This window comes from Pimephales promelas, chromosome 8 (assembly GCF_988280905.1).
Source record: "Pimephales promelas chromosome 8, fPimPro1.hap1.1, whole genome shotgun sequence".
Lineage (NCBI taxonomy): Eukaryota > Metazoa > Chordata > Actinopteri > Cypriniformes > Leuciscidae > Pimephales > Pimephales promelas.
The window spans coordinates 38135748-38279926 of NC_142776.1; the positions used below are offsets into that span (position 1 = coordinate 38135748).

Genomic DNA, 144179 nt, shown 5'->3' on the forward strand with positions numbered 1-144179 from the left:
TCACCTGGCATTTGTGCTCTCTATCTTTAGCGCCAAATAATTCAGAAAACAAATCTAGTGCATTTGTAGTGTACGCTGGATAGGATGGTGCTTTTTCTGAAGAAATGCATTGCACAGTTGCTGAGTGGTTGCTAGGCGGGTCAAAACCTTCAAGTCTCTATAGGATTCTGGTCTCTAGATGTGACTCATGCAAGATGTGGGATTATTACACCCTTGTGGTCATCATCAAGTACTTTTCTCCTCTAAACAACTGCTTTTCCTTTCACAAAAGCCCTACGTCAACTTCTATCATGTCAACCAGTGAAGGCCACACTGCTATTATCGGTCCCTGATGACAGAGCACCAGGAGGGGGCGGTAGAGCAGTATAATCAGAATATATGAACTCCTCCTCTCCAGCATGTTGTTTTATCAGCCTGTGGTTCTCTGGGTAATTTGATCATGCTGTAGTACGGATCATCGATCACTCATTAATGAGGCGGACGGAGTGCTAAAGCTGTTCACTTTTCACGGTGCATGTTGGGAGTAACAACTCGCATATCAAGAACCACAAACACACTTCAATATTTTAACAAATATATGCTTATGCAATTATACAGTAGTCTATTTCACATCATAATCACATAAGTACTGAATAATGCATAAATCTGCGGTAGGAAATGAGCATAACAAAGTGTTTTTAATTAACTACAACATATTGTTCATCCCAGGATAAGACCCTCACTTATCATGCAAAGAGTTCTGATGTGAGCGTAATTACGTTACTGAAGTTTTTCCATTAGTCGTTCAACTAGCATCGGTGTGACATGCATGCACAATATAACACATCTATCAGAGACGTTCAGGGCTCTCGGGGGACTGCAGTGAACAGCCGTGCTTGTATCGATCAGAACTGGATGTGCTTTAGTTGTTCACACTATCTGCATTCACAATTCAGAATAAATCATGAATATTAATCATTCTGAATGTAATGTTTGCAACTCTATAGAAAGTGATGCATGTATACTGAAACTAAAACTATTCAAATGTTGATTGTTAATTGAAATTAAGCTGAAATAAAATGTAAATATTAGATTAAAAACGTGAAATACAATGTTTTAGTATATAAGCTAAATAGAACTATGGAAGCATTCAAATATTTAAAAAACAAAAAACGTAACAATTGCGGAATCTTCAGATTTTCAAACTCCCCAACTGTCAGAAATTCAAATCTAAATACCTTGAAAGCCAAAATTGAGAATTTTTATTTTTTTTAAAAAGCGTATTAATATTCAAAATAAATACAAATACAATGCTTAAGTATATATTTGAAGCTAAACAGAACTATGGAAACATTCAAATATTAAAAAAAAACAAAAAAAAAACGTAACAATTGCGGAATCTTCTGATATTTTTAAACTCCCCAACTGTCAAAAATTCAAATCTAAATACCTTGAAATCCAAAATAAAATTAAAATCAAAAGTGAAAATTTGTATTTTTAAAAAAAAAGCATATTAATATTGAAAATAAATACAAATACAATGCTTAAGTATATATTTGAAGCTAAACAGAACTATGGAAATATTCAAATATTTAAAAAACAAAAAGAAAAAAAAATCTAATGTTTTTTTAAAGCGTATTAAAATTCAAAATAATAAATATTATATTAGTACTGTAAATAATGCTAAACATATGCAAATCATCTACCATCTCTATTATGGCAAGCCGTTTTAGCTTTTATTCATTATCAGGATATGAATTCTTGATATCAACAATTTAATTGCTGATATCTGTAATTATATTTTCACTAGTGAAATGTCACCATAGGCTGCCATACAAAATAAATTGTTTTTATCAATAATTAAATTATTACTAGTTGAAATGTTTATTCTTGATATCAACAATTCAATTGGTAGTAGTAAAAATGAAAATCTGAAAATGTATTTCTGATATCAATATTATTTCAGATATCTAAAATGGCTTTCTTACTAGTTACAAAAACATTCATGATATCAGAAATTAACATTGTCACACTAGTAACATTGAATTATTGATATCAAAAATACAGTAAACATTGTTACTACTAGTGGCAATTCAATTGTGGATATCAAGAATAGACATTTCTAGTAACAATTGAATTCTTGATATCAAAAATAAAGGTTTTTACTAGTAATAATTGTATTTCTGATATGTGAAATTGGAATTTAAACTAGTAAGAAATCAATTCTTGATATTAAGAATTCTTATCATGGAAATGAATAAAATTTCAAACGGTTTGCCATTATCTATACGGTGACAACCTTCACCAATAAACAGCATTGAACATGAATATGGCGATCATTCAGTACCTTCGTATATCAAACTACCATGGTATTACTCTCTTATGGTCATTGTACCATATACAGCAACTACTTGCACACACACACACACAACAGTGTAATTCATCAGCATACACTTCAGCTCCGCTTGTCTTTATCAGAATTGGCAGTGGAGTGTAGAAGAGCTTTCTGAGCAATACTTGTGTGCATGTGTGTGTGTGTGTATGGGGGGGATGGACACACACTGCACCAGTAGCTGCAGTCTCCATGTGTGTTAGCCTGAGGCGCTGTGGCCCACAGTCATCCACCAAACCATTTGCTAACGCTCACACCTCGTTTTACAGCATCGCTGCTTCACCGGACAGGCTTTTGCTGTAAAATGATGTCATTGAAAATACAATATGTGAGGTTTTAAAAGAATGCATATCATGCACACTAGAGCCCGACCGATAAAGCATTTTGAAGGCCGATACCGATACAAATATTTTTGGGTTTTAAAATCCGATATTCCGACATATCGGCCGATATTTTATTTATTTATTTATTTATTTTTTTAACTGGACAGTCACAAACTGATAGTCACAAATTTTGTCATGCTTATTTGAGTTTAGAGAACTGATGGGGATGTTCTTTTAATTGTTATTCAAGCAATGTATGTCTCGTGACCAACTTAACGAGTGTTGCCAACAGGAACGGTGTAGAGTGCCCTCTGGTGGACAAACTATACAACTCCAACACTCATGACATGGTTTAAGCGTGTTTCCTCTGTTTTTATTTTATTTTTGAAATATTCATTTATCGGCCATTATAACTGCTTTTACTTTTGTCTTTAACAAAAACAGCAAATACAGAAAGGTCAACGCCTAATCCATCGGTCTGACTGACGAAACCGCAATGACATTATCAAAACAAGTTTTAAAAAATAAAATAAATATATTTGTACTTTATGGACATGCTGCGTGTTTGGATAGTTTTAAAATGAATTTTAAAGAAATGATCAAAAATAAATTATATATTTTCATTATTTATTTATTTATAAGTGTTTGTTTGTTCCATTCTGATTCAGTCTACATCGTTTTTTGGGTAATTTAACAATTTCTGTAAAGAGAGTCACACCTCATCACAGCCCATGCAAAATTAAAATATGTTAAATTTGTCTCATTTTATGACCACATTTCATTGACAATCCCGCTGTTCACGGTTCTCTCATTTCCAGGTCTATAAAGCTTTTAAAAGCGAGCAACAGCAGCCGAGGGGGGTCAATGACGGAACGGCAACATTTCTTTCCTGTTTTCCACTAACACACACACCTTCCACATCTGATTTAGTCAGCATGCCGTAACATCTCATAGCCCAAGGGCACTAAATCCACCAGCCAGCACCTTGGTTGTCCTTACTAAATATTATGTTATAGAGCTGTCACGAACACGTCAAACTCTATTGCTGCTCTATCATCAGCTCTGACGGACGGGGGAAATGCTCTTTAAATGCGACCTTTCGAGTGTTTCCAACAAATCACTCTTATTCGCTTCCAAAAATGCTTAAAAAACTTCTAGTCTGTGACATACAATAAAAAAAGATTATGTTCGGTTAAGAATGTCTTCCAATAATAGCAAGTAAAAACAAATGAAAATGTATTGACAAAAGGAAACTCACACCGACTCACTGGGATGCATTAAATCCCCACCATTGGTGTGTATTCTGGCTTTCCCTAAACACTGCAGTCACAATCACATCCATTAGTACATCAAACAAACCCAAACATATGTGCTTTTGCTATTGTGAATGAACATATGTGGTGGCTGAACGACTGAGCTCTTGAAATGTGAAACAAAGGAATTGTATTTGTGCATTGCCCACATTGAGCACTCAGAGTTTATGAAGCCATTACGTGAGGAGTGATTGATGTGACAGGGAAGATGCTGTTAAATCAAAGCTGCGTCGGAGCAAAGAGACGCTACAGATGGATGGGTGAAGAACACGATACTCCCGCACCTGTACTACGCACTTTAAAATGCAGCTGCACAAAACCGGAAGTCATCAAAAAAAGAAAGCATGTAAGTTTCTGGTCAAATCTGATCCATCTAAACAGCATCAGTGATGACAGATCAAGTGTTTGATTAATATTGAACCGGAGGCGTTGAACATTGTCAAATATATTGTGTATGTATATATATAGTGTTCCACCGATACAGGCCGGTCCCAATATCTGGAGCGCATAAAATAAAATAAAATAAAATAAAATAAAATAAAATAAAATAAAATAAAATATGAACTCATAATTCACTAAGAGAGCAGGATGGGTATTCATAAATAATAAAAAGTAATGAAATTAGGGCTGTGAAACGATTAATCTGGATTAATCGCATCTAAAATAAAGGTTAGTGTTTACATAATACATGTGTGTGTAGTGTATATAATTATTTTGCATATATAAATACACACACATGCATGTATACATTTAATAAATATTTGCACTTTACAAAATTAATATTATACATATATATATAATTATTTGATCTATTAATAACAAATTTTTTCTTAAATATATACATGCATATGTGTGTATTTATATATACAAAATAATTATACACACATATATTGCATAAAAACAAACTTTTTTTTTTTTGGATGCGATTAATCGCAGCCCTAAATGAAATAAAATAAAAGTAAAATAAAATACTGACATAAAATCAATTAAAAGCGCAAATAAAAATACCTATTTTAAACAATATTTACTCAAAATTCTCAAAACGAAAACACAAAAAGCTCAATTATTCAGTCTTTAATTTCAAAACTGACAAGAGGAAATGACAAAAGGCCAAAAATCTTAGAGTAATTTACTTCAGAATTAAATTTTTGTGATAATTTACTCACCCCCACTTCATCCCAAATGGTCATCGCTTTCTTTATTCAGTAGAAAAGAAATTACGTTTTTTGAGGACAACAATTTACTCTACAGACACGACCTCAGCCGACGTATCTAACAAAAAAAAAAAAAAAAAAATGTATACACTTTTTAACCACAAATGCTTGTCTTGCACAAGAAAGGTCACGTGTGTCCCTGTTCAAAAAGCTAGGGTAGAGGCAAAATAATCATTGTTTTCCCTTTTTATTTTATTTATTTATTTATTTTGTAAATGACTTTTTTCTTTGCACGTTGGCTTTGTGAACACCAGGTCTGTACTTCCGGCACGTCACGAGTGGCCTTTCATCGTGATTACGTAATGTGTGGTGCATCGCAGAGCATTTGTGGCTAAAAGTATAAATTTATTTACTTTTTTTTTTTTTAGAAAAAAACAACAATTCTCTAGAGATCAGACTCGTATTCCTCGGATGGGATCGTGTTGAGCCTTTAAAGCTGCATTGAAACTGCAATTTGGACCCCATTGAAATCCTTATGGAGAAAGTTTTCTTAATTTCTTTTCAACTGAAGAAAGAAACACATGAACATCTTGGTGAGTAAATTATCAGGAAATGTTAATTCTGAAGTGATCTAATGCTTTAAATCATCTGACAGGCAATAAACGGGCCTCTCTCTCTCTCTCTCTCTCTCACTACATAGACCTTATATGCATAGATAACCGTACTGTGTATATTTTGACTGTGCGACCGGCCGACCCATGCTGCATTCACCATTTCATATTATGATATTATTTTATAAAGAAATAAAAGAAAGCATTTAATTTGTGCTAATGGTCATTTCAAGCCATTCTGATTAGAAGAACCACAGGGAGACCCTCACGCTTTATGTGAACGAATCCCAATTTCAGCAAGACACGATTACAGCAGGCTAAGACCATTCAATTTCATGAGCCATCAAGCAGATATCCTCTTTTAAAAATATACGGTACTCCAGAGAGCGAGAGATATAGATGGAAGACTAGCGGGGCTGGTTATGTTACTGATACAACAACATAGCAAACCTCACGAACGGCGCATTATGAGTGTGTTGAGTTACGAGTCCAGATACTGCGTCATTATTACCCAAGTCCCATCCAATACTGTAAAACATTAAAAAAAAGAGAGACCATGTTCTTCTTCAAACATTACGGCAGTACAGGAGCATGATTAATTACAGGAAGGGGAAACGAGTGAGTGAGTGTGTGTGTGTGTGTGTGTGTGTCCAATGCGGCGATGCCTCCTCTGTCTCACCTCTGCTTTGAGTCGAGCGAGGTCTACTCTGAATCTAAACGAGTGCTTTATTACGTGAAGCTGACCCGAAGCACTCAGCCGAATGACATCTATCCATCTAAACACACTATTCACCTGGTCGCCACCACAATCAATGAGATGAGACGGCCTTTTCCTGTTTCAGGACTTCTGGGATATCTTTGAGCCCTGGGAACTGACCTCGCCTGCAAACCAGCGCCCGTTTTTACACCGTAACACGCTAAATGAGAAAAACCAGAACCTAGCAAACACAGAACACTCCCGAATGGTCCCATGAGGTTATTTTTTTTTGGGGGGGGGGGGGAACCAAACAAGAACGTTATCAGAACGTTCCATGTAGGTTATTTTTAGGTTTCATTTTTATAACGTAAGGAGAACGTTCCGGGGAAGTTCAAAAACCAAAAACTAACGTTCCCAGAACCTCAATTTGTTTGCTGGGAAAAAAAATAGATCAAGGCAATCAAGTTTATAGCATCCCTCGCCAGCCGACGGGACGAGTAAATCTGTGCCCGTTGTCAGCAGAAAAAGCTCGATCAGCAAAAACGTGCAGTGATCAGCAGTAATGAGCTCTGCTGGACCCACGACAACCCTGGGCAGTCTGCAAAACAGCTAGAACTTCAATAATTCAATTGGAGAATATTGTAGCATTTCAATACAGAGACAAACCCATTGACAGAACGTTTAAAAGTGCACTGGATTTCATCATGCATCATGCATATCTACAGCCAGCTGTGTGTACAAATGACAAGACTCAAGTTCAATTCTACGCACATCGGCCACTATTATGTAATGTGATACTGCAGCACCAGGACGAGTCTCTACGCACTCGCGCTCTCCTGTGTGCTGAGAAAGTTACAAACATCTTCCTGTCACTCGTCCCTGCCGTACGCCTTCATTGAACAGCCGAAAGACTATATTTAGACTCCCATCCTTGTGAGAACGCGTTTAAATGTGTACACAAGGCATGCTTTATGATAAAAGGAGGATACTGTACTTACCTCTGTAGCGTGTGTGTCCTCACTGCACCAAGAGGAGGGTGGTGATGCAGAGGGGGGATGAAGAAAGAAACTTCGCAGAGCGCGCAGGGCACTTGGAGAGCTTAGAAAAAAACAAAAGTGACAACAATCAAGACTTTAGGCTTATCCTCTTCTGGTTTTGTTGGAAACACACACACACACAAACACACACATCTCATGCACACATACACACACACACACGATAGCTCGGATCAGGACAGATGCGGAGGTGCTCTCATGTACACACACACATTTCCAGTCTCACACCCAGCAGTCTTTGCTCAGCACCACAGCCCCTGGTGTTTCACTGCTGTATTTCCCGGCACTGGGCTGTCATTGGCTCAATCACGGCTCAATAAAAAAGTCCTCCTGTTTCCGATTGGGTGATGAGGGATTTTTCTTCATAGCACACTCTGAAAGCCATCCCACCCCTCCTGCTTTTAAAAACCTACACTACGTGCAAGGAGAATGCTGAGCTGGGGAAATCAGGCAGGATCAGGATGAGAGAGTGAGAGGAGGAGGAACGCGAGGGGGCGGGGCCAGAACAGGCGCCGTAACCAATCAACGAGCGGAAGAGAGAAGCGCGAAAGACGTTGTTTACTTCAGGGATGAAACGACATAATAGTAGCCAAATTATATTGAATATGAATAAATAAAGAGACAATGCACGACGAAATGATGGCAAGACACTATAGCCTACTTCACTTCAAAGTCCAACGTCTGGTTCACTTGCTAAACAGCGAGATATAATTAATCATGTCCGTATTAGGTTACTGACTTACCGTCCACAACACAAAGAGATGATAATTTTTTTTTCTAATAAAAATATTGCTATATAGTGAACCAAAATATCGTATGATAAAAGTAGTCTACAAAATATAGGTTTTGTGTCATTTACCGTCGTCAGATCGACCAGCCATTGACAATCTTTTGAGCTTGTAACGTTACGTACGGTGGTAAACTACTTGGACCGATTCAAATGACTCGTATGAGTAGGCTACGTTAGGTTCTTTTTTTGTGTGAATCGAAAACACAACCAATAAGTTAGCCTTAATACCAAAACGAACGACTCTTTTGAACTGAGTCTTTTCAATAATCATCAGTTCAAAATTCTGATGAATAGCCTATAGGCTACTTATCTGAATCAAAGTCCAACGTCTGGCTCACTTGCTAAACAGCGAGATATAAATAATCATGTCCGTACTATTAGGTTACTGACTCCACTACACAAAGAGATAATCGTTTTCTAATAAAAAATATTCCTACATAGTGAACCAAAATATCGTATTATAAAAGTAGTCTACAAAATATAGGTTTTGCGTCATTTACCGTCGTCAGATCGACCAGCCGCCAAAATAACCATTGACAATCTTTTAAAAGACTAACGTTCGAGCTTGTACGTTACGTGCAGTGGTAAACTACAAGATGACCACCAGTGTGACCGATTCAAAAACAAATGACTCATGAGTAGGCTAGTAGGTTCTTTTTTGTGTGAATCGAAAACACAACCAATAAGTTAGCCTTAATACCAGAACGATCGACTCTTTTGAGCTGAGCCTTTTCATTAATCAGTTCAAAATTCTGATGAATAGCATAGGCTACTTCACTAATCTGAATCAAAGTCCAACGTCTGGCTCACTTGCTAAACAGCGAGATATAAATAATGTCCGTAGGCGACTTACCGTCCACAACACAAAGATAATCATTTTTTTGTAATAAAAATATTGCTATAGACCTATTAGTGAACCAAAATATCGTATTATAAAAGTAGCCTACAAAATATTTGTTCGCGCTTGTAAATCTGTAAATATATGTTCGCGCTTGTAACCTATCGTTCAGAAACCCCCTCTATTTACTGTCTATGGGTAAACCCTGACTTTTGTGATCTTAACTAACTTACACAACAAAGAAACTTCAATGCTGTGCTCGTTCGTTTTAGCAATTCGTTTTTAAGGTAGCCTTCCGGTTCAAGCGTTTCATAACTCACCCGCAAGCTTCGGCATTTTACAAATCATCAGCGAAGATTCGAAGAAACCTTTATGAATATTTTGCTTCGAACGAATCAGTGCTTCGCAGCGCGCATGCGCATCAAACAGTCATGAAATTTCAGCAGGCTTCCCCATACATCATACAATTAAATTACAGACACGTCCATTGGTTTGACCATGAGACAGTCGGGTTTATTATTAAATGAAGAACTTTGAACTTTCTATACATTATTGCTGGTAGGCCAACAACTAAAAAATAAATACATGAATAAATAATCAGTGCAAAAAATATAGCCTATTAAAATCATCATGCAAAACCATACGTCATTGCATTTACACAATTTTAACCAGCAGATGTCATAGCATAGCGAAGTTTCTGAAATGTTGCACAATTTTTTTCCACAATATTTATTTTTTTACATTGTTTTTGGTTTTTTAAATGGCATTCATTTGTTGTGTAGCAGCCTACAGTAATTTGTATAGCCTATCGTTTTCAAGCCGATCCTGAGTTCCTCATGAGCAAAGATGGCAGCCTCCATTTTGCCTACTTCCGGGGAGATAGATACCATTCAAATGAATCACATCAGATGAATCGCATATTTTAAAGCTTCTTGGCTGCAGTAAATATAAATATATTTTGCCCCTGCTCTGACTCCAGCTGCGCTCCAGCAGCATGTAACTTAATGTGGTCTATGTAAATTATTAAAGACTGATGGGAGGCGCTGTAGCAATCCGTCCACACACTCCAGAACCTCATAATAATAGCAGTAGTTTCTCAGCTACCATATCTTACACTGTCAGACCGACAGACACGGTCACTGTCTAATGAACTGTGCTGTGTTTCCTCCCAAGGATTCGAACTAGTCATGTAGTTTCTCCATGCAATTCTAGAAGTTGCCTATTAGCCGTGCTGTATATGATATTTAAACAGATCTGCCAAGTGACGTCAGCTCCCCAACCCCCTTTAGTCCATCTCCATTTGCAGCCTAGTGCCTCAATACTAATTAAATGGGTTTGATGGAGTCCAATCCGTCAACATCTAAAATCAATGAAATAAGGTCTGGGCAGCGGGGCTTGGGATTCTTTCTACATGATTGAAAATCCCAGTCTGTTTCCTGGAGCCTACATTTACACAGCACATAACTTTTTGCCATTTCATGTGCTTTGAATGTCTAATCAGCTTGTCTAGAGAAAGTTTATTCCATTTACTGCATCATATTAAATCCTTTACATGTTTGTGTTTTTGTTAGTAAACACATGGTGGTGTTCTAGAAAATTGCCCAAATAATAACCTACATAGAGTCCTGGAGAGTGTCACATGGGTTTTATGAATGTCAAACGGGTGTAGCGGACTGGCTCTATGATTAGATTTATTATTATTGAGGCGGCAGCAGAGTCTTCCGGCCCATGGCAGACGTCCAATCCTGTTTCTGTGCCTGCAGAGCTGTCCTTTGGCAAAGTGGGATGCAGCTTTTGGCCAGCACTATATATTCGACTGGAGAAAACTCAGCCTGCATGACAGAGCAAGAATTCCTCGGATGCATTAAGAACATTTACAGTGGCCCCAGTTCTTGATTTAAACGTACAGATAAAGATGAATGATGCAAGCACAGTTTTGTGTACTTAATTAATTAATTAATTAATTATGCTTTGACAAGTGAAACGTTCTGTAAAAATGCCTTTACACTGTTTTTCATTTCGGGCGTTCTAAAACAATTTACTATAAAACAAAAAAGTTTTTCCTTTGTGTTTTTCGGCGCACTGACATTAGATGGCGATATTACTTTGAAAGATAAAACTACACGCCTGAACACGTAATACGCATTCGCATTTTTGTTGTTTATGGGGAGATGATAATGGTATCGTTTTCAAAAACTCACATTTTAAAACCTGTTTTCAAAAGTTTGCGTTTTCAGGCCACCAAAACACCATTGTCATGTAAATGAATGGCCAAAACACATAACGTAGTTTTTCGTTTTTTAGTTGAAATCAGTGTGGTGTAAACGGCCCCTTAGTGTGCTGTGTTTTTCTAAGGGACCTGAAGTACTTTTAGTATTCGTAAAAGGGTACGTTTAGTCAACAACGATGTAGTAAAAAAACGAATTTTTTCCTTTGCGTTTTCACATACAGACGACAACATTGTTCACACAGATCTGCGAAAACGACTAAAAACTCTGTATTATGCTGCCAGGCCAGTAGATGGCGATGTCATTTTGAAAAAGAAAACTACATATAGACTGAACACATAATACGTGTGATCTCTCCGTTTTCACGAATTCGCATTTTTTGTAGTTTACGCGGAGACGATAACGGTATCGTTTTCAAAAACGTGCACTTTGAATCTCGTTTTCAAAATTTTGCGTTTTCAGGCCACCAAAACACCATTGTCATGTAAATGAATGGCCAAAACACATAACATAGTTTTTCGTTTTTTTAGTTGAAATCAGTGTGGTGTAAACGGCCCCTTAGTATGCTGTGTTTTTCTAAGGGACCTGAAGTACTTTTAGTATTCGTAAAAGGGTACGTTTAGTCAACAACGATGTACTAAAAAACCGAACATTTTTCCTTTGCGTTTTCACATACAGACGACAACATTGTCAAAACCATCCTTGTTCACACAGATCTGCGAAAACGACTATAAACTCTGTATTATGCTGCCAGGCCAGTAGATGGCGATGTCATTTTGAAAGAAAAAATTACATATAGACTTAACACATCTTTGTTTTCACAAATTCGCATTTTTGTAGTTTACGCAGAAATGAAATTGGTATCGTTTTCAAAAACGATACTTTTCCGAAATTTTGCGTTTTCAGGCCTCCAAAACACAGTAGCCGTGTTATGAACAGCCAAAATGAATAAAAGTTTTCTGTTTTTAGTCAAAAACAGTCCTGCGTAAATAGTCTCTTGGTTTGCTGTGTTTTTCTAATGTACTTTTAGTATTCGAAAAACAGTTGGCGAAAATTCGAGATGGTCCTCACTGCAGAACACGAAATCCACCTTATATAGCCCACCTAAACCTACCTACCCATTTACCCACAGGAAAATTCCCTGGACGACCTACTACATCCGCCATGTTTTTGAAGTGCGCACATGATGGACACTTTACAATCCCATGAGGCCACGGGAGAGGATTTATGAATGGAAGTGAAGTAATAGTAGGTCACGTCACGTGACAGTCACAACATGGCGGATGTAGTACATCCGAATTTCATTCATACTACCTAGCTATAGGCTTTACGTTAGTATGCATACTTTTATTTCTAAGGCGACGTGATTTCGGACTCATCTTCAGACATTCTGAAACACCATTAATGAGGCTGTTTATGTGAGCAAGCCTCAGTGAAACTTTATCCAGTTTCGTGACGTGCTCTCAAATTCAGTTGAGCGCTGTCTGCGCTGTCTATATCATCCAATCTTATTCCAGTCAGAACATCCATTGAGCATCATTTGTTTGTCCAGCTGCGATGTCACAATAGTGAAGCCGGCGGAATGACAAGCACCATCAAACCTGATACAATACAGCCGGCTCCATCATTCATCTCTGTGAGGAATGCTGCATATGTTATCAGATTACACTGTCACTACATCACAGATGGACTGCTTTGGAAACTCGCTGTGCATCCAGGATTTTGCATTTGCAAGGCGTTGCAAGTTAAAGACAGGAGAATTTAAGATGACTTTATTCATAAATAATTAAACAAAAATGTTGTTTTTAACATCACGTGGACGTAAAGCACTTTTCTGAAACACTCGCACATTTTCCCTAAAGATAGCAATGGAATTACAATAATAATTTGGAAACAGTTTTATATTGATCAATTAAGAATTTGATCTGGTCTTAAACTTGATGGTTGGATTCTTCATTTGTAAATCACTTAAAAGTGATAAAAGTGTCCATCAAACTAATAGGCCTAAATGTCAATGTGGATGACTTGAAAATCTTTTTTTTGTCTTTAGATTTTGTATGCAATAGGATGTTGTTGTTGTTTTTTTATTATGCAACAAAAGCAAAAACAAGACAAAACAGCAATGAACAATAATAGACAACAATGAGGGTTACAAATATTAAATTAGCTTAAATGTTTTACACCAAGATTTTATCAAGGAGTTTAAATACATGTCAAACTCTTTCTTAAAAAATATATATATATATATATATTTTTTTTTTCTTTGAAAATTTACATCAGATCATTCCAAATGATCTCCAGCCATTCCTTGAGGATTCATCGACAAGATCTGTTCCTGTTTCAGATTCAGGCAGTCTCTCTGCGCTCAAACAGGCATTTCTTCCCGTTTCTTCAGTCCGGTGTAGAAAATAACATCTCAAGAGCCTGTGCACTGTGACCCCCATCACTAACTCATATACAGGCCGCACAGATGAAGCCAGCTTCAGATTCAATCAATTTTAGACTCAAAAGAAAGTTCTCAGTTCAGTCCGCACTGAGTAAGTCAAGTGGTTGTGTGTGGGTTTAGAGGTAAAGCAGTGTTGGTGACTGCTCTATCTATGTTATTCAAACAGTTATGTTAGAGGTTGTTTAATAAGAAAATTAAATAAAAATGTAGCTTTCAATAGGAATAACGAAGAAAAAAGAAACGTGCTGTTCAAAATGTTGGGGTCATTGATACTCTTATTCAAGAAAATTGCATCATTTTTCAAAAGAAGACGTTACAAAAGAGTTTTCTTGCAAATAAAGAGTTCTTTTGAACTTTCTATTAATCAAAGACTCCTGAAAAAAGAATATCACAGTTTCAATAAATATATGAAATAGCTCAACATTGATAATACGCATATTAGAATGATGATTTCTGAAGGATCACATCACGTGACACAAGACTGGAGTAAATAAATGATGCTTAAAATTCAGCTATGCATTAGAAATAAAATGACAATAGAAAACAGTTCAATTGTAAAAATATTTCTCAATAATACTGTATTTTATCAAGAGACTTCTTTCAGAAATGTTCGCGACCCCAAATTGTTCAACAGCACTATATACTGTTAAACTCTAATATTACAGCTTATGAAAACCTTTTCACAATATTATAATTTTGAATTTGGGGTTTTCATAAGCTGTAATCATCACAATTATAACAACTAAAAACCTGAAATATCTCACTTTGCATGTAATATATTAGTTTCACCTTTTAAGTTGAATTACTGAACTAAATGAACTTTTGCGCCATATTGTAATTTTTCGAGTTTCACCTGTGTATATATATGTTATGTGCATGTGCAGTTAGTGTTGTTCTGAACACGGCCAGCAGAGAGAGCCGCTGTAACGTCGACGGACTGCACGGCTGTCGCAAACAGGCCATATAATCGATAAAAAGGGGATTGTTTCTCTCACTTACCCAATATTTTGGTATGCTGTAGGCTATATTTAAACGGATAGTTCACTTTGAAATTAAGTTTTGGTATGTTTAAATTAATTTAGTATGTTTTTTGAGGTGGTGACCATAGACCTGCATTATATGACTGACAGACAAGAACGGTTTGACCGAAAATATAAGAAGTGAAACTACAAAGACACCTACATCTTGGATGCCCTTGAGGTAAGATAAAACATACCAAAAATTAATTTCAAAGTGAACTATCCCTTTAAATATATCGCCTTTGGTTTATCAACATGCTAATGTCAAACTCTATTGGAATCAGTGCTGCTGCCTAAATAGGGAAGACAGCACAGGTTTGGGGCAGAGCCAGTGTTTGAGTTGTGGGCTGGGTTTGTTTCTTTGCTCTGAATGAGTGAATGACTGCTGAATCAGGGTTAAAAACAGTAAAGCTGCTGCCACCTACTGTTCAGAAACACACACACAATCTAAACACTGCAAACACATTCAATTGTAAATCATCTTTGTCTAAGCCAAATGATTAAAACGTTATATTTAAATATAACAATCTTATCTATAAAACTAGATCGACTTCACAAAAGAAGCACAGTAAGTTTTGTAAATGTGCATAGTTATGTTAAATCCTGAATTCATTTTAATGCATATATTCTGTGAATATTAAAAAAAAAACATTATAAATTCTCAAGCAATGCTTTATTAACCTTAAACCCAGTCCTGCAGTTATTTGACATAATTATAATATAAAGTCTACCTGAAATGCAACTAACTGAACTGTATTTAAAAATACTGTAAAAAATATTTTCAAGATTTAATATCACAACATATTTTCTTTTGTCAAATCAACTTTATAATAATTTATTTAGTTGAGATAACTTATTATTTTGAGTTTCTGATGGTTAAATTAATCTACTTCATTGTATTAACTCACTTTTTCCAGTTCAATCAACTTAAAATTTTAAGGTAACCACACTCTAAAAAATGCTGGGTTGTTTTAACCCAACTTTGGGTCAAATATGGACTAACCCAGCCGTTGGGTTAAATTTTTACATTACATTTTTAACCCAACATTTCGGGTTTGTCCATATTTGACCCAAAATTGGGTTAAAACAACCCAGCATTTTTTAGAGTGCAGGTTACTTACTTTTTTAAGTTACACCAACAATATTTTTTACAGTGTAGTAATCACATTTTTTCTTTTGTCAAATTAACTTAAATAATTTATTTAGTTCAGATAACATATAATTAAATCAATCTCCTTCATTGTATTAACTCACTTTTTCCAGTTCAATCAACTTAAAATTAAGGCAACCAAGTTACTTACTTTTTTAAACTTAAACTATCAATATTTTTTTACAGTGCACAATAGTTTCACCGTGAATCAAAGCTACTCTAAGATTAAGTGAAAAATAATCAGGGTCATCTACATAAAAAGACTGATGTTTCTAGGACCAAACTGCTCAATGATCTACTGTATGCAATATTATTAAACATAAACCTTAACAAAGTTGTTATATTTGAGTTGGCGCAGGGTTTGACTGAATGAGCTCTAGGCTTTAAGCTTCTCTGACAGGAACATCATGCATAACACATAGTCTGTTGAAAGTCTCTGCATTCTCATGGTGTGTGTGTGTGTGTGTGTGTGTGACCTTCAGTAACCCGTCTGCTCTCAGTCGAGTTTCCGATGCCTGGGAAGGTGTCTTTACAAAGTTTGCGTCAGAGTAATAAATAATTTCCATACAAGCGAAAGTTGAACCTGTTGCACTGTTCATGATGACAAATGACGAAGGACACGATGTGTGTGTGGATGAAAGGCTATGCTTTAATTGAACAAACACTCCTGTCGGTCCGGATGGGACGTCTCTGGACACCGTCAGGGACGAGCAAGTGTGGCGATACACAGACAAGAATCATTACATGGCACACACAGACAGGCAGTTGCTGATGTAAATGTCCATAATAAATAAATTAGCTTTTTCATAATTGTGAGGCAATGCATTAAATTATGAAAAAAAAAAGAAAAGTCTAATTTTTATACTTATTTTTTATTTCATATGTACATGAATTCTTTTCTCATCAGCAAAAGACGTCATCACGATCCTACAAATGTGAAAGAAAAGGTCAAGTTAGAAATGATATATTGCAAGAATGACACTTTTGGGGAATTTTGTTTATTATTTCAGTTAAAATGCTTAACCCTAAAACCGTATTCTGGACAAATGTGGGAAAAATAGTTTTGATTTATTTAAAAAAAAATACTTCCTTTGATCCCTTGAGCTACTTTTTTCTACACATTTTTTTTGACTCAATTCTATAATATTAAGTGGGTGAAAAATAAACTCCTTAATCTTGTTTTGGGTGAAAAATGGGCACCCATAGAAATGAAATGAATGGGAAAAACTGTATTCTAAAATAAGACAGCAAAGTCACTTCATCTTTAGGTTTGAGCTCTAAGAACTTATTGGAATGATATTTTAATGTAGTTAAAAAAATAAAACATAAAATAAGCATAATTTACATAGAAAATATGGTACTTTTTGAAGTAAATAAATTCAAAAATACCCCCAAAATTTTAAAAAACACCATAAATGGACAGACAAAACTTTATCGAAGACAGTGATATAACATTTATAATAAATAAAAATTAGGATCCAACATTTGTCCACAATTACAGGATTAAGGGCTATAAAGTGAATACGGTTTGAGGGCTAAATGTATGAAAATTAATAATAATAACAACAAATGCATTAATGCATAAAAAGTTTAATTTGTAGAACATGCTTTATTATTTGTGGTGTTTATATAACAAATAATAAGAACAATTATTCCACCAACAAAGAGTATAGAAACGTGTTGCATTAATGTAGAACTCATATACTCATGTCTTTCATGTCAACATTCTGGCACCAGTCCTCACCTTTTGAGAGGGATCCCACATTTTTCTGTTCCTTATTTGGGACTGGAGCGCATGCGGAGAGGAAGAACAAGGAACAGGTGTCAGGACAGCCTGGAAATAGTTCAAACACTCCAACAAACTGTGTGTTTCTGGGACGAGATCTACAGTAGCAGTGATGTCTAACTGCTGTCGAGTCAGGAGGATGTAATTCAGTCTCTCCGACGGGTCACGCATACAGTCATTACCAGTTTAATTTATGGGGAATTACTCGGACCCCTCCAGTAGCAGGGAGAGTCCGCAATCTCCAAGTTTAGTGTCCCCCATGTAAGGTCACGGCTCGGGAGGAAGACAGATGTCTTGTCAAGACCCAAATAGATGGAGAACCGAATAGCTTTGTGGCTCTCCAAAGCAAAAAAATTCAATTAGTGTTCATTCTCAAAGCCGTCTCTAGTGTGGGAGATTGTTCAAAAACAAAAAATATTGAAATTAAATATTTTTACAATTTCAAATAAATGTTTTCTATGCGAATATATTTTCAAATGTAATTTTTCCTACAGTCTTCAGAAATCAAAAATCATTCTGATACGCTGATTTGCTGCTCGAGAAACATTAATGATTATTATTAATGTTGAAAACATTACAGTTATTCGCCTAAAAATCTTGTAACATTATAAATGTCTTTACTGGCACTTTTGAAAAATTAAATTCATCCTTTCTGAATAAAAGTCATATTTAAAAAACACTTTATTTTAAGGTGTCTGTGTCACATTAATTTAAGTACTGAGTTGTAAGTTAGTTATGTACTTACTATAGGGTTAGGGTTAGGAGTAGGATTGGTTTAGGGTCAGTTACATTTGATTATGTATCATTTATAGTGAGCACTTAAAAAATACCACTTAAAAAATAAAAATGTTTTTATATAAAAAAAAAACACTTTAAATCCTTACTACTCTGAGCAATGCTTGAACTGTGTATTTTGAGCACTTCTTGTGTTGTTATCGCCTTGCTTGATTTAGTCCTCAGATGTAAGTTAAGTCCTGCTAAATGACTAAATGTAAATGTATGGTAATTACTATAGAAACTACATGTATCGTGTAAAACACTGTAAAATAAAGTGTTACCAAAAAGCCTTGACGTTTGAACGTAGTGTTTTGTAGTGTAGCACTCGTATATAGCAGTGAAGTAAAATTACACCGCTGAACATATCTATAATTAGAGACTGACCTGTATGAACGTGGTGTTGAACTTATTTCTTTTCGGCTTCAGCGATCACAGGCTCTGATGGGAAAGAAAAGCAGAACGCCGTTCAGTCACTAGATTTAACTCAGACATGTGGAGACGCTTGTTCTCTCTGACATGTTCATTTTCTCTCCTTTCAAAAGGTCGTAAATCATTTCACAATAACAATAAACGTGTCCAACCGAGTGCGGAGGCATGTGGAGTGATAACTTGACAAACATAAGAATCAGCTTGAGCATTTGTGTTAACACAGCTTAGGTTGGATTACACTGATGTTAGATGTCCATAAATTTGATCCCAATCATTCAAGCCTGTTTATAACGCACTGACAGCAACATTAATTTAACCTTGATCTGAACTCCATGTTTCTTTGAATCATTACATTGTTTCATATCATTACATGAATAGGCTAGACATGATGCAAGTTATTTTCTAATATACAGAGCTTCTTTCAGCATAAAGCATTCATTTATAAATGCATCAGTACAGCTGTAATGTATTCTCCTGCAATATAATCTGTGCAATATAATGCAACCCTTTTGAATATTCATCTCAGCTAATTTAGACCAATGAACTTTTCCAGTTATTCACGATTACTGTATAGAAAATGATTTCACGCATAAAGAATAAGTCAAGCCCATGATAATATTATGGAGCTGAGGAGAACTAGACAGTCTCTATAGAAGTTTCATGCCTTTTGACTTTAAATCAGAATTTTAAAAGGATTAATTCACTTTAAAAAAAATAAACTTTTGCTGATAATTTACTCACCCCCATGTCATCCAAGATGTCCATGTCTTTCTGTCTTCAGTCGAAAAGAAATTAAGGTTTTTGATGAAAACATTCCATATAATGGACTTCAATGGGGTCCAAACGGTTCAAGGTCCAAATGAGAGTTTCAGTGCAGCTTCAAAGGGCTTTAAACGACACCAGACGATAATTTTTTTCTTTTTTCGAGTCATTTGGTTCATTCAATGAACAAAATGAACAAATTGACTCGAAAAAAGATTTGTTCATTTTGATGGATGAGTTATCTAAAAATGCACGTTCCTGCGCATCACAGAACAGAGCAAGGCGAGCGTTTGTGCTTATAAAACTTAAACTTTTTTATTTATTTCTGGAATGTCCGCTCGTTTCGCTTGATAAGACCCTTATTCATCATCTGGTGTCGTTTAAAGCCCTTTGAAGCTCCACTGAAACTCTCATTTGGACCTTGAACCGTTTGGACCCCATTGAAGTCCATTATATGGAATGTTTTCATCAAAAACCTTAATTTCTTTTCCATTGAAGAAAGAAAGACATGGACATCTTGGATTTAAACAATATGGAGGTTTCAGTGTGGACAGCACAAATAATAAAAATAATGTTATCACAGGCAATTGAATAGCAGTGCTGTCAATCAAGACTGAATCTCATGATGACTAGAAGTATTTTTTTTTTTTGCACGATCAAACATACTAAACTTTAGTATTTTTGATCACGCAAAAACAAAAGTACTTCGTAACTAAAGGCTTAACACAGACTTAGTTACTTACGTTTAACCTCCAGTTTGCAGCTGACCAAGGCCTCCCCGTGCTGGTTCCTGGCCCTGCAGGTGTAGACGCCACCGTCATAGTTCCCCGGCTTGCGGATCTCGAGGGAGCAGATGCCCTGGTTGTTTATTTGCCTGAACTTGGGGTCGTCACCGATAATCATCTGATTCTTCATCCACTCGATCCTGGGCTGCAAAAACAAGTTGGAAAACACAATGAAAACATGCTGCTTTTGCAGTCTAGAGTTAGTGAAATCTTTTAAAGGGATACTCCACCGTTTTTTCATATCAAACTGTTATTCCGAGGTGATGCATACCTCTCTCGTCTCAGTGTGTGCACTCAATGACACTTTGATAGCACTTAACTAGCCCAGTTCATTCATTAGGATCCAAGCAGAGAAGTGACCAAACACATCCACGTTTTCCCTATTTAACCCTCTGGGGTTCTTCGGGTCAATAATGACCCAAAGCGTTTAAATAAAAAAAAAATTAAAACTCGAAACTTGGTGACTTTAATGGTACTTGGTATATGAACACCCAAAAAAATTTGGACAGGATTTGAAAAGTCTAAGTGGTCGTAAAAAAAATAGTCACACTCAATAATGACCGGCATAGGAAATGAATGGGAAATTGGCAAAAATGTGAAAATACTGAGTTTTTTTGTGCGTAAAATTTACAAATCAGCAACGATCTTGAAAAAAAGCACACAACAGTGAAGGGGTGAATCTATAAAACATCAAGAGTGCAAAACAGACACATCAACACACACACACACACACACCTTTATACACAAACACACCAAAAAAGTCAGACTATACATGTGTTTTGCATTTTTAAAAAGCTCAGTTTGTCCACAAAATGGCATCCATCTAATTTCAAAAATTGCTTTTATGAGGCCTAGGCTTGACTCTAAAATGAAATACAGCTTTAAAAAAATATTTTAAATTTTTTTTCTATTATATTCAATGGGGGATAATTTGGTCATAATTATTGCATTAATACTAATTATAATTTTTTGTATTTTTGAAATTTTCTCAAAACACCAAAAAAGAAAAAAAAAATATTATAAAAAACAAGTAAAAAAAAAAAATATATGATTTTCTTTTTTTAAATATGAATCCCGCCCTTTGGGTCAATTTTGACCCGAAGTTCCCGAGTGTGACTGTTAAACGAAGAACCCCAGAGGGTTAAATACAGTTACACGAGTAGAGTAACTCAACCAAGGACGGTGACACAAAATAAAACGTCGCACTTTTCTAAGCGTGTAAAGCGGATAACTATAATGTATGGTGGAATACCACAGCAAGTGATTGGGATCCCTTCGACTCGGCGCATGTACATCTATGGACTCGGCACAGTAATATCATCAGGGGACTTTTCACGAGTGATGATATTACTACGCCGAGTCGAAGTGCTACATAAATATTCCATATATTGATAATAAAAACTAGGCATTCCAGATCCATTTCAAATGCTCCATTTTTTAAGTGTGCTAAAAGCTACACGACAATAAGACTTGTATGTTTCTCTTCCTTCAAGTTCCTACAGTGAGTTACAAGAAACTGGTGGTTGTATTTACTCACCAAAGCCATTTTTACTTGCATTTGGCGCTTGGTGAGTGTTAACTTTGAATGCTGATCAACACTTTTACTGTCATGGCCTCCACATATCGTGTTTGTTAGCTCATCCCGGCATAGTGATGCGGGAATCCCACTTATCCAAATCACGCTGTGTCTCGTCTAGTTATCTATCCCGCTAGGAGTTGCACTATCTGCGCTGGTATGTTAGTGTTGGATTCCCACACTTCAGTGGTCACTCAAACATGAACTGTAGAGCATATCTGAATGGATGAAGTGTTGATCATGACAAAAAGCCCATCAGCACAATCTTTAGAATAACTGAACACATTAATGAATTGCATGAGGCTGCTCTGCTCATAATGACTACATTGATATAGGATGGGGTGATCTGAACACCAAAAATTTGGTCCAAATTGTTTGTGATCCAATCTCTCACAATAAACCACTGCACTAAAACACAAGTTTTAAACTTTGCAAGTTGCATGCAGCTTAACCCTCAGGTGGTTTTCGGTCATTTCTGACCGAAGAATTTTCTGTTTTGAATTTCTAAAAATCACAGCTTCATCTGAATTTTATTAAACTTGGTGACTTTTATGGCATTATGTATGTGAACACACAAAAAAATTGAGGTCATGATCTGAGCATGTTAAGTGGTCTTAAAAAAAATAGTCACACTTGTGGTCTTTGGTCAAAAATGATCCCCATAGGAAATGAATGGGAAATTGACAAAAACACAAAAATTCACAAATTTTAATTAATTAATTTATTTATTTTTTACATTTTTTTAAATAAAAATCGTTTTTGAGATTGTTTCAACTATATATTCAAATCCAAAAAAAAAAAAAAAAGTGTTCATAAACATCTGGGGAATTCATATGGTTCTCCATAGAGAGCTGTACATGCCATCTAGTGGTTACACCATGATTCCACGCCTTTTCTCTATACTGTAACCAGATGGTGCTAATTGTCTTCAAAAAATATTTTTTTTCTGAAGGCCTAGACTCTATATTAAACTAAAATACTGCATTAATAATTTTTTGAAAAAAAAAAAATAATAATAATATATATATAGAAAAATATATATATTTTTCCATGGCAAAAATAGACCATAAATATTGCATAAATATTAATAAATTCAATCAAATCGTCTCAAAATATTAAATTACAAAGAATAAATATTATACAACAAAAATAAATTGCATTGGTTTTACTGGGATGGAGGAAATTTAATTTTTAGGTGTCCGGTCACTTTTGACCGGGAGGATAACAAGTGTGACTCCGAAACGAAGAGCACCTGAGGGTTAAAATAAGAGCTAACCAATTGGAAAGTTGGAAAAATGCATACATGCACAGGACAGAACATCTTTAAAGCATTAAAGTTCAATTCATTTAGATTAAAAACACTACTTGAAATCTCAAGACTTATTTTACTTTAGCTAATACAGAATCACTGCACCACTTTCCATACAACATCAATATCAAACTTGTAGGTTAAAGGCTAAGAGCCCTATTTTAACGATCTGGGGTGCATCGTTAGCCAACTTAAACCAATGCTTTCGGGAAACACACCCCTAAAACGCAAGTGTCAAGCGCAAAGGGCAAGTATCTTTGAAAAACCATGTACGGTACCTTAGGGAATCCCCTGACGGAGCAAAGCAGCTTGGCGTTGTAGCCGACGGTAGTGCTGCGGTCTGCCAGGGCGGTGGTGAACTTGGGTGGCTCGCTGAAGTCGTGCTCCTTGTACTCTGGAGGCTTGTATTCAATGCCTGAAACACATGATCAAGATCAGAGAATGGCGCCATTGCTGAGCTTATGGGTTAGATACCCAGAGAATACAACAAGTGATAAAAATGTAGGTAAATTGTATGCAAAGAAACTTGCTTTGAATTAAAATTTCTGTCAGATGCATCAATGTCAAGACCAGGGTTATAATCGTTTACTAAAACTACAAAAAATATTGTTAAATGCGGGGAGTGTGACTTTCTTTTTTGACCATCACTTCTATTCCTCATCCACTTACAGCCACTGAGTTAGAAGCACTGAAATGAAAATTAAACAACTGAATCATCTGTGGATCGGGCAGGACTCGGAAAACTCATTTACCACCTACGGTAAGTGCGTCAATCAAACGGTCTTACCACACCCCCCTTTATTTGTTTTATTTTTGCATTATTCAAACTATAGGAAAATAATAAAAAAAATAATGATACATGGCTGTACACTGTAAAAAAAATATTGTTGGTTTAACTTAAAAAATTCATTTTTTAAAAGGTTCATTGAAATTAAATCAAAGGAGATTGATTTAATCATCAGAAACTCAAAATATTATTTTATCTGAACCACATCAATTATTTAAGTTTGACAAAAGTAAAAATGTTGTGATTACAAATCATGAACATATTTTTTTACAGTGTGTGATATTTTAAGAGAGAGATTATATATAGGAAACATTAAAAGTATTAGTTTTGTTAATAATTTACTCACCCTCATGTCATCCAAGATGTCCATGTCTTTCTTTCTTCAGTGGAAAAGAAATTAAGGTTTTTGATGAAAACATTCCAGGATTTTCTCCATATAATGGACTTCAATGGGAACCAAACGGTTCAAGGTCCAAATGAGAGTTTCAGTGCAGCTTCAAAGGGCTTTAAACGACAGCAGACGATGAATAAGGGTCTTACCTAGCGAAACGAGCGGCCATTTAAATAAATAAATAAAAACGTTAGGGTTTTATAAGCTCAAATGCTCGCCTTGCTCTGTTCTGTGACTCTCCTGTTCGAACTCGTTCATAAAAATGAACAAATCTTTTTTTAGTTATGTAGTTCATTCAACAAACGAAATTAACGAAATGACTGGAAAAAAGATTAGTTCATTTTGATGAACGAGTTCGAACAGGAGAGTCACAGAACAGAGCAAGGTGAGCATTTGTGGTTAGAAAACGTAAACTTTTTTATTTATTTTTTAAATGAGCGCTCGTTTCGCTAGATAAGACCCTTATTCATCGTCTGGTGTCGTTTAAAGCCCTTTGAAGCTGCACTGAAACTCTCTTTTGGACCTTGAACCGTTTGGACCCCATTGAAGTCCATTATAAGGAGAAAAATCCTGGAATGTTTTCATCAAAAACCTTCATTTCTTTTCGACTGAAGAAAGAAAGACACGGACATCTTGGATGACATGGGGGCGAGTAAATTATCAGCAAAAAAACTAATCCTTTAAGCCAAATCATGTGATGCTGAGCAAATGTCAAATATACGAAATGCAGGAAAGTTGGTTCACCTGTCTTCTGGATTGTGGCTGAGGTCTTTGTAGTGGTGGCCTCTTCGCTGATTCCACACTTGTTCTCAGAGAAGGCCCTGAAGAAGTAGGTGTTTCCCATGATCAGGTCTGAAATGGTGGCATTCATTCTGTGATAATGCTCCAGTACTGTGAACCACTCCTGTAGAGACACAGCAGCTCAGGTCAGTAAACTTCAGACACGGCAAGTCAATTCCTCATGTGATTTACTTCGATCCAAAAGGAAATGCATAAATAAACAATGCTTTCGAACACGGCCACCATCAACCACTGATCGAACAAGCATAAAGTCCCGCCCCCCCAACTCACGCCATTGGTCAAGGACAAGACAGGGCGCTTATTTGAGACAATGAAATATGAATGGCGTAGTCAAGTGCGTACTGTAAATTATGAACTTTACACACTGAACTGACTTGATACTGTTGCCTTATTAGATTAGTTGATGTTGAAGTTGAAATATACAGCGCTGCATAAATAAAGCTGATATGACTTAAAGGATTAGTTCACTTTTAAAAAAATATTGCTGATAATTTACTCGCCCCCATGTCATCCAAGATGTCCATGTCTTTCTTTCTTCATTTGAAAAGAAATTAAGGTTTTTGATGAAAACATTCCAGGATTTTCCTCCATATAATGGACTTCAATGGGGTCCAAACGGTTCAAGGTCCAAATGAGAGTTTCAGTGCAGCTTCAAAGGGCTTTAAACGACACCAGACGATGAATAAGGGTCTTATCAAGCGAAACGAGCGGACATTTAATAAATAAATAAACAAAGTTTAAGTTTTATAAGCACAAATGCTCGCCTTGCTCTGTTCTGTGATGCGCGTTCATGACTCTCCTGTTCGAACTCAATCATCAAAACGAACGAATCCTTTTTCAATTCATGACTCGAAGGGTCCTAGATAAGACCCTTATTCGTCGTCTGGAATCGTTTAAAGCCCTTTGAAGCTGCACTGAAACTCTCTTTTGGACCTTGAACCGTTTGGTCCCCATTGAAGTCCATTATATGGAGAAAAGTCCTGGAATGTTTTCATCAAAAACCTTAATTTCTTTTCGACTGAAGAAAGAAAGACATGGACATCTTGGATGACATGGGGGCGAGTAAATTTTCAGCAAAAGTTTGTTTTAAAAGTGAACTACTGCTTTAAAAATTGGTTCACCAAGGCACTTTCAAGAACAACAAGTATGGTAAGTATAAAAAAAATTACGCTATTGCAATCCCATGCTATGTAGTAAATGTTGAAAAGCTTGTACCCCTGTCTTTTTATCGGCCTTCTGGATGGTGTATCCGGTGATTGTCGTGTTGCCGTTGTCCTTGGGTTCAGTCCACTCCAGAGCAACATTAAAACCCCAGGTGTCCACGATCTTGATGCTGGCTGGAGGTCCAGGCAACTCTGGTGAACAGGTGGACAGGACAATCGTTAAAAAAAACTCCCACAACTAAGAGCCACCACAGTCCATGATGTGTATGATCTTTTATAACACCTACCAACAATCTGCAGAATTATCTCGGATTTATCCTCAAAGCTGTCCACTTTCACACACATCTCATACACGCCGGAGTCGGCTCTCTCTGAGGCACGGATGAAGAAGATGCTGTCCTTGTCGCTGTTGCGAATATTAACCTTTTTAGTGTCAATAGGCTGGCCATCCTTTAACCAGGACACAATAGGTTGTGGTTTACCCTGCAGGTTAGAAAACAAATCATATCATATCAGACCAAACACATTTTTAGCAGATCCATTCAATCAAAACTGACTCAGAATTGACTGATTAATCTTCTTGCTCTCTGAAAATCAAATAAAGAATATTGTGTGCTGGTGCATAATATAATATCAATGTAATAATAAGTCATGAAGTCACTTTTAAAATGTGCACAAAAATATTGTAACAATTTATGTTTAGTGCATTATAAAGGTATGTTAAAACGCATTGCATCTTTCAATAAATAATTGTAACCCATGCATCTAAAATCGGTTGTTTGTCATGCATTAATGCATTATACTTTCTAAAGGTGTATTCATGTATTATAACTGTGGTTATAATTATTTATGACACCATGAAATGCTTTATAAGGTGCATTTAAAGGCATTATTAATGCATTAAAAGTACTTATAATAATAAGATTCTATTAGTTAATTTTAGTTAACTACATTAACATGAACTAACAATGAACTGCACTTCTAAAGCATTAAATAATCTTTGTTCATGTCAACTTCAACACTATTTTATATTAGTATTATATATATATGAAGAGTTCAGATGCAAAAGCCTCTAAATGCCATTTGAAATTTTCTTCTTTAATGATGATTTTTATCAAACTTGTATATTTAAGTTCAGTAATTTCACTTAAATAACAATTAATAGGTAATTATCATTGCCATTTAAGTGAAATTAGTAAACTTAAATATACAAGTTTGATAAAAATCATCATTAAAGAAGAAAATTTCAAATGGCATTTAGAGGCTTTTGCATCTGAACTCTTCATATATTGATTGTTAAAATCAAAAGTTGTGTTTGTTAACATTAGTTAATGCACTGTGAGCTTGTATTAGCTACTGTTAACAAAGAAGAAAAAAATACAGTGACAAATGTGTTGCTCATTGATAGTTCATATTAGTTAATGTTTACAAATTAAACCTTATTGTAAAGTGTTACCCATTATATATATACTATATACGGTATACATACATACACACACACACACACACACACACACACATATATATGAAGAGTTCAGATGCAAAAGCCTCTAAGTGCCATTTGAAATTTTCTTCTAGAATGATCATTTTTATCAAGCTTATATATTTAAGTTCAGTAATTTCACTTAAATGACAATGAAGATTACCTATGAATTGCCATTTAAGTGAAATTACTGAACTTAAATATACAAGTTTGATAAAAATGATCATTCTAGAAGAAAATTTCAAATGGCACTTAGAGGCTTTTGCATCTGAACTCTTCATATATATATATATATATATATATATATATATGCTTTAAGTGTACTTTACAGTGCATTTTAAACCATTATGTTGTAATAATCTATTGTCATTTATTATTTAAGTTATAATTTAATGTCAGATTTAGCTACCTTCACCGTGCATTTTCAGTGAACTTAACATTTCTGTTTCGTGAGATTACGTACACTGAAGGGAACAACAAGGTTGATCTTCTCTCCGACATTTTTGATGTAGCGCTGCCTCAGGCAACGTGGCAGATGGATTTTGGGGCGATCTGAAGGGAGAGAAAAATAGGTATATAACATTATTGCATTGGATATGGAGCATGCTTTCAAACACTATGAGCAAGATCACTTATTGAGATCTAATGTGCCTTATTGCAAAGACAGAACAACATTTTATAAAGAAATACACGCTCTTATTTTATTGGCTTATAGAAAAAGAACCAACTCGTTTATTTTATTTGTAATCTCAGTCAACAAAACAAAGGAGAAATCCTTGGATTTAGGTAAGAAAAACTGGCTGATTTCACAATTTCACTATAGTTATAGTGAAGCAGAAAACGGACTAAGCTAACCTTATAACTGTAATTTTATTTTTAGCTAAGACATGCAAAACAGTAGCACAAATGTCCTGTCAAACACAGAAGGAAATCAAAGGCTAAAAACATTGCGAGGAGCCAATTTCATTTTCAATGACACACTTCGAGCTAGCCCACATGCTAACGGCTAACACTGCTTCTGTTGAACTCATCACAGCTTTAAATAGATCAGTCCTATTACACCCCTGTCACTAATAACTTACGACGGAGATCTTTAGTTACATTAAAACTGCTCTCAGATGTCTCAGAATCAGAAAATGTTTTATTTAATTTATTTATTTTTCTATGTATTTTTTTGAGACTATGTGTGGTAATGTGTGTTTTTCTGCCCTTCGGGGACAATAAAGTAACCTTGAATCGCAGTTTAACATTAATGTCTAACAAAGCTAACCTTCAAATTTTTTTTGCATGCATGCATTTAGGCAACCTCTGCATTTTAGTCAGCATATGAAGAGTTCAGATGCAAAAGCCTCTAAGTGCCATTTGAATTTTTTTTCTAGAATGATATATGTATATTTATGTATATTTAAGTTCAGTGATTTCACTTAAATGGCAATGATAATTACCTATTAATTGTTATTTAAGTGAAATTACTGAACTTAAATATACAAGTTTGATAAAAATCCAAGAAAATTTCAAATGGCATTTAGAGGCTTTTGCATCTGAACTCTTCATATAAAGTGTTAGCCGAATGCTAACAGGCTCCAGCATGCCTCTAAATAAACATAGCATCTCTAGCGAGCTAAAAAGTCTCTCGGGGTAACCTTAGATGCCACCTGACTCCTCATGCGGAGCGAGAACATTTGGGAATGTATCCCACCCTCCGACTTGAACCTTTCACACTTGTCGCCATCGCTCTTTAAGGAAGCAGCTTGAGTAGTAGCTTGACACTGGTCCAGGCGGCTAGCTGTCAATGGCTTTGAAGCCATGTAAAACCCTCTCCACATAATCCTTGCTAATGCAAAACACTTACCAACAAACCATTTTCTCATTTTTTTTTTGTTTAATTGGAAAAGTCATTTCATGACATGCTTCGCACATGAAGACCTTTAACGGGAGATCTCCCTCCCCCTCTTTTGCGTAGACCGGATTCGAGTTACATTCCAATCCCGCTCGACTTTCCATTCTGCATTTATGATTTCTTTCTTTAGACACTCTTGGAGTATGTAAAGCGACTGCGATAATGCAGAGTACTTTAACTGCCTCTTCACACTGTTTAATATCTCAGACGTTGAGAGCAAAAATATCACTGTGCCGTTTATGATAAGAGATAATTCTACATTGTAGACAGATGCCGTATCTGAGCAAGTGTGTACGGCTCTCAAGCTTGTCAGGTAGATTTGTTTAGATTTATTTTTCACAACTGGCAACCCCTCAGAGCCAATTAGGGCGCTCTGCATGAGGGTTTTCCTTACGCCGTACCAGTTTCAGCTCTCTAGATAGCTCTGAGGTCTGGGATACTTGAGATTCGAGAGGTGGCCCCCAGGGTAACTCTACGCTCCAACATTTACAGTAATTATGTCCAAAGAAAACTGGCTCAGGTCTGGTACAGTTTATGAAACTTCTCGGCTTGGCACATGAATATTAATTTGGTAACACTTTACAATAAGGTTCATTAGTTAACTACATTAGTTAACATGTACAATACTTCTTCAGCATGTATTAATCTTAGTTAATATTAATTCCAACATTTACTAATACGTTATTAAAATCAAAGGTTGTATTAGTTAACATTAGTTAATGGACTGTGAACTAACATGAACGCACAATGAACAGCTGTATTTGTATTAACTAACATTAACAAAGATTAATAAACACTGTCACTATTGCATTGCTAATGCATTTACTAATGTTAACTAATGAACCTTATTGTAAAGTGTTACCATTAATTTAATCCATGAAAGTCATTTTAGTCATGCAATTCAATGGTAGCCTAAATGATGTGAAGGAATAATTATGTTTACGATTATACATTAAAATAACACAAGTTACAGATTTTTTTGGGCAGCTAAATGGCAGCAGATGAGACCGTAAGCATTGACACAATCAAGTTGCATTAAAGGGGCTATATGTAGGTTTTTACTTAAAAAAAAATCTTAAAGATAGAGTCTTCATTTGTGGATTTATAAGCCAATCATAATGTAATAGAAAGAATGACACCTTGACTTTGCCTCTATCTATTGCGTCGGAGCCGAATTGACCCTTCGCGTGGAGCTTGATTGACAGGTAATATGACCAATCATACTTCGCCATCCGCCATTTTGTCCGACAACGCAGTCAGTAGAGATAAAAGATTAACATGGGAGGATTTTAACTTGAAAAACGGAGTGTACTGACGCCTTTCCGCGGTTAAAACAACATTTATTCTTATGTTCATTCAAGTTTATTTGATGCTATATGATGCGAGACGATCGCAGCTTTAACTGATGCTCAACAGCGATCCGTCACGACACATTAAAGAGCCGCAAACGGTATTTATTGTTTCACTTTCTTTAAAAAAAATGACGAAATTTGAAAGGTGAGACTTTGTTTAAAATGTTTAATATCAAAAGTAACTGAAAAGTAAAAATGTGTCGTCATGCACGTTCTCGTCTACTTAGGCTTACATCTATTAGTAAGCAGCGGTAATCGCTAGCAGTAGTGTTTCAAATGAACTCTGCGGACGGAAAGAAGCGTCCAGTGTCCTGTCAATCCAGACACGCACGGAAACTCGAGAAAAATGAGAACGATCATGAGATTGGCTGCAGTTTCTCTAACGGCCACTGGGTGTCAGTAACGGTTAGAAATCGCAGAACTTCCGCAATGCTCCTTTAAGAATAAGGTGAATAAGTTTTTGGTTTTTGCTGTTGCACATTTTTTTTATTGCAATGTGGCCATTAACATCGTGCCAAAAAATATCGCAATACAAAAATGCAACAATATGTATAGTGTATAGTTCCCCCAAAATAAAAATTACTGTGTGAGAAAATTTTTTTAGTGTCAGTACTACATTAAACTACTATATATAATGTTGAAAATAATGTATAATAATGCAATGAGAGAATATTTGTGTGTCCTGATAATGCCTGATGTTACCAGTAAAAAGTGTCTGACTTTTTTTTTATATTCTAGTCAGTGACCGCACAAGCATATTCGTCTAAATTAATTCCGTATTTTCAGCTTTAGAATCATGAATATTGTTATTCTGAACACCAAAGTTAGCATTTTAATCAACAGTACATTTTTTGTTAACTTTTTATCACATGTCTTGGAGTATCGCAATAATATCGTATCGTGAGTTTAATATCGTATCGTGAGGACATTGTTGTGTAACTAGTGGCCGAACAAGATGAAATTGTTACAATGGTTGCTATAATACACCATCGTTCAAAAGTGTAGGGTCCGTATAAGAGTTTATTCTAAAGATCTTTTCATATTTTATTCAGTTGATCAAAAGGAAAAAAAATAATAAACAAATGTTCTATTCATCAAAGAATCCTGCATTTTTTTTAAAAAATACGGTTTCAACAAAAATATGAGCAACTGTTTTCGACATTGATAATAATCATACATGTTTCTTGAGCATCAAATCCTCATATTAGAGTGATTTCTGAAGGATCGTGTGACACTGACGACTGGAGTAATGATGATGAAAATTCAGCTTTGCATCAACAGAAATAATTATTAAAAGGAATATATATATATATATATATATATATATATATATATATATGATTTTTTTAATTGAAATAATATTTCTCAATATGACTCAAATGTATGTGTGCAGGAGAGTAAAAGCTGGGCTTACCCACGACCTCTCTGACCAGGACGGGGTCCGGCAGGGTTGCGGGGGGGCTGCGGCCGCCGGGGTTAATGGCCACCACCCTGATGTTCAGCTTGTCGCCGGTCGTCTGGTTCTTAATCACATAACGGCAGGACACGGTCAGCTCCTCGTTAGCGGCTTTCCAGTCGGCGGCTGCAATAGAGAGGAAGATGAATAGTACGAGCATCTGATCATCTAAGATTTGCATCTCATTAATTATCATAAAAACTGATTGTTGATTAATTGCACATTGATTGTAAAGCTTTTGAACGGGCCATATTTAAGTCAATAATACAAATTTTTCAATTAATAATTAGAATAGATTTGCCTCCCATATTTACAATCATAAAAAATGTATGGTACGTTCCTTTCAGAAAGGCTATATTTTAATACAATTATTAAAAGCCTTATTATTTTTAAGTACTATTCTTAAAAAAAATTGTTGAATACTTGCACATTGATATTTAAATAAAATGAAAGAATTATTATTTTAAAAAATAGGTTGCACTTTATTTTACAGTACGTGTTCAAGGGTGTAGGTTTAGATGTTACAAAGAGAAATGTTTATATTTCAATTATGCGTTTTTAATATAATTATATAATTTTAAATCAACTTTTACAGTTTACGAACTGTAAATGAACAGAAATGAACAGTTATATTACATATTGAGAAGAAAAAAAACAGTTAGCCTCTATAGTTTTATAGCCTCACTAATGTATTCCTGTGTGTGTGTTTGTGTGCATTGTGGATGTTTTTTGCATTTCTGTCTATGTGATCTGCATTGTTTCTTCTTTGTTTCTGATTTTGATGATGAATTTTGTATATTTACTATGCACTTTATTTTCCAGTACGAGTTTAAGGGTAGGTTTAGGGTGTAGGTTCAGGGTTAGCACCTAGTTATTATAATAAATACATAGTATGTACATGGGGAACAGGACTGGAAAATACAGTGCAACCAAAAATGGATATAAATCAAATTATGTTCCTCACACTGTTCCTGAACAAATCGATATGTGAGTGGATATATCCTTTCCCTTCTGAACTGATGTGCACTCTTAACTGCTGTGTGAGCAAGTTGAACTGTCTTTACATGTGCGACTGACACGACTGCCACAGTCATCCTATTCTGCTGGCAGACTTCAGTGTAGCACTTCTAGAAATGCCACAGTCCATATAGGGACACGACTTCGGGTGTTCAAGCTGCCGTTGACACATTGGGGACAGGTGCAACTCACAGTTCTGACCAGCTAATAAAATGCTAATGCACATTTGAACGTTGTGCCGTGTTTAATTTAAGGTACGGTATTGTGAGGTGGCATTTCAAGATGCAAGTGCTTGGCGGGCTACAGTCATCAAGTGAAAAAGCTTTTAGATTTCAAATGTAATCCTCATTGAGGGTTTTATTAAACTCATCTGAAACCCAAAGCGGCCGCCCAATAAGTTGATGCCTAAACAGGCAACGTTATACATGATAACAGCGTTTTTTTTATCTCAATATCTAGAACAAAGGCATCCGTGTTGCACTGTAATCATGCATTTTACCTGTTAAGTGTTTTTTGAATATACATGAAAATACACATTTCGATCTTAAATGGTTGTAATTCAAGAACGCTTTGGAATATAGACGTAAGATTGGTCATTTGGCAGAAGTGAAATAAATTAAGAAAGTGAAGCAGAAAAAAAAGTTTGAATGTAAAAAATGTAATTATTCATATTTTAAATAAAACATATTTTTTTCGAAACCTGGGCGACTTTACAAACTGCAACAAAAAAAAATTGTGTTTCAATTCAGTGAGTGTGTGTGTGTGTGTGCGCAGTACCGAACGCTTCCACTAGGGCACAACCAGACTCCATTACTGCCCATATAAGGGCGCCGCCATTTCCATATGTGTTTAGAGTGATATGAACCATTATTTACACAATTTTCATACAATTTATGAAGTAGACTTCCTATTTAGAAGTAATATGACAAGTTTGGCAGATTTTGATATGAATTCAACCTCTAAGAAACATAAAAATAACAAGTATGTGCGTTATTATAGCTTCTTGCCACATCACAAATGGTGAATCTATAATTTTTTTCTTTATATTAATAAAAAACTCAGACCTTTTTTTCTAAAATAATTGAGCGGATGCTATCTTTTGAACTCTTGGTATGAAATCAAACTGAGGTTTCTACCCTTCTTTCATGATTTTTCATGTTTATCATCACTATTTCAAAATAAAGGTCTGAACACGCCTCAGGTGAATGAAAATATTCTTGTTGCATATTAATAAATTACATTCATTTTGTGAATATAATCACCACATATTTAAACTAGAGATTGTAAGCTTACTAATGAAATTTAGTTTGTCAAGTTTAGTTTAGGATATTACTGTTTTAAAAATGTAATTGATTTGGGCCCACTGGTGTACAGGTGTACTGAGTAACTACATGTACTTTCTATAGGGTTAGGTTTCAGATTAGTCGCATGTAATTATGAATAATTCATAGTTATTTCTACAGTAACTACACGTACACTGTAAAATAAAGTGTTACCAAACGTTCTAGTGGGAAGGGTGTTATGTAACATTGGATTTGGACGTGTCTTGATCCCTTCCTACCTCTAAAGAAGGCTGAACTTGTTTGGATTTGCCGACTTACTTCCTTCCTTGCAGATTTCCACAGTGTATCCATCCAGACCAGAGTTTCCAATGGTGGCTGGAGGTCTCCATGAGATCGTGACTGAAGTGTCATTGACATCCTCAACGCCGAGCTCCAGGGGCTCGCTGGTGGGCTCTGGAGAGCAAACACACATTCAACATTTTAAAAGTAAAATCAGACTCTCCATTTAAAGTCACAATTGGAAATGGCACAAACAAAGCAAGGGTGAAACTGAGGAGATCTGAAGGTTTGGATTGCCGTGGGTTTACCTGCCGGTGGGGGGGGTGGAGGAGGTGTGGGTGCTTTGGGTACCTCCTCAACGGCAGCCGGAGCTTCAGCATCAGCTGGTGTTAAATAGGCAGGGCACATTAATACAAGCAGCATTTAAATAAAGCTTCAGGCATTATTGTCGAATCATAGCCCGGTTCCAAGTCTTTATTCGACAAATGCGTTTTAAAGGGATACTCCACTTTTTTGGGGGGGAAATAGGCTCATTTTACAACTCTCCTCTTAGTTTTACCGTTTTTGAATCCATTCAGCCGATTTTCTGATATTTCGAAGAATATCAGTAACCAGACAGTTTCTGGTCTCATTGACTTCCATAGTAGAAAAAATATATACTATGGAAGTCAATCAGACCAGAAATTGTCTGGTAACACTTTACAATAAGGTTCATTAGTTAACTACATTAGTTAGCGTGAACTAATCATGAACAGAACTTATACAGCATTTATTAATCTTTGTAAACGTTAATTTCAATATTTACTAATACTTTATTAAAATCTTGTTAACATTAGTTAATGCGCTATGAACAAACAATGAACAGCTTTATATCATTAACTAATATCAATGAAGATTAACAAATACTGTAACAAATGTATTGCTCATGGTTAGTTCATGTTAGTTAATACATTAACTAATGTTAAATAATGAACCTTATTGTAAAGTGTTACCAATTGTCTGTTTACTCATATTCTTCTAAATATCAGAAAATCGGCTGAATGGATTTGAAAATGGTAAAACTCGACTGTTTAACTCTGGGGGAGTGGAAAAATGAGCCTATTTCCAAAAAAAAAGTGGAGTATCCCTTTAAAGTCAACATGAAATCAATCCATGCATGCAGAAATCAAGATCAAGTTGTTTTCACGTTGAATATCACAAAGTAAAATGGGTTGCGAAAACTGTCTTTCATGTTGACTTTGACTAAGTTTTTCAGTACTGGGAAGCATCAGGTGTTTTGACTACAAATGCAGAGCGGCAAGTAAAACTACAGTAGCTGTTTAGCATTGGTTCATCAAGTTATGACGTCACTTTGCAGGACAACTCGGAAGTTGGCGGCACATGGGTTCCCTCGATCGGAAACCTATGCGTTTTCCCCATAGACTTTTGGAAAATCGCAAAAAATAAGATCTGTGTTCAACAAAGAGTTACACGTTTTGTTTATCAAGATAATCTTTACATTTTGAAGCCTATATAAAGTAAAAAAAAAACACAAGGAGGTTATAACTGGTGTGTTTTATGTCATAGATCAAAACGTGAACTTATTTCAGGCGAATTAGCAAAAAAAAAAAAACATTCAAAAAACCCATAGACTTTAGAGCGAGGGAACCGGAAATGCTAATGCTAACTCACATACGCGTTAAGTGACGTCATAACTCTATCACCATCAGCGAGGCCTCGGAAGCGGCTCCTTTAGCGATGTGGACAGCGAATCATTTTTAAATGTTAGTAAAATGTTAGAACGGCTCATTTTGCAATGCATAGAATATAGTTTACAAAACAGAAACAAGCAGTCGTAGAACGATACATCAAACAACATAAGGTCGTTTCGAGATGCACAGATAATGGACAGTGCACATTATCTGTATTCAAATATATTTAATCTTGAGTGAACATAGTTAAAAATGATTTAAAAACACTACACAAATAATTAATGAATTTGGAATATTCATATATTCATATATCATTAATTTGGCGTCCATCTAGTATCATTATTTTAATACAAAAAAAAAAATATTTCTAAAGGCAACCATCACTGAAGCATTCCCCATAATCATTAACTTACCTTATTACTGAAAAAGACTGGGTTAATTGAAACATCATGGTTAAATGTTTATTGTTATATTAATATTAGCTCTCTGTGGAACTGTAAATAGAGATGTCTGTGTTTGTCACAAGCTTTAAATACCTCTGGCTTATAAGGCCTCAGCGGAAATAGCCGGGGTTAAAATAATAATTGCACAGGTGATGAAAAGCATGCTTTGTTCTTGTTAGAGAGATTATCATGTAAATTATTGCAGATTATAGAAAAAAAACGAGTTTATGAATATTGCATTGGTGTGTTATTCTGCACTCTCGTGAGAAATAAATATCAATATATTGCCTGTATATTCGCTGAAGTAGGGCTGAGCGATTAATTGCATTTGCGCTAATTTTGCGATATGATGAAACGCGATTTTCCTTACAAATGCTTCACAAAGGCATTATTTATGTCTTTTGGAATGCGGTTGGCTTATATATTAAAAATATGAAAATCACCGAGGCTGCTTTCATTTTAAAATACCAACTTGCACTTTGTGAAGAGCGCTCGTGCATGCGGCTGTGAGCGAGTCATTTTTTAAATGTACTTGAAAATGCTTTTATGACGCCAAATTAATGTAAACACGGTCAGTTATATCTTAAACCAACAGGACAAACCACATTTACAATTTTAAAAGAGATATATGCATTAGTGTGAATGCAGCTTATCGTATCTAAATCACTTCAGCTCTTGAATGCTAAATATTCAGACAGCCTACTTTTAAATACTGAGACCACTCTTTGTTTATTGCTTATAATGCTTTTTTTGTTTTCACTTTATTTACTAGCTTTTATATTTTGAAGCTATATTAGTTTATATAGCCTATTTAAAATTCTTAACACGTAATTGGTTTAATTAAATGCTTTTTTTATATTTATTTTTTAAAGTATGTGTTTTAACACATGTAATATGTAATTAAATACATATTTTAAGTGTTATTAAGATTAAGAAAAAACAAGATCGGATCACGAGCTGCCTAAAGATTCCCATCCCTTCTGTACAATGATTTATTGATTGTCTTTGTCGACTAATACAGAAGGTAAAGAACTTTTTAAAACAAAATCGCATATTAAATCGCAATCGCAATATTGGATTAAAAAAAAAAAAAAAAAAAAAAATCGCAATTAGATTATTTTCCATAATCGTTCAGCCCTACTCTGAAGTACTTCATAAATAAATTACTATAATAATAAATAATAAATTAATTAAATAATTTAAAAATAATAACAAAATAAATAAATAAATAAATAATCTGATACCATGGTACTGCTTTAGTACTTTTCTCCACTAAGTAATATGATATTTTAAGAAGAATATGGTTACCATGAGTTTTATTGTCTTCTTTAAGTGTAAATAATAAGCAGAGTGGGGGGGTAAGTGCGAACAGCTGGTATGATCAGCATTACTGGTTAACAGGTGTAAACGCTCACTGGTGTTTTTTTTAAACCATCAGCTGTAGTCAGGCGTTTTCCCAGTAGCTTCCAGGAGTTCTTGGCTCCGGCAGTAATGTGCACCGAGTTCTCACACATTAAAGGGTGATTGTTACATGGCATGCATCTGTGTTGATATTTCTTGTTTGTTTGCATTTATTATTGCAAATGGATCTCGCAAAGATCGAAGATACGAAATTATATTTTGCATAAAGAAATTTAACGACCATCAAGACCTTTTCTTTACATGCATAGTAACAATGTCACACTCTAAAAAATGCTGGGTTGTTGACTTTGAACCCAAATTTGGGTCAAATATGGACCAACCCAAATATTGCGTTAAAAATGTAATTAAAAAAAATTACCGTTGAAAGTGAAAGTTGGGTTAATATTTTAAATGTCATTTTTAACCAAACATTAGGGTTTGTCCATATTTGACCCAAATGTGGGTCGAAATATGTGCATGAAAATATTTAATTCCCACTGCAATGCTAAAATAATTATTTATTGCATGGTTCTACATGGCAGAATTTTTTTTATTTGTTTAATATATGCGGATTTTAAATATGCAAATTATAATTTCTGACTGAAATATGACAAAAATGTTCCTCTTAACACTATCTTGGAGAGATCCACCCATAGACTTGCACTTTGGCACTTTTGAAGGACATGGACGGGTTTGGGGTCCACATGCGCACTCAGTACCTGGAGGAGGAGGTGCTGGTTCTGCTGGGGGAGCTTCGGCAGGTGGAGCCTCCGCCGGTGCACCTTCAGCTGGGGCGGCTTCGGCCGGTGCACCTTCAGCTGGGGCGGCTTCGGCTGGAGCACCTTCTGCGGGGGCGGCTTCGGCTGGAGCAGCTTCAGCAGGTGCTGGTTCGGCGGGTGCTGGCTCAGGTGCGGGTTCTGGTGCTGGTTCTGGCACTGGTTCGGGTGCCGGCGCGGGTTCCTCCTTCTTGGCGGCCTTAGCCGACTTCTTTATCGGGGCTGGTTTCGCCGGCATCTTTGTCCGCTTCAGGGATCCCTCTGACTTAGTAAGTCCTTCGGCTCAGTCTGAAGAGGGGTCACCCCAAATTTATAGCCTAGGCCATGTGGCGCTGGACAACTCCTCCCCTCAAGAGTTTCAAGTGACCAGTGAGGGAGTGAACGGAGCTCTCGACATCACGGCCACTTCAGCTGTGTGTACAGAGTGACACTGACTGCAGATAAGAAGTGTGCGGGTTGGGGGAAGGTTGTCTTGAAAAGTAGGCCTACAAACTACACAGATTACATAATGAAGACAGCAACAGCATTTAAGTGTTTAGTAATGACAAAAGAAACCTTGTTCGATGGTTCGAACAAGAAAGTTCCACACTCTTCGACAATAAAAACAAAAAATTAAGCACAAATGTGATGTTTATATTAAAGAGATAGTTCACTTTGAAATAGATTTTTGGTGTGTTTTCGCTTACCTCGAGGGCAGATGTAGGTGTCTTTGTTTCCGCAGTAGTTACAAGAGGAAAAACGATATAAATACTGTTCATTTTCTCACACAAACCGCTCGTTTCGTGTCTTAGTTTAATCTTAGTCTCGTAAATCATGTTTAATTTGGACTTCTCTGTGCATGCTCTTTGAGGTGGTGACCATAGACCTCCATTAAAAGACTGACAGACAAGAACGGTTTGACCTAAAAATATCAAAATTGAAACTACTGCGGAAACAAAGACACCTACATCTTGGATGCCCTTGAGGTAAGATAAAACGTACCAAAAATTAATTTCAAAGTGAACTATCCCTTTAAATCGTTTTGCTTATTAGTATGGATGGATTAGATAATCGACGGTCAGCAGCAAAGACATTAATTAAAAAAGTGAGAAACTGTGTTCAGATATTTAATTAGTACAGGTTGTATGATATTGAATGTTCTGAGTTTGTATTTCACTGTTTTAATTAATTACAACACAACGCCTCGATGTCTCTCAACATGCGGACAGGAGAGCTGTCAATCAATAAATAGGAAATCAAAGTAAATTAGGTTACTTAATTGAAAAAGTAACAGATATCGTGTTAAAAGTAATCCACTACTTTACTAGTTACTTGGGAAAAGTAACGTTAATCTGATGATTACATAACACATTAAATGCGTAACCCCCAACAATAACAATGTGTTTGTCCATCTAGTTTTATATGTGACTCTGGATCACAAAACCAGTCACAAGTCGCACAGGTATATTTGTGGCAATAGCCAACAATATATTGTTAAGGCCCGTTCACACTAAGCAAGATAACTGTAATAACGATAAAGATTAATATGCGTCCACACCAACGACCGATAACGGTCTTTTTATTATATGCACGGTGGTTTCGAGTAGCGAAAATGGATGACTGCTGCTTTACGTTACAAACAAATGTCAAAAGAAAAAAAAAAACAGGCGCTTTTGGGTACACGATATCCTTAAAGAAGACGAGAGGAGATGGGAACGTAAACAGTGAATATAATCTAACAAGTCTAGTGAAATATCTAACAGTGAATTTGTCTGACGAAGTCAATAATGGGATAAAAACATCGCCTAGTCAACATAGAAAGCCTTTTCCCCTGCAACTTCAACAATGTTGTCAACTAACGCTGGATAGCCTACCTGAGGTAATTTTGTAACACTATGCTAATAAAACTGCATAATATCTCATTGTGAATACTTCTCACCGTTTATTTCCAGGATTGCTTTCCATATATCCATCTTTTTTAGCGTATTCTTGAAAAAGGCGGTTTGACTTGTCAAACAGTGGAGGATTTTTTTGTTTTTTGTACCTCGACGTCGACGATTAACTTCTCTGCAATGTCATCTGCCATTTTAAACGCGCGAGACCGTTAAATTAGGCTAGAATGGATTCTGATTGGTTGTCAGTGTTTTATCGTTGGACAGCTGGAAAAAAATCGTTCTGAAAGTGATCGCAACGATATCGTTCCTCATATCCTTATCATTATAGCTGTGGTGTGAACTCTGTTATTCTTTAATATGGATAGCGATTTTTAGAATTATAAATAGTTGTCTTGCTTGGTGTGTGAACGGGTCAAAATCATAGATTTTTCTTTTATGCAGAAAATCATTCTCTCCTGTTCGAACTTGTACATCAAAAATGAACAAATCTTTTTTCGATTCATTTGGTTCATTCAACGAACGAAATTAACAAACTGACTCATTTTGATGAACGAGTTCGAACAGGAGAGTCACGAACACGCAAAACAGAGCAAGGCGAGCATTTGTGCTTATAAAACTTAAACTTTTTTATTTATTTTTTAAATGACCGCTCGTTTTGCTAGATAAGACCCTTATTCATCATCTGGTGTCGTTTAAAGCCCTTTGAAGCTGCACAGAAACTCTCATTTGGACCTTGAATCGTTTGGACCCCATTGAAGTCCATTATATGGAGAAAAATCCTGGAATGTTTATCAAAAACCTTAATTTCTTTTCGACTGAAGAAAGAAAGACATGGACATCTTGGATGACATGGGGGCGAGTAAATTATCAGCAAAAGTTTTTTTTTTTTAAAAAGTGAAGAAGGCCATGTTCCATACATACCCGTAAATATAACAAAACATATATTTTGTAGGTAAATGCAGCACAATCACGAACATGGACAACTTTAAAGGCGATTTTCAAATGGTTGTATCTCAGCCACATGTTATCCTAACAAACCACACATCAATAAGAAGCGTATTTATTCAGCTTTCAGGTGATGTATATCTCATTTAAAAAAAATGTACCCATGTGACTGATTTTGTGGTGACATATGCCTCATCTCATCTTCGTAAAGCTTTGTAAGACTTTCTACAGAATACTAAACTTATTTGATAGATTTAGAAATTGTATTTTAACCCCAGAACGTGGAAACATAAGAACACACTTAACGAACGTTGTGGTTTTTTATTTTGACAGATGGACAATGTCTTGGTGGTCATATCACGAACATCCAAAGCGTGCCAGTTTTTACGCACTGGGCCACTCCATCGCTAACAAAAGCACAAGTCTTATTCCTTTCAAACCACATTTGTTAATGACATTTTTTTTCTCTTAAATGATTGTTGTTGCAAATGCGGGGCCACGCTATGTACAATGTTTACATTTATATTGTTCTGTACAAAAATGGAACTCAAACATTCATTTGGGGGAAACTTACAAAGAACGAACGCAATATCATCACCCCAAATTAGGTAGAACAAATCCGTAATTCTGCTTCACACATGCGTTACGACATTTAGAAACCCATTGCACATTGTAACTTACATCTTCTACCATCATATTACCTTTTATGCAATAGAATTGAGTTTTTTTGAATCAATATCAAGCATTGCATGAAGTGAAAGGACTATTCAGCAACTTCTCACCACTTTGTATCTGTAATATTTTACATTTTCATTGGTCCTCCGCATACAACTAAGCCACCTGATATGCCCAAACTTGACCCTGACCTCAAGACAGCACCATCAAGGCATACAATCACCCAAAGCCAGGGATGAAACGAGTCCAGACATTATTGCAATAATATAGTCCACATAAAAAGGTGCATTTAGGAGCTATAAAGTGAAAAACAGCATAACAAAACAGAACGGAAAAAAAAAAATCCATCCTTGTGCTGTCTTTACAATCCCTGGACAAAGTAGTCAGTAAAAAGTTGCTGAATTGTCGCGTTAAATGGGACTTTGCACAACACAGCACAGCTATCACACGGTTACAGGCACAATAACCAGGAACATGATGCAGACAGTGTACAGCGGCTTTAGTCACACTAATAAACGCTCACGTAAATGAGACATAAATGAGATTCATTTAGCTTTACTCACTGATCCAGATTCAATATCAATGGTAATTTACCAACACTGTGCTGCGGTTTTACTGCGAACCGCAAATGGGTGGTTACAAAAGCCATTGACGCTGTCTTATGTCTGGAATGTAATCAAATATTAGACTTGAAGCAGCGGCGCAACTGAAGAAGGTTAAAGAAAACTGAATCATTTTGCCATCTTGAGCATTACGAGTCTCTCGATTTGGCTAATAAACTCCACAAACCCTCATTTCTTGGTACTACGGAAATCATATTTACACAGTAATGCAATATATAAGATGAGTAGAAAGGAATGAAATGATTTGAGTTATATTTGAACTTCCATAGCCCAGATTTTGTACCTACATGCATGTTTGGATACTAGTTTCAGGTACAGAGATGGGAAATTACTGATCCACCACTGCTTTCTGTGAGCAAATCCTCTTCTGTGTGAGTTGAGGACATACAGATGTAGTGGACACTACTTTGATATTAAAGGGATAGTTCATTTTGAAATTAATTTTTGGTATGTTTTATCTGACCTCAAGGGCATCCAAGAATGATGTAGGTGTCTTTGTTTCCGCATTTTTGATATTTTTTAGGTCAAACCGTTCGTGTCTGTCAGTCATATAATGGAGGTCTATGGTCACCACCTCAAAGAGCAGCACAGAGAAGTCCAAATTAAACATGATTTAATGACTCGTAAATGTAAGTACACATTGATGGCCTAAGACACGAAACGAGCGGTTCGTGTGAGAAAACGAACAGTATTTATATCATTGTAACCACAAGTGATCTGAGGGTGCGGGCGGTAAAAACTATATAAATACTGTTCGTTTTCTCACACAAACTGCTCGTTTCGTGTCTTAGGCCATCAATGTGTACTTACATTTACAAGTCATTAAATCATGTTTAATCTGGACTTCTCTGTGCTGCTCTTTGAGGTGGTGACCATAGACCTCCATTATATGACTGACAGACAAGAACGGTTTGACTTAAAAATATCAAAACGCGGAAACAAAGACACCTACATGTTGAGGTAAGCTAAAACATACCAAAAATTAATTTCAAAGTGAACTATCCCTTTAACTGTAAGCTCCGGAGAAATGCTGTATGGTTTGATGTTGTTTTTTACTACCATTTTTTACCTTGACATAACAATTCGATTTTTAGTGAGGCAAAATGCGATTAAACTACATCTAAGGAGACGTAATGCTTACATCTCTAAAACTACCACTAAAAACGATCATATAAATAAAATGATCACTTGGTTGTACCTACAGGTGCCCTTAAACGCCACGAGACTAAGGCTATTGGATGTCAAGTGCGGATTTTGCTAAACCAAGACATTTATGCTGGAAACTTTTTCCTAAAGTGATATCAGATAGCACCAAATAATCAAAAAAAAAAAAGTTCATCTTCCGGCCGTGTGCACTTTATCAGGGGAATCGTACTCTGAATAAAAGGCTCGAATAAAGCACTGACTATTTGGTTTTCTACATTTGCACCATTTTCTACAAAGAGAGAAGTAGCTGTGTTGAATCTAATTAGAGGCCTGAGATAACCAAACCCCTGAGCTGAGATCAGTGTCAAAGCCAAGTAAAACATCTCTACAGTATCATTACAGTGAATCAAAGTGCGTGACTGGGACGTCTCTCTGAAAACAAATGAACTTTACAATCGGTTACTGAGATATATAGGGAACACAAGCTTCAGTTTTGAGGATGCTGCCCCCTACCGGGGTTATGTGCCTCATGCAGAATCATAATTTCGAATTAAATTCATGTTTAACAATGCATTTCCTTTTCCACAAGTATCAAATGAAATTGATCTAATCACCCACTGAATAAATAAACCACTAATGAAGTTTTTGTTTTAAAATTCTTTGATTTGCAACTTTGATTCATAATTCAAATTCCAATTAAACATCCCGTGTGTTGTGGCCAATTCGATTCAGATTTAGTTAAGCTCAAGGGAACATGATAGCACACTTCAAATCTGTTATAAGGCATTCACTGTGTTAAAAAAGAGGAAGAAAAGGTTTAAAGGAATAATTCACCCAAACATTATTATTTACTAACACTCATGTTGTTCAAAACCAGCTTCTGTTTTGAACATGAAAGATATTTTGAAGAATGTGCTGTTGGTCCCCATTGACTTCCATAGCAGAAAGTCAATGGGGACCAAAAACTGATCTTCAAAATATGTTTTCAGCACATGAAAGAAATGCTAATTTTTAGGTGAACCATCCCTTTAACGAAGTCTGCATAAGTGTTTCTGAGACACTAAAGGATCGGGGTTAAACTATAGCTATTTAAATGTGAAAGAAATGAAAAGTACAAAAAGCAGCATAGGCTAAAGTGGCCTTTAAAGTGTTAAATCGGAGAGCAGACGTTTAATATTTCCCAGTATCTCCCATGTTGGCTGTAATTCATGAGAGCTTGACTGCAAGACGAAGTAATAATCAAAAATATTATTGATCTGAACTGAGCTGGAAGGTGACGACGTTTTTTGCAGAACTGCTTTACAGATTAAATGAACTAATTTAATAATTGATGATCTTTCCAATGGACTGACTGAACAGCCGAAATGAATGCACCATTTTCCTATAAAGCTGCTTTGAAACAATCTGTATTATATAAAGCGCTATATAAGTGGTTTTAGCACCTGTAACGTTGAGTTAATACGGGCAGCAGTGGAACAGTAAAGGTTCCCGCAAAGAGAAATTACATCTGTATGTACATTTATATCTGTAAACAGAAATATGCAGACAATAGTGCTATAAATTGATGGTTATTTTCATTTTTGCAAGCCCTTACATAAAAGTACTGTGGTAAAAGCATTAAAAAAATGTGGTTTGGTCACTAGCATGATAATTTACTCAGTACCATACTATATGGATAGTTCACCATCAATATGTAAACATTTTTTATTTTATATTTTTTTAACCCTAAAACCGTATTCTGGACAAATGTGGGCAAAATAGTGTTGATTTATTTTTTAAAAATACTTCCCTTGATCCCTTGAGCTACTTTTCCTAAGTTTGCCTCCTGAACACACATTTTTTTTGACTCAATTCTACAATGTTAAGTGGGTGAAAAAAAAACTCCTTAATCTTGTATTTGGGTCAAAAATGGGCACCCATAGAAATGAAATGAATGGGAAAAACTGTGTTCTAAAATAAGACAGCAAAGTCACTTCATCTTTAGGTTTTAGCGCTAAGAACTTATTGGGATGATATTTTAATGTAGTTAACATAAAATAAGTATAATTTACATAGAAAATATGGTACTTTTTAAAGTAAATAAATTCAAAATTACCCCCAAAAATAAAAAAAACACCATAAATGGATAGACAAAACTTTGTCAAAGACAGTGATATAACATTTATAATAAATAAAAATTAGGATCCCACCTGAGTCCTCTGTGCCCACATTTGTCCACAATTACAGGATTAGGGGCTATAAAGTGAATACGGTTTGAGGGCTACATGTTATAAGGAAAAGCATAGATTAAGGTGCTGCAACTGCTCACCATTTCACTTTAATCACACATTTTGCCTTGACTGGTTCATTTTAAAAGGTCCTGAGGTGTCACAAATCCATTTTTAGAAGTACAGATATTCCATGTACTCTTTCGTTTCATAAGAGCTCATTAAATCCACATGCATAAAAACTTTAAAAGAGCAATAGCATGTCGTACTGCAGAATCACCATCACTGAACCATGGTACAGCCACAGTACTTTTTTGCAAGGGACATTTGATTGAAATGCATAAAGGTGGGATGAAATGGGGTGAAATGCACTAATAGCATTTCTAGTAACAGTACAGTGTCATCTGCAGGTCTGCGGGAGTCTGGACCTCAACATGGGCGGCAGGAGAGATGGAGGGGATGATGGGACCGTCAATCGGATGTTCAGAGAGGAGGGAGTTTTGGATCTGTTTCTTTTTCCGGCGACTCGATGTAATTGGCGGCCTCTTGTAGTTTTAACAGCATAGCCATCTGGAATAAGAGAACAAGAAGATATCGAGATATTTCGGTAACACTTTATTTTACAACTGCGCAAGTAAACTGAAATTACGCTGTACGTTTCTGTAGTTATAGTGTACTTCCGTGTAGGTATAAGGAAACAATATGTTAAGTTTTGGGTAATAAAGGGGTAAAAAGCAGATATACAAGCAAATTATTTATAATGTAATTATTTTAAAACAAATAGGTACCAGCAAATCTTTAATCTTTCTATATTTAATCGCGATTAATCGCATTAATGTCATGGTTAACTCGCGATTAATCGTACATTTTATCTATTCTAAATGTCTTTTGATTTCTTTTTGTTACATTATTTTTTCTCATTTTAATGAAATGATGAAAATTAACCGAAATGGATTAAGACGCATGCCGCGTCCTGTTGCAAAAGCATGTGAAAAAACTACAAAGTTTGCTAGGACAAAAAGACCGTTAATCGCGCGATAAAAAAATTTAACACCGTTAAAATGGGTTTTAATAACGCATTAAACTGACAGCCCTAATATATATATATATATATATATATATATATATATATATGAAGAGTTCAGATGCAAAAGCCTCTAAATGCCATTTGAAATTTTCTTCTTTAATGATGATTTTTATCAAACTTGTACAGTATATTTAAGTTCAGTAATTTCACTTAAATAACAATTAATAGGTAATTATCATCGCCATTTAAGTGAAATTACTGAACTTAAATATAAAAGTTTGACAAAAATCATCATTAAAGAAGAAAATTTCAAATGGCATTTAGAGGCTTTTGCATCTGAACTCTTCATATATATATATATATATATACGCAGATGTCAATATTACCATGTAACATTGCCAGAAATGTGATGAAAACTTTTATATACAACAGACGTACAATTTTTGCCTGGAATATATTAACAAAATAGGCACCTAGCATAAATAATTTGCTTGTATATCTGCTTGTTACCCCTTTATTACCCAAAACTGACCCTTATTCATCGTCTGGTGTCGTTTAAAGCCCTTTGAAGCTGCACTGAAACTCTCATTTGGACCTTGAACCGTTTGGACCCCATTGAAGTCCATTATATGGAGAAAAATCCTGGAATGTTTTCATCAAAAACCTTAATTTCTTTTCGACTGAAGGAAGAAAGACACGGACATCTTGGATGACATGGGGGTGAGTAAATTATCAGCACTGACCAGTGGATCGGAGTCCACAGAGCTGGGTGGCGTCTCCTTGTGTGTCCGCTCGTCTCCTGGCTGGCTGGGGCTGCCCGGGCCGGTGCTCGGGGGGGGCAGATGGAAGAGTTTGGCCTGGTCTTGCTGAGCAGACGGCCAGGGTAAAGATCCTCGGACCCACTCCACCGGATCCTCCCACACCGACTTCTGCCCGTGAACCTGCCGACGCACACACTCACACTTATTCTTGATAAAAACATTTTTTAATTCGAGTTTAGGATAGTTTGACTCACCTTAATGCCATCTTTGGCTCCTTCCTGCAGGTATGGGATGATTGAGTGATTCCAAAGATCAATAAACCACGTGCGGAAATCCTCTACTGTAACTGGACAGGACAGGAAGAAGCAGGGACCTACGGCAACACAGATTGGACACAAATAGGTGGAAATACTCACTTTATTAGGCACATCAAGCTTGTTATCGAAACAAATGTCACTTTATTCTCATCCAATATGATGCCGATATAATAATTAAAATTACCGATGAGGAAATCGGAGGTGCTGTGTTTTTCCAGGAAGGTGTGCAGGTGGTACCAGAGTCTGGGCACCCAGTCCAGAACCCGCAGCAGATCTTCATTGTTTATGCTCCTGGGATCCTCGGCCTCCATCAGTTTTCTGTGCAAGTAACGCACCAGGAACCCGTTTGCCGGCTCGACGTTATTGGAAAACATCACCATCCTGTATAGAGGAGATATATGACAAGTTAAAGCATTTCGGGTCAGTAAGATGTTTTATTCTTTTATTCAATTTATCAAAGTGATAGTAAAGATGTTGTTTCCACAAAAATATGAAGTACAACTGTTCTTAACATTAATAATAATCAGAAATGTTTCTTGAGCAGCAAATCATCGAAGGATCATGTGACACTGAAGACTGCTGAAAATTCAGCTTTGAATCAATATATTAAAAATATATATATATATATATATATATATATATATGAAGAGTTCAGATGCAAAAGCCTCTAAATGCCATTTGAAATGTTCTTCTTTAATGATGATTTTTATCAAACTTGTATATTTAAGTTCAGTAATTTCACTTAAATGGCAATGATAATTACCTATTAATTGTTATTTAAGTGAAATTACTGAACTTAAATATACAAGTTTGATAAAAATTATCATTAAAGAAGAAAATTTCAAATGGCATTTAGAGGCTTTTGCATCTGAACTCTTCATATATTCACATAAAAAATGGCTATTTTAAGTTGAATTAAATTTTACAATATTAATGTTTATAATTTTAATAAAACAAATTCAGTAAGATTTTTTTCAAAAACATTTAAAAACCACTCAAACTGACTTTATGTATACCCCATTTGATGACATTAAACCCAATTATATTATAAATGTGTAAATCAATAAATTGAATCAATATATTAAAACATTAATTCACATAAAAAATGGCTATTTGAAGTTGAAATAATATTTCACAATATTACTATTTTTATTTTTAATAAAATACATTTTTATTAAGTGAGATTAATCAGATTTAAAATAAGATTTCTTTCAAAAACATTTAAAAAATGTTACAGTGTAGGTCAAATAAATTAAATCATACATGCGTCAATTTGAGCGGACCTCAAGTAAATATTCCACAAATAGACTTTATGTATACCCCATTTGATGACATTAAACCCAATTATATTATAAATATGTGTGTAAAAATCTGAAATCAGCTTTGAATCAATATATTAAAAAATTAATTCACATAAAAGTGGCTTTTTTAAGTTGAAATAATATTTCACAATATTACTGTTTTTATTTTTAATAAAATACATTTTATTAAGTAAGATTAATAAGATTTAAAATAAGATTTCTTTCAAAAATAAACTTTATGTATACCCCATTTGACAACATTAAACCCAATTATATTATAAATGTGTGTGTAAAAATCTGAAAGAGATGAATGAACAGTCTTGACAGGATGAATAGTGTCGTGTATAAGAATAAGAATGACCAAATGAATGAATAAATGAGCATTAAACATTTATTTGAAGTGAAATTAGAGAAAAAGGACTGAGGAGTGATACAAGAAATTGGCTAGAATTGTGATTTGTGATTAATTGTCAGTGTAATAAAACACAAGTTATATTGGTAACACATGGCAAGCACATGTTAGTGTCACCCAAAGTGACAATCAAAACAAAGCATGTGATCTTCAAGAGGACGTCACAGCTGTTCCTCACTGAAAAGTGCATGTTGGTACCAACCTGAAGCTGAGGTGTAGACCATGGTTAGGGCTCATCTTCACTGGCTGATTGGTTGTCCCTATTATATATGGACTGAAAGAGAGACACAACAGCTCTTAACACCTTTACAATGACACTCGTCATCTGAGAGGAGAGTTTACACTCACCATTTGTGATATTTACAGGTTAAAGCACCATTAACAAGTTCACTAAGGGACGCTGGATCATGCACATCATCCAAGAGGACAACCAATGGGATCTCTGCTGTGCTGCTCTCTCGATCGATCTGATTGGCCAGATTGGACAGATAGAGCTGAAGGTCCTTTTGGGATAAGGGACAAAACGCAAAAAGAGATTTATTTACATTGCAGATTGTTTCAGTTGATAAATTATGAAACATATTCAATTTCAGCTACAGAAGACAATATTATCCTCATTCAGATGAATTATTTTCTGTGTTATTTCAGTTCAATAACAGTGCAGAGTTAATCAATTAAGAAACAAATTCAAGCAGCTCTAGAGAATAGTGTCATTAGTTCAATGGTGTAATTATTCAGCTCAATTCAGTGTCAATGTTGCAAAATTCATCAATTATTAAATGAGTTTTAATTAAATAAAAGAGCACAATCCCATAAAAGCACCAACGGGAGAGGAACATTTTGTGATTGTACAGTAAATTGACAATCGCAAACCTCAGTAAATCATCCTATGTGATTACTTTAAATACTTTCCTCCCGTAAGTTAAATAATGAACCCTGTCCAAGGCTTCTCAGCACTAGTTTTCTACTGAGTGTCTTTAGTAAATAAAAGTAGTACATTTTAGTACAAATTTTTTTTTAATAAAAAAAAAAAACTTTTGCTGATAATTTACTCACCCCCACGTCATCCAAGATGTCCATGTCTTTCTTTCTTCAGTCGTAAAGAAATTAAGGTTTTTGATGAAAACATTCCAGGATTTTCTCCATATAATGGACTTCAATGGGGACCAAACGGTTCAAGGTCCAAATGAGAGTTTCAGTGCAGCTTCAAAGGGCTTTAAACGACACCAGACGATGAATAAGGGTCTGATCTAGGACCCTCGAGTCATGACTTGAAAAAAGATTTGTTCATTTTGATGAACAGGAGAGTCACGAACGCGCATCACAGAACAGAGCAAGGCGAGCATTTGTGCTTATAAAACTAAAACTTTTTTATTTATTTTTTTAAATGGCCGCTCGTTTCGCATGATAAGACCCTTATTCATCGTTTGGTGTCTTTTAAAGCCCTTTGAAGCTGCACTGAAACTCTCATTTGGACCTTGAACCGTTTGGACCCCATTGAAGTCCATTATATGGAGAAAAATCATCAAAAACCTTAATTTCTTTTCCACTGAAGAAAGAAAGACATGGACATCTTGGATGACGTGGGGGTGAGTAAATTATCAGCAAAAGTTTTTTCAAAAGTGAACTACTCCTTTAACCCACTGATGTCACATGACTACTTTGATGATGTCTTTATTTCCTTTCTGGACATGGACAGTATACCGTACACACATGTTCAATGGAGGGACAGAAAGCTCTCGGACTAAATCTAAAATATCTTAAACTGTGTTTTGAAGATGAACGGAGGTCTGACGGGCTTGGGACGACATGAGGGTCATTAATGACATCATTTTTTTGTGAACTAACCCTTGAATTTCATCATGTGTATGTTGTCGCCAGCGTACCTTGCAGGACTGGCGGTGCATGTTGAAGGTGGCGGCGATGGCCGGCGTGAGCTCTCGAGCGCTGCGCTCCACCAGGTACTCGGCGAGGCGATAGGTGAGGTAGGTCTTCCCTGTGCCGCTCGGACCCGATAAGATCAGCCGCCGGTGCTTGAGCAACAGACTGATGTAATGCTGCATCATGGGCTTAGGGATGAGCGTCTCGAACACCAGAACGTCCACACACTTCTCCTTCAGTCCTGCATTCAGGGACAACAGCCCGTGACGTGAAATATTAAGGACAGTACAATGTAAATACAGGTTTTACATTACATAGCAGGTGCTATATGTATTTTAGCGGCCTCTATTGGTGATGTTTCAGATTGCAACCAATTTTTACAAGACAAGAGCGATCACTCACTCATGGTTCACGCCACACTGAGACTTTACACACAATGGAGAAAGCATCACACAACATGCTGGAAACTCATGTAAACTCCCACTGCAACGTTACAATAATAGGCTACTTGAACGAATGCTTGCATAATACATTTTTTCCAACTATTGAAGTCAATGGGGTCCACTGACATTTTTCAAAATATCTTCGTTTGTGTTCAAGAGAAGAAAGAAACTCATACGGTTTTGGAGCAACTTGTATGATTAAATGACAAAATGTTCATTTTTGGGTGAACTATCCCTTTAATCTTGTGCATTAATTTGCTGTACATGCTCCAATGTGTCTTATTAAAATATAGTCTAGTTTTTAAAGGAGTAGTTCACTTTTGAAAAAACTTTTGCTGATAATTTACTCGCCCCCATGTCATCCAAGATGTCCACGTCATTCTTTCTTCAGTCGAAAAGAAATTAAGGTTTTTGACGAAAACATTCCAGGATTTTTCTCCATATAATGGACGTCAATGGGGTCCAAACGGCTCAAGGTCCAAATGAGAGTTTCAGTGCAGCTTCAAAGGGCTTTAAACGATTCCACACGATGAATAAGGGTCTTATCAAGCGAAGCTAGGGCTCATTTAATAAAAAAATAACAAAGTTTAAGTTTTATAAGCTTAAATGGTCACCTTATTCTGTTCTGTGATGCACGAACTCGTTCGAATTCGTTCATCAAAATGAACGAATCTGTTCCCGAGTCAATTGGTTCATTGAATGAACTAAACGAACGAATTGACTCGGAAAAAGATTAATCAATTTTGATGAACGACTTCGAACAGGAGAGTCACGAACGTGCATCACAGAGCAGAGCAAGGCGAGCATTTGTGCTTATAAAATTTAAACTCTGTTTTGTTTTTTTAAATGAGCGATCGTTTCGCTTGATAAGACTCTTATTCATCGTCTGGAATCGTTTAAAGCCCTTTGAACAGTTTGCGGTTTGCACTGAAACTCTCATTTGGACCTTGAACCGTTTGGTCCCCATTGAAGTCCATTATATGGAGAAAAATCCTGGAATGTTTTCATCAAAAACCTTAATTTCTTTTCGACTGAAGAAAGAAAGACACGGACATCTTGGATGACATGGTGGCGAGTAAATTATCAGCAAAAGTTTTTTCAAAAGTGATCTACTCCCACCTGAAATCCCACCTAGAAATGAGGGAAAACACGTTTTCTACTCGAGAGAACAGTCAAATTGCTTTATGTTCGCTGTCTGGGTGGGCTATAGCATCACACGGCCTCAATAAACAACATAAAGTCACAGCCAGTGCTTAAAATAACACCTAGACCAAGCCCTGAGGAGTCTGAGTCACGACCCCAATACCCAGGGTCATATATCCGACCGGAGAGCTCAGGAATGATGGGATTGGGGGAGGGCCGTGGACCAATCACACGTCCTGCTGGCTGCTGTTAGTGTGAAACATTAGCAGTGTATTGCTCTTCTCTGGTGGCGTGAGATGTGAAAAACACAGCTGAGACAGATATAAGCATCATTTACACTGCAGTGTTGCCGGTGGGGATTTGCATTCTTTGTTGATGGTTATTGAAGATGGAAATCTGAAAATAATGGCTTGAAGCTCAGATGGAAAAGTACTAAAAGATTGTGTCAGAGAAAAGAGATTAATGATTTGATACTCCTTATGAGCAGAAAGCAATTGTGATGTGAGCATATAATATGGAAAAATGTTTTATACTGTTCAGGAAAAAAAAATGAATGTAAATATATATATATATATATATATAAATGTATAATATTTGGGGGGGGGGGAAATCAACGTAAAAAATAAATGTATATAAATGTAGTCCCCAATTAAGTATATATTTCATGTAAATTATTATTAAATGATTATTATAATTATCACACACACACACTATATATATATTTGTGCTGTCAAATCGATTAATCACAATCTAACATTAAAGGGATAGTTCACTTTGAAATACATTTTTGGTATGTTTTAGCTTACCTCAAGTTGTAGCTGTCTTTGTTTCCGCATTTTTTATATTTTTAGGTCAAAGCGTTGTTGTCTGTCAGTCATATAATGGAGGTCTATGGTCACCACCTCAAAGAGCATGCACAGAGAAGTCCAGATTAAACATGATTTAATAACTCGTAAATGTAAGTACACATTGATGGCCTAAGACACGAAACGAGCGGTTTGTGTGAGAAAATGAACAGTATTTATATCGTTTTTACCTCTTGTAATCACAGCCACAAAGCGCCCGTGCCCGTGCCCTCAGACCACTTGGACATGGAGGTAAAAACGATATAAATACTGTTCGTTTTCTTACACAAAGCGCTCGTTTCGTGTCTTAGGCCATCAATGTGTACTTACATTTACGAGTCATTAAATCATGTTTAATTTTGACTTCTCTGTGCATGCTCTTTGAGGTGGTGACCATAGACCTCCATTATATGACTGACAGACAAGAACGGTTTGGCCTAAAAATATCAAAATTGAAACTACTGCGGAAACAAAGACACCTACATCTTGGATGCCCTTGAAGTAAGATAAAACATACCAAAAATTTATTTTAAAGTGAACTATCCCTTTAAAGTTTGTAAATATATATATGTGTGTATATGCATATACCTACAGTACCTAACATATAGGTTTGATTGTTCCCCACACTGACCTTTCAGGGCGACACTGATGCAGGAGGATCCTGTGGAGTAGAGGCGCACCGGAGGAGTCTCGGGCGGATGAGCTCCCAGAACCCTCTTCAGGTGACTGAGGCTGTAGCTGTAGATGGAGTCCTGAGAGAGGCCGAGACTGGAGCTGGGGTCCACCACCGATAAATACTCCTGCAGACACACAGCGAGAGGACAACCATGTGTGTGTTTTATTCCACGTCTACACGTGTGGATCTGAGAAGACTGTAGGGGGCGCTGACTCACTTTAAAAGCCTGGATAACGGCAGAGTCTAGAGCAAACCAGTCCGTCCGCCCGCTGATCCTGACCGCACCAATGAAAAACTCCAGCTGCTTCACCTCCTATGAATGAGGTTTGAATGAGGTTGCTTATGGTTAGTGAAACAACACATTTATTTAAATTATTACATTAAATATTTATTTTTCATTTTTAAAGGAGTAGTTCACTTTTAAACAAACTTTTGCTGATAATTTACTCACTCCCATGTCATCCAAGATGTCCATGTCTTTCTTTCTTCAGTCGAAAAGAAATTAAGGTTTTTGATGAAAACATTCCAGGATTTTTCTCCATATAATGGACTTCAATGGGGTCCAAACGGTTCAAGGTCCAAATGAGAGTTTCAGTGCAGCTTCAAATGACTTTAAACGATTCCACACGATGAATAAGGGTCTTATCAAGCGAAGCGAGCTGTCATTTAAAAAAAAAAAGTTGAAGTTTTATAAACTCAAATGGTCGTCTTGCTCTGTTCTGTGATGCGCGTTCGTGACTCTCCTGTTCGAACTCGTTTATCAAATTGAACAAATCTTTTTTAGTGTCATTTGGTTCATTAAACGAACGAAAAAAAAACGAGTTGACTCGAAAAAAGATTCGTTCATTTTGATGAACAGGAGAGTCACGAACGCGCATCACAGAACAGAGCAAGGCGAGCATTTGAGCTTATAAAACTTAAACTTTGTTATTTATTTTTGAAATGACCGCTCGTTTCGCTTGATAAGACCCTTATTCATCGTCTGGTGTCGTTTAAATCCCTTTGAAGCTGCACTGAAACTCTCATTTGGACCTTGAACCGTTTGGACCCCATTGAAGTCCATTATATGGAGAAAATCCTGGAATGTTTTCATCAAAAACCTTAATTTCTTTTTCACTGAAGAAAGAAAGACATGGACGTCTTGGATGATACGGGGGTGAGTAAATTATCAGAAAAACGTTTTTTAAAAGTGAACTACTCCTTTAAATATGAAAAAATTTTTTTTATATATTTTCTTTATTTTATTAAACACTAGGGGAGCGTGGGGTACAACGTAACGCGGGGCTAGTTGTAACACACTAGTTTTAATGCCAGCATGACGAAACTTGCTATATTTACTAGTTGCCATTTCAACACTATATAGAGAAATAATTCCTGATTTCACCAAACATTTATTTAACCATAGCAATAATGCTTTTTTGTATTTTAAATAATTAGGAATATTATAAAAAAACAAAAAGCACATAAAACTCAAATTAAAATTGAAAGCTTCAAAATAGCACAATGGCATATATAACAATGGTACTCTGTGTGCCTCGTCTAATCAGAATTTGCATCTACCCACTTTATAAAGTACAGTATATGGTCAGTATGAAGATGCTCACGTCTTTGAATAGGTGCTGATTGGGTATGCGAATCAACACTCTGGCGAGACTCTCGTCCTTCTGCAAAGTCGTGGTAGGGCTTTGAAAGACATCTATGAGATGAATAGAAATGAAAGTGAGAGAACAGAATTTAAGGACGTGAAAAATCCACATTTTGAGCATGAACCTCACCTGGGTAAGGCTCATTCTGTCCTGAAGTTTTGCTGAAAGACGATACAGATTGTCGTGGTGATGAGACGCCCAATGAGCCGAGCCCTGAGGACTGGGAGGCGGAGCTTGGGGGTCTGGAGGAGGGGCCACCCGTCTTCAGCTGGTCGTTCTCCGCCTTCAGGTTTTCTACTGTAACCTGATAGTGCATTTATTGAGGGATTTAAAATTTGCATAATTAAACTGAAGTTGAAGTCTTCCCAACTGTGACAGAATGAAAATGAAAAATGTCTGTTCATCAGGAATTGATTGGATTTTTGTATCGTTTCCCGCATTTGAGATCTCATGTGAGTGACAGGTTGTATATATGAGATGCGATGATGATGTAAGACTTGTGTTTTGCTGTATTTTCTGAACCTATCCAGTTGAACCCACTTGATGCGATACCGCTTCTGCTGTTCATTCAAAACATTGCAGAAATAGCTTACGTCAAAAACATAACACAGAACGCGTTTTCTGTGCTGCATTTCCATTGCTTTCTATGCGAACAGGTGCTAGACGGACATCTTTGTGGCAGCATGTTTAGAAAGTTCTGCCTTTAAATAAAAAAATGTTAAAAATAGCTTCATCAGAATGGTCCGAAACTTGGTGACTTTAATGGTACTTGGTATATGAACACCCCAAAAAAATTGGGGACAAGATTTGAAAAGTCTAAGTGGTCGTAAAAAAAATAGTCACACTCAATAATGACCCGCATAGGAAATGAATGGGAAATTGGCAAAAATGTGAAAATACTGAGTTTTTTTGTGCGTACAATCTACAAATCAGCAACGATCTTGAAAAAAAGCACACAACAGTGAAGGGGTGAATCTATAAAACATCAAGAGTGCAAAACAGACACATCCACACACACACACCAAAAAATTCAGATTATACATGTGTTTTGCATTTTTGAGCTCAGTTTGTCCACGAGATTTAGAAAATTGCTTTTATGAGGCCTAGGCTTGACTCCAAAATGAAATACAGCTTTAAAAAAAGCTTTTTTTTTTCTATTATATTCAATGGGGGAAAATTTGGTCATAATTATTGCATTAATACTAATTATACATTTTTGTATTTTTGAAATTTTCTCAAAACACCAAAAAAGAAAAGAAAAAATATTATAAAAAAAAAATATTATGATTTTTTTTTTTTAAATATGAATCCCGCCCTTTGGGTCAATTTTGACTCGAAGTTCCCGAGTGTTAAACGAAGAACCCCAGAGGGTTAAGAAAAATGAAGTAAAAAAATAAATAAAATGTTTTTAACCCCTTAGCTGCCACCCCCATTTTTGAGAATGGGGGTTAAAATGCATTATTCAAACTTAAATGGTTGTAATTCAAGAAATGATAGTAAATCAAATATACTGTACTAAATATTTTATTTTATATATAATATATATTTTACAAAATATTTATTTATATATTGAGATTTAAGATTTTTTTGAGGCGCACTCTTGTCATAAATTCATCAATTACTCTTTCTACATAATTTGTAACACAAAACAGGAGTAGAATATTTATTTAGAAGTCTTTGACCTTTCCAACAATATATAATTTGTCATAATTAGATTAGGATTTATTTGAAATATAGTGAAATTAGGTGTCCCGGTACCGGGACGGTGACAGTTAAGGTGCTACTAGCAAAAATGTTCTCTGTGTGATCGGTGCTTCGTCTCTTTGTATTAATCTATGCAGAAATACAAGATGCTGTTTTGTTCATGCAATTTACGCAATTATATTTGATTGGTTTAAACGTTATGCACTTTTTTTTTGTACAGACAGTCATGTTCTTTCATTGCTTTGAATGCAGTGCATTAATATTTGGCTCACTGCGCCCTCCTGTGGCCGAAATCTCCTTTTTCTACATTTGAGCCCGTAAGAAACTCAGTTCGGGACTCTTTATGGGCAGATACTCAGTATTCAATGACTTGGATCGGATCAGGGTCACAATCTCACACACACCTGCATGTTGGTCATGGCCTCCTGAAGCTGCTCCAGCTGATGGGCGGAGCTTAGAGCCTCCAGACGGATGTCCGTCAGCTTGCGCTCTTTCTCCCATAGTTCAGTGCGTAACACTGACACCACTTTCTCTTCATGCTCAGTCTCCTCAGGCCCTTCGCACGATCTGCCCAAAACACCAGTAAAGCTTACATAACATCATGCATAACTCAAATCATCTCTTAAAGGTGCATTGCGCAACATTTCATGCCGTTTTTCCAACCCAAACGTGCTGAAATGATGGGCTGAATGAGCTTTTCCTCTATAATCCTGTACTGTAAAATAAATAAGAGGGATTCGGGACGGATTTGAGTCTGGGCGTGACGTCACGCTCGCAGAGATGTATAAAGTACTAGAAACCCGGACTTGAGTAAAAGTACAAGTGCTCTATCAAAAAAGTGACTTGAGTAGAAGTTGAAGTTGAAGAAGTAGAAGTACTGAAGTATTCAACATTTTTTGTACTTAAGTATTGCAAGTAGTTTATTTTAAAATTCAAAGTACTAAAAGTAAAAGTACAAGTATTGTGTCATGTAATTATTAAAGAAAGCAGTCAAAAGTTTGAACTAGCAATCAAATAAGGCGCTTTGGCGGGATACAAATTTGCTTTGGCGGCCATTGCAGGACAACCCCTGCATTAGTTGTCAATGTGTGTGTCAATCGATACCATTACCCTATAAAACTGGCGTGTGATTTAGGCAGCATGAAAGCTAACTTGCAAGGAATGATTCGTAAAATTGTTATAATTGTAACGAGTAACTAGCAGAACATTAAAAAAATATCGAAGTAAAAGTATTAAATTTATCGAAAATATCTACTGAAGTAAAAGTAGAAGTATGAGAAAACAACAATACTCTAGTGGACTACAGATACAGCATTTTAGTACTTAAGTACAGTACATCTGGTTGCAGCAGTTCCGCTTGTCGCCAGAGGGGGCGTAGTTCTGCAAAAACTCAATGCAACTTTAAGACATGGTGTTTATAATGTGGCAACAATTGCCTGTCCTACCCTAACGTTGAAGTTGAGGCCTTTGCGGGGACATTATCCACATTATGGTGTATTTTGGGTGAAGATGGGGCGGATGTGACCGGGGTCGCGATCTCCTCGATGTCTGCGTATGGAGCTTTCGAACCCTTTTTACTGAAGGCCTTGTTGAAGGAGCTCCGCAACTACATGTAGAGGAGAAATCAAAGTTTAACAAAAACAACTCATTTATATTGAGTAAAGTGTTAGTTAGTGGAGTATATGATTAGGATTCATGATTTGAAGTGTTTGTGATGGCGTATGCATTCATTATGTTTTCAAGCAAAGCATTAGTAGTACATATCGAATCTCAGCAGTGTTGTATAGTCGTGTATACATTATATGGTGTTTGTTTACCCTGCAAAAGTTCACAGTAGAAGTGATGCTTGTCTCAGGCATTAGTTATGACAGTGTTATTCACAAAACACATATCAACCGGTCGAAGAATGCATGAAATATGCATGAGTATTTCAGTCTAATAATTGTATATTGTATTGCACAAATTCATCATATTTGTAAATATGGCAGATTCTTAACCTGAAAGCATCATTTTCAGAATTATTGACTGAGTTTATGTCCATATAATACATAAACAATGAAGATGTGGATGGGATGGGGTGGGCTGGGTACATTACTCACCTCGTAGACCTTTAAAATAGGGAGCAGGGAAGCATAGGAAAGAGATCACAGTCATACTCAATTGCAACGTTGGAACAGTTCCCATGACGATAGCAAAATAATATACTACATATAGCATTTTTAACACTGAACTTAAAGACATAGGGATATTTTCACAACCTGATTGGACGGCTTTCATGGTGTATATTTCGCGATCTAACATCTAAAACAATGCCGTGTTCTGGGCTAAAAGCGCTCGCTGTGTGTGCGTAGCTACATATGATGGTATTCTGAACAGCTGAGAGTTCATAATGGAACAAAATCTTTTGAACAAATCTTTTTCAGAGTCATTTGGTTCATTCAACGAACGAAACGACTCGAAAAAAAGATTTGTTAATTTTGAAGCTGCACCGAAACTCTCATTTGGACCCCATTGAAGTCCATTATATGGACAAAGACACTGACAGGTTATGATGTATTGGTTTATGACAAGGTGTCAAAACAAAGACATCTCAAACAATGTCATATTTGCATTGAAAATGTCATAACTGAGCGAAAGACACTTAAAGGAGTAGTTCACTTTTTTTTTTTTTTTACTTTTGCTGATAATTTACTCGCCCCCGTGTCATCCAAGATGTCCATGTCTTTCTTTCTTCAGTTAAAAAGAAATGAAGGTTTTTGATGAAAACATTCCAGGATTTTTCTCCATATAATGGACTTCAATGGGGTCCAAACGGTTCAAGGTTCAAAAGAAACGTTCAGTACAAACTGCAAACTTGTTCAAATGGCTTTAAACGATTCCAGACGATAAATTCAAGCGAAATGATCGCTCATTTTTTTTTTAAATAACAAAGTTTAAGTTTTGTAAGATCAAATGCTCGCCTTGCTCTGTTCTGTGATGCTCTGTTCGTGACTCTCCTGTTCGAACTCGTTCAACAAAATGAACAAATCTTTTTCCGAATCAATTCGTTCGTTTCTTTCGCCGAATGAACCAAATGACTCGGAAAAAGATTTGTTCATTTTGATGAACGAGTTCGAACACGAGTGCGTTACAGAACAGAGCAAGGCGAGCGTTTGAGCTTATAAAACTTAAACTTTGTTATTTATTTATAAAACGAGTGATCGTTTCGCTTGATAAGACCCTTATTCATCGTCTGGAATCATTTAAAGCCCTTTGAACAAGTTTACAGTTTGTACTTAAAGTTTTGGATCTTGAACCGTTTGGACCCCATTGAAGTCCATTATATGGAGAAAATCCTGGAATGTTTTCATCAAAAACCTTAATTTCTTTTCGACTGAAGAAAGAAAGACATGGACATCTTGGATGACATGGGGGCGAGTAAATTATCATAAATTATCATAAATTGTCATAAACATGCATAAAACTTCCTTCATATTCATAACATGCATCATGTCATGATTATGAAGGTGTCATGACAGTCTTATGCACACCCCTTCAATAAAGTGTTACCCAAAATACCAACTTGAACAAGATCAACTGAAGCGGCTGCACTAAACAGCCCATCTATACATTAGACTACATATCCCATAAATGACCAGTCTGGACTGGTATTCCCTTTTCCTCACCCAGCTCTTCTTCTTCTTCTTCTTGGCCTCCTGTTCCTTCAGGCTGCCGGCGCTCGAGTGACTGGTGATGCTGTTCAGACTGGTGATGCTCTCAGACGAGTTCTGCCGGTCCATCTGCAGCTCTGGGAGACAGATATAAGATGCATGAAATGATTCAATGTTGTCCATTAAAACATCTTGATCATTCTGAACTCTGATTATGAAAACCTTTGGGTGTGGTGTCGGGGGGATTGAGGGCCCCTTGCATGAGCGACTGGGCTTCTGTGTTCTTGGTCTTCAAGATATCTATGGTTTCCTTCAGGTCCTGTAGCTCAGAATCCTGAAATCACAAGGCAAAGTTAAACTTACTCAACTTTACTCACCATGGCTGCATTTATTGATCAAAAATACACGGAAATATGATTACAATTTAAAATAACTAGGGCTGTCAAACGATTAATCGTGATTAATCGCATCCAAAATAAAAGTTTGTGTTTACATAATATACGTGGGTGCACTGTGTAGAATTATATAAATACACACACATGCATGTATATTTAAGAAAAAAATATTATTTAAATATAATATAAATTATATGCAAATCTATATACATGAAAATTTTTCTTAAATATATACAAGCATGCGTGTGTATTTATATATATATATATATATATATATATATATATATATATACAAAATAATTATACACAGTGCACCCACATATATTATGTAAACACAACTTTTATTTTGGAAGCGATTAATCATTTGACAGCCCTAAAAATATCTAAATTCTATAGACATCTATTTTAAAATGTAATTTATATCTGTGATCAAAGCTGCATCATTACATCATCAAGGTAAAGGTAAATGTATGCATATTTTAAAATATATTATAATACAGGGCTGTTGAATCCTTGATTCTGATTGCTGACGAACGTTCTAAGGTGTGCAATTATCGTCAGGGAAACACGTCGCTAAAGTAGTTCCGGCAGGTCCATATCAATTCGCCAAATGATTTCAGTTATTTCAAAAGGTTTACAACAGCAAAAGATCAAAAACTCACATGCAAATAAATATAGCTAACAATAGAATAAAAACAAATGAATTCCATGTATTTTCCCACAAAAGTAAGTTTTATGATGTATGTAAACCACATAGCCTCTCTCTCCCGCTCAAACACACAGTACGGACACACACTCACACAGAAACGTGTTGTTAGCCCTGCATTTTTATCAGGGAAATAGTTTAGCAACTTAAAAGCTGACATTTCTCACCAGGCGAGGTAATAACGGCACTGTTCTTAAAGCAGATAAACTTACAGTTTCGCTATTAGTAGAGACGCTGCTGCCCGAACACTGTTGAGAGACGCACAGATTCAGGTAATTCACACACGCTTCATCTAATAACCATATTAGTCTACTATCAAAGCCTCAAGCAAAAAGGAATTAGCAACAGAGGCGTGGGACGAGATACGTGAGTGATTTGGCTAGTCCTTCACACAGGAGCGTTTTTATCGACAAAAACCTGATGCCTTGAAATACATCTGGACTGTTTAATAATTAGAAAATAATAAAGAAACAATCATTTTTCTAATAATTCAATGGCCCATCGTCAACTCCTTACATGTTATTTACAAATAGTTTAAATTGATTAGCCTAACTACATTCTTTTTTATTTTTCAGTATTCCCTAAAATAACTTTAAATCCTTTAATTATTTAATTGCTTTAACCCTCTGATGGTCTTCGTTTAGGAGTCACGTCCTGAGCCTTCCCGGTCAGAAGTGACCGTACACCTAAATGCAATTTATTTTCGTTCTATAATATTTATTCTTTTTAATTTAGTATTTTGAGACAATTCGATTGAATTTATTAATATTTATGCAATATTTATTGTCTATTTTTGCCATGGAAAAATATATATACAGTATTTTCTCTCTCTCTCTCTCTCTCTCTCTCTCTATATATATATATATATATATATATTATTATTATTATTAATGCAGTATTTTAGTTTAATATAGAGTTTAGGCCTTCAGAACATTTTTTTTATTTTTTTTTTATTTAATATTTGTATTTTTTTAAAGAGAAGCTTGTGTTGCTAAAAGCAAATTTTATACCATTTTTTTTCAGAATTTGTATCAAAAATGCAATTCGTTCAATTATAACTCTTCATGTAGAATAATATTATATTTTAAAAATTGTGGAAAAAAAAATTGGTGAATTTGTCAATTTCCCATTCATTTCCTATTTGGGGGTCATTTTTGACCGAAAACCAAAATTGTGACAAATTTTTTTACGACCAATAGCATGCTCGGATCATGACCTCAATTTTTTTTTGTATTCACATACCAAATGCCAGAAAAGTCACCAAGTATCATAACCTTCCGATGAAGCTGTGATTTTTTAAAATTGAAAACAGAAAATTATTCGGTCAGAAGTGACCGAGGAGCATCAGAGGGTTAAATAAAAAGAGCAATAATATGCATTTACATGCTGTAAACTGACCTTCTGCTCAGAAGTGACCGACAGACTCTGTAGTCGCGCTGTCATGAGGGCCAGACTCTGTTCAAACGCCGCCACCAGGTTGGCCTGCAGACAGGAACAGGTTAGTGCATGTGACATACTGTACACAACACACACTCAGATGTGTGTGTCTCCATCTGGACGGGAGTGACGGGAAAGGACGGGGATCAAGAACAGCTGTTGAAATGAATGAATGAATGGATGGAGGATGACCTGCGGGCTTGGAAAGGACAAAAACATGAGGTTGCCATGTGATGACACACACGCTACAGAAGAGAGAGTGTGTGAACCAGACTGATAAACAAATACACTCCGGCTGCGCATGCTAATGCATCACAACTACATGTTTACATTTCTTGGAAAAACTCTCCCGTGTCGTGATGCTAGGCTGTTGTGGCTGGTTACCAGGGTGTTTCTAGGTGGTTGCTATAGGGTGTTTCTATGCTGTGTCTAGGGTGTGATGGATGGTTGCCAGGGTATTGCTATGTGGTTGCTAAGGTGTTCTGAGTGGTTATTAGTGTGCTATGCAGTTGATAGGGTTTTCTCATTGGTTGATAGGGTGCTATGGATAGTTGCTATGTGGTTACCAGGGTGCTGCTCTGTGGTTGCTTAGGTGTTCTCAATGGTTGCCAATTGGTTGTTAGGATGTCATGAAAGTTGCCACTGTATTGCTATTAGAGCCCGACCGATAAAGGATTTTGAATACCGATACAAATATTTTGGGGTTTTAAAATCCGATATATCGGCCGATATTTTTTATTATTATTAAATATTGCTGGATTTCACACACGTGTAAAAGAAAAGCGAACTTTTCTGCACAAGATACGTTTGATACTTTTTCTCTATGTCTAAATGTTCACTCCTCGCAAGTATAACTTACATTTCACAATGCAGGGACTGTAACTAGAGATATGCTAGTTATAAATACGGTAATCATTACTTTATTTAGGCAGAAAACGGTTATTATGGTTTCCAAGCTCATTAATGTTAACGTTAGCGGTCTTCCACTGATTATGGTGGCATTAGCTAGCTTTGTGGTTAGCTAGTCTATGATTAGCAATAGTTAACATCATACTGCAAATTGTAAAACATACATTTTCATATAACAGGCCAAGGAGAGATGATTGAAGCTTGTTTCGTCCATTTTTATTTTATTTTTTAAATATTAATTTACCAGCCATTATACCTGCCGATACCGATATTTTGGAAAATGCCTAATATCGGCCGATAATATCGGTCTGGCCCTAATTGCTATGCTTTTACTTGTGATGAGTGTTTTTACCATGCTGCTATGCAGTTGCAAGGGTGTTCGGTATGGTTACTAAGGCGTTGCTATGCGGAGTGGTTATTAGTGGGATTTGCTATGCGGTTGCTAGGGTACTAGAGTGTTATGAATGGTTGCCAGGGCATTGTTTTGTGATTAATACGGTGTTCATAAGTGGTTGCAAGAGCATTGCTAAATAGTGTTAGGATGTTGTATGGTTTCCAGGGTGTTGCTATGTAGTTGTCAAGGTGTGTTAGCACACTGATTTTAGGTCGCTAGAGTGGTCTGGGTGGTTGCTAAGCAGATGCTAGGGTATCTGGGTGGACATACAAAGCACAAATGATGCAATACGAGTCACACACAAAATTGAGTAGTCTGGGTTATGGGTTTGTTCAAATAAGCAAATGCAATTTTTAATTAAATTTTTAAAAAAATTTGCAAATGCAATTTTTAATGTAAACATACATAACAAACATAAATAACTTCAACTTCACATTTATTTATTTTGAGCTGTAAAACATTCCTGGGACATTCCTGTTTCTCTTGATATGAAGCGGCTCAGCAACAGTGATCTTTCAAGCCATATTAAAGAGTGCCAAAACAGTATTTATTGTTTAAATCCCATAATAAAATGGACAGAATTTGAAATCTGAGAGTTTTGTTGCATCCGAAATCACATACTGTCTGAGTAGGTCTTCACTTTCCTTCATAAATCATCTCCCATGGCCTCATGGGATAGAAAAGTTTTATTTTTATTTATTTTTTTGCTTTATTAAATTTTTTCAAACAACAACAGGCATTACCACATTGTTAAACACATTAACAATAAGATTAATCAGCATATCATAATCAGAAAGAAAACAATAAGATATAATAAATAAATAAAAATGAAAATAATACCAAAACACATAAAGCAAATTATATTAAATTACAGATTAAATACAATTTCAGGGGGGGACGGGGTTAATCCATGTACTGTATCTTGCCAGTAATTTAGAGAGTTTTAAGGCACGTTCCTCTTTTTTTATTTGTTTTAAGGATTAAAATCAAATTTTAAAATCATATTTAAAGGATTAGTTCACTTCTGAAAAAACTTTTGCTGATAATTTACTCGCCCCCATGTCATCCAAGATGTCCATGTCTTTCTTTCTTCAGTCGAAAAGAAATTAAGGTTTTTCTCCATATAATGGACTTCAATGGGAACCAAACGGTTCTTTGTAATTTTTTTTTTAAATGGCCGCTCGTTTCGCTAGATAAGACCCTTATTCATCGTCTGGTGTCGTTTAAAGCCCTTTGAAGCTGCACTGAAACTCTCATTTGCACCTTGAACCGTTTGGTCCCCATTGAAGTCCATTATATGGAGAAAAATCCTGGAATGTTTTCATCAAAAACCTTAATTTTTTTTTCGACTGAAGAAAGAAAGACATGGACATCTTGGATGACACGGGGGCGAGTAAATTATCAGCAAAAGTTTTTTGAAAAGTGAACTACTCCTTTAAATACCTTAAACTTCAACAAATCTACTTTTTGAGTAACTAAAACTTGGCTACAATCAACTTATTATCACAGGATCGTAAAGTGTCCATCGAATGCGCACTTCAGAATCTCAGCACTAGTAGTAGGACATCCAGGGACTTGTTTCCTATTATTTTACGCATACTATATATAATAAGAAAGTACACGATTTCGGACGCATATCAAAAGTAACAAAGCTTATTGTGACTTATTTGATGGGAGGCGCGATCTGTTCATCCATCAACTGAAAACAGCATAGACTAAAAGATCGATTCTTTTGATTGAATCGATATCGGAATCGATTCAAATCGATATTTTTCACCCAGTCCTACTTTACATCATCAGTCAGAGCCACACTAAGGCCTTCGAGAGGCACACACACACACACACATGCAACAGCGAGTGACAGTCCAACAAACCTGGCCTGCCTGCAACAGCCAGCAACCCCCAGGACCCCGTCAGACATCAGAGGCCGGAGAGGACATCAGCCAGGGAGAGAGGGAGAGCGCTGTTAGGACTATAGGGCCACAACTCTCACACACACACTCATTGAAACACTGCGATCAGATCGACACTTTTCCCTGAGGTGTTTTTGTAAATTCATGCTTTATAGATTTGAATCCTGTTGGAATCACACTGGGAAAACTAATCCTGTCTTCACGAGCGTCACTACGGTGTGTGACTGTATTGCTGATCAGTGCAGGGAGAGGAAAGCAGGTTAGTGGGAGTGTGAGGAGTGATCAATCATTGACAGCTGGATTTAAAACACTACAAATATTGTGAATATAAAGATCAACATTGCATGGCAACACTCATTAATTAACTAATAATCTTGTGTTGATTGGGGAAACAAGCAATGATTATTGGAAAGTTTAGAAAAGTGGTAGAATGTAGAAATGCCGGTGAGTGTCTGATAAACAAACAGCTATGACAACATATTATGGACATCAAAAATTTAATTATGTAAATGTATTACCAAGAAAATAGAAAACCCTAATTTTTTGGGTATATAATAGTGTATGTGTTTGCACGTACATTTGCTGAGAGTTGGGTGGTCAGGCTGGCCACTTTATCCTGAGACGACTCGAGCTCACGCCTCAGTATCCGGATTTGCTGAGATGGAAAACGAGTTGCAAACAAAAATTAGAGCACTATAGTACTTTCAAAAAGTTCACTTTTAAAAAAACCTTTGCTGATAATTTACTCGCCCCCATGTCATCCAAGATGTCCATGTCTTTCTTTCTTCAGTCGAAAAGAAATTAAGGTTTTTGATGAAAACATTCCAGGATTTTCTCCATATAATGGACTTCAATGGGGACCAAACGGTTCAAGGTCCAAAAGAGAGTTTCAGTGCAGCTTCAAAGGGCTTTAAACGACACCAGACGATGAATAAGGGTCTGATCTAGGAATATAGACTCGAAAATAGATTTGTTCATTTTGATGAACAGGAGAGTCACGAACGTGCATCACAGAACAGAGCAAGGCGAGCATTTGTGCTTCTAAAACTTAAACTTTGTTATTTATTTTTTAAATGGCCGCTCGTTTCGCTTGATAAGACCCTTATTCATCGTCTGGTGTCGTTTAAAGCCCTTTGAAGCTGCACTGAAACTCTCATTTGGACCTTGAACCGTTTGGTCCACATTGAAGTCCATTATATGGAGAAAATGCTGGAATGTTTTCATCAAAAACCTTAATTTCTTTTCGACTGAAGAAAGAAAGACATGGATGGGGCGAGTAAATTATCAGCAAAAGTTTTTTTTTTTTAAAAGCATAAAATCGAATGAAATTAGCATAAGAATGACGTCACTTGGTTGGCTGATTTACATGATTAATGAGTTGCAGTGTGGATCAGACTCAGATTCAAACGTGAATATGAATGTTTCATATCTTGAGCAGAAAATAAGAGGAAGCAAAGGATAAGGACAAGCCGACAACAGCGTCGTAAGAAAAGTCTTACCTCCCCTTGAATTCTCTCTTCATTCTGAGAGTGCATGACACAGAAACAGAGATAAAGACCAAGAAAGGTGAGCAAGGACAGGAAACAGAGCGTTAAAATGCCATCATTTACTCTCCATCGTGTCGCTCCAAACCCGTAAGACTCTTCTGTTCTGAAGAGGAACGAACGTCTTACAGGTTTGAAATGACATTAGGGAGTAGATGACAGGATTTTCATTTTTTAAGAGAAACTGCAAGAATTAAAGGGCCAGTCAGATCAGATTTTGTGCTCCATTCAATTTTTCTGATTTATCTACATAATAAAGTTCAAGATTAATGAAGGATTAATGAGCTGTGAATTTTTATTTTTCTATTCTAGTAAAACTAAACATCATTCAACATCATCATTTGAACAAAATACAGAAATCAAGATAATTTCAACAAGTTTCTACTCACAGAATAGTTGGATGAGGCATTTGAGGCCAGAGACAGCACAGATCCATGAACTGAGAGAAAGAGAGCACAATGCATTTTTACTTCAGAATTTAAGTGAACCAATTACTTCACTGTAAAAAATATTTTCAAGATTTGTTATCACAACATATTTTCTTTTGTCAAATCAACTTTATAATAATTTATTTAGTTGAGATAACTTATTATTTTGAGTTTCTGATGGTTAAATTAATCTCCTTCATTGTATTAACTCACTTTTTCCAGTTCAATCAACTTAAAATTTTAAGGCAACCAGATTACTTACTTTTTTAAGTTAAACCAACAATATTTTTTACAGTGTAGTAATCACAACATTTTTTCTTTTGTCAAATCAACTTAAATAATTTATTTAGTTCAGATAACATATAATTTTGAGTTTCTGATGGTTAAATTAATCTCCTTCATTGTATTAACTCACTTTTTCCAGTTTAATGAACTTAAAATTTTAAGGCAACCAGGTTACTTACTTTTTTAAGTTAAACCAGTTACAGTGTTGTTTTAATATGGTATATATATTCAAATTAACATAATATTCAACCAGGAAAACATTAGTAAAGACTACACTGATGTTTAGAATAATATGCACTGAAGAATGATTGAAACAGTATTACAGAAAATAGCCTCGGCTCGAGTTTATGATGATCATTAGATGTCTTGTTTGGCCATTGAACAGTGTTGATATTATCTATCTGTTCTGGTAATTGAAAATAAAGCTGAAAAAATATATAAATATGTGATGAGAAACACAAACTTAAAAAAATGTTGTCTTGACAAATAATTGAAATACGAAAAAAAAATTAAATAGAAAATAATTTTAAAAAAGACTAAAAAGGGCAAAAACTAAAATGAAACAATAAAAATAAAAGTGCCAAAATATGAAATACATTTATGAATTTGGCAGCAAAGCGATTTATTGACATTCTTATCAGTCAGCTCATCACGACCAGCGCCTTTAATACTAAAAAAAAATTATTATACAAATAAAAATACAATAACAATGCTATAGAGCTACTGTATCAGTAAAAATGTGATAAAAAAAAAACAGGTTGGTTTAACTCACTATGCTCATTAAAAGCAACCGGTAACACTTTTAAGTTTCAAGTTTAGTTGACTTTTTTTATTTTTTTTATTTTTATTTATTTATCAGTATATGTTATGTGTTTGGTTTGTATTGTGTGTTGAATCCTGCGGCAACACTGCAATTTCCCCTTGGGGATTAATAAAGTTTGTCTAATTCTAATTCTAATGCATGCATATGAACAGTTTATTAGCAAAGTGAAGCATTTATGCACGTCCAATCAAAGTACAGAAAGTTTCCGGCGGCTCACCGTCTTCACTTGGCTCTCTGAAGGAGCCGGATCTCATCATGCTCTTCGGTCGGTCGGCCAGAGAGAGAGAGCTGCCCAGCGGAGACGTCCCGTACAGCTCGCAGCCCACGTCATTCGCTGGGATGCTGTTGGATCGTGTGATTTGGGAACTCGGGATCGGCGCCACTGTGGAGGAGAACGTCAGTGACTGATCTCAGGTCTCACCTGTAAAATGAGCAGGTGTCAGAGTTCACTCACCCACGTTGGTTGGCGGTGTTTTTCCCGGGAAGGGCTGCGTCACGTGTGTGGGCGAAGGAAGCTGAGGCGGGCTCTCCGAATCCGTCATGCTGGTGATGGTGTGGGAATGCCGGCGTTCCCTTCCTTCGCCGTCGGACTGACCACCGCCATAGCGACTGGGGAAGACAGTGCGGCGTATGTCAGAATCACCGTACATCGCATCGCTGTACTAGTTCATTTTTCGATTAAATAAATGTACCTGAATCCTTTCTTGGGTAAGGTGTTCCTATCAGTTTGTAAACTGGGAGGGGTAGAGAGCAGCACATATAAATACCTCACCCCACACCAGCACTGTTAGCATTATTACACTGATATCCAGTCCACAATCTGATAGTGATGTAGTTTATGCTTTTGCCAGTAGGGGGCGACTGACGCACACCAGACGACGTGAGCAATCTTTTAATATTTTATTGTTCTCATTTGAAAAATTAAGTGCACACAATTTATATATATATAAATAAATTGAGAAGGTTGAGAATATATATTATATATTATATTAATATAGATAAATTATTAACCTGCCAAAATCCATTACATTGTACTAAACCTAAACTAATCAAACTATATATAATTTGTAAGCTTACAATCTCTAGTTTCCATATTTTGTGATTATGTTCTCAAAATAAATGACAGAGGAGCTGTAATTGATCAATTTGCAACAAGAATATTTTCATACTCCTCAGGCATGTTCAGACTTTTATTTTGAAATATTTTTGTAATACTTTTATTTTGAAATAATTTTTATTTTGAACATGAAAAATCATGAAAGAAGGGTAGAAACCTCAGTTTGTTTTCATACCAAGAGTTTAAAAGATAGCATCCGCTCAATTATTTTACAAAAAAGGGTCTGAATTTTTTTTTTAAATATGAAGAAAAAAAATTATAGATTCAACATTTGTGATGTGGCAGGAAGCTATAACGCACATACTTGTTATTTTTATGTGTTTCTTAGAGGTTAAATTCATATCAAAGTCACCCAAACTTGTCAAATTACTTCTAAATAGGAAGTCTACTTCATAAATTGTGTAAACACATATGGAAATGGTGGCGCCCTTATATGGGCAGTAATGGAGTCTGGTTGTGCCCTAGTGGAAGCGTTCGGTACTGCGCACACAGACACACACACACTGAAAGCTCATTTACTGAGATATCAACCTAAAATTTGAAACACAACTTGTTCAGATTTTCGGCTTTAATTTTTTTTAATTATTTTTTTTTTGCCGTTTTGAGTCATCCAGGTTTTGAAAAAATATATTTTATATAAAATATGAATAATTACATTTTTTACATTTTTATAAACTCAAACTTCTATAACTTTTTTTTGTACAAAACGTTCTTAATTTATTTCACTTTTACAAAAATCTGCCAAATGTCTTCTTTAAAACGAGACCAATCGTACGTCTATATTCCAAAGCATTCTTGAGCATTTAAGTTCGAAATGTGTATTTTAAAAAAAGGGGTGACACTTATGATAAAATTCTATATCTATATACATTATATATATAATATACTAATATATAAAAAATAAAATAAATAAATCATTTTAATTAACATGATAAAATTACCATTTACAGACTGTTAAAATAATAATATTAATTCATAATTTAATACTGCCACAATATTGATGTGATATTCACTTTAAGTGAGGCCTGCACACCAAAACAATGCTCTTTTTAACAGGTTCATTCAGTTAAACCACAGCTCTTATTCAAGCCCGAACTCACCTGTCGCCTAAAGTGATGGAGGTCCGACTGCCTGCGCCCCACGTCCCAGTACTCCTGGCTTCCTCCCGCTCTCCCGGATCAGTTTTCAAGGGCACGCTCATGTGAAGAGGCAGGGACTCCATGCTGCGGTGCAGGCCGGACATCTTGGGGTAGAGGATGGGGGAACTGCTCACAGACAGAGCCTGGCCGGAGAAACAGCTGGGGGAGTCGATGTGGAGCACCGGCGCCGGGCTCGGGGTGAGTCGAGGGGGCAGGCGGGAGCCCGCCAGGTCCTGGAGCTTGGAGTACGGAGGGATCTTTGGAGGAAGGTCTTGGATGGTGATACAGGAGTCCAGACTGTTGGAGTTGACCTTGTCGAGGAGAGCCAGGCTGGGAGGGTGAACCACAGACTTCCCGCTCAGCAACCTGTTGGAGTAAACACACGAATCGGCATCAGTGACGTCATGAACTCAAAGACCTTCAGCAGTCGAGCGCCGCAGGAAGCCGAGGGATTTCACTGCATCCGAAGGAACTAAATAAAGAACACCTCAAAGGCTCCTTGTGTCCGCTTCCAGAAAGGCTTTTAAATAATTGAGGAGCAAAACTTGCGTAACAGAAACACACGAGGCATCGGCAGAATATATTTCCTCCAAAAAAGTTGCACACTTATTTTTATTTTTATTTTTTAAGCACTTAATTTTTACTCGTTAATTATTATTTGAAAATATCATGAATTCCTTTACATGATTTGTTAAATAAGCCGCAGATCAGAATCATTAGCTGTGACAATTAAATTTGACGTAAATAATTAACAAATCATAATATTTTCATAATATTTAAATATATATATATATACGTATATATTTCAAACGAATGAGGTGCACATGGAAAATATATATTTTAAAATATAAATATTTATTTTAATACCTGATGATTTAATTGAATATATAATTAAGGACAAAGAAAATCATCATTAAAGTTTAACAATATGTAATATATAATTATAAATAAAAAAATTTTTTTATATATATATAATTTTTAACTTGTTAATTATTATTTGAAAATATCATGAATTGATTTACATAATTTGTTAAATATTTAAATCACACAAAGCCACAGATCAAGATCATTAGCTGTGACAATTAAATTTGATATAAATAATTAACAAATCATAATATTTTCATAATATTTAAATATATATATATATATATATTTCAAACGAATGAGGTGCTGTGTAGCACATAGAAAATATATATTTTAAAATATAAATATTTATTTTTATACCCGATTATTTAGTTGAATATATAATTAAGGACAAACAAAATCATCATTAAAGTTTAACAATATGTAATATTTAATTATAAATAAAAAATTTTTTTATATATATATATAATTTTTAACTTGTTAATTATTATTTGAAAATATCATGAATTGATTTACATAATTTGTTAAATATTTAAATCACACAAAGCCACAGATCAAGATCATTAGCTGTGACAATTAAATTTGATATAAATAATTAACAAATCATAATATTTTCATAATATTTAAATATATATATATATATATATATATTTCAAACGAATGAGGTGCTGTGTAGCACATGGAAAATATATATTTTAAAATATAAATATTTATTTTTATACCTGATGATTTAATTGAATATATAATTAAGGACAAACTAAATCATCATTAAAGTTTAACAATATGTAATATATAATTATGAAGAAAAAACAAATTTTATATATATAATTTTTAACTCGTTAATTATTATTTGAAAATATCATGAATTGATTTACATAATTTGTTAAATATTTAAATCACACAAAGCCACAGATCAAGATCATTAGCTGTGACAATTAAATTTGATATAAATAATTAACAAATCATAATATTTTCATAATATTTAAATATATATATATATATATATATATATATATATTTCAAACGAATGAGGTGCTGTGTAGCACATGGAAAATATATATTTTAAAATATAAATATTTATTTTTATACCTGATGATTTAATTGAATATATAATTAAGGACAAACTAAATCATCATTAAAGTTTAACAATATGTAATATATAATTATGAAGAAAAAACAAATTTTATATATATAATTTTTAACTCGTTAATTATTATTTGAAAATATCATGAATTGATTTACATAATTTGTTAAATATTTAAATCACACAAAGCCACAGATCAAGATCATTAGCTGTGACAATTAAATTTGATATAAATAATTAACAAATCATAATATTTTCATAATATTTAAATATATATATATATATATATATATATATATTTCAAACGAATGAGGTGCTGTTTTGCACATGGAAAATATAAATATTTATTTTTATACCTGATGATTTAATTGAATAATACAAAATAATTTATAAATAATTAAAAATATATAAATAATTACATAAGATATATAAAGAAAATCATCATTAAAGTTTAACAATTTATAATATATAATTAAAATATGTATATATATATAATTTTTAAACAAATTATGAAATAATTTTTTCTATTTTTTTCAAAAAAAGAATATGTTTTTTCATCCAATTTTATTTACAAATGAAATGGTTGAATGGACAAAAAACTGATATCACGAATATGTTCAAGTATCTTCTTAAAATCCCTCTTCAATATATGTGAAAGATAAATGGGAGAAGGAAGTTAATAATTGTATCTGATGATGAGTGGTTAAACATTTGCAAAACACAGTATACTACCACAAGTTCAGTCTTTATTACTCCCAAAAGAAAATATTTACAGAATGGTAAACCAGATTCTGCATTCTGTTGGAGACAATGTAAACAATGCTGGGTTGTTTCAACCCAAATATGGGTTAAATATGGACAAACCCAAATGTTGGGTTAAAAATGTAATTTCCAATTTTAACCCAACTTCAACTTTTTTAAATTGCATTATTAACCCAACATTTGGGTTTGTCCATATTTGACCCAAATTTGGGTTGAAATAACCCAGCATTGTTTGCAGTGTAAATGTCCAATGATTCAGCCTTTTTGGTTAGAGATAATCACTGAAATAAAATTGACACTGGGATTTGTGTCATTCGAACATTTGGGTTTGTCCATATTTAACCCATATTTGGGTTGAAACAACCCAGCATTGTTTACATTGTCTCCAACAGAATGCAGAATCTGGTTTATTCAGCCTTTTTGGTTAGAGATAATCACTAAAATAAAATTGACACTGGGATTCGAGATGGAGTACAGTTTCAGAACTACAGTATATATTTCTATATCTATATAAAAACAGTGACATGGTGTTTCTACCTCGGCGTGCAGGTCGGGGAGCTCAGCTCAGGGTATTTACTGGAGCTCGTCCTCCGCACTCGATGGGTCTCTCCACAGCTGATCTCCAGGTCCGCTTTGGCCTTGGCCCGTTCCTTCTCCTTCTCACGGTCCGTTTGGTTGACGGGTCCCGTGAAGCTCGGGCGACTAGCCGCTTTAAAGCTGCCTCCTTCTTTTCCTCTGGTGGGCATGGTGTTGGGCAAAGCTGGCACGGGTTTAAGCGTGAGCAGGCTGGCGTCGATGCTGCCACTGACAGGCCGAGAGGTTAAACTCATGGCGCTGGATTTTGCGGGCCGTGGAAGACTTCGATACTGAATGCTACCGCGAGCGTTGGGCGCGAGGAAACCCTGTTCGGAGCCGCTGGCATCAAAGCTGTTTTTGCGCACACCTCCACCTGGGACGGGTTTGATGGGGATGCCCGAGGACTTTGGGGTTTTGCCCACGGTGGCCGAGCCGCTGGTGATAGTGGCGCCTCCTGCTGTCAGGACAGTGGCGGTACCGGTGGTCGGGGGTTTCTTGTAACCAAAGGAGCCGCCAGCGGAGGGTTTCACCAGACCGGAGGGAGGCTTGCGGTGCTCGGCGTTATCCCGGCCGGCATCAGAGCGGGAACGCTGCAGACCCGTCGCCTTCACTGACATTTTCACCCTGTCAACGGCCTTCGAGTCTCCTTTGGGGACTTTAGAGAAAGAGAGGAGACAGTCACCGAAACTGACAATTGATTTGCTGATAATTTACTCGCCCCCATGTCATCCAAAAAGATGTCCATGTCTTTCTTTCTTCAGTCGAAAAGAAATTTTCTCCATATAATGGACTTCAATGGGGTCCAAACGGTTCAAGGTCCAAATGAGAGTTTCAGTGCAGCTTCAAAGGGCTTTAAACGACACCAGACGATGAATAAGGGTCTTATCAAGCGAAACAAGCGCTCACTTCAAAAATAAATAACAAAGATTAAGTTTTATAAGCACAAATGCTCGTCTTGCTCTGTTCTGCGATGCGCGTTCGTGACTCTCCTGTTCGAACTCGTTCATCAAAATGAACGAATCTTTTTTCGAGTCATTTCGTTCATTTAATTCGTTGAATGAATGTAATAAGACCCTTATTCATTGTCTGGTGTCATTTAAAGCCCTTTGAAGCTGCACTGAAACTCTCATTTGGACCTTGAACCGTTTGGACCCCATTGAAGTCCATTACATGGAGAAAAATCCTGGAATGTTTTTATCGAAAAACCTTAATTTCTTTTTAACTGTAGAAAGAAAGACTGAGTAAATTATCAGAAAAAGTTTTTTTTTTTAAGTAAACTAATCTTTTAAACCCTTGAGCATCAATGTTTGGTGTCACACATCAAGATACAGAGGAGAATATTAGTGATGAATGACAAAATTTCACTTCATACAAAATTTTCTGGTATTGTTATGTGGTTTTCTGTGATTTCAGGGGAAATTTTCTCAACGTACTGTTCAGAGAAATTTCTTTAAAATCATATTATCTAAGACATAAAACTGGTTTCATCCATAAAGATAAATCAAATCTACAAATATTTTAACCACAATCTCTATATCAAGTAATTATAATATCCTTTAAATAGTATGAATTCATATTTGGAATTAGCTTTTATTTTTAGTATGTTCAGTTTTCCTTTAGTCTTAGTTTTGTATCAATTTTTTAAATGCTTTTGTAATTTCATAGCTCTTTGAAAGTGTTGTTCGCATATTTAGTTCTTGTCGACTGCCTTTTTTGTAATTTTTTTTCTTTTTTTTTTTGGCATTTATATTATATTCCATTATTTTTCTCTCTATTAGTATTTTTATTCTTGTACTGCATTTTATCAAAAGCCCTTATTGTTTTGTATTGCTCGTGTATTGTATTGCATGTATTGCATTTTACTAAAAAAGCCCTTCTAGGGACTAATGTTGTAAATTAGCTTTGGCTAAAAACATTGATACATGCATCAGATCACTGTCAAAGTGTATCTATGTTATCTGTATCTGTCCCTATCTAAATAAACTATAATAATAATAATAATAATAATAATGCCATTTCGCTTTAATTTATATGTTTTAGTAATTTTAGAAATTATAATACAAGCCAAGGCAACATTTTTTTTAAGTCGAAGATATTCATCTAATATTTATATTTTATTCCAGCTATATATATATAACAACAAAAAAAAATATTTTTTAATAGTTTTATTTAACAATAACATCATATCTTTAAAAAACAGAGTTGCACCAAACCCAGAAACCTGAGATGTTCATTCATACTACATTATTTACCATTAACTATGAAAGAGCAACCTGAGCAAACCTCTTCCTCTAGGATGGAAATAATCCATTGCATTCTTTGAAGTCTCCTGAAATATCATGTTAAAACCACATTAATGAATTGGTCATCATTCAGCTCTGTGAAATACATCAAAATACCCTGCAATTAGCATCTGGGATGTGGGAAATCACCACATCAGCCTCATCACACACACACACACACACACACACAGCTGAATCAGTGTTGATGACCAAAACCGTGACACACGTCCTCTGTGTGCTCAGAGTCAGAGACGTGTCTTTGAAAGGTGAGCAGGAAAGCCTCGGGGGTATGACATCAGATGAAGTCATGGAGAGGACCCGATTGAAGCCATGGTTAAGTTTCTGTGTCTTAAATCTACAGTGTGTGAGTCATGGATGGAGACGAGAGTAATTAGAGACACTGCAAAGATAAAGAGCGTCTCAGCCCACACCACATATAAACTCAGTCAGATGAGACCAACACCAACCACATCTGAAAAATAGTGACCGATACGATGTGAACTTGACTAAATATTCTTGATAGAGGAGATTCTATGATTGTACTAATGCTAACGACACTTTAAAAGCACATTTGTTGGGTTTGACATGATAAAAAAATTGATTTACTTTTCAAGATGAGCACTTGCTAGTACATGCTAACATACACTTCTGCATTATAGTATAGACTGTAAAAAAATATTTTCAAGATTTGTTATCACAACATATTTTCTTTTGTCAAATCAACTTTATAATAATTTATTTAGTTGAGATAACTTATAATTTTGAGTTTCTGATGAATAAATTAATCTCCTTTATTGTATTAACTCACTTTTTCCAGTTCAATCAACTTAAAATTTTAAGACAACCAGATTACTTACTTTTTTAAGTTAAACCAACAATATTTTTTACAGTGTAGTAATCACAACATTTTTTCTTTTGTCAAATCAACTTAAATAATTTATTTAGTTCAAATAACATATAATTTTGAGTTTCTGATGATTAAATTAATCTCCTTCATTGTATTAACTCACTTTTTCCAGTTCAATCAACTTAAAATTTTAAGGCAACCAGGTTACTTACTTTAAGTTAAACCATCAATATTTTTTTACAGTTTAGTTCTGTTTTATTTATTTTTTTGGATTGTAATGACTCAGCTCACCAAGGCTGCGTTTATTTAAACCAAAATACAGTGAAAACACAAAACAGTAATATTGTGAAATATTATCACAATCTAAAAGATCAGATTTCTATTTGAATATATTATAAAATGTTTTTTACACCGAATTTACAGCATCATTACTCCAGTCTTCAGCGTCACATGATCCTTCAGAAATCACTCTAATACGAGGATTTGATGATCAAGAAACATTTCTGATTATTATCAATGTTGAAAACAGCTTCATATAAATATATATTATAGTGTAATTTACTTCAAAGTGGCTTCAACACCCCCCCCCCCCCCTCCTATGCTTTTTATTCCTTCAATTTGTGATCATGTTTTTGCTGTTTGTGAAGGTAATTTAATAACAGGACAGAAAAATGACATAAGGCCCCATGGCTGCTGGTTTTCTTCTAAATGCACTGGATCGCTGACATTTAAATGTCATTTTAAACTATGGATCCAGCATAGAAAGGTTAGACAGCAAACAGGAAGACTGCATCAAGAGAAGATGTTAAACCTGACACGCTTCTCTCTCATCAAATCTTTCATGAAAACATGGTAAATGAAAGTTAAAAGAATGATTCACCAAAAAATAAAAGGTCTGTCATCGTTTGCATGTTCATTTCATGACTATGCATGAAGATGAATCTATCATATGTCATATATATATATATATATATATATATATATATAGCACTAGACTACTTTTATGATGCATTTATGGTGCTTTATTGTCCTTTTAGAGTCTTACAGCCTCTGGCCACTGCATTTTATTGTATACAGAACTTATACGATGACAGAACTTTGATATTTGTTTAAGTTAAGATACTATACATGTGGTTCCTTTAAAGTTTCCACACACGTGTCATCACCAGTTTGAGACCCTTCACTAGTCTCTGTCTCACACATGGTCTTCATTTACAAGAGATTATGGATGACAGTAGTCGACTCGTAAACAACCTAAGATTGTCCAACTGATTCATTTCCAAATCATGATATAGTACCATTAATATATCATTCTTTTGGAGCTGCATGTTTGGAGAACAAAAACGTTTTGTTTTGCTGCCAAGAGACCTCTTGAGTATATCTAATGTCTGAAATATGTCCAAATCAGAAAATACAGTGTCTTTATGTCAAAGCTAAAGCCTAAACATCAGCATAAAATAAATACAATTAAATTAAATAACAAATATAAATTAAATTAAATATGAAATTAAATATGAAATTAAATTAAATATAATTAAATATGAAATAAAATTAAATAATAGAATTAAATATTTGAGTTAAATAATTGAGTTAAATAATTAAAATAAAATTCAATTCAATTAAATTAAATATTAACTTAAATACAATTAAATATCAAATAAATTAAATAAACTTAAATAATTGAGTTAAATAATTGAGTTAAATAATTGAGTTAAATAATAAAATTAAATAAAATTAAATTAAATAATTGAATTAAATAATTCAATTAAATAATAAAATAAATTAAATTAAATAATTGAATTAAATAATTGAGTTAAATAATAAAATTAAATTAAATTAAATAATTGAATTAAATAATTAAATTAAATAATAAAATAAATTAAATTAAATAATTAAAAAAAAAATTTAATTAAATAATTGAATTAAATAATTGAGTTAAATAATAAAATAAAATAAAATAAAATAAAATAAAATAAAATAAAATAAAATAAAATAAAATAAAATAAAATAAAATAAAATAAAATAATAATAAAATAAAATTAAATATAATAAAATAAAAAAAATGTATTCATACCTGCGATTTTTAGCACACTTTGTGAGTTGTGTGTGATGGGTGAGGTGACGCCCACAGGAGGATTGCGGCTCTTTTTGAAGTTCCCAGGCTGTCCGAGACTCTGAGGTTTCTTCAGTTCTCCTTTGCCCATCTTGTCCTGCGCGGGACCATCCGGCGGCCGAGTTTTCCTCCACTTGCAGGACGGCTCCGCTTTCAGGCTCCCGGTGTCGTAAACTCCATCCGTCTTCCGTAAGGACTTGCAGTCCTCGCTGTACCACGCCAGTCCACTCTCCACCAGAGAACGCTTCTCCGCATCCGTTCGCAACTTCACAAACACACAAAAAAAATAGATTTTCCACACTTATTTCAATACAGAAAAATATTTTGTCAGCCACAGATGCTAAAAATGAGCTACCAGAAATAATATTAAACCATTGCTTTTTCTTTCATCATGAACATGCATGCAAAGTTTGAACATGCTGCTGCTGTGTTTTGACATATACAAACAAAATTAATATTACTGTACGTTTGTGGTGTTTGCATGTCAATTTGACAGGGTGTGCACAGAAAACGAACAGTTTAAAAGACTTCTACACCTTTAGCATGGGCACAGAGCACATTACTCTAATGCCAATAACTTTGCATTATATATAATATTATAACATCCCATCTTGGCTCAAAAATATAATGCCAAGAACATGACATTTCTCTGAGTAAAGACCAGGTGGCACATTGAAAACATCTTCAAAATAATGTAATCATGATTAATAAAGCAGCACAGAAAGTCTATCAGTCATATTGTTCCTTTTTTTGTCTGTTTGAGCTTGATTATTGACATTCAGAGGAAAACAACGGTGTGATTTCATCCAGAACTGATAGCAAGTGCTTCAAACAAGCAAATGACGACGTGCCTGATAGAAAACAGCTGCTCTTCGTTCATCCGGGTGAATCAAAGCCAGGCTTTTGAGCCGATTCAATGTAAGAACGAGCTCTGACTGTAGGGGGTGAATATGATACCAGTGTCCCGTACAGTACTTTGGTTATGTTGCATTATTTGTTATCATTATTTGTGACGTCGTCTTAACAAAATATCAAGTAACAGTAACAGACTGTAAACTGTAAAAATGCTACAGTGCAAAACTGTTAATTGGTTACCAGAAAGTTTCCGTACTATATACGGTAAATAACTGTGATAGATCTAATGGTACATTTAATGTCATTTTACTGTAAAATACCGTTAGATTTACAGTTTTTGGAAGTGAAAAAGAACAACTCAATGTATAATTTACAGTGAAAAACCGTAATTTGACATTCCCACAATTCCCTGCGTGACACTTTTGTTGAAATAATTGTTTCCTCGTAGTTTTTTTCTAATCAGGAATGTACATTAGGGTTTTATGTTACATGTAAAGTTGTTAAATTAGTGTTTATGCATTTCATGCGTGTTTGTGTGAAGTATTAACTTTCTTGAGGAAGATCTGCTTGAGATGAGCATGTGACTCATCACTGCTGTGATTGGTGGTTTTCAGTGTATTACAATGGTACAAAACAGATATTAATACTTAAATATGTCAGTAAATTAACATCATATCAGATTTAAACCATAAAAGTCTGTAAAACCAATAACGTTGCTACCATATTTTTAAGGGTAAAGTTCTGGCGGTACTCTACCGTAAAATGTTTTATTTTGTTAACTGTCACCCCCCCTTTTTTGAATAGACATGAAAATGCACATTTCGAACTTAAATGGTTGTAATTCAAGAATGCTTTGGAATATAGACATATGATTGGTCTTGTTTTAAAGAAGACATTTGGCAGATTTTTGTAGAAGTGAAATAAATTAAGAAAGTGAAACAGAAAAAAAGTTATAGAGGTTTGAGTTTATGGAAATGTACAATGCAAAAATATTAATTATTCATATTTTACATAAAATATATATTTTCAAAACCTGGGCTACTCTAAAATGGCAGAAAAATCAAAGCCAAAAATCTGAACAAGTTGTGTTTCAAATTTTAGGTTGATATCTCAAAAAATGAGCTTTCAGTAAGATTTTGTTTGAGCGCAGTACCAAACTTTTCCACTAGGGCACAATCAGACTCCATTACTGCCCATATAAGGGCGCCTGCATTTCCATTCGTGTTTTGAGTGATATGAACCATTATTTACACAATTTTCATACAATTTCTGAAGTAGAGATCCTATTCAGAAGTAGCATGGGAAGTTTGGCAGATTTTGATATGAATTGAACCTCTAAGAAACACAAAGAACACGCATGTAAGTCATAGCTAGCTGCCACGTCACAAATGGTGAATTTATTATTTTTTTCTTGATATTTCAAACTTTTCAGACATTTTTTTTTCCAAAATAATTGAATGGATATCTTTTGAACTTTTGGCATGAAAACAAACTGAGGTATCAACCATTTTTTCATGATTTTTCATGTTTACTGCTATTTTAAAATAAAGGTCTGAACACGCCTTATGAGAATGAAAATATTCTTGTTGCATATTGATAAATTATGGCTCCTCTGTAATATATTTTGAAAATCAGTCACCAAATATGGAAACTAGAGATTGTAAGCTTTCAAATGATATATAGTTTGTCAATATTATTTAAGGTATTTACTAAGATATTATTGTTTTAAAAATATAGTGGCAAACGTCCCACCTGTGGGACGGTGACAGTTAAGTGGTTTTAACCTGGTGAGACAGAAACAGACCCACAAATTGAGAATTGTTTAATTTAGGTCACCGCTGTGACTGCAATTCAGCTTCTTATCACCAGTAGAAATGTTTAGTTTTAAAGAAACACACCAGACTTCCAAACCAGGGACACGTTAAATTGAAGATGGCAGCAAACACCAAACCACAGTCTGAAACAAGAGCCTGAAACTGTCAAGACGCCTTGACACAAAACAAATCCTCAGAGGTTATTTTATGCTGATGTTTACCAGAGCGGGAACTGAAAAACAATGTCGAAAACAGATACGGACATGTCATGTTAATGTGTGTGGCAGAGCTGGGTTAAGATTTCAGAGGGTGTCAGGCAGGCCAAACGTAGGACATTTTAATTTGTTTTTTGTCGTACTATGCTGGAGTAAAGTTCATTATGATCTGTGTTTCCCGTAGGATTTTGTAAAACTATGTTGGGTGGACCTCTGTCCCTCTAGGGGGGTTCGGGGGAGAATTTTTGTACATTTTAAGGTTGCACTTAAAGCTCAAAATTAAGAGCTTCAACCGGCTTTAACCCTAAAACCGTATTCTGGAGAAATGTGGGCACAATAGTTTTGATTTATTTTAAAAAAAATTCTTCCCTTGATCCCTTGAGCTACTTTTCCTAAGTTTGCCTCCTGAACACACACAATTTTTTTGTGTGACTCAATTCTACAATGTTAAGTGGGTGAAAAAAACCTCCTTAATCTTGTATTTGGGTCAAAAATGGGCACCCATAGAAATGAAATGAATGGGAAAAACTGTAATTTAGCCAAAATAAGACCGCAAAGTCACTTCATCTTTAGGTTTTAGCTCTAAGAACTTATTGGAATGATATTTTAATGTAGTTAAAAAATGTAAAAAATAAAACATAAAATAAGCATAATTTATATAGAAAATATGGTACTTTTTGAAGTAAATAAATTCAAAAATACCCCCCAAAAATAAAAAAAACACCATAAATGGATAGACAAAACTTTATCGAAGACAGTGATATAACATTTATAATAAATACAATTTTTTTAGAGAGTCCTCTGTGCCCACATTTGTCCACAGTTACAGGATTAAGGGCTATAAAGTGATGCCTCAAACATGCAAGTTATCCAAATAAGCACCGCTGAAGAAGCTTACCATGACGGAGGAGTTGCGTCGCGAGCCGACGGGTGTGGTGGGGAGGGAGTTAAGAGAAGAGCTGGCGTTGAGATCCTCTGAGCTCAGGTTATCAGAGCCATCGCTCAAACCACTGCTGATGGAGCTGCTCTCGTCCCAACTGCACACACACACAGATAAAGATGTTTAGAAGAATGAAACGTGTTTTTGAGACCATCTATTGGTTCACTGCATGAATTTGCACATGGTTTGTCTTTAAAAAAAAGAAAGATCTTTAAGAATGTAGAGTAGATATCAATTATGTCACTTGTCTTTCCAATGGGAAGCCTTTCTGCTCCATTACCTGACCTGGGAACAGACAGCAATGAGACAGATGTCTTCACCACATGACCAGAGACTCATTCTACCACACACGCTCAATCCTGCCTTTGAAACTGGCTTGCATTCACTTCCCAAAAAACATTTCAGGGGATGTAGATGCGAGAGTGAATGAACGGTAAAGATTAAGGTCAGTGAGTTTCTGAACGGCAAAGCCTCAGTCCCGTGACTACAGACGGGCTGTTCTGGCAAACTCTGCTCTGGAAGAGGGAAAACCACACCAGGATCATAACTCATCTTCAGTCTTGACAAAGATGTGATTTAAGCCCAAAACATGAGACACAAACGCTATGCATGCTGTGCATTTTAAAACTCCTTTTTATTGTGTTTTCTATCGAATTCTGACTTTATAACACATAATTGAGAGTTTATATGTCGAAATTCTTGACATCTTTTCTCAGAACTGTGAGATATAAACTCGCAATTGCGAGTTATCGGGCCAATTCTAAGGGGAAAAAAGACTTTTTTCCCCTCAGAATAGTTTATATCTCACAATTCTGACTTTACAACACAAATATAAATTTAATTAAATATTAAATAAAATTAAATGTCAAATTAAATTAAATTAAATATTAAATTAAATAATTGAATTAAATAATTGAGTTAAATAATTAAATAAAATACAATATTAAATTAAATACAATTATATTAAATTTTAAATTAAATATGAAATAAATTAAATAATTGAATTAAATAATTTAGTTAAATAATAAAATTAAATTAAATAATTAAATTAAACAATTAAATTAAATTAAATTAAATAATTAAATTAAATTGAATTAAATTAAATAAAAAATTAAATTCATACCTGCGATTTTTAGCACACTTTGTGAATTGTGTGAACACGCAATTTCGACTTTTTATCACACAATTCTGAGAAATAAAAGTATTGCGAGATGTAAACTCATAAATGTGAGAAAAACGACAGAATTTTGAGATAAAAAGTTGCATTTACCTTTTTTATTTTTCATTCTGTGGCTGAAACAAGCTACCATATTATAGTGTTGTGATATTTTTTTAATGAAAACAAGGAAAAAATACTGTCAAAGAAAATGTAAAACTGGAGAATACAGTGAAAATGGTTTTGTGCCAGAAGAGAAACAAAAGTTCTTCCATTAGAACCATTAGAGAATCTTTAATGACACAAGTGGGATGTTAAAACTGAACCTGAGTCATGATCACTGTAGATGTCTGTCTCTTTCTGCTGTCATGTCGGTTCTAGAGCACTCTGTGGTTTCGGACTCAGCAGAGACTACCGAGATGGAAAAGGGAATTATGGGTGCCAAAGAATCAGAGGACAAAAATGGCTTGTTGATGTTCGGAAGAACAACTTAAGGAGCCAGCAATTTGTGCTAATTACAGGTTGTGCGGGTATCGAGGGGAGAGAATGGACTTGCCTACATGTCTCAGCGGTTAGAGACGACTCCCGCGAGGATGCTTTTCTTTTCCACTTCAGTTTCCATTTCAAAATGTAATGGTGGCACTCTGGAGCCAAAAGTTGGCCAAAGTCTGCGTCAGCTAGTTTTAGTCTCGTTTGAACGGGAATTATGGGATTACCATAGTTAAAATAGCAAACAACTAGTCTTAGATTTTGTGTGCTTGTCATGTGCAAAACTCACTTCCATGATACTGAGGCATTCTGGGTAAACGTCAACTTGTCAAGGCAGTTGCTCAGGTGTTTGTGGTGGTTTTCATAAATTGAAAAAAAGATGAATAAAATATAAATATTAGATTTGAAGGTTAAGTTTAAAGGAGTAGTTCACTTAAAAAAAACAAAAAAACATTTACTGATAATTTACTCGCCCCCATGTCATCCAAGATGTCCATGTCTTTCATTCTTCAGTCGAAAAGAAATTAAGGTTTTTGATGAAAACATTCCAGGATTTTCTCCATATAATGGACTTCAATGGGAACCAAACGGTTCAAGGTCCAAATGAGAGTTTCAGTGCAGCTTCAAAGGGCTTTAAACGACACCAGACGATCGATGAATAAGGGTCTTGTCAAGCGAAACGAGTGACCGTTTAATAAATAAATAACATATATAATAATAAATTAATAAATTAAATTTTTATAAGCTTAAATGCTTGCCTTGCTCTGTTCTGTGATGCGCGTTCGTGACTCTCCTGTACGAATTCGTTTATCAAAATGAACGAATCTTTTTTCATGTCACTTGATTCATTCAACGAATGAAATGAACAAGTTGACTCGGGAAAAGATTCATTCAATTTGATGAACAGGAGAGGAACGCGCATCACAGAACAGAGCAAGGCGAGCATTTGTGCTTATAAAAATTAAACTTTTTGATTTATTTTTTTTAATGACCACTCGTTTCGCTAGATAAGACCCTTAGTGTCGTTTAAAGCCCTTTGAAACTGCACTGAAACTCTCATTTGGACCTTGAACCGTTTGGTCCCCATTGAAGTCCATTATATGGAGAAAATCCTGGAATGTTTTCATCAAAAACCTTAATTTCTTTTCGACTGAAGAAAGAAAGACATGGACATCTTGGATGACATGGGGGCGAGTAAATTATCAGCAAAAGTTTTTTTTTCCTTTAAGTTGAATAAATACTATAGATACGAAACTAAAGTAACAAGATACAATACAGACACAAGATGACATTGCTCACACAAACGCTCTGATTGATGTCTCAGAACAGAAACGTTTGGGTTCATCAGTGTTTCACCCTCAGCAATAAAAGTCCTGTTCTGTTCAGTCTCTCAGGAAACGCTGGCTGTCTCTATATTGGGCTGAAGGACGACTCATGAAGAGCCACTGGTCTGCAGAACGGGCAACGGTACCATCAATCTCATTTGAACATTGGAAACCACCAAATAACTCAGGAAATCATTCATCACAGCTGCTGTGAAAACACAGCCCAAAAGGTACGAGTTTAAAATGGAAAAAGACGACGGTGTAAGAAATACAGATTTACAGCTGAAACTGTGAAAAAGATCCCGTTAGATTTACAGTAAAGAAACGGCAGAGGTGGATGCCACAAAATCAACGTGATTGTGACAGTGTTTCAGGTATTACGACATGCTTTTATATTTTACATACAATATGGCAAGTGATTTAATGTTAATATACTGTATAATTGACCTACAATTTGCTTTTTACCATCAAATGTACTGAAAATATACATAAACACAAAGAAAAAAACTTCAAATGTTACTTAAAGGAGTAGTTCACTTTTAATTTACTCGCCCCCATGTCATCCAATATGTCCATGTCTTTCTTTCTTCAGTCGAAAAGAAATTAAGGTTTTTGATGAAAACATTCCAGGATTTTTCTCCATATAATGGACTTCAATGGGGTCCAAACGGCTCAAGGTCCAAATGAGAGTTTCAGTGCAGCTTTAAAGGGCTTTAAACGACACCAGACGATGAATAAGGGTCTTATCAAGCGAAACGAGCGGCCATTTCAAAAATAAATAACAAAGTTTAAGTTTTATAAGCACAAATGCTCGCCTTGCTCTGTTCTGTGATGCGCGTTCGTGACTCTCCTGTTCATCAAAATGAACAAATCTATTTTCGAGTCATGACTCGAAGGGTCCTTGATCAGACCCTTATTCATCATCTGGTGTCGTTTAAAGCCCTTTAAAGCTGCACTGAAACTCTCATTTGGACCTTGAACCGTTTGGTCCCCATTGAAGTCCATTATATGGAGAAAATCCGGGAATGTTTTCATCAAAAACCTTAATTTCTTTTGCACTGAAGAAAGAAAGACATGGACATCTTGGATGACGTGGGGGCGAGTAAATTATCAGCAAAAGTTTTTTTTCAAACATCTGAACTTTGACTGTTCAACAATGGGAGTTTGAGTGGAATTAATGTCCAAATAACTTGGTCTACTACCTCTAAACTAGGTTTTATTCTCACAAAAACCCTCAAGTGTTGACAGGAATAAAGGCTGGAGTGGCACCGATAACTTTAACAGGTCCTTCGGGGTCTTTATGAAGAACGGATGACTTAAGAAAACTCAAATGTGACTAAAACACAGAGTCCTAAGCCATTGTTTATTCTGGCTGTAGCTCAAATTGGCTGGTTGATTTGTATTCTGTGTGATTAAAAAAATGAGGAATGATTTTGGGTGGGGAGGTTTTGTTGGGCTTGAAATATTGAGCAATTATGTTCTCCTCCCAACTTTATTCCATATGAAAAGCATGTGGGGCTTTGTGACAACTCCCAGCGCCGGTTCAGCACTCATATCAGCTGTGACTATATTTTGAGTTACACCCATAATGGTGAAGTGACACAATACACAGAGAGGAAGAAGAAAAAAAAAGAGTGTGAGTCTTGAGCTATGTACCAGATGACCGACTCAAACAAGCACAGTTAGCCTAACATAAAACTGACCAATGAAATATCCCTCCACTTCAAAAGGACGAAAAACACTTTGAAAAAATCCTAATTAGACTCAACTTTGACCTCTGTAAACATGAACATGCACTTTGCATGCGGTGTTGCAGTTTCTGGTTAGTCTCTAACTAACAGGAGCCACTCCGTTTCTGCTATTCTCATATTACACATCTGTTTGCACTATAGGTTTAAAGCACAGTACATATTTACATTGTCATCTAAATCTAAAACTATTTCTGCTAATTAAAATAAGAGCTGAAATAAAATTGTAATATCCAATTTGGAACGTAACCGAAAATGAAAAATGCTGCATTGACAACTACGTAACTGAAGTAATTTACTAAGAAATGAAAAATCGATAAAACTAATAAACTTTCTGAACAATTAAAATGAAAACTGAAAATATAAAATCCAATTCAATTCCACTGTACATCATTAAAACACTAGATTATTAGCAGTATTATTTTTATAATTGTTTAATAAAAACAATAACACATTCTTTCACCAGTATATACTGTAGTTCATTAGTAAAGTAGGCTATTATGGTTGCGAGCTCATTTCTACACTCTCAGACAAACAGGTACAAATGCTGTCACTGGGGCTGTACCTTTTCAAAAGCTAAACTTTTTCATTTCAGGTGCTAATATGTAAATTTTAGGTGCTATTATGAACATTTTAGGTGCTAATGTGTACATTTTAGGTGCTATTATGAACATTTTAGGTGCTAATGTGTACATTTTAGGTGCTATTATGTACATTTTAGGTGCTATTATGTACATTTCAGGTGCTAATGTGTACATTTTAGGTGCTATTATGTACATTTTAGGTGCTATTATGAAATTTTTAGGTGCTAATGTGTACATTTTAGGTGCTATTATGTACATTTTAGGTGCTAATATGAAATTTTTAGGTGCTAATGTGTACATTTTAGGTGCTATTATGTACATTTTAGGTGCTAATATGTACATTTTAGGTGCGTATGTACATTTTAGGTGCTATTATGTACATTTTAGGTGCTATTATTTTCATTTTAGGTGCTAATATGTACATTTTAGGTGCTAATGTGTACATTTTAGGTGCTAATGTGTACATTTTAGGTGCTGTTATATACATTTAGGTGTTAATATGTACATTTTAGGTGCTATTATTTACATTTTAGGTCTTAAAGTGTAGCTTTTGAAAAGGTACCTCCCCAGTGACAGGTTTTGGACCTTTTTTTCTGAGAGTGTACATCATTCAACTCATCAGAGGTGTGTTTACTTTGGCTATATCACTTCGACTTATCCAATCAGAATTTGAAACTGAACCAATCGGCTCTATAATAAATAATACAGAACAGTGTCCAATTTGATAATCCTTAAAAACAAATCGGGGATTAGTAAATAAAACATACTGCTGCCAAACGATTTTCCCCTTCATAATCACTAAAAAAAACCCTTTACTCACTTTGAAAAGAACATGGTTGTGTTCAGACACGCGGATGTCGTCAGAGGGCGAAACTCCCCGCGCGAGAATCCTGCATTCATCGCTGAGTCACGCGAAATCACGGTCTTTGTTCACGCTTAATCCAACTCTCATCCATTGAAACTATCCGACTGAGATCAGGAGTCCCTCTTTCACAGGCAACACCCCCATAAACCCCTCCGGAGAGCCAGTAACTGAGTCCAGATGTTCAGCAGCGTCCAGCGTGTACAAACACAGCTGCATTACTGGACCTGCTCATGTTCAGCACAGCACACACACACATGCGCGCACACACACACTCTTGTACATTTATCTTTGTGAGGACATTCATTGAAGTACCAAAACCGAACCCTTACCCTATACCTACAGTTATTAACCATATCCATAAAACTAACTCATGGCCCTCAAACAGGCCTTTAAAGGAGTAGTTCACCTTTTTAAAAAAATTCGCTGATAATTTACTCGCCCCCATGTCATCCAAGATGTCCATGTCTTTCTTTCTTCAGTCGAAAAAAAATTAAGGTTTTTGAAGAAAACATTCCAGGATTTTTCTCCTTATAATGGACTTCAATGGGGACCAAACGGTTCAAGGTCCAAATGAGAGTTTCAGTGCAGCTTCAAAGGACTTTAAACGACACCAGACGATGAATAAGGGTCTTATCAAGCGAAACGATCATCATTTGGTTCATTCAACAAACAAAACGTACGAAATGACTCAAAAAAAGATTTGTTCATTTTGATGAACGAGTTCGAACAGGAGAGTCACGAACGCGCATCACAGAACAGAGCAAGGTGAGCATTTGAGCTTATAAAACTTAAACTTTTTTATTTATTTTTTAAATGGACGCTCGTTTTGCTAGATAAGACCCTTATTCATCGTCTGGTGTCGTTTAAAGCCCTTTGAAGCTGCACTGAAACTCTCATTTGGACCTTGAACCGTTTGGACCCCATTGAAGTCCATTATATAGAGAAAAATCCTTGAATGTTTTCATCAAAAACCTTAATTTCTTTTCAACTGAAGAAAGAAAGACATGGACATCTTGTATATCATGGGGGCGAGTAAATTATCAGCAAAAGTTTTATTAAAAGAGAACTACTCCTTCAAACAAAATGTCCTCGCTTTACTCTCTTTGTCGTCACTCTGCTGGTCCAAAACTCAAACCGGTCCTCACGAAGATAGTTTTACAAGTACACACACGGTAACATTTTGGGGTCAGTTAGATTTGTTTGAAAGAAATTAATGGTTTTATTTAGCAAGAATGCATTAAATTGGTCAAAAGTGACAGTAAAGACATTTATAATATTACAAAACATTTATATTCAAATAAATGCTATCTTTTAAACTTCAAAAATCAATCACAGTTTCCACAGTTTTAACATTGAAAATAATTCCTGAGCATCAGATCCTCATATTAGAGTGATTTCTGAAGGATCATGTGACACTGAAGACTGGAGTAATGATGCTGAAAATCACAGGAATACATTACAAAATATCTTTAAATATTTGTAATAACGTTTCACAATATTCCTGTTTTTACTGTATTTTATTAAAATAAACAGACATTCCTTTCAAAAATCTTACCGACCCCAAACTTTTGAACGGTAGCATATCAAAGCACCATCATCACCACAGTGCTTTTTATAAGGGTGATATAATGCATTACACACACGGCTTCATGGAAAGTGATTAGAGATTTACAACACCATTCATCTATACTGACAAAACTGGCGAGTTAAACTTCTGGCTACGTGTCTGAAACACACACACTTCCCATGACAGACCCCTTGATGGCTTTTCCACAAGCGCACACACTCATCTCTGTTCACGTTTGATGTCGAGATCTTCTTCTAAGGTTCACGCCAGAGTCCGGCGGGGAAGGACTCGACGAGCCCCATATGAGCATGTGCTGGGATATATGAGCTGTGAGTGAAATGAAGCTTGAATCTCATTTCTTTCATGTGGCTACATATACACACACACGTCCAAACACACTGTGTGTGGCCTGCGCTCCTTCGGTCACGAGGTTATGTACGCACCTCATCTGGAAACACGGATAATCATAACATGTACACAGTGTGTATCCACAAATAGTAAATGGATGCATCTTTCCAGCCCTAAAGGTCCGGTCCCGGATTCTAAAATTTGTGCTTATAAAACTTAAAGATTTGTATTTATTTTTGAAATGAGCGCTCGTTTCGCTAGATAAGACCCTTATTCATCGTCTGGTGTCGTTTAAAGCCCTTTGAAGCTGCACTGAAACTCTCATTTGGACCTTGAACCGTTTGGTCCCCATTGAAGTCCATTATATGGAGAAAAATCATCAAAAACCTTAATTTCTTGTCGACTGAAGAAAGAAAGACATGGACATCTTGGATGCTTGGGGGTGAGTAAAAAAAATCCTTTAACACTAAAAAAATTGGTTCTTTGGGCAACCAATAATGGTTCTTATAGCATCACTGCAAAAAAAAAAAAACATTTTGGAACATTTATTTTTAAGAGTGTCCATAATATTTACTTGTTTATCAGAAATTCAATGTCAATGCACAGCATTCATATCTGCACTGCCACAAAGGGAACCTAATAATAGAGATAATTCACTGACACCCACATGAAACACCCACAGCCGTGAGGAAATGGCACCAACACTGCAGTTCCAGTGTGTCTCCAGCAGGGGTCACAGCGTGTGAAGAGCATTCAGCCTTACCACACATAGAGCTTGTGTATGTAATGGGAGTCCTAGAATAACATCCCGGAAGACCCCAGACACCTCTCCAGATGTGTGTGTGTTTATTTGTCTGACGGACAGCTGATGTCCACATGCTCAGAGACTGGTCAGCCATCCGCTTGTGGTTAATGGATTGCATCCTGTGTAAACGTATTCATACTTTGCAGTCACATGACTACGAGCAACAAACGGGGATTTTCAACGTAGAGTCCTGTAGTTCCATGACTTTATTCTTCAGTCGAAAAGAAATTAAGGTTTTTGATTTTCTCCATATAATGGACTTCAATGGGGACCAAACGGTTCAAGGTCCAAATGAGAGTTTCAGTGCAGCTTCAAAGGGCTTTAAACGACACCAGACGATGAATAAGGGTCTTATCAAGCGAAACGAGCGGCCATTTAAAAAATAAATAAATAAAAATATTTAAGTTTTATAAGCACAAACGCTCGCCTTGCTCTGTTCTGTGATGCGCGTTTGTGACTCTCCTGTTCGAACTCGTTCATCAAAATGAACGAATCTTTTTCCGAGTTGTTTGGTTCATTCAACAAACGCAACGAATTGACTCGAATTGAACATAAATATATCTTTTCATAAATTATGATTCATTTTCTCCTATCATCATTATTATAAACCAATTAAACAAATATTAATTTTAAAGAAATATTCTTCTAATAGTATCATTATTATTTTAAATATTTCATATTGTACAATGACATGCATAGTCTTGATAAATATAATATATATATCTTCACATTATAAAGTGATATGAAATATTATTCTAAATTTGCTAAAATTTTACTATGACATGCATTGCCTTGTTAAATGTAATTTTTTTATTTAAATAAATGCTCGTTTAAATGTAAATTTAATTTTAAAAAAATGTTTCGTAAAGTATGCATGTGGTAATTCATGCTTTTATTAAATTAAAAACAACAAAAACTAGTTTTCAATATTCTATACTAAACCTACAGTCTTTCTAAACACAATTTTGTGATGCGATAGCAAACAGTTTTCACGTTTACATTATTTTTAGAATAAACCATCAGCAAACCCACACTCCTTATATAAGCCTCACTCTAATAATCATGGCAACAGCTTCTATAACTTCTCTGACGAGATTTGCACATCCGATCTCGTGAAAAGAAACATGATTACTAACACACAGAGAATCAATGGCACACATCCATTCATTAGCCTCTCACTTCAGCCCTGCATCGTAATATGCAGCCATTTTCCATCCGCAGTCACACACACACCATGTTTCACTGGGTCACACAGAGTCAGGCTGATGGGGGTTACTATGGCAACACATCACGACCCATGCGCTGCAACACAGAGAGAGATGGAGAGCGACGGGAGGAGGGATTACACACCATTGTACTGTGCATCACCAGATCTGCTTTCCTTTCAAACAGTTTTCACTCAGAAATTGATAGTAAATTTCACAAATAATTAGTAGCAGCACATTTAATTACATTAGTGGAATAGTATTTAATTGCAAAACATACAGTAGGGGAGAGCCGGGACTGTTGAAACACAAAGGTAAACATTGTTTTCTAAGATAAGGTTCCAGATAGATTTTTTGAGTGTGCACTCTAAAAAATGCTGGGTTATTTTAACCCAACTTTGGGTCAAATATGGACTAACCCAGCCGTGGGTTAAATTTTTACATTACATTTTTAACCCAACATTTCGGGTTTGTCCATATTTGACCCAAAATTGGGTTAAAACAACCCAGCATTTTTTAGAGTGTGTGTGTGTGTGATCAACAACTCACATACTGTATGCATTCTCTTAGTATCGTGAGTTTTTCAGCAGAAATATAAACTGAATTAAGTAAAAATTGACTTTGAGCGGGAGCGGATGAAACATAACAGTTTAAACGGTAACTATTCATCTAATGTTTTTATGAACAATACACTCTAAACAATGCTGGGTTGTTTTAACCCAACTTTGGGTCAAATATGGACAAACCCAAACGTTGGGTTAAAAATGTAATTCAAAAATGTAACCCTATGGCTGGGTTTGTCCTGGGTTTGTGGCTAACCCAGCATCGTTTTAGAGTGTACCTGACAAGTAACTTGTGTACATATTGTTACAAAAATATTTTGAATTTTATTTTCATTTTAAGGTTCATATTAACATTTTTCTTCTGGAATGGAATTTAGAGCCTTGAAGACGAGATAATACAAGGTTACCTTCATCATCATTATTTACATTGCTTCCAAACGTTCACGTATCAATGTCATAAAAACAAAACCACCCTCAATTTAAGAAAGATAGAAATAAAATAAAATTGTATACAAAAATCCTATTTTTACGCGAATTAAGATGTTCTGCATTTGTGAGCTAATTTTTACAGCACATTCTACCCTGAAATCCTTGATTATTGAAATGCATATGAATGTTTTACTTTCTCTGCCATGTATCAATTTTTATTTTATTTACTTTATTAAGTATACATAATATATATATATATATATATATATATATGAAGAGTTCAGATGCAAAAGCCTCTAAGTGCCATTTGAAATTTTCTTCTAAAATGATAATTTTTATCAAGCTTGTATATTTAAGTTCAGTAATTTCACTTAAATGGCAATGAAGATTACCTATTAATTGTCATTTAAGTGAAATTACTGAACTTAAATATACAAGCTTGATAAAAATGGTCATTTTAGAAGAAAATTTCAAATGGCATTTAGAGGCTTTTGCATCTGAACTCTTCATATATATATATATATATATATATATACACACCATTTTTAAATAATATATAATATTATATAATATTTATCATAATATTAATATATATATATATACACATATACAGTATGTGTATATATATATATATATATATATATATTGTATACACACAAAAAATATATTGTACAATTTATTATATTATTTGATATTATGTATTATATATGTATTATAATATTATTTTTCATACCTGTAAAAGAATTTTAGGGGAAAATGTTTCATTGTCAAGAAAGTAATGTCACAATCTTAATGATGCTAAAAATATGCCGCTGGCCCTAAAGTCAACTATATCACTGTAAAAAAAATATTGTTGGTTTAACTTAAAAAAGTAAGTAACCTGGTTGCCTTAAAATTTTAAGTTGATTGAACTGGAAAAAGTGAGTTAATACAATGAAGGAGATTAATTTAATCATCAGAAACTCAACATGTTATCTGAACTAAATAAATTATTTAAGTTGATTTGACAAAAGAAAAAATGTTGTGATTACTACACTGTAAAAAATATTGTTGGTTTAACTTAAAAAAGTAAGTAACCTGGGTTGCCTTAAAATTTTAAGTTGATTGAACTGGAAAAAGTGAGTTAATACAATGAAGGAGATTAATTTAACCATCAGAAACTCAAAATAATAAGTTATCTCAACTAAATAAATTATTATAAAGTTGATTTGACAAAAGAAAATATGTTGTGATAACAAATCTTGAAAATATTTTTTTTTTTACAGTGAGCACACGTGAATCCGTTTATATTAGCATTAAAGATTCAGGATGTGTTGGGGACCGAACGCGCGAGTCTCAGGGGACACGGTAACACACCGCGCGGAGCACATGGAGATGCAGCCTCGGGCCAGACACAATCAATACACAATATTTGTCTAACTTCAGACTCAGCTTTTTGCCTATATTTGTAAATCGAGTCCAAACTGCAGCCCTTCAGCAGTTGGCATCAAACAACATTACTTAGCTCAACTAGCGGTACTTTAGCCAGCTTAGCTCCTCCAGTTTAAATGACACATCTCAAAACTAATCACAGCCCTTCTACTGTCTTTATACAGTATATCCATATGGTACTCACTCACTACATATTACAAATCAAAAGTATTGTGGGATTAAGATCGCATCGCTCAAGAACATGACATCGATCGAGGAAGACTAAAGCATCTGCGAGGGAAAACCTTCATCAGCTCTCCTCCTCAGCTCGTCTCCATGGTTACCAGATTCAGACTCATCTTCCCTCGATTAACTCCTGCAATTCTTCTGCACAAAACACCAATAAAAGGAACTAAACTAAACAACTATTACAAAACTTGCACTTAAAAGATAAAAGAAAAAAACATTAAATGCAGGAAAACTTACTACTATGCAAATGAATTAAGCCTTTTCAACTAAACAAATAGTTTGATCTGATTATTTTGTCCAATAATTTTGTAGTTTGAACTTAAATGCATTGATTTAAACCAACTATAAAGTGAATTAATACATAATTACTCGAGGCAAGTATTTACATTAAAAGAATTTATCTTCATTTTTAACACACGTATAGTTTGCCACAGCACTGACATTCGCATATTTATCTTCATTGAATGATGCAACAATTACCATAGTCAACTACCCATCCCACAACCTCAGTCCCACTCTTCAGTGAGTAAAACCATTTTTAACGATAACTTACAGACCTACTGTGAGCTACAAGATTGTTAATCAATCATATTTGCTTCTGCTGAAGCGCCCCCTCATTATTTCAACTTAGTTTTAAAATAATCATGTTGACAGTGGAATTCCTGGTGAAAACTACATTACCCATGATGCTGCACAGAAAATTCCACCAATCAGAGTAGAAACAAGCAAAATGCGCCAATAGATCTCTGTCTTTTGCCCCGCCCACTCCCATAAAGCACTGCGAATGACGTAATCTCCCCACGCTCTCAAAATATTTCAATATAAATGCATATTGGTAATAAACGGACAATATCTTATTTATAACTTTATAACATTTGTAATTATTTTTAAATGCGTAGTTTTAAATTTCTTCATTGTTTTTACTTGTATTTCGATTATGCTGTTCGCAGTGCTTCACATTTTCAAACAGTTTGTAATGTTAAAATTCACCTTGCACTCTATGGTGACCACAAAAACTTTAACAATAGAAACTCCAAGATAATCGAAATATTAAACACTAACATTTCCCTAAAAATCCACCCATGCAGTTTCAGTTAATGCAAAAAACATGATTAATGTAGTCCCAACACGATGAAATTAAGCTGGGATAAAATGTACGCAATTGTATTAATATAGCTCATTTTAAGTAAGTAGAAGAACTGAAAAAGCAGCAAAAAAAAAAAAAAAAAAGAAATAAAGAAAAAAAATTTAACTAGCACAATTTGACAAAAAAATATAAATGCTTATTTAAAATATAAAATTTATATTAAATATTAATAAATGTCATGATATAAAAAATATATAAATGCTTAAAAATGCAAAAAATATAAATGCTTATTTAAAATATAAAATTTATATTAAATATTAATAAATGTCATAATATAAAAAATATATAAATGCTTAAAAATGCAAAAAAATGCAAAATATAAAATATATGTTAAATATTAATAAATATTATAATATAAAAAAATATTAAAATATAAACGCTAACCCTAACCCAAGACCCAATAATGTAAGTGACAGTTCCTTCAACCGACCCAAAACTGTCTCTGTCCATCCGTATTGTTAAGGCCTGTTCTTTTTTATGCAAGTCTCTCTCTCTCTCTCTCTCTCTAGTGGAGAGTGAGAACAAGGGCTGGGTTTGATCACCCCACCGTCATGCGGCATTCTCTAAATCCCTCTGCATGAGCTTCCCAGATAAAGCCCAGATTCACGCCCAGGAGAACTGGCCTGGATTTCATCATCTGAATACATGTGCAACGTGTGTATTTGGGGGTGTGAGACCGAGCAATGAGGTGTGCTGATCATTTCAAGCTCTCAGTAGAAAAAGAGCAGATAGAGGAATTAGAAAGCCGATCGAGGCCAGTCTTCGGGAGATCAAACTCCAAGAAGAACACAAGGTCATGCAAATTACAATGATTATAATGAAATCGAGACCTGACAGATGGCTTGACTGGCAAAAAGACACAAATGGTGACTTCGCACAAAAGTTTGGCTTCAAGAAGTAAAACTAAAAACTGCTGGGTTGTTTCAACCCATCTTTGGGTCAAATATGGACAAACCCAGATTTTTATAACATTTTTAACCCAATGTTTGGGTTTGTACATATTTGACCCAAAGCTGGGTTTAAACAACCCAGCATTTTTTTAGAGTGCAAGGTTGCTAGTTCAAGCCGTCACCAATGTGCCCTTGAGCACAGTAGCACCTCATTGCAGCACACGAGATCCAGGGGGCGGAGTCGAATCCAGATCTGAGGGGTGGAGCTGGGTAGGTTTAGGAGTATGTAAGGTGGGAGGAGTTGGATCTGGATTTCATGTTCTGCAGTGAGGACCATCTCCTTGAGCAAAACGCTTAAACTGGAATCGCTCCAGAGGGATTGTTGAGGGACTGCTAAATGCCTACTTGCTATTATTTTGGTGTGTGTGCAATCTTGCTATCCTCAAAGCTGCAAGCTATCAAACTACTACAAATACAGAACATGCACAAACTGTGTATTTTTTAGTTTTACACCTGCAAAATGAACACTGTTACTATAGGCTACAATCAACTTGCATTGGCCCTATGTTGACGGCACCCCGAATGACAAAAAACATATAAAGATTGCAGTATTTATATCGTTTATAACTCACAAGAGGTAAAACGATATAAATACTCTTCGTTTTCTCACACAAACCGCTCGTTTCGTGTCTTACATTTACGAGTCATTAAATCATGTTTAATTTGGACTTCTCTGTGCATGCTCTTTGAGGTGGTGACCATAGACCTCCATTATATGACTGACAGACAAGAACGGTTTGACCTAAAAATATATCAAAAAATGCGGAAACAAAGACACCTACAACTTGGATGCCCTTGAGATAAGATAAAACATATCAAAAATTTATTTCAAAGTGAACTATCCCTTTAAAAGCCAAGCACTGTGAAATATGTGACCACCTTATTTAGATGGTCCAGAGTGTCCAGAGTGTCTGTTTAATATTTTTGTTAATCTAGCCACTGCTAAATGACATTTGAGATCTAATTTAAAAATAGAAATATAAAACAATGTGATTTAAACACTAAATTCACCAGAAACTATCAGCAGATTTTGTCTAGAAACTATCATCATAGTTATTCAGCAAGGATGCATTAAATTGATCAAGCGTGACGGTCACGGTAAAGACATTTATAACATTACAAAAGATTTCTGTAGCAAAAAATGCAGTTCTTTTGATTTTTTGGAAAAATCCTGAAAAAAAAAAAAAAAAAGTATCACGATTTCCACAAAAATACTGTTTTCGTTGAAAATTCAGCTTTGCATCCCAGGAATAAATTACATTTTAAATTATATTGTAATAGAAAGCAGTCATTTTAAATTGTAATTTTTTTTTCCTGTTTTTGCTGTATTTTTAATCAAATAACTGCAGCCTTGATTAGCAGAAGAAACCCCAAAAGTTTATACGGTAAAAAACGTATCACGATTTCCACAAAAATATTTTTTCGTTGAAAATTCAGCTTTGCATCACAGGAATAAATTACATTTTAAATCATATTGTAATAGAAAGCAGTCATTTTAAATTGTAATTTTTTTTTGCTGTTTTTGCTGTATTTTTAATCAAATAAATGCAGCCTTGATTAGCAGAAGAAACCCCAAAAGTTTATACGGTAAAAAACGTATCACGATTTCCACAAAAATATTTTTCCGTTGAAAATTCAGCTTTGCATCACAGGAATAAATTACATTTTAAATCATATTGTAATAGAAAGCAATCATTTTAAATTGTAATTTTTTTTTTTTGCTGTTTTTGCTGTATTTTTAATCAAATAAATGCAGCCTTGATTAGCAGAAGAAACCCCAAAAGTTTATACGGTAAAAAACGTATCACGATTTCCACAAAAATATTTTCTCGTTGAAAATTCAGCTTTGCATCCCAGGAATAAATTACATTTTAAATCATATTGTAATAGAAAGCAGTCATTTTGAATTGTAATTTTTTTTTGCTGTTTTTGCTGTATTTTTAATCAAATAAATGCAGCCTTGATTAGCAGAAGAAACCCCAAAAGTTTATACGGTAAAAAACGTATCACGATTTCCACAAAAATATTTTCTCGTTGAAAATTCAGCTTTGCATCCCAGGAATAAATTACATTTTAAATCATATTGTAATAGAAAGCAGTCATTTTGAATTGTAATTTTTTTTTGCTGTTTTTGCTGTATTTTTAATCAAATAAATGCAGCCTTGATTAGCAGAAGAAACCCCAAAAGTTTATACGGTAAAAAACGTATCACGATTTCCACAAAAATATTTTTCCGTTGAAAATTCAGCTTTGCATCACAGGAATAAATTACATTTTAAATTATATTGCAATAGAAAGCAGTCATTTTGAATTGTAAATTTTTTTTGCTGTATTTTTAATCAAATAAATGCAGCCTTGATTAGCAGAAGAAACCCCAAAAGTTTATACAGTAGTGCGTATGAACATCTAATCACATATCACAAAGAAAAAATGAGTCGTCGAGCTCTAACTAACTAACTTTTCTGCATTTTGGGGTGTCCTGTACACAAACTCCCTGTATTAATGTTACGAACCAGGAGGGCTCCGTCGTTCCCAGCGTCCCCGCGGCTCTCTCTGCTAATGTGGATAATTAGCATGAGCCTCTTTGATGCTCTGCTCACTGTTGCCTTTTAATCTAGCGTACTTACATGGCAGGTTAACAACCGTACTGGGTCTCCTGGTCTCATTCTTGACATTACAGTAGCTCTTATGAACACTTCAGATCAGACATTATGACCCTCTTCACAGGCTGAGAATATTATTTACACGCAGACACTCACCCATTGGCCAGATTGTCGTCGTCGTCGTCCAGGCTCTTGCACAGTACATCCGAATCACTGAGGTAACCAGACTTGAGGTCGCCGTCTCCGGCGTCCAGGCCTTCGATGAACTCGCCGCGTGCCGTGTGGCTGAGGCGGCTGGAGCAGCGAGCGGGCATCGTTTGAGAGGTGTACTGGGACGAGGCTTTGCTTCCCGACAGATAGCTGGATCCGGCTGAGGACGGGGCATCGCCGGCTTGCAGACGAGGACTGGACTGGCCGTGGCGCCACGAGAGAGGCGAGGAACGGTTGGAGAGGCTGGAGATGCTACGAGCGTTGGTTTCATCGCTGTCGTAGCACACGCTGCTGTCCAAACAACTGTAGACGGAAAGAGAGAGAGTTACTGACGCATCCGATGAAGGCCACAGGAACTCATGACCTACTAAAGGAAAGGATGCACGAGCATCTTCATCTGTTGAGAATGCAGATTGCATAACCAAATCAGATGCACCGGCTCAAATGAATAATGTAACACCACATAAACACCGAGTAGCTATTTTTACCCACTTCTGCAAAATACCAGAAATGCACTAGTGCTTTGAAATATTTGATGCCATCAAGGCATAAAATGCACATGGGTTATTCGGTTAATTTGGCATGTGGTTCATGAAATCAAAACTGATTTATTACGTGCACATCATTGTTTTTTTTGTGCCGAAATAGCTTCTCCTTCCTCATCTCTTTCTCTGATGATGAGGGCGGGGCTATAACCTGTCACTCACATGAGGTCAGAGATGTGTAAAGTACTAGAAACCCGGACTTGAGTAAAAGCACAAGTGCTCTATCAAAAAAGTGACTTGAGTAGAAGTACTAAAGTATTCAACATTTTTTGTACTTAAGTATTGCAAGTTGTTTATTTTAAAATTCACTACTTAAGTACTAAAAGTAAAAGTACAAGTATTGTGTCATGTAATTATTAAAGAAAGCAGTCAAAAGTTTGAACTAGCAATCAAATAAGGCGCTTTGGCGGGATACAAATTGCCGCCAAAAAATGTCATTGCAGGACAACCCCTGCATTAGTTGCCAATGTTTGAGTCGATCGATACCATTACCCTATAAAACTGGCGTGTGATTTAGGCAGTATGAAAGCTAACTTGCAACGAATCATTCGTAAAATTTTTATAATTGTAACGAGTAACTAGCAGAACATTAAAAAAATATCGAAAAGTATTAAATTTATCGAAAATATCTACTGAAGTAAAAGTAGAAGTATAAGAAAAAAACAATAATCTAGTAGACTACAGATACAGCATTTTAGTACTTAAGTAGTTCTACTTCGTTACTATACATCTCTGCATGAGATCCACCAATAGCAAATATAACCATCCAATCAATTCCCCACAGACAAAATCAAGCCCCGCCCACATTTGGTCTTGTTTCAGAAGCCGCTTTACTCGCATATAAGCCACAATAGAACCATCGAAACTTCAATAATGTTATTCTAAAAGTTTAAAAAAAATATTTTCAGGTTTGCTGTGCTTGTTTGTAGGACAAGAACATTATATTGTGATGATGATGATGATGATATGATCAATATGGCTATAAAATAATAATTTTTAAAATATATTATCATTGTAATAATAATCCTATTGTACTGTAAAAATAAAAATCGAGCATTTAATATTAATGATGATGTCTATGTATAATTAGCTCTAAACACATCAAAACTGTTGTATTTAATGTAGGGCTGTCAAAACGATTAATCGCGATTAATCGCATCCAAAATAAAAGTTTCTGTTTACATAATATATGTGGGGGCACTGTGTATAATTATTTTGTATATATATATATATAAAACACACATGCATGAATATTTAAGAAAAAAATATTATTTATATATAAAATATTTATATTTATATATAATATAAATTATATATAAATCTATCTACAGAATATACACGATAAATATTTCTTAAATATATACAAGCATGTGTGTGTATTTATATATATATAAAATAATTATACACTGTACACCCACATATATTATGTAAACACAAACTTTTATTTTGGATGCGATTAATCACGATTAATCGTTTTGACAGCCCTAATTTAATGTATTAGAAACATGATTGATTTGTTATATAAGATGCAGAATTGTAATGCTTTTTGTTTTATGGATTCAAATGTCTCTGTATTCCCCTTTACTGTTTTCTCAATAAATAAATAAATAAAATAAAAATTTAAAATACTAATGCTTATGTCTAAATTTATTCTGGCATTATAGCAGAGGACCTGGACTAAGGAGATAAAGGGCCGTGTGGGAGTTTCTAGACAGAATAAATGTTTTATTTCTCTGTACGACTGAAAATAACACACATACAGTCTTATTTCATGGCATTGGACAAACTGACGGCCCAGCCACTCCCAAACCTCATGACTGGCTTTTCCATTCTCTTACAGTGCCACATCACATCCTACTGAAGCCAAAGCAAAGTTCCCGCTCTCTCCAAGTCATGCACTGTGTGGCAAGAATATTTATAGAGATCTTCTCATTACTAAAATCAAGGGCAGGATCAGACTTAAACTACTCTTTTGCACTGTCTGAAAAAAGTCTGTTTGCCCATTGAAAAATGACCACCACAAGGCCACAGCACTGTAAGAGGTTGCGATGCATTATGCATTTGTTAGGATGTCTGTCTTTGTACAATTTTATCACATTTTGATGTGTCAATTATATCTGTAGCATCAGCACAAATGCACTTGTGTACAATTTACTATTATATAGTTTAAGAGTTTGATCAAACCACTAACCATAATCATTATGCTATAACAAAATACTAGGGGTGTCACGATTCTACAAATCCTCGATTCGATTAAGTTATCGATTTTAAGGTCACGATTCGATTCGATTCTCGATTTAAAAAAAAATGTAAAGCGCAGATTGCTATGCAATTTTTAGACTACACATTTATGCATTATGCAATATAAATTTGTTTACAATGTACACTACACCATTGCCAAATTTAAAATATAACAAAAACAAGTAACATAACTTAGTAGTATAACATTTAAAGCCCCTGAAATGACTAGAAAAAAAGTTTAGTTAATTTTGATGAACGAGATTGAACAATAGAGTCAGTAAAACGATCCGAACTTTCCATCACGGACGCGACATGGGGCGTGGCAGTATCGACGATACCATTTTTTATTTCGATTTCGATACCATTGAATTAATTTCGATCGATTTCGATTTAATATCGAAATCGTGACACCCCTACAAAATACTACTGAACAATTTGCCGGTTTTGATTAAAAACTCATCACACGTTATTACTAAAACATTCTGAATTGATAAAAGGCTTGTTTGTGGAAGTGGAAACACGACAAGCTGTTTTCCTAAACAAAAAAACTAGAGCTGTCAAACGATTAATCGCATCCAAAATAAAAGTTTGTGATTATATAATATATGTGGGTGCACTGTGTATAATTATTTTATATATATATATATATATATATATATATACATGCATGTATATTTAAGACATATTTTCATGTGTATACTGTTTATAGATTTATATTACATATAAATATTTTATATATTAATAATTTTTTTTTTCTTAAATATACATGCATGTGTATATATATATATATATATATATATACATATATATAAAATAATTATACACAGTGCACCCACATATATTATATAATCACAAACTTTTATTTTGGATGCGATTAATCGTTTGACAGCCCTAGTTTTTTTTTTGTCAAACGATTAATCGCATCCAAAATAAAAGTTTGTGTTTACATAATATATGTGGGTGCACTGTATATAATTATTTTGTATATATATATAAATACACACACATGCATGAATATTTAAGAAATATTTTCATGTGTTTACTGTATATAGATTTATATTACATATAAATATTTTATATATAAATAATATTTTTTTCTTAAATATACATGTATATGTGTGTGTATTTATATATATAAAATAATTATACACAGTGCACCCACATATATTATAAAATCACAAACTTTTATTTTGGATACGATTAATCGTTTGACAGCCATAGTTTTTTTTTTTTTTTTTTTTTGTCAAACGATTGATTGCATCCAAAATAAAAGTTTGTGTTTCCATAATATATGTGGGTGCACTGTGTATAATTATTTTATATATATAAATACACACACATGCATGAATATTTAAGAAATATTTTCATGTGTATACTGTATATAGATTTATATTACATATAAATATTTTATATATAAATAATATTTTTTTCTTAAATATACATGTATATGTGTGTGTATTTATATATATAAAATAATTATACACAGTGCACCCACATATATTATATAATCACAAACTTTTATTTTGGATGCGATTAATCGTTTGACAGCTCTAGTTTTTTTTTTTTTTTTTTTTTTTTTGTCAAACGGTTAATTGCATCCAAAATAAAAGTTTGTGTTTCCATAATATATGTGGGTGCACTGTGTATAATTATTTTATATATATAAATACACACACATGCATGAATATTTAAGAAATATTTTCATGTGTATACTGTATATAGATTTATATTACATATAAATATTTTATATATAAATAATATTTTTTTCTTAAATATACATGTATATGTGTGTGTATTTATATATATAAAATAATTATACACAGTGCACCCACATATATTATATAATCACAAACTTTTATTTTGGATGCGATTAATCGTTTGACAGCTCTAGTTTTTTTTTTTTTTTTTTTTTTTTTTTTGTCAAACGGTTAATTGCATCCAAAATAAAAGTTTGTGTTTCCATAATATATGTGGGTGCACTGTGTATAATTATTTTATATATATAAATACACACACATGCATGAATATTTAAGAAATATTTTCATGTGTATACTGTATATAGATTTATATTACATATAAATATTTTATATATAAATAATATTTTTTTCTTAAATATACATGTATATGTGTGTGTATTTATATATATAAAATAATTATACACAGTGCACCCACATATATTATATAATCACAAACTTTTATTTTGGATGCGATTAATCGTTTGACAGCTCTAGTTTTTTTTTTTTTTTTTTTTTTTTTGTCAAACGATTGATTGCATCCAAAATAAAAGTTTGTGTTTCCATAATATATGTGGGTGCACTGTGTATAATTATTTTATATAAATAAATACACACACATGCATGAATATTTAAGAAATATTTTCATGTGTTTACTGTATATACATTTATATTACATAAATATTTTATATATAAATAATATGTTTTTCTTAAATATACATGCATATGTGTGTGTATATATTGATTAATCGTTTGACAGCCCTAAAAAAACATGAAAACTTAAAAGCGTCCATGTTGTTAATCACATTGTAAGTGCATCTTGATAATAACAGACTCCACATATACTAGTGTATAATGTGAATAGACATGAACAATCAAACACTGCACCTCTATTTTGAGTCATCATGAGTTGTTTCAGTCCATGAACCTCCATGTCTTAAAGGATAACAGAAGCATCATGTTACAGAAAAGCTCATTACACACATACATTAGTGTGGCTGTGAATCTGGGGGTGGCTGATCTAGTCTGAATCATTTTTACGCCTGCACCATCAGATCTTCTGTTAAAATGGAGGGTACATTAGCTGCAGGTCTAGAGATCATGCTTATAGACTACAAAAATGTTCAACTCAGAAACTTAGTAGGGTAGAGAATAGTAAGGTTTGATGTCAGGCTGAGATCTCTAGGGGCAAAACTGAGATAAAAGTTAGCACAATTGCTATGCTAAGCACATCTATAACACACCTTTGGGGAAGGAGAATACTGTATGTTCATCAGGATGAAGCATAGAAACTGTCTGGAGCTTCTCTGTCACTCAGAACCACCTTAAATCTTCATGGCATAGACACTTAAATCACATTTTTTCCCCGTTAATGCTCAGTTTGAACTTCAACAAATACCTGCTGCCATGTGATTGGCTGATAAGATATTTGAGTTATTGAACAGCATACACATACACATTTATCGGCCACTTTGATCGGTATATCACTGTAAAAAATGATCGTGATTTTAACAGTAAAAGACTGTAAAAAAGCTACAGTGCAAAACTGTTAATTGGTTAACAGAAAGTTTCCGTACTATATACGGTAAATAACTGTGATATATGTAATGGTACATTTAATGTAGTTTTACTGTAAAATACTGTTAAATTTACAGTTTTTGGAAGTGAAAAAGAAGAAGTCATTGTATAATTTACAGTGAAAAAATGTAAATTGACTTTCCCACAATTCCCTGCGTGACACTTGACATTTAATGTATTTTAGCTGTTTATTCATAATTTTCTTAGTTTTTTTTTTCTTATCAGTTATGTTCATTAGGGTTTTATGTTACATTTAACGTTGTTAAATTAATTTTTATTTCATTTTTAAAATTTCAACATGTTACCATGATGTTGTTTAATGTTTGTGTGAATGACACTGTGCAGCTTCTATATAGTAGTATGAACTTTCTTGTGGAAGAGCTGATAATGATGAGCTTTGATTGATCATTTAATGCTGTCATTGATGGCTGTCGTTGTATTGCAAATGAACAAAACAGATATTAATACTTCAAAATGTCAGTAAATTAACATTATATCAAATAATGATACGGTTTATTGCTGTAAAATTAAATACGGTCAAAGTCTGTAAAACCTAAAATGTTGCTACCGTACTTTTAACAGAGTTTTCCTGTATATGTAACAGATTTTTTTACAGTGTACACCTGTTATATGCTGTATATTGTAGTTGTGAATTGATATTTGTATGTCTGAGTCTGTAAAGCCTTGAGAGCAGCTGATTTGTGTGTGTGTTTGTAAATATTCAGTGATGGAAAGTGTTTCGTTGTGTATTTATGACCGTGGCAGGCAGGTGTTTGAACGACTGAAGTGGAAACTCTCCTAAAAGACGTGGGAGGCGGCATGCTTGTGGAAAAAGTAATCGTTTGTGTATAATATACAGCCTTGTTTATATTCATGCTCTTTGTGGCACAAATGTGTGTAAAGTTTGTTTCCAAAGAACAATGTGGTGCTTTCTCCCATGGTTCATTGAAAAAAATGAGTTTGGCTGTGATTTTTGATGCTGATTCTCTCTCACCTCTGGCTGAGCTGAGCCCCTCGCAGGCTGGACATGGTTTCCTCCAGGTTCTGTCTGAGATCCAGAACATTCTGAACCGTCCGTTTCCTTTGAGACTCGGGATCTGCACACAGAATTAGCAACCAAATTACAACAAAAAGTGAGTTTCCTAGTTCACTTTTAAAAAAAACTTTTGCTGATGCTGGTGTCATCCAAGATGTCCATGTCTTTCTTTCTTCAGTCGAAAAGAAATTAAGGTTTTTGATGAAAACATTCCAGGATTTTCTCCATATAATGGACTTCAATGGGGTCCAAACGGTTCAAGGTCCAAATGAGAGTTTCAGTGCAGCTTCAAAGGGCTTTAAACGACACCAGACGATGAATAAGGGTCTTATCAAGCGAAACAAGCGGCCATTTAAAAAATAAATAAAAAAAGTTTATGTTTTATGATCGTGATTCTCCTGTTCAAACTCGTTCATCAAAATGAACGAATCTTTTTTCGTTCATTCAACGAAATGACTCGCGGATCATTGAAATGAGCGCCCGTTTCCCTAGATAAGACCCTTATTCATCGTCTGGTGTCGTTTAAAGCCCTTTGAAGCTGCACTGAAACTCTCATTTGGACCTCGAACCGTTTGGACCCCATTGAAGTCCATTATATGGAGGAAAATCCTGGAATGTTTTCATCAAAAACCTTAATTTCTTTTCGACTGAAGAAAGAAAGACACGGACATCTTGGATGACATGGGGGCGAGTAAATTATCAGCAAAAGTTTTTTTTTTTAGTGAACTACTCCTTTAAGAAAATGAAAACTAAGAATGAAAGTCTTCATAAAGTCATGCTGCCTGTTCAAGCTGTTGTAAACTGCCACACAATTTCTTGAACACCTGCGGTTGGCCGGTGGTCAGCATGTCCAATCAATCCCATGGTGCAGTTAGGCCCGACGCTTGCCCTGACATTATTAACGACTGGACTGCTTTACAGACGAGAGGTGGTTTACAAGCAGATAACTCATGTCAATCAAGTCTATTCCCATAAGAGAGTATTAACTCTAGCTAATTACATCACTAGACAGACTTGCATGGTGGAAAGATGACAGTGTTTCACTCGTTTTCACTGCAAAGTACATCTAAAAGTGCACTGCTGGGTTGTTTCAACCCAAATTTGGGTCAAATAAGGACAAAATTTTAACATTTGGGTTAGTCCATATTTGACCCAAATTTGGGTTGAAACAACCCAGCATTGTTTAGACATTTCAACATTTGGGTTTGTCCATATTTGACCCAAATTTGGGTTGAAACAACCCAGCATTGTTTAGACATTTCAACATTTGGCTTTGTCCATATTTGACCCAAATTTGGGTTGAAACAACCCAGCATTGTTTAGACATTTCAACATTTGGGTTTGTCCATATTTGACCCAAATGTGGGTTAAAACAACCCAGCATTGTTTAGACATTTCAACATTTGGGTTTGTCCATATTTGACCCAAATTTGGGTTGAAACAACCCAGCGTTGTTAAGACATTTCAACATTTGGGTTTGTCCATATTTGACCCAAATTTGGGTTAAAACAACCCAGTATTGTTTAGACATTTCAACATTTGGGTTTGTCCATATTTGACCCAAATTTGGGTTAAAACAACCCAGCATTGTTTAGACATTTCAACATTTGGGTTTGTCCATATTTGACCCAAATTTGGGTTGAAACAACCCAGCATTGTTTAGACATTTCAACATTTGGGTTTGTCCATATTTGACCCAAATTTGGGTTAAAACAACCCAGCATTGTTTAGACATTTCAACATTTGGGTTTGTCCACATTTGACCCAAATTTGGGTTAAAACAACCCAGCATTGTTTAGACATTTCAACATTTGGGTTTGTCCATATTTGACCCAAATTTAGGTTAAAACAACCCAGTATTGTTTAGACATTTCAACATTTGGGTTTGTCCATATTTGACCCAAATTTGGGTTGAAACAACCCAGCATTGTTAAGACATTTCAACATTTGCGTTTGTCCATATTTGACCCAAATTTGGGTTAAAACAACCCAGCATTGTTTAGACATTTCAACATTTGGGTTTGTCCATATTTGACCCAAATTTGGGTTGAAACAACCCAGCATTGTTTAGACATTTCAACATTTGGGTTTGTCCATATTTGACCCAAATTTGGGTTAAAACAACCCAGCATTGTTTAGACATTTCAACATTTGGGTTTGTCCACATTTGACCCAAATTTGGGTTAAAACAACCCAGCATTGTTTAGAGTGATAGATGACACAATTGGGCATCACCTGTGATTTGTCCTGACATCCACAGAAACGGGAAGATACTGTATTATTTCAAAGAGCTTGTCTTTGTTTTTAAGAAGCCAACAGCCTTTCCTTTACGTCAAAGACACTGTGAAAGCTAACATTCTTCAACATGAACCCCAAAGGCAGCATTAAATGGGCCAAATGCCAACAATGAGATGATAAGAACCAGACCTCATATCACTCCATCGCCTACATAAGAACAGAGGATGAGAGTCTTCTTCTGTCCCAAGAAACCGTTTTCTGTTCAAGCGTTTGCCACACAATCTCTTGAAAACGTCACTTTCTACTGTACGGTTAAATAAAAAGCTTTTTTTTTTAAATTGATACAAGATTTACATTATGTATACAAGCACCCTCATATTCTACACTGCTATGCTCCAATGCAATCTCCAGCTCCATGGGAGAATAAACTTTAATATATGCTCTTTTTCCCCATACGCTTTGATCTGAAAGGGCAGACTGGACCACAGCTTCATAGATTGTGTGCATCACTGCTGCGTACAGTATATACATGAGCACTGGTGCAGTTTAATGACAGACAGAACAACCAGGGATGCATTTACATTTATTCATTTAGCTGACGCTTTTATCCAAAGCGACTTACAATTGCTATATATGTCAGAGGTCGCACGCCTCACATTGGTGTCTCACAGTGGATCTCTCACACCTTATCCACTGCACCATCACAACCCCCATGTCCTGTACACCAATGTACTGTAACTCGCTGATTAACAACCACAGAACGATGCATCGTTGGAGAAATTAACCAACTAGTCGTGAAACTACACTCTAAAAAATGCTGGGTTGTTTTAACCCCATTTTGGGTCAAATATGGACAAACCCAAACCCAAAAGTTGGGTTAAAAATGTAATTAAAAAATGTAACCCTATGGATGGGTTTGTCCAAATTTGGGGTGAAACAACCCAGCATTTGTGTGTACTCACCCCCATGTCATCCAAGATGTCCATGTCTTTCTTTCTTCAGTCGAAAAGAATTTAAGGTTTTTGATGAAAACATTCCAGGATTTTCTCCATATAATGGACTTCAATGGGAACCAAATGCTTCAAGGTCCAAAAGACAGTTTCAGTGCAGCTTCAAAGGGCTTTAAACGACACCAGACGATGAATAAGGGTCTTATCAAGGACCCTTCGAGTCATGACTCGAAAAAAGATTCGTTCATTTTGATGAACGAGTTCGAACAGGAGAGTCACGAACGCGCATCACAGAACAGAGCAAGGCGAGCATTTGTGCTTATAAAACTTAAACTTTGTTATTTATTTTTGAAATGAGCGCTCGTTTCGCTTGATAAGACCCTTATTCATCGTCTGGTGTCTTTTAAAGCCCTTTGAAGCTGCACTGAAACTCTCATTTGGACCTCGAACCGTTTGGACCCCATTGAAGTCCATTATATGGAGAAAAATCATCAAAAAACTTATTTTCTTTTCGACTGAAGAAAGAAAGACATGGACATCTTGGATGACATGGGGGCGAGTAAATTATCAGCAAAAATGTTTTTTTTAGAGTGAACTACGCCAAGTTTACGTATAACTCCACTCAAATTGTTGCGCTGAACTATTGTCTTTAATTGATATTTTAAGAGGTTTGGACCGTCCTCCAGCTGTGCAGTACAATAGAAACTGTGAATGCAGAGAGGAGAGAATAGATACTCTATTCTGAGCTCTAATTCAGTCCTGTGACCAAGAGTGGTAAGCACATAGTGTGCCACATACGGTCCAACAGAGTTTATTATGCAGAACAGATGAGCATTGCTATGTGTGATTATGATTATAAAAAGAAATAACTTTGATATACACTGTAAAAAAGTCTAACCTCCCAATTCAAAATTGTCTAGTGACTGATCACATCTAAATATTCAAATTGGCCCAAGTGAAATTCTGCGAATTAATTCAATTAAATTTAGATGTGACCATGCACTAGACAATTTTGAGTTGGGGAGGTTGTAGAGATTTAATGAATCCTTCTTAGAGACCTTGTGATTAAATGTTGCCCTACACCACATTGTTTTCTCTCCAAATTTAGAGAAGAACAGCTCTGCAACCACGCTAGTGTTGGTTGCAATTATACTCCGTATGTGCAAGCATGCAAAAAATCCAAGAATGCAAGCATTTTATACTATAATTTGGAATCAATCCCAAAAGGATGCCAATGGGAATACACACTCTGGGTTGTTTTAACCCAAATTTGGGTTAGGTTACCTAACCCTTTGGGTCCTAACCCTATGGACAAACCCAAATGTTGGGTTAAAAGTGTAATTCAAAAATGTACAGTTGAAGTTGGGTTTTAAATTACAAAAAAATAAAAATGTAATTTAAATTTTAAATTACATTTTTTAACCCAACATTTGGGTTGTCCATATTTCTCCCAATTTTGGGTTATTGTTTAGAGTGCAGTGTAAAGAAATAGAGAAATCCCAACAGGATCTTTTTTATTATTATTTTTTGGTTCTGGGTTCCAAGAAAATTCCCATCTGGATCTTTTGGGATTGTTTTCAAATTATAAATCCGATCCGAATGCTGTATGGATCCTACACTATACATTTTAATAAGGAGTTTAATCTAGGTCATTCGTTTGCTCTTATTACCCTATAAACTCACCACAGAATTGTACCATCTTAAACAATGCAATGCAAGGAGGGCGAGGATCTAAAATGAGATGCCATTGAATTCGGGCCCAAATTGGTCATCGAATCAAACAGATATAGAGGTCATCCTGATGCACAAATGCAGGGCACAAACTGAATGGGATATTTGCTTTAAGTGAAACAAGCATACTTCCCGATTAATGGACATTCACTAACCATAACAAGCATACCTCAAAGAATATCATGCAATCTTCAAGTGGTTATAATCAAATACAGTGAATGATCCCTTAGAAAGCCTAGTATTTCATCGCACGACCCTACAAATAGATATCCAGGTGATCTTGCATGCTTTTGTTCAACATTGATCAGATCAAGACACAGTCCAACTAAAAACTAGAGCTGTGCAAAAGTTAATTGCGATTAATCGCATCCAAAATAAAAGTCTGTGTTTACATAATATATTTGTGTGTGCTGTATATAATTATTTTGTATATATAAATACACACACATGCATGTGTATGTTTAAGAAAATGTGTTATTCCTATATAAAATATTTATATTTATATAATATAGATTATGTATTTATATATATATATACAGAATTTAAGCGCAAATAATTCTTAAATATATACATGCATGCATAGGTATTTATACAAAATAATTATATACAGCACACACAAATATATTATGTAAAACAGACTTTTATTTTGGATGCGATTAATCGCAATTAACTTTTGCACAGCCCTACTAAAAACCCATTCCTTTGTATTCCTTGCCTCGTACTACCAGCGTCCCTGATAGCAGCCATTGCCTCATCACACACACACACACACACACACACACACACCAGCCAGGCGTTGATCTGTGTGCCGAGAGCATTCTGTCATTCAATCATTGAACGATATTGGATATACGCCAAGGGGAATAATCTATGCGTGCAATTTCTATCCCACAAGTGTGAGAGAGGGCGGATGCACACTCAGAACAAAGCCCTGCACTGTCCACCTTTATAATCACACCAAACGCACGTTCGAGATCTCCAAGTGCAAAAACGGCGTGTTTTCCAATCAATCCTCGCCGTTCATCGGCCAGCCGGTAGTGCAAACTGGTTTTGATCCGTACTCACCGAGCATTTGACTGAAGAGCAGCTGCTCCAGGTCTCCAAGAACGGTGACCACCAGCTCCGGGTCCACCTTGAGGAAGGGTTTATCACCACCTTCCTCACCTTGACCTTTAACCTCCGGGTCTCCAGAGCTCCCGGCCGCGGCTTTCTTCCCACCCGCTTTGGCTTTGCTGGAGAGGATATCGTCGTCGGACTTGCAGTCGTCGGACGTCTTGCTCAGGGGTTTCACTTCGGCGTAAGGGCCTCGAGGGATCCGACTTTGGCTTTTTGCCGCGAGTGGAGCGAACGTCTTGGGTTTGCCCTGGAAGAGGGAGTGGTCGGATTTGGACAGGTTGCGGGAGAGTTGGGAACCGACCGCCCCTCCGCCGGCCGCGGGTTTGGGCTTGCCCATCTTCAGGTGTCCCGAGGCGGCTTTGCTCATGTCGTCACACCATTTGGGCTCGTAGAGTTGCATCTTCTTCTCGGCATCGGTCAGCACGGCTAAGTTGGTCAGAGACCTCTGCTTGCGGAGATTGGACGGCACCGGGATACGTCCCTCGGTGCTGCCCACGCGGTACACCTTCAGCTCGCTCCGGGCCACGCTTTGTGGCACGCCAGACTTCCCCCTCTTGGCAGCCATGCCCGCACCTTTCCTTGACGCCCCCTCTCTCGGTCTCTGTCTCTCTCCTTTTATTTGACCCCCAAGCGTCTTCCTCTACCGGAGAGCATTTAGGAGCAAACGAGAGACGAGCGAGACCATGGAGGAGAGACTGAGTGTGAAACGCCGTCCTGTCAGGCTCCTGCTTCCCCTTGTCTCTCTCCTCTTTCTCTCACTCACTCGTTTCTCTCCTCCCTTCAGCAGACCGTCTTGCCGCTGAGCCGTGCAGCAGCCGAATGACAGCAGTGCTGCACGCAACAACAGTCCCTCCCCCCCTTCTCCCTCTCTCTCTCTCTCTCTCTCTCTCTCCCGTTTTCCGGTGTGTCTCTCCCTGCCTCAGCAGAAAGTGTGATCTGTTAGGGGAGATGACAAATTGCAACAGCAGAATGTAAACTGAATCCTGCATATCGTAGAGTGTATTTTCACACACATTTTTTCTCCATCCACAGTGTTTCTCCCCTCCCCCTCCCAGTGTCCGGTGCTGAACAAATGCGATAAAATAGCTATTCACTTTGTGCCCGTAGAAGAAATGTAATCAATCCATCCATCTATATATCTGTCTATCCATCCATCCATCCATCTATATTTCTGTCTATCATCCATTTATCCATCCATCTATATATCCGTCTATCCATCCATCTATATATCTGTCTATCCATCCATCCATCCACCCATCTATATATCTGTCTATCCATCCATCCATTCATCTATATATCTATCTATCCATCCATTCAACCACCCATCTATATATCTGTCTATCCATCCATCCATCCATATTTCTGTCTATCATCCATTTATCCATCCATCCATCTATATATCTGTCTATCCATCCATCTATCCATCCATTGATACATCCATCTATATATCTATATATCTATCTATCCATCCATCCATCCATCTTTATATCTGTCTATCCATCCGTCCAACCACCCATCTATATATCTTTCTACCCATCCATCTATATATCTATCTATCCATCCATCCAACCACCCATCTATTTATCTGTCTATCCATCCATCCATCCATCCATCTATATATCTGTCTATCCATCCATCCATCCATCTATCTATATATCTGTCTATCCATCCATCCATCCATCCATCTATATATCTGTCTATCCATCTATCCATCCATCCATCCATCTATATATCTTTATATCCATCCATCCATCCATCCATCTATATATCTATCCATCCATCCATCCATTTATATATCTGTCTATCCATCCATCCAACCACCCATCTATTTATCTGTCTATCCATCCATCCATCCATCCATCTATATATCTGTCTATCCATCTATCCATCCATCCATCCATCTATATATCTTTATATCCATCCATCCATCCATCCATCTATATATCTATCCATCCATCCATCCATTTATATATCTGTCTATCCATCCATCCATCCAACCATTCATCTATATATCTGTCTATCCATCCATCCATCCATCCATCTATCCATCCATCCATCCATCTATGTCTATCCATCCATCCAACCATCCATCTATATATCTGTCTATCCATCCATCTATATATCTGTCTATCTATCCATCCATCCATCGTTTGTAATAAGTTGCCTTTAGTGGTATAATATAATAAAACAATATTATCAAAAAAAAAAATCCAACACAAAACAAGAAAAAAAGTCCTAACAAGTATATTTTCTCTTTATATCCATGTATCTATTTGCTCTTATATTGCAAAGATATGGTAGTATAGTTTTAAGCGCTATAATACAATAATGCAATATAATCATACTTTCCCCCAAACATTAATAAGTAAGTTATTCAGTTCTACACAACATACAAAATAAAGTAATTGTATATAGTATTATGAATAGAACAATAATTAGTAAGTGTTTTGATGAAAAACAAAACAAGATATCGATAAACAAGAGGATTTTTTGAGATAATCCAGATATACTGATCAGCAAACTGAACCTGTGCATCCTCTCAAACCAAATCTCAAGGTCAAAATGTTGCTTAACCTTTAAAAAATTAAATAAAAAATTATTATCTTTCAAGTGAAAAAATGGAACAAGACAAAATAAACAAATATTGATGATATATTCTCTAAAAACAATTTTGCTTCTCCAATAAATTGTTCTTATTTAAAGAATAATTAACGAGCCAATAAATTAAGAATATGATTTTTTTTTTGTTTTTCAGTGTAGGAATAAATCTTTTACATGGCCAATAATAAATCAATAGAGTCCAGATGTTTGCCATCACACCTCCCTCAACCCATCCATCTACACTTGATAAAAGCGCCGTGCCGTTTTGAGATGATCCCTAGCATCGTCGTTCATGATATTCCATACGCATCTCTCTATGGACTTCTCCGCAATGCTTCGCTGGAGAAGCCGTCGCCATAGCAACGCTGCTACCTACATCACAACACGCATCAGGAAGACCGTGTCTCTCCACACGGCACTGCACAAAGCATCACTCCTCCAGCGTGAATAAGGCGCTGACTTAAACAAAACCCCCAGAACCAGTCTGATGCAACTGACCAGTTTGGTTCAATGACTTAATCTAGACCTCAGCGCTGTCCTGCAGGGGGTCGGCATACTTGGCCAAACACATGCGAGTCCTGGGGCATCTGGGTAATCCTCAACAGAATGAGGTCTTTTGTTTGAACTGGTCATGAGTGGTTGTGTCATTCTGGGGGCTTTTTCCATTGACATCATTACAAGAAGAACATACTTCCTGTGGACCGCTCAGTGCTCACTAAAACTTCTTCATTTTAGTTACATCAGTAAAAAGCAGGTCAACAAGTTCTAGAAAAAACTTGACTTTCATTTAGTGTTTTAATTTAGATGTTTCTCTAAAGATTTCTTAGGGGGTAAAACTAGTCAAACTGTTGTCAGAGATTTCTGATATCTAATGTGCTGACGGTTTCTTAGCAAATCCAAGCACAATTTGAGATGTCGTTGAGCTGTTATTTTTAATCCCAGCAAAAGTCTCTATTTGTTTTCAATTTAAAATCAATCCATCGATTGCAATCATCAATTGCAAAGATCTGAAAAGTATTTATGTAATGTAATCAAATCTAAAAGAAACAAGATATTAAAATATCTTTAAAAAGCAAAAAAAGAGATCCATTTAATCTCAATTATGTCTAAGAAAAATCAGTCAGATATTAAAAATACCATTAAAGATAATCTCAATAAGGTCTAAAAGAAACAACTAAGATATAAATATTTAAAAGGGATATATTAAAAAGTATGCATATATATATATATATATATATATAAATAAATTATAAAAATTATCTAAAAACACTATTTCAACCCAAATTTGGGTCAAATATGGACAAACCCAAATTGTATATATATATATATATATATATATATATATACACTCTAAAAATGCTGGGTTATTATAACATGGACAAACCCAAATTTTGGGTTAAAAATGCAATTTAAAAAAAATACAGTTGAAAGTGAAAGTGGAAGTTGGGTTAAAAATTGAAATGACATTTTCTGACAAATGGCTGGGGTTTATCCATATTTGACCCAAAGATGGGTTAATACAACCCAGCATTTTTTAGAGTGTAATTGGATCATTTTCAGATCTTTATGAATACAATAGTTAGGTCTAAGAGAAAAAAAAAAAAAAAAAAAAAATATATATATATATATATATATATATATATATATATTATAGAGAGCTCAAAAGTGTCCACATTTCCCTGCTGTATAAAAAAAAAAGAATAAAAAGATCTGTTCTCATATGTACATTATTATATATCACTGTGGTCCAACGATTACACCAAACACCGCCGGATTTTGACACATAGGTGAGAGACCTCGCTGTTTTCTCTCCATAAAATATGAAACACACATTGTGGTGTGACTACCGCCCTCTCTCTAGAGAAAGCCAAAGGTTCTCCAAACATCTGGATCCCATCCGGAGACTGTGGTTGGCCGGCAGTGCAGATGTTTGCAGACATGAGAACATCCCATGGGTTGCTGGCATCTGAAGCTGGTCAGCCATTCCCCACACTGATGTATTACTCACATGTGTGTGTGTGTGTGTGTTTCATTCAGTGTTTGTGTGCGGATGTGGGAACATATGGCTGTTTGTTTGTTTGTTCACGTGCCATCATTCTTACATTAAAATCACACCGCTACGAAGAATTACTGAGTGACAGAAAATAAATCTTACGTTTCCGCAGCACATCTGCTGTATATTAATGTAAAACATGTGAACACCCTCTGTAAAGACTTGCACATTATTCTCATATATGAAAATATCTGTAATAAGACACTCATACTTTGCTTCTCACATGGCAAACATTACAGTATACTGTATACACATACTTCTCTACTGTATACACTGTAAAAAAATATCCGTGATTTTAACAGTAAAAGACTGTAAAAATGCTACAGTACAAAACTGTTAATTGGTTAACAGAAAGTTTCCGTACTTTACACGGTAAATAACTGTGATATAATTTTACAGTAAAATACCGTTAAATTTACAGTTTTTGAAAAAGAACAAACCGTTGTATAATTTACAGATATCAATAAGTTGGTAAATCAACATTTTATCAGAAAATAAAATACGGTTTATTACTGTAAATTTTAAGTTAAGTCTGTAAAACCATTAACGTCCCTACCGTATTTTTAACGGTAAAGTTCTGGCAACCACAGCTGCCGGTTTTTTACCGTAAAATTTACGTTTTATTTTTTACAGTGTAGTAGACGAAAAACATTCACAGTACTCATAAAAGAGTATGCTAAAGTACCCGGATGACCTACTTCTCCCGGCGAGATCCTGAAGTGTGCATATGATGGACAGTTTGGACACTTTGCTATCCCATGAGGCCACGGGAGAGGATTTGTGAATGACTGATGCTGGTAGGTCACATGATAATGACAACAACGTGGTGAATATAGTACGCCTAGATTACATTCATGTTTTAGCGGTCGTGAAGTAATCACTCATTCAATATAAGTACGCAGCCGTAGCGTTCACGAATATTGAATATTTTAGCACAGACTCACTCAAATCCTCACTGCACATTTCCATAGAGTCTGAGGAACAATCACTCAGATCCTCCAGAGACGCGTCAGTGTCCTCTCGAACCTGCAGCCTGAGGAGACAGAGGGACGCAGCAAAGTCAACCAGTTTTTAGTGTTTATAGCATATTAAAGGAGTAGTTCACTTTTAAATAAAACTTTTGCTGATAATTTACTCGCCCCCATGTCATCCAAGATGTCCACGTCTTTCTTTCTTCAGTCGAAAAGAAATTAAGGTTTTTGATGAAAACATTCCAGGATTTTCTCCATATAATGGACTTCAATGGGGTCCAAACGGTTCAAGGTCCAAATGAGAGTTTCAGTGCAGCGTCAAAGGGCTTTAAAATGAACAAATCTTTTTTCGAGTCATTTGGTTCATTCAATGAACAAAATGAACGAAATGACTTGAAAAGAGATTTGTTCATTTTGATGAACGAGATTTTTCGAACTCATTTTGATGAACAAGTTCGAACAGGAGAGTCACGAACGCGCATCACAGAACAGAGCAAGGCGAGCATTTGTGCTTATAAAACTTAAACTTTTTAATTTTTTTTAAATGACCGCTCGTTTCGCTAGATAAGACCCTTATTCATCGTCTGGTGTCGTTTAAAGCCCTTCGAAGCTGCACTGAAACTCTCTTTTGGACCTTAAACCGTTTGGTCCCCATTGAAGTCCATTATATGGAGAAAAATCCTGGAATGTTTTCATCAAAAACCTTAATTTCTTTTCGTCTGAAGAAAGAAAGACGTGGACATCTTGGATGACATGGGGGCGAGTAAATTATCAGCATTATATACATTTATATAAAAAAATATATATATATAAATATAGGTACAGGTAGCTTTAAAAAAGATTACCGGTACTTGCATTGCATCTAACATAAGTTTAATATATATATATATATATATATATATATATATATATCCCATAAAAATCCCATTGACATTTCTTTTTACTTTGATGAACCAAAATTAAAATTCTGGCCAATACAATAAACCAAAAATTTGCAATTATAAGTATAAACCTATAACGTAAGCCTAAAAAAAATACTATTTACATAAGAACTCTTAACTATTTTGCTATTAAATAAAAAAATAGCCAAAAAAAACTCAAACCACAGCATTATAAAGTACATTATGTACATTATTTAAGATTTGTAGTGTTATTAGATTATGACAGTTGCCCATCAAGTGAGCATCAGAGGATGGCAAAGTCAATTAAATTGAGCATGCACAATTAAAGATCGTCCAACCTGAATCTGAAAGGAGCCACGTGTGCCATCCGTGGAGACCCTCTGGCTTCAGGACCCGTGTGTGTGACACCGATCTGGGCTTTGGATGCAGTCCTCCCTCTGTCTCCATCACCACCGGCCTGCATTTTCATCCGAAAGTCCCTTTGAATGCCAGCTGGCGTTTCCCAGATGACGTTCCCATTACTGGGCTTCCGAAGGGCTCGACCCGGCGACTCCTCATTGTCTAGACTCCTGAAGTGATGATGCCCAGATCTCCAGTTGTGGTTGGAGTGTCTCTCCACGTCTCTGACCCCGTCCTGAGGCAGCGAGCCCCTCCGCAGGTCCCGGCTGCTCTTCAAGCGCACATGTGGGCTGTGTTGGGCTGAACGGGGAGCCAACGAAGGCCTGTTTGTGCCTTGAGCTCTCAGTGAAGACCCTGTCCCTTTGAGGAAGTCCTTTGAGACTGAAAGAGAAGATATGGACGAGGTTGAGGACGATAACGCGCTTCTTCCTCGTAAACTGTCGTGTCTGGAGAGGGTTCGAGGCAGAGGGATACCAGAGCTGCCCTGAGACATCGTCTTCATGTTCATCGTCCACCAGAAGAAGCCCTGCATGACATCACATCATCACATCAGTACAATTATGTGCCTTCTATCAAAGAATATGAATTGAGAACGATGCAATTACAGTATAATAATCATGACTAAATGATTTGCATTTCAAAGTTGCTCTCATACATAAATATAGTATTACAAGAGGAAAGAAAGTAACAAATCAATAAAAAATAAAATCAGTAGAGGTTAAATATACATATTATACATAAATAATGTTGGTTTAACTTAAAAAAGTAAGTAACCTGGTTGCCTTAAAATTTTAAGTTGATTGAACTGGAAAAAGTGAGTTAATACAATGAAGGAGATTAATTTAACCATCAGAAACTCAAAATTATATGTTATCTGAACTAAATAAATTATTTAAGTTGATTTGACAAAAGAAAAAATGTTGTGATAACTTCATTGTAAAAAAAATGTTGGTTTAACTTAAAAAAGTAAGTAACCTGCGGGTTGCCTTAAAATTTTAAGTTGATTGAACTGGAAAAAGTGAGTTAATACAATGAAGGAGATTAATTTAACCATCAGAAACTCAAAATAATAAGTTATCTCAACTAAATAAATTATTATAAAGTTGATTTGACAAAAGAAAATATGTTGTGATAACAAATCTTGAAAATATTTTTTACAGTGTACAATTATAATATAATATAATGATGATGTGCATTATAAAAAATTGTTTGGTCTCATTCACAAATATAGTACAAGAGAAGAGAGCATAATAGATCAATAAATATCATCAATTATTCTGTTCTATTCTATTCTGATCGCATCCAAAATAAAAGTTTGTGTTTATGTAATATATGTGTAGTGTAGTGTGTATAATTATTATATATATATATATATGAAGAGTTCAGATGCAAAAGCCTCTAAATGCCATTTGAAATTTTCTTCTTTAATGATGATTTTTGTCAAACTTGTATATTTAAGTTCAGTAATTTCACTTAAATAACAATTAATGGGTAATCTTCATTGCCATTTAAGTGAAATTACTGAACTTAAATATACAAGCTTGATAAAAATGATCATTCTAGAAGAAAATGTCAAATGGCACTTAGAGGCTTTTGCATCTGAACTCTTCATATATAAACACACACACATGCATGTATACATTTAATATTTATTAAAATATATTATATTTAATAAAAATATTTATTTGCATGTTTATACTTTATATATATTTATACATAATTAATATTATGAATAAATATAAATATTTCATATATTAAGAACACATTTTTCGTAAATATATACATGCATGTGTGTGTTTTTATATATATATAAAATAATTATACACACTACACACACATATATTATGTAAACACAAACTTTTATTTTGGAATTTGGATGCGATTAATCGTTGCCCAGCCCTAATTCTGATTAGCTACATTTGAAAATATCAATAAAAGTGGTTTAAAAATATAATTTATATGAATCCTCTTGAATCCAAGCTCATTTGCGTACAGTGTGTGATGATAATGAGTCCTCGGTGTGTTTGGCCGGAGCTGCTCTTCTCTGGAGGGGTTTGATCAGAGGTCTGCTGACAGACTGGCACCACTCGACACTCCCAGCATGCACTGCCCGCTCTGTCTGCCACTTCTCAAGCCCTTCCAGTGACTGGCACCAAAAGTGTCCCCTTCTTCCCAATAATAGGAGCTCTATTGTGCCTGTAGAGTCTCACTGGTGTCCACGTCTGCTCAAATGAAGTGTTTTGATTTATCCTGAGTCACATGACTGCAGCGATCACTCGTGGCCATATGGTCATATATTCACACCTGGTTCTGATTCTGCAGATTTCTGTTCCAAATATCTTGGAGTTCACAAGCCCTGATTCCAGATCAGCCGTAAGGACTGATAAAAGAGATATTGAGACCCTCGGGCCTGATGATGATGTCACATCCTATTAGTGCTCATTATCGGCAGTGACGAGTGCCAAATTAGAAAATATAAACGAGAAACCACATGTGCCACGTGTGTGTGTGCTCGTAAATACATAAATACATCTCGGTTGTAAGTTCTACAACAGACAACAACTAAAACTGAGCTAAAATGTTGCTGATGTGAAAGGATTACTAGTTGTCACATCATGTGGAAAAGCTGTATCTTAGAAACTAGTCAAATGTACAACAGCTTCCTTTCCAGACCAGTGCTTTTATATGATGCGTAAAAAAAATTATATAAAAATAAAAAAATTTAAATAAAATCATCAGTGGAGTTTTATGTTAAATATATAGTCTTAAATTTTAATCTAAAATTACACATATCATGTTTTGTTTTTATTTTCATATTTTTATTAGGCCTGTCAAACGATTAATCGCATCCAAAATAAAAGTTTGTGTTTACATAGTATATGTGGGTGCACTGTGTATATATATATATATATACACACACACACACACATGCATATATATTTAAGAAAAAATATTATTTAAATATCAAATATTTACATATAATATAAATTATATATAAATCTATATACATGAAAATATTTCTTAAATATATACAAGCATATGTGTGTATTTATATATATATATATAATTATACACAGTGCACCAACATATATTATGTAAACAAAAACTTTTATTTTGGATGCGATTAATCGTTTGACAGCCCTAATTTTTATATATATATTTTTTTTTTAAATATTTTTTATATTTTTATGATGTGTCAACATATCACATTTAATCATATTTTGGTACACAACTGACTCTATATTTAATTCATCGTCTTAAATCCTTCAAACTAAAATTACATATTTTTTAGATTCATGTTTATGAATACAATAACAAAAATCACATTTCTATATAATGTCATCATAATTTAAAATCCCATCATATTTTTGTATTTTTCTTATTGCTATTTTTTATTATTTGTATGTTTATTATTGCTGGATAAACAAATGAACACAATAAAGCTGTTAACTTTAACAGTTTTTTAACAATTTGATTTTAAATACAGATATTTTACTTTAGACAGTATTTTTTATTTTAAAAATATCATTAAAAAGTAGGTTCACATTGCAATGACTTATAGTGAGACAACTATATTAAATCAATGAGTTTTTTGTAGCAACTCGTTCACTGTAAATGACTACGCACTTTCAGAAACACATCGGACACACTGCCCAATTCCCCTTATAAGCATCAAATAAACCAAACCTTATAAACCTTATCACAGTTTTGCAAACTAATCACATCTCAGTGACTTCAGTCTCAGTATAAACCAATCATAACCGAGCCGAGCGTCTCAGTGCAGACAGCAGTTATCATGACACAGCAGTCCACAGCTCAGAGCAAGTGCATTACACAGAGAAAAACCTCACACACACACACACACACACACACAGATAAACACATCTGTGCACTCTCCTAAAATACTCAAAATACTCCGACTTTATGCAATATCTGAATTAATTCTCACCTCTTGTTGCAGAGCGGCAGTGAAGTCCTACAGCATCCGTGCACGATGTGTGTGTGTTAACCTTTACTGATGTCTGAGAGAATCTCAAGGGAAGGAGGAGACTAAAGACATCTGGACACACAGGGCAGACAGAGAGGACACGATACGAGCCAATGAGGAAGACGACCCGAGAGCAGGAGACTTCTGCTCGCCCTCCCTTCTCCATGAGACACACTGACACTGTCTCTCCTCAAACCCAGACACACACTCGCTTGTGAGCATGCACACGCCACCGGCTCATATTCATATTTGTCATGACTTCTAGCCAAAAGCAATCTCTAGCCGACGTACTCTCTGAAGGCATGCATGCAAGGTTACACTTTTCCCAGATGACCATTCATTTGTACTGGCATCATGACACCTACTCTCAGAGAGACTGTGCAGGAAACCCGAGCAAGCTCTCAGAACAACCACCTACAACTTACACACACACAACCACACTCAACCCCCTTAGCAACCACCCTGAACCCCCTTATCGACCACCCTGAACCCCCTTAGCGACCAGCCTGAAACCCCTTAGCAACCACCCTGAACCCCCTTAGCAACCACTCTGAACCCCCTTAGCAACCACCCTCAACCCCCTTAGCGACCAGCCTGAACCCCCTTAGCAACCACTCTGAACCCCTTAGCAACCACCCTCAACCCCCTTAGCGACCAGCCTGAACCCCCTTAGCAACCACCCTGAACCCCCTTAGCAACCACTCTGAACACCCTTAGCAACCACCCTGAACCAACCACCCTGAACCCCCTTAGCAACCACCCTGAACCCCGTTAGTAACCACCCTGAACCGCCTTAGCAACCAGCCTGGACCCCCTTAGCAAACACTCTGAACCCCCTTAGCAACCACCCTGAACCCCCTTAGCAACCACCCTGAACCCCCTTATCGACCACCCTGAACCCCCTTAGCGACCACCCTCAACCCCCTTAGCGACCAGCCTGAACCCCTTTAGCAACCACTCTGAACCCCCTTAGCAACCACCCTGAACCCCTTTAGCAACCACCCTGAACCCCCTTAGCAACCACCCTAAACCCCCTTAGCAACCATCCTGAACTGCCTTAGCAACCACCCTGAACCCCCTTAGTAACCACCCTGAACCCCTTTAGCAACCACCCTGAACCCCCTTAGCAACCACCCTGAACCGCCTTAGCAACTAGCCTGAACCCCCTTAGCAACCACCCTGAAACCCCTTAGCAACCAGCCTGAACCCCCTTAGCAACCACCCTGAACCCCCTTAGCAACCACCCTGAACCCCATTAGCAACCACCCTCAACCCCCTTAGCAACCACCCTGAACCCCCTTAGCAACCACCCTTAACCCCATTAGCAACCACCCTGAACCCCCTTAGCAACCACCCAGAACCCCATTAGCAACCACCCTCAACCCCCTAAGCAACCACCCTGAACCCCCTTAGCAACCAGCCTGAACCCCCTTGGCAACCAGCCAGAACACACTTGGCAATGTCCTAGCAACTACCCAAAACAAATAATGCATATAGCAACACCTTGGCAACCAGCCAATTTTGTATGCGCAAACACCAGCCATATTTTGTTAATAAAATATAAAAATATATTGCAGTTGTAAAGATATACTGTATGACTGTGGATTTGGGATCTCTATTGCAGTCGCCGTCCTTATGTGACTGGTCATGGCTTTATATAACAGACCTGGTTTTGTTTGTTAAATTTAGACCCGAGACCCAGATTGAATAATTTATTTATTTTTTCAGGACCGTTTCAGTATGTCAGACTGAGTCTTGTCAGGGAGAGAGAGAGAGAGAGAGAGGTCGGGTCAAGACAGCCAGAAGATGCTTCAGATTTATCCAACAGCCTGAAGTGGAGGACAGACAACACTGATGAGACGAGAGAGAGACAGGACATGAACTAAATGTTGACAGTTTAATGTAATGTTAACCAATAAAGCTAGGTGCTTTCTTAAGTTTGATCATTAATCTGCTATGTCATGTTTATGACAGGTTGTGTTGTCTTAGTAATGTCAAGTTGTCATGACAACGACAAAACATGCATAAAACTTCCTTCATATTCATAACATGCATCATGTCATGATTATGAAGGTGTCATGTCAGTCCTTTGCACACCCCTTCAAGTAAAGTGTTCCCTATGTCATAAACAGCCTGATAGCATGACATCATCAATAGTGCTAATCCTCGGCTGGTGGTCAGAGTATCCGACATGCGAGACCAGACTCTGACGATCCTCCGTCATCTCCTCCAGCAGTCCCTCCTGTAATCCAATTGACTTCGGCACACACCCTTGTCTGTCATACAACTAACCCGATTGAAACACTCCATGCGGCTCCCACTGGAATCTTAATGGTCCATTCCGCTGCACTGGGCCATCTACATAAAGCCTTATACTGCAGATCTGCTCCAAACCCTGTCTACATAGGCAGCTGCCTTCGAAGACAACATCCCAACCTCAGAAGTGAACACTCTCCACTCTCATGTGCAATTAGACATGTGACTGTATCAAATTTTCATATGATGCTTTTATGGCGTGTTGATTTAAAGGCTTAGTTCACTTTAAAAAAAAAAAAAAAACTTTTGCTGATAATTTACTCAATCCCATGACTAATGACCAAAACGATCGGTCATTTAAAAAAATAAATAAAAAAGTTCAAACGAATCTTTTTTAGAGTCATTTCGTCCGTTGAATGAACCAAATGACTCTAAAAAGATTCGTTCATTTTGATGAACGAGTTCAAACAGGAGAGTCACGAACGCGCATCACAGAACAGAGCAAGGCGAGCATTTGTGCTTATAAAACTTAAACTTTTTTATTTATTTTTTAAATGAGCGCTCGTTTCGCTTGATAAGTCCCTTATTCATCGTCTGGTGTCGTTTAAAGCCCTTTGAAGCTGCACTGAAACTCTCATTTGGACCTTGAACCGTTTGGACCCCATTGAAGTCCATTATATGGAGAAAAATCATCAAAAACCTTAATTTCTTTTCCACTTTTTTTTTAAAAAGTGAACTACTCCTTTAAGTTACAAAACCTAAAACAAAAAGAACTCTGAATATTTAAATACAATTAAAAAATGCCTAAAAAATTATAAAAATGTTTCAACAAAGCGATTAAAGCGCAAAAGAACTATAAAAAAAAAGTATTTTGTGCTGTGATGAACAACATAGCGAATACAAAATTCTAAATGGCTGTTTGGAACATTTAAATACTGAAAAGTATTCTAAAAATGCATGCTAAAAATCTAAATAATTCGTATATTCACTGTATTTTGGAGTGCCCAAGATAACCATACCGTACGTTATAGCGATATATTGTATTATCAGCACATGTCTACCTTCAATGCATGCACAAGTTAACATGAGCGCTAGTTTGGAACAAAGCTTTTGTTTGCGTAATGTGCATATTTGATTTAAACTCTTGCTGCACCTGTTTTTATATCAAAAAATGACAGATACGATTTTTAAAGACCATAAGAATGACTAGAAAAAAATTGGGTTGTACTTTATTTTAAATGGATAAATATTTTAAATTTTATATTGAGAAATATTAAGTAACTTCATGTACTATGGGGTTATGGTTAAGATTAGGTTGAGCATGTAATTATGCATAATTTACGGCTTTACTATGGTAACATGTTACAAGGTCACTGTAAAATAAAGTGTTTACCAAAAATTGTATTTACTAAAAAAACAATACTATAACTATTTGATTTTTTTTTATCTAATCAAATGCAAATAATGCAAATAATGGATGGATAATCAATCCTCCCATTTTGTGCTGTCCTTCAATCTTATAATGCATCTTTAGCCTTTTTCCAGCCCTAAACTAATCTGGTTTGCAGCCTAAACATCGGCTTAATGTTGGGCTGAAGCAGATGTTAAATTGGACAAGACATTACGTACGTTTTACGTTATAGCTGGATATGACTGATTTCAGCAAGGAAACTTGTGAGAGAAAGTCTGTAGTTGAATAATTTAAAGGCAATAAAAGCCAATTTCATAATAAAATTTGAATTGCTGAATGGTCTAATTGTTCTGGAGACGTTCAAATATAATTTGAAGTACTTTCAGCAGACATTCAGAGACACAGATATTGATTAAGCTGCATTAAAACATTATCACCAAATCCACCCCAGCCTGATGACTTCATTATAGCTCATGTTCACTCGAACGAATGAACCATCTCTCACACTGCATACAAATAATATTCATCTATCAGATTTTTCCAGTAATAAGAAACAAAATTATATGCAGGCCAAGAACCACACCGTCCATAGAATGAACTGAAATTTCAAACACTTTATACATAATGGTGAAGATATTGCGCCAACTAGTGGTTGAGGTAATAAAATAGATAAACCATATGAGACCCAGATCCAGACTTAAAGTACTGACACTCAGACGAAACTCAATCCAAAGCCATGCTTACGTCTCAAAACACAAGACCAAAACCACACGATCAAGTCTCCTAGTTTTACATTATTTCAAATTTTAAATGTTGCCGTGCCAACTAACTAAAAATAAAGAAGTTAGTACTAAAATTACAACAAAAAATAAACTGAAACAAAACTAAATTAAAGAATTGTAGAAAACTCAAAGTGAACACGAAATCTCAGAAGATTAAATTTCTAAAACTTAAAGTAAAATCAAAATCAAACAGAACTAAATCTAATTCAAAATATTAATAAAATAAAGATAAATTAGGCTATACTACAATGACAGAGTCAAGAAAATAAATAAAATAATACATGCATGCATTTAAAGAAATTAATTTACCAGAAAATAAATAAAAAATATTGTTGGTTTAACTTAAAAAAGTAAGTAACCTGGTTGCTTTAAAATTGTAAGTTGGAAATTGTAATGAAGGAGATTAATTTAACCATCAGAAACTCAAAATTATATGTTATCTGAACTAAATAAATTATTTAAGTTGATTTGACAAAAGAAAAAATGTTGTGATTACTACACTGTAAAAAAATATTGTTGGTTTAACTTAAAAAAAATAAGTAACCTGGTTGCCTTAAAATTTTAAGTTGATTGAACTGGAAAAAGTGAGTTAATACAATGAAGGAACTCATTAGAAACTCAAAATAATAAGTTATCTCAACTAAATAAATTATTATAAAGTTGATTTGACAAAAGAAAATATGTTGTGATAACAAATCTTGAAAATATTTTTTACAGTGTATAGTAAAATAAAAATAATTCATTCTAATATTTTTTTTTACATTGTATTCAATATGCTCATGAGAGGGTTGCAATGCTAGAAACATCTGTATCTGCTAAATAATAGTGACATCACAACACCACGACATCATCATAAGCCAGCGCGGTGATGTCATCTCACACCGTGCCTCGGGCTTTTAAAACACCAAATTACAAGCCACACAAAAGTGCCACATGTGAAGATTATGAGACTTTCCACACTCAAAGAGCAGCCAGCCGCGTAAACATGATCCAGCTAATGCTTGCTAGCTGGGATTTACTCACTGGAAGCTTAAGAAATCTGCAAAAACAGGTTTAAGAACATACATACAGTATCAACTCACTGCTGGAGACACGGATGACAGATGATGATGATGATGCAGGAAAATCTTCACAGGTCCAACTTAGACTTTCTCCAAGATTCAAAGTTAAGTGTTCAACCTTCGTTTGAGTCTCCTAATAAAACCAGCCGTGATCCAGAGGAGAGTCTCCCATCATCTTCATTCACACACATACATGTATTCTCTTCACCAGTAAATGGACGAGCTGGCGCATGTCCAGGTTGGATGGATATTCTTCCTAAGACCTGCACTGAGGGCTATTAGCAGTGGATATGGATCCGACCTGACATGTCTAGAGCTCATAGAGGTTCGGATTTAAATGAATCACGGTGTATATTTCAGATATGTACAGACTACAGGCTTTAAAGGAGTAGTTCACTTTAAAAAACTTTTGCTGATAATTTACTCGCCCCCGTATCATCCAAGATGTCCATGTCTGAAAAGAAATTAAGGTTTTTGATGAAAACATTCCAGGATTTTTCTCCATATAATGGACTTCAATGGGGTCCAAACGGTTCAAGGTGCAAATGAGAGTTTCAGTGCAGCTTCAAAGGACTTTAAACGACACCAGACGATGAATAAGGGTCTTATCAAGCGAAACGAGCGGCCATTTAAAAAAATGAATAACAAAGTTAAAGTTTTATAAGCACAAATGCTCGCCTTGCTCTGAAATCAAAACGAAAAAATCTTTTTTCGAGTCATTTCGTTCATTGAATGAACGGAATGACGCGAAAAAAGATTTGTTCGTTTTCATTTGTGCTTATAAAACTTAAACTTTTTTATTTATTTTTGAAATGGCCGCTCGTTTCGCTTGATAAGACCCTTATTCATCGTCTGGTGTCGTTTAAAGCCCTTTGAAGCTGCACTGAAACTCTCATTTGGACCTTGAACCGTTTGGACCCCATTGAAGTCCATTATATGGAGAAAAATCCTGGAATGTTTTCATCAAAAACCTTAATTTCTTTTCGACTGAAGAAAGAAAGACATGGACATCTTGGATGACATGGGGGTGAGTAAATTATCAGCAAAAGTTTTTTTTAAAAGTGAACTACTCCTTTAAAGTACATTATAAATGAAGATATAAAGTCAGAATTGATTGATATAAAGTCGCAATTGGGTTATAAAGTAAGAAATGCATGATATAAAGTCGAAATTGCGTGTTGTAAAGTCAGAATTGTGAGATATAAAGTCAGAATTGATTTGTATAAAGTTTTTATATCAATAGATATAAAATATTGTGTGTTGTAAACTCAGAATTGCGAGTTATAAACTATCCTGAGAGGAAAAAGTCCCCTAGAATTGGTCTAATAACTCGCAATTGCGACTATATATCTCACAGTTCTGAGAAAAGATGTCAGAATTTCGACACATAAACTCGCAATTGTGAGAAAAAAAGTCAGAGTTGTGAAATAAAAGTCTCAATTCCGTCTTTTTTTTCTCACAATTGCGACTTTATTTCTCACAATTCTGACTTCATATCTCGCAATTGTGAGAGAAAAAGTCGCAATTATTATTATTATTATTTTATTCAGTGGCGGAAACAAGCTTCCAGTTTTGTCATAATTTCACCTTTTTGTCATAATTATAACTTAGTATGTCATCATTTCTACGTGTTGTTATCATTGACTATTCATAATTTGGACTTTTTATCTCGTAATTAGGACTTTTTGTCATAATTGACTTGTCAAAGCATGTTTTTTTTTTCTTATATGGCGGAAATTGACTTACATAAGTAATACTGATGAATCACTACTAGCCTATATGATGATGATGAAGATGAGAATAATGATAGTGAATATGTTAACTTTTTATTATTATGAAGATTATGATCATAATGATGATGGTGATGATGAAGTTTTTTGCAAAATTAAAGGCACTTGATCATTTTCCTCATCCTCATCATCATCATCATTCTAAAAAAACACACAACATGACATGTTTTTTTTTTTACATTGCTTTAACTCATCAAAATAAGTTTAAAAAGCAATTTTCTACTTTTTTAATTCAAGTTGATTGTATTTAAAAAATTTAAGGCAGCAACTTTTATTTAAAGAGGGATCAGCATCACATCAAGGTGACGCTGATACTGATGATGATGATGAAGGTGATGATTAAAGTGTGTCTCTATCTAGTCCTGTTCATCAGTGTGTGAGGCAGCTCTCTCTCTCTCTCTCTCTCTCTCTCTCTCTGCAGACAGGCTCAAGTTTCATCCGCATTACAGGCAGAACTGCAGCCACTCGTTTATCAGGCTTTACTGGACTGAATCTAATGGAGTGATCCATCCAAAACAGCAGCAGAGTCTCTGTTTCACATCAACCGGGCTGCGTTTACTCAGCTAATGCTCTTTAGCTCTGCTTATTCCATTAAGACCACAGTCATGATTATAGTCTCTCACAGAAAATCAACAGCGCCGAACAAAATCCAGCAGGGGCTCGGCACGTGTTAGGTTTATCGCTGAAATATACAAGGAGAAAAACAGAAACTCAAGCACAGTCAGATATTTATAGCGCTATCATGAACGTGCAATTCCTAATCAATAATAACAACTCTAAAAGCCAAAAGCAAGTGATTGTGAGAGAGAAAAAAGATCGAGAGAGCACGCAAAAGAAAGGGTGTGTCTACAAGTCAGTACAGACTGGAGGAGTGAGCGCGCCCTCTTCTGGTCATTCCCTGAAAATGCGCGTACACACTGACCAATATTTGTTACTTGGCGAGTACAGAAGTTGAATTATACATTTGTTTTTTTCTTATTTATGTGGGAAATTTCCCCCAAAAATGCTCATCGTCATCATATATTTCAAACTAGCTAGTGATAGTGAGAGAGAGCACGCAAAAGAAAGGGTGTGTCTACAAGTCAGTGCAGACTAGAGGAGTGAGCGCGCCCTCTTCTGGTCGTTCCCTGAAAATGCGCATACACACTGACCAATATTTACAATTCTCATTCGTTAGTAGATATGAGTAAGTGGAACACAAAAGGAGATATCCAAGCAGCTCTAACAATAAAAAGTGCATAAAATCACAAATATATAGGCTATAATCTAGCTTTCTGAAAGCATTCATTAGCTTTGTGTGATAAGGACGCCAAAATTAAAGTCCTAAAAATCATTTCAAGCAACATAACATAAGGGGGGTGAGTAAATTGTAAGTAATAAGTACATTTTTATTTTTGGGTTAAGTCCCTCCAATGGCCATCATACTCAAGAGACTATACAAAAATAATTAATTTCTTAATTAACTAATTAATGCCAGTTCAGCTAATACAATCAATTTACATTCAATTTAACATTATTTTTGCGGAATTTATGACTGATTGATTTCACAGGTTAACAAACCAACAACACATATAAAATAATCATTTACTCACAGATGCTGAGGGAACTGTGTGTTACAGAGCCATGCCGTGCGTAATGCTGAAGAAATGAAGCAGCAGTTCTTTCATTCATCACACACACACACACACACTTCGACTTCACCCTCTCTCTCACAGAGCACATGAAACCCTTTCTGTCTTCGGCTCCCGTTTCTCCAGCGCTGGATTAAAGCATCGGTCACACACTCGTGCTCAGAGGCTGGTCACAGCGGATGTCCAGAGGTGGACCACTGTGTGTGTGTGTGTGTGTGAGGCCAAAAGGTTGTAGAAAAGGCTTCTGTAACACACACAGTTGAAAAATGAGCTTTAGGACATTCCTTGCTCAGTCCCGAGGCTATGGATCAGTTTCCAACACTCTCTCTCTTCGCATCCACAATCGAAGGAGGTCATTGGATCAGATGAATCTGTGCCGGACGAACTGCACCATCAGCAGGATCACACTGAAGATGCATGCTGGGATATCCACGTGCAGCTGTGAACATGCAACACAGGCCCGGTTTCACAGACAGGGTTTATATCAAACCAGGATTAGGATTCTTAGTTCAATTAGGACATTTCAGTAGCATTTGTAAATGTGCCTTAGGAAATAAACATTAGTGGTGTGCATCTGGAGACTAAACATTAACACTGACGTATCTTAAGATATCAGGGCTTTCAGTTAAAACAGCTCAAACATGCATTTAATCTGAGAGACTAGATTAAACCTGGCCTGTGAAACCGGGGGACAGAGAGAAACAGAGGCCATTGGATATATATTATTTTATGTTTAAAATGAGGTCTTAACTGTTTAAGTTGTCTTAACAAAAAAGTGCAGTGCCAAATGTTGGTACTTTTAAATATCTGTACCAGGGGAAAATTGGATTACCATGTCTGCATTTCATGGTTCTTAAATGTTTACACACTGTAGTGAAAAACAACTAACTTTTTCTTAACCAACTAACTAGCATCAACTATCTAACTATCCGGATATATTTCTTTAACTAACTTGATTTATTTCTTAACTAGCTAACTAACCTGCTTTATTTCTTATACTAATATGCTTTATTTCTTAACTAACTAGCCTGATTCAACTAGTGAGTTAACTAACATCAACTATCCAACTGACCTGATTTCTATAAATGACTAGATTTATTTAACTAACCTGCTTTATTTCATAACCAACTAAATAATATGATTTATTTCTTAACTAACCTGATATTTTTTAACTCTCTTGTTAACTAAAATCAACTAACTAACCTGATTTAACCAACTCACTAACTTAATTAATGTATTTATTAACTTCCTAGGTAAATATCTTGCTTTATTTCTTAACCAACAACTAACTAGCTTGCTCTTAACCAACTATCTAATATGTTTTATTTCTTAACAACTAATCTGCTTTTTTCTTAACCAACTAACTAACATCAACTTTCTATATTTCTTTAACTAACTTGATTTATTTCTTAACAAGCTAACTAACCTGCTTTATTTCTTATACTAACATGCTTTATTTCTTAACTAACTATCCTGATTCAACTAGTGAGTTAACTAACATCAACTATCCAACTGACCTGATTTCTATACTAGATTTATTTAACTAACCTGTTTTATTTCATAACCAACTAAGATGCTTTATTTCTTTACTGACTAACATGATATTTTCTTAACTCTCTTGTTAACTAACTAAAATCAACTAACTAACCTGATTTAACCAGCTCACTAACTTAATAACTTAATAATGTATTATTAACTTCCTAGCTAAATAACTTGCTTTATTTCTTAACCAACAACTAACTAGCCTGCTCTTAACCAACTACCTAATATGTTTATTTCTTAACAACTAATCTGCTTTTTTCTTAACCAACTAACTAACATCAACTTTCTATATTTCTTTAACTAACTTGATTTATTTCTTAACTAGCTAACTAACCTGCTTTATTTCTTAACAAACTAATATGCTTTATTTCTTAACTAGCCTGATTTTGCTTAACCAACTAGTGAGTTAACTATACATCAACTATCAACTGACCTGATTTCTTTAAATAATTAGATTTATTTAACTAGCCTACTTTATTTCATAACCAACTAAATAATATGATTTATTTCTTAACTAACCTGATATTTTTTTTAACTCTCTTGTTAACTAAAATCAACTAACTAACCTGATTTAACCAACTCACTAACTTAATAACTTAATAATGTATCTATTAACTTCCTAGCTAAATAACTTGCTTTATTTCTTAACCTACAACTAACTAGTTTGCTCTTAACGAACTACCTAATGTTTTATTTCTTAACAACTAATCTGCTTTTTTCTTAACCAACTAACTAACATCAACTTTCTTTATTTCTTTAACTAACTTGATTTATTTCTTAACTAGCTAACTAACCTGCTTTATTTCTTAACAACCTAATATGCTTTATTTCTTAACTAACTGGCCTGATTTATCTTAACCAACTTGTGAGTTAACTAACATCAACTATCCAACTGACCTGATTTCTTTAAATAATTAGATTTATTTAACTAACTAGCCTGCTTTACTTCATAATCAACTAAATAATATGCTTTATTTCTTAACTAACCTGATATTTACTTAACTTTCTAGTTAACTAACTGAAATCAACTAACTAACCTGATTTATTTAACTAACTCACTAACTTAATAACTGTATGTATGTATTAACTTTCTAGCTAAGTAACTTGCTTCATTTCTTAACCAACAACTAGCCTGCTCTTAACAACTACCTAATACATTTTATTTCTTAACTAAACTGCTTTTTTCTTAACCAACTACCTAACCAATTAACTCAGTCAACTATCTAATTGTCCTGATTTATTTATTTAACTTGATTTATTTCTTAACTAACTGAAATGCTTTATTTCTTAACTATCAACTAACTAGCCTTGTCTTTTCTTAACCAACTAACTAGCTAGTTAACTCATTTTCTTTGGTTTGTTGTTTGCTGGTGAGCTCCAGCGGTGTGTCATTGTGTTTGGTGTGAGGAGGGTGAGGGATTCCAGTCCTCTAACACACACCGTTTAAGGTCAAGAACATTTCATGGGTCACGGCAACACTGCATGTCTTCCAGAAAACATTACAAAACTACAAACACATTACACCATGCTCTTACAGACACAAACTGTACGCTATACACATTGTATGGTAGTTCAACTATCAAACTATGAATAAGAGACATTACATAAGTACATTATAAATAATTCTACATTTGTATTTGATTGTTCAGCACACATACTCCTCTAGTAAAGCATCGTCTTTCATGGTCAACGAACAATAAATAATATAATAGTCATTCACAAAAACAAAACTGTCAAATAGTGTTTTGAGAAGAGCCAGACAGGTTAGAGCTCTCTCTCTCTCTCTCTCTCTCTCTCTAGACTCATATGAGGACTCTCTCTCTCTGTGTCTTTCTCTCTCTCTCTCTCTCTCTCTCTCCCAGCCTCATCCTCTCTGGACTCATATGAGGACTCTCTCTCTCTCTCTCTCTCTCTCTCTAGACTCATATGAGGTCTCTCTCTCTCTCTGTCTTTCTCTCTCTCTCTCTCCCTCTCCATCAGGCTCATCCTCTCTGGATATATCCTCCTCATATGAGGACTCTCTCTCTCTCTCTCTCTCTCTCTCTCTCTCTCTCTCTCTCTCGACTCATATGAGGACTCTCTCTCTCTCTCTCTAGACTCATATGAGGTCTCTCTCTCTCTCTCTGTCTTTCTCTCTCTCTCTCTCTCTCTCTCTCTCTCTCTCTCTCTCTCTCGACTCATATGAGGACTCTCTCTCTCTCTCTCTAGACTCATATGAGGTCTCTCTCTCTCTCTCTGTCTTTCTCTCTCTCTCTCTCCCTCTCCATCAGGCTCATCCTCTCTGGATATATCCTCCTGCATATGAGGACTCTCTCTCTTTCTTTCTCTCTCTCTATCAGGCTCATCCTCTCTGGACTTGTATGAGGACTCTCTCTCTCTCTCTCTGGACTCATATGAGGACTCAGACTCTGCTGTCCGCTCTGTGATCTTCTAGTGAAGCAGAATCACACACACACTATCTATCACTGCAGGTAAGAGCTTTACGATTACTTCAAATGAATGCGGGGAAAGACCGAACACGTGTGTTTTGACCATTTATCCAGGTATGATATCAGACGAGTATACGGTCACACTTTAGAAAAACGTCTCATTTGTTAACGTTAGCTAAAACGAACTATCAATTAGCAATATACTTTTACAGCATTTATTCATCTTGGTTAACTTTAGTTAATATAAAGACAATTCTTCATTGTTTAGTTATGCCTCAATGTATTAACTAATGTATAACAGATTCACATTTTGATTGAGAATGTATTAGTAAAAGTTCAACATTTATTCAGCTAAATAAATAAAGGTTGAAATTTACATTATCCGAGATTAATAAAAGCTTTGGTTCATGTTAACTAATCCTAACAAAGTAAACCTCATTGTAAAGTGTTACAGAGGCGGCTATATAAATCATATTGCATAATACTGTATATGCAATGATGTTACAGGAGATAAACCATCCATTATTATGAAGAACTCTGAAAACACACAAAATCCAGAGTAGACAAAAATATTGTCACAAGGCAAATTAGTTTATGCCTAATGAAGATGAGTTTCTGTAATGTTGCATTTGTGTGTGTGTGTGTGTGTGTGTGTAGGGATGCCGCTCGGAGGAGGAAACAAGTGTGGCTGCTGTAAGAAGACGGTGTATTTCGCAGAGGAGGTCCAGTGTGAGGGACAGAGCTTCCACAAGTCCTGCTTTCTGTGCAGTACGTCACACACACACACACACACATCAGTCACTCTGTCTGTTCAATCAAACCAAAGCAAGTCAAATATAAGTTTGGTGGACCAAACACTCCGTATTCACATCACAATACAGTGTGAGAGATGGGAGCGCATGTTCACGCTCAAGCCGATAATAGACACACACACACACACTGATGCAAACGTTCACCAGCTCTATAATACACTCTTAGAAGAAAAGGTTCTATATAGAACCTTAAAAGGTTCTATCAGCGCTACGTATTTGGAACACCTTAAAGGTTCTATACACTCTTAAAAAAGGGTTCCTCTGGGTTCTATATAGAACCCTGGGGTTCCATACTTGGCCAATAGAACCTTTTACCAAAAAAAAAAAATGGTTCTATATAGTGAGTTCCATATATGGAACCATTTCTGGTTCTAAATAGAACCATTTCTTGTAAAAGTGTAGAGTATTTTAAGCATAAAGGATATGCATGTTCGTGTGAGATTCTCCATGTGGAAATGGGTGGTGATGGGTAGTCCTGTGGAGAGAGGGCGCCGTTAACCGTCCGGAAAACGGAAAGATTATTCATGCAGACGCTTTATATCATGGAAAATATAACGTACTGTTCACCAACAAAACTGTCAGCTCTGAATGCACTATGGCAAGCCGTTTTAACTTTTATTCATTTCCAGGATGTGAATTCTTGATATCAACAATTTAATTGCTGATATCTGTAACTGTATTTTCACTAGTGAAATGGCTCCATAGGCTGCCATTCAAAATCAATTGTTGATATCAAGAATTGATTTTTTACTAGTAGAAATATCATTTTTGATATCAATAATTACATTGTTACTAGTAAAAATGTGAATTCCTGATATCAATAATTAAATTGTGACTAGTTGAAATGTCTATTCTTGATAACAATTCAATTGCTACTAGTAAAAATTATAAGTTTTGATATCAGATGTATTTCTGATATCAATAATATTTCAGATATCTAAAACGGCTTTCTCACTAGTAAAAATCACATTCATGATTTCATTGTCACTAGTAAAAATTTAATTTTTGATATCAAAAATGAACATTGTTAATAGTAGCTAAATTAGTAGTTACTAATTTAATTATAAATCAAGAATAGACATTTCAACTAGTGACAATTTAATTATTGATATCAGGAATTCACATTTTTACTAGTAACAATGTAATTATTGACATCAAAAATTATATTTCTACTAGTAAAAAATCCATTTTTGATATCAACAATTTATTTCAGCCTATGGTGACATTTCACTAGTGAAAGTACAATTACAGATATGAGCAATTAAATTCTTGATATCAATAATTCCTATCCTGTGGATCACATTCATAGTTTTTCTGTCGTATAAAAATATTTCTTTTTTTTTTTTTTAAATCAGTTGCATTTATTTTAGGGCTGTGCAAAAAATAATTGCGATTAATCGCATCCAAAATAAAAGTTTGTGTTTACATAATATATTTGTGTGTGTGCTGTATATAATTATTTTGTATATATAAATACACACACATGCATGTATATATTTAAGAAAACATGTTATTCATATATAAAATATTTATATTTATATAATATAGATTATGTATTTATATATATATATATATACAGAATTTAGGTGCAAATAATTCTTAAATATATACATGCATGCATAGGTATTTATATATACAAAATAATTATATACAGCACACACAAATATATTATGTAAACACAGATTAATCGCAATTAATTTTAATTGCTTGCTTTAATGTACACATTTAAAAGTAGTTTGAGCTCCTGAAGTCCTTGGAGTGTAAATCTGGCATGATTTTGGATTCGGGACAGAGCAGCGAGTCCATCTTTTCTGTTTAACAGCGAGTCCATATTAGGTGTTGTACAAAACAACCCCGCGGTGGATTCGTCTGCCTTTTATGGCTGCAGATCTGTGCAACTAATGGATGTTTATGTGCGAGACATTAACATTGATGATGCATCAGTATTATATCACCAAATCCCAGAGAGAGTGTATATGTTAGGATTGAGGTTTTACCTCCTGCACATGTCATGTTTGTCAGATGTTTCGCCTCGGGTGTCCCGCAGTTTAGCTAACCTAGTGAAAAATAAATATAACCAAATGTATTTTAAATACATTTACATATGAATGTACTACTTACCCTTTAATATACATACCCTACAGTTGTACTGTTGGTGTACTTAATTGATATACCTGCTAAATTGGAACAACTAATTTGGTGCCACTTTATATAAAGTATTAAAATCTATTACATTTTTAAAGCAGTATTATCCTACACTAAACCTAAACTAATCTTGACAAACTATATATCATTTTGAAAGCTTATAATCCCTAGTTTTCATATTTTTCAAAATATATTACAGAGGAGCCGTAATTTATCAATTTGCAA

At 35.3% G+C, this 144179-nt stretch overlaps 4 protein-coding genes across 8 annotated transcripts in view; 1 reads left to right on the forward strand and 3 right to left on the reverse strand.

Moving 5' to 3' along the window:
• Window positions 1-7937, reverse strand: part of syt2b (synaptotagmin IIb) — a 49635-nt gene extending 41698 nt beyond the window's left edge. Inside the window, exons 1-2 of one of the 3 annotated variants that reach the window (XM_039653716.2) lie at window positions 7753-7937; window positions 7468-7567 (exon numbers count right to left, since the gene is read on the reverse strand). The gene's annotated coding sequence lies outside the window, so the exon portion shown is untranslated. Of the gene's footprint in view, window positions 1-7467 lie in introns of all 3 variants that reach the window. The other 2 variants (XM_039653725.2, XM_039653742.2) reach the window with 2 other exon arrangements.
• Window positions 7938-16624: 8687 nt separating this feature from the next.
• Window positions 16625-40134, reverse strand: mybphb (myosin binding protein Hb). 2 transcript variants are annotated; one of them, XM_039653753.2, is made up of 13 exons: window positions 39586-40134; window positions 35640-35714; window positions 35371-35505; window positions 32711-32878; window positions 28508-28596; window positions 26849-27044; window positions 26614-26753; window positions 25342-25501; window positions 23698-23834; window positions 20493-20679; window positions 18943-18996; window positions 17740-17781; window positions 16625-16922 (listed from the first exon to the last, which is right to left on the reverse strand). In XM_039653753.2, the coding sequence occupies exons 1-11, from the start codon at window positions 39878-39880 to the stop codon at window positions 18965-18967; spliced, it is 1614 nt and encodes a 537-aa protein (XP_039509687.2). In that variant the 5' UTR covers window positions 39881-40134; the 3' UTR covers window positions 16625-16922; window positions 17740-17781; window positions 18943-18964. The 2 variants fall into 2 exon arrangements, with proteins under 2 accessions (XP_039509687.2, XP_039509697.2); XM_039653763.2 differs by lacking the exon at window positions 35640-35714 and having other exon boundaries at window positions 39586-39962.
• A 2633-nt stretch (window positions 40135-42767) lies between these two features.
• On the reverse strand, window positions 42768-118010 carry nav1b (neuron navigator 1b). 2 transcript variants are annotated; one of them, XM_039653810.2, is made up of 30 exons: window positions 117131-118010; window positions 111105-111207; window positions 103960-104316; window positions 86319-86457; window positions 82498-82801; window positions 77256-77949; window positions 73970-74374; window positions 72445-72486; window positions 72207-72361; window positions 71970-72134; window positions 70606-70655; window positions 70172-70195; window positions 69250-69327; window positions 65418-65501; window positions 63141-63252; window positions 62934-63055; window positions 61368-61376; window positions 60714-60874; window positions 59673-59835; window positions 57694-57868; window positions 57523-57614; window positions 56136-56231; window positions 55874-56042; window positions 52817-53052; window positions 51279-51433; window positions 51133-51204; window positions 49402-49598; window positions 49155-49273; window positions 48883-49080; window positions 42768-47682 (listed from the first exon to the last, which is right to left on the reverse strand). In XM_039653810.2, the coding sequence occupies exons 1-30, from the start codon at window positions 117744-117746 to the stop codon at window positions 47596-47598; spliced, it is 5379 nt and encodes a 1792-aa protein (XP_039509744.2). In that variant the 5' UTR covers window positions 117747-118010; the 3' UTR covers window positions 42768-47595. The 2 variants fall into 2 exon arrangements, with proteins under 2 accessions (XP_039509744.2, XP_088990644.1); XM_089134518.1 differs by lacking the exon at window positions 61368-61376 and adding an exon at window positions 64232-64267.
• A 22937-nt stretch (window positions 118011-140947) lies between these two features.
• Window positions 140948-144179, forward strand: part of csrp1b (cysteine and glycine rich protein 1b) — a 6751-nt gene continuing 3519 nt past the window's right edge. Inside the window, exons 1-2 of the mRNA XM_089134519.1 lie at window positions 140948-141039; window positions 141655-141765. Coding sequence (XP_088990645.1) covers window positions 141657-141765 — 109 coding nt within the window. The 5' untranslated portion in view covers window positions 140948-141039; window positions 141655-141656. The remainder of the gene's footprint in view (window positions 141040-141654; window positions 141766-144179) is intronic.

What these genes read in the sequence shown, in the direction of transcription:
- mybphb (XM_039653753.2), bottom strand. Translation starts at nt 39,880, where the DNA reads ATGCCGGCGAAACCAGCCCCGATAAAGAAGTCGGCTAAGGCCGCCAAG. An exon ending in GGAAATCTGCAAGGAAGGAA is followed by an intron (nt 32,879 to 35,370) that starts GTAAGTCGGCAA and finishes TCTCTATTGCAG; the next exon opens with CCGCCGACTGGAAAGCCGCT. An exon ending in AGGCCGATAAAAAGACAGGG is followed by an intron (nt 25,502 to 26,613) that starts GTACAAGCTTTT and finishes GTGTCTCTACAG; the next exon opens with GAGTGGTTCACAGTACTGGA.
- nav1b (XM_089134518.1), bottom strand. Translation starts at nt 117,746, where the DNA reads ATGGCTGCCAAGAGGGGGAAGTCTGGCGTGCCACAAAGCGTGGCCCGG. An exon ending in AAGTGTGCTAAAAATCGCAG is followed by an intron (nt 77,950 to 82,497) that starts GTATGAATACAT and finishes CTTTCTCTAAAG; the next exon opens with TCCCCAAAGGAGACTCGAAG. An exon ending in CGGTCACTTCTGAGCAGAAG is followed by an intron (nt 64,268 to 65,417) that starts GTCAGTTTACAG and finishes GTCTCTCAACAG; the next exon opens with TGTTCGGGCAGCAGCGTCTC.